Genomic DNA, 144,179 nt, shown 5'->3' on the forward strand with positions numbered 1-144,179 from the left:
TGACGGCAGTCGATTAGAGAAGCGGCCATAAAAGTCGACTTCGCCTAATTGTTGGAAGGACAGCGAAGTTTATGTTCGCCAGGGGAATAACTCGCCTCGATCGCCAAAGATAACAGCCAATGAGCGCGTGACGTCATCATTGCGAGGGGGGAAGAAAAGGAAGAAAGGTGAAGCACTCGTTGTTATTAGTATTTCATTCCGAATGTGAAAACTAAACGACGCTTGGAAGAATAATGATGATGATGATGCCGAGGAAGGAAGAGCAAAAAAAAAAAAAAGGGAAAAGTTATTCGTTCTGTAGATTGTTTGGAGCTGATTGAAGAAAGGAAATGATATTTAAAAAAAAAAATCTGCCAACTAGAATTAAAATTATTGCCTTCTACATCATATTATCAGTGGTGTGTTCGCTCGTTTCAGAAAGAGATTTGTTAACTTCATTTCATCACTTAAATGCATATCTGAAGATCAACACAAGAAAATTAAGTTTGGCTTTATCATCATACCAGAAGCCGCTTGTTCAAGAAATGTTTCCATTGAAACTGCAAGACGAGGCAAATAAGAGAGAGAGAGTATTTGTTTATTCATTACTCTACGTAGTCATGGAAACATAAAGAAGTCTCTCGTCTGAACGAAGAGCGGAATTAGCGTGGGTCACTGTGGTCGATTAGGTGAGCGGATCACAAAGGTGTTCTTCTATTGAAAGGATGTTCGCGAGGAATAATGAGAAATGACGCAAAAAGTGAGGTGGAAATTCCTTAGGAAAAAATGATTCTGGAGAATGATATCGCAATATTGAGAAACTTTCGGAGGGGGGGGGAGATGACAGGTAGAACAGCAAGAAGAGAAAGGAGAAAATTGTATGAAGAGAAATCACAAAATAAAGAAAATGCAAAAAAGATGCGAAGAATGCAACAAGAAAATTTGGACAAAATTCCACATTTGCGACTACCGACTGATGCTGCAAACCGCTGTCGAGTGATTGTGGTCACCAAACCGATATTTCGTGTCTCGATGCGGGTGAGAATAGAATTCGAATTAGTTAAGATTAATATAAAAGAACGTTAATTTATATCAGCATTAATATAAATTTATTCAATACATTGCAGCAGACAAATCCTGGGTGGCCGAACCCATTCTAGCTTAATCCACTGCATTGCGCTTTTGTAGTCGTAATCTAATCCGTCTACTTCGGATATCATCAAAATAAATATAATAAAATAAAATAAAATAAAACTTAGTCGGAACTTATTTTGAAATCCTTCCGCTATTTTTTTCTTAACTGCTGTGGGTTCTTCATCTAGCCAGAAACAAAACAGAAAAATCCAATTATTAGATTAATATTTATCTTAAAAAGGAAGAAATTCAGTCAAACACTTTTATCAGAATCCTTAGTTTAAAAATCTACCTCCAGAAAAATATTGCTCTGAACTACGATTGGTGAGCTGAGCAATACGTTCTGGCTGTTGAGGGTAGAGTAAGATGTCACTCATATTTACACGTCTATACAGTAGATATGTATTATTAGATAGTATTAATTATTAAGATAATCAGATTTTCACAATTTATGCATAATTACACAGTTAAATTTAAGTATATAAAATAGCGCACACACACACACAATTGTGTTATTATTATTATTATTATTATTATTATTATTATTATTATTATTATTATTATTATCGGTCTTGCTTGCCACATCTGCGGTTATTTGCAACCTGTAATAAGATTGTCCGCCGTAAGCCGGTTACTCCTCACTCCGTATTAAATACCCGCTCGCCTAGAAACGGGTCCGCATTTAAATCACCAGTCTCGCAGACAAGATGCGACATGCACACTGCAATTGAAGAACACTCGGGTTCGATTCTTTTTTTTCCTCCCTCAAAAAAAAAAAAAAAGAAAACGAGCATCCGACAAACGTAAGATAAGTGACCTTCATGGTCTCAGCGTCTTAAACTAGAATGCATCCCATCTCGTCTCCTTTCCTTCTTAGATTTTTGTACGATTCGACTCTATTTTTTTTTCCTCTCAGCCAAGTGGACGTTTGTTTTCCTACTGAGTTCTGCGCATGTGCATTTCGAAAACATTCGTTCGGACTCTAAACAAAGACGACATCTTTGTTAACACGAGAGATGAAATATCGCATTTAATGCACACGAGTCCGCGCAGAAATAAAATGTTTTTTTTTTTTAAATGCTTTATATATATATATATATATATATATATATATATATATATATATATATATATATATATATATATATATATATATATATATATATATATTGTTATTAAAATTTACTCGAGATGTATACATTTAGAAAATTAACATTTGTACTGACTAGAACCCGAGTATAAACCAAAAAACTTTAATGAATCACGACTAGTTTCATCGGTGTCCTGACTACTTCAGGAGAGTAAGAAATAACACAAAACTTATAAAACTAACAAGGTAAAAAACATGGACTTTCCAGCTTAATAAAAAGAAGAAGAATAGCAACAGTCATATTTGAAATAGTGACCGCGTGCTATTGTTAACGTGAGTTGAATGTGAGTGACAGCTGATTTTATATATATATATATATATATATATATATAATAATTACAGAAATTTAATAATTAGAAGCCGAGATATCCAAAATCGAACAAAACTATTTATCATTTGAACCCAAAGTTAGTTTCTTCTTTTGAGAAGACTTCTTCACGTGCATAACATGAAAACGGAAATACAAAAATATACATCACAAGAGAACAACAGCAATAAATTACCTTGCAAACGTACTGCTGGCATTTTAAGCCGTTCTGGATGAATCGTGAATCGTGAACGCGCCCAATAGTATTGTTGGGCGCGTTCAAGATTCCAGATCACTGGACGAGTGATAAAATCTTTCTCATTAGGATGAGCAGAATTAAGAACTCGATTCTTAATTCTGTTGGCCCTAGTGCTGAAGGTTGATCATGAAAGACGGTGAAAAATGCTCCAAAACTTTAACAACTCTCTTCTTCCAGTGATCGAAAGTGTGAATTCGCAGACCAATGATCTGTCCAAACATCTAGTAATACCGTTAAAGAAGTTTCGGAGCATTATTCTTCGTCGTTCGTGATCAACTCCGAGCACCCCCGTTTCTAATAATGGTTCTAAGAATTTAAGGATCTAAGGATTCTTAAGAATCCTTAAACAATCCTTCATTATCTTACTTAAAGTAATGAGGGATTGTTTAGGGAGTGATTGTCTTATAACATCTGATTACTTTGGACATAATTATACCATATACGTAAGCATAACTAACGAGACTCGATAACATAAAAGGCAACTTTATTTTTCCAGTTCTAGCCAACATCATCTCAAGTTATGGAAAGGTACGTGATCATGTTCTTTAAAAAAAAAAAAAAAAAAAAAAAGGACGTCATGGTCAACAATCTCATTTCGATTTTTAAAACTGCCTCAAACACCCCGATATAAATGGCATTGCTGGACCAGGTTCAAATGATTTCGCTTTAACTACAAGAACTCGATCTACGTTAACAGGTACTTCCACGCACGATATTAAACTTCATAAATTAGAATTCATCTTAAACCTTGTAACACGAAATCTCCTTGTCACAATGATGTTTAGTTAACCCAAGATTTTCCCTCTAAATGGTTATGACGCACTCCATCTTCACACGTCTTTCCAGCCAAACGCAACGTTACTCACAGCAAGAAAATCAAAGACTATATTTCCCTTCCTTCTATTTGTTCCATTTCTGTCGCGCTATTCAATTCTAAAGGAATATAAATTCAAAATATCTTCATAAAAATGCAATCTTTACTGAGATCCGTTAAGCTTAAACGTTGTTCACTAAAAGCCTTTGAAATTTATTGTTTGTACTGCAAATATTCCACCATACCACAGACAGATGGGAAAATCTGTGTAGCAACGTATTAAAAAGCATTATTTTGGAGATATCGACTTTCAGAAATGTGAGGCACGACACTACACATAACCCCAACCAACTAACCCGCATAACAACATAGTAGAAAGAAGCCCAGATCTCTGGAATGCATCGGAAATCCTAAACCGCCTGCTACAATAAGAGAAAGAAAACTCTGGAAGTCTACAGAGATTACGCTACACCTTGTAAATCCGAACATAAATCTAAACCTTGATCTATCTCCCCGGTGCTTCTCAGTGTTGATCCACTACTACTCCAACGTACTAGTGCACAAAGGCACGCAACTATTTTGAATGACCACAATTCTATATAATACCGCATTCGTCGTCAGTACGTTATTTATTTACTGTCTAAAAGTCAGTTTCTTCCCTTTTTTGCCTTTATTTATATTTTTTACAACGGAAAAAGAGAAGGAAGCAGTAGCAATGAAACACTCGTGACAATATTATTATTATTATTAAAAATATTATTATTATTAAAAATTATTAAAAACAACCTAAAAGATGAAATTTTCGAGTAGTAATATACCAATACCATAGGCCGGTCGAATATCCTGCTTATCGCACTTTACCGATGCTTTTAGTTTATTATTTCAATCCACTTATTATTTATTTAAAAAGGTGTATTTATTTTTTATTCAAATATTCACAAAATATTCAAGAAACTGATGAGCTAAGTGCTTATATCAGACAATCAAATTACATAACAAAAGATTTTTAATTTAATACTTACTTTTTCTTGCTATACTTACTTTTTCTTGAAAATAATCGACATCGTGTCTCGAAAATAATGACAACGTGTAAAAAGTTTCAGTAAAGTATCATTTTTCTTGCATGCATTCATTAAGTTAATGATTATTTGAGCAGTTTTTATTTAAACACTTCATAACCAAATTATCTTCTATCGTCTGCTTCCTGCACACTCTCACTCACTTAACCTCGCGTGCTGTACAGTTCGTGCTTGTGAATGCGTGGCTGAATTCAAAAGTTTACTTTTGACGTTCTGACAGTTAATCGTTATCTGATTAAGTTTTATAATTATGACAAAAAAAGAAATCATTCTGAAATCGCACTTTATTCAAGAAGTATTACATTTACCAGATAATTTTTATTTTGATAAATGCAAAACAGTTATCTAATTCAGAAGACTGGTGAAGGTATATTTTAAAAAAATTACGTTTCGTAAACATGGAACATAAATATATGTAATGAATAATGCTCAAGTTTCCGATTTTCGAATTTGAAATCTGAAACTGTATTTATTTTGTTGTCAACTTTTACAAGCAAGTTTGCGAGGACATTAACATTAATGAGTAAATAATTTATATCTTTGAACGGAATTAAATTTTCTTAATGATATAAGAACTACTGTAAGATTTTCTGTTATTTATTTTCTTTCTTGTTTTTATGTTTATTTGCACAAGTTAATTAGAAGCATTTTTCCCATATTTCTCTTCCATTAATCTTACTGTTTTTCCCCAAAAATAATAATAAAAAAAACGTGAAAACTTTAATGGATTATGTGCGTACAAAAATGTTCCATTATTCAGATTAAAATTTCAACAAAGAAGTAGTTCGCCACTTTTAAATCAACCATGGAAACAAAAAGAAACTTTATTTTTCTTGTTTTTTGGAAGAAAGGAAAAACAGGGAAGAAAACCTCCTCGCCTTGTTTATGTAGCAGTCTACTAAAAAATGCATTTGTTTGTATCCATTCTGCGGAGAGAGAACTTGTTGCCAAGTAATATATGCGCTGCCGTAAATGGAGGGGGAAGGGGAATAGAGGCTAGTTAGCACTGCAGTACGAACAAATTATTAAATTGTTGTTGCTACTGTAAGGAGATGCCCTTTTCGCTTTTATGCGAATGTTATGAAGTTTTATTCTCTTAATATTTTCACACATACAGCAGTTTTTTAAATTTATGAAAATTAAAAAAGTTTGAAAGGAGAAAATGAAGGATGACGTCATCCGTCCGAAATGCTTTTTTTTTTTTGCACTTATGTTTTTTTTTTTTTTTTAAATCTTCATCGGTCCATTCTAGTTTATTATTTCTTGCATTGTTTCTCGTCCCGTAAATTTTATGATCGCCTGTAATGTGCAAATCAATAAAACAATTGTCTTTTTTCCAACCATGTCTTCCAAATCGCATTTCACTCTACTGTATCATCAGTATCTCCCCCCCCCCTTTCCTGGCTTTACAAAGACGTACAAGCACCTTTCTCAATGCTCATTTACTTTCAAAGCAGAATAACTTTGGATGGATAATCTTTAAAAAATTAGTATTTAGCAGTTTTATTAAATAGATCAAGCTAATATGCTCTAATTTTGGGTATTTTTATGATAACTTCATTGAGGAATCAGCAGACCAGTAAATGAAGAATGTCATTGCTTATTATTACTATTACATTAGCAAATTTTGAATTTTAAAAATACCAACGTGGTTAAGAAGACTTGAAAGCGAAACGATCTTAGAAACTATTGAATAAAATATTTTCATTAAAGTGACAAAACAGATAATTATGTAACGATGAAGCGATCACAAAATACTTTGACGATATATTGGAATCGTTCTCTGCAAATTTCTTAGAAATAGAAATTTGCTGCTTCCTTATCGTTATAAGGACTGGCTTAAAGGGGCAAAGCAAGAATGCTTTCATCTTCCCCGTTATCTGTAGAGAACAGTATAGGGATATTAAATTAAAGTTCTGATCATGACAGGAGGGTAACAGCAATAGCCGAGCCTCAGTTAGAACTTCATTGGCTACAGCATTGACATCCATTACCCTCCAAGGGTATTGGATTGAATGAATCAATCACCGACTATGTAAGTAAAGGTGACATCTCAAAAAATCGGACGATCTCTAGGCCACTCCATATTGGGCGAAAGACCGTCCATATCTCAGCGTTGGTTCCACTCAATGACGGGCTCCCCAATCACCGAGCAGAACCGCTCAAATTCCGAAGAAAATGATTCACCGACAAAGCCCCTCAGCGGGCCGTGCCGGAGAACACCTTCCCCGGAGACTCAAATTGCTCCCTTAGGGCAAAAACCTTAAGATAGCGAACTCAAAAACTCATCGCCCAAGGGGTAACAGCAACAGCCGAACCTCAGTTAACTTTCATTGGTACAACATTGCATTGCCATCCATTATCTCCAAGGGCATTAATGAATCAATCACCGACTATGTAAGTAAAGGTGAAATCTCAAAAATACGGACGATCTCTAGGCCACTCCATAGTGGGCGAAAGACCGTCCTAATCTCAGCGTTGGTTCCACTCCGTGACGGGCTCCCCGACCACTGAGCAGAACCGCTCAAATTCCGAGGAAAATAATTCACCGACAAAGCCCCTCAGCGGGCCGTGCCGGAGAACACCTTCCCCGGAGACTCAAAGTTCTCCCTTAGGGCAAAAACCTTAAGATAGCGAACTCAAAAACTCATCGCCCAAGGGGTAACAGCAACAGCCGAACCTCAGTTAACTTTCATTGGTACAACATTGCATTGCCATCCATTATCTCCAAGGGCATTAATGAATCAATCACCGCATTTCACCGATTATGATCCATCCATCCAAAATTTGTTGCTACTGACATACAGTAATTAAATTAATCTCATATTATATATAATAAAAGGTGTATTTATAAAACTTATATTAAAATTAATATTCTATAAAGATATAGCAAAAGTTTTAATAATATAAATATAAATTATATTTTCATTCAAAAATTTTACCAAGACTTCAAAAATACTTCCGTGGCGGTGCTTTGGAAGACCGCAGTTTAAAGATATTTGTAAATGCACTCTTCGATCAGAAAAAAGGAAAGAGATCGATTCTCGTCAATTAGCTAATCACATACGGGTAACGTTTTTCTTCAGAAATCTAGGTTTTTTTCGTCAAAACAAATTGCCAAAGAACATCTGCCAGTAAGAGACAAAAATGCAATGTAGCGAATGGTAGATGGAATAGAAGAATACGCTGGATTGAGGGACTTCCAGCGATAAATTCTTGGTGGAAGCATCGTAAAATAATAAAATTTACTTTTCAATTAGAAAATAAATTATCGGGACTGATATTCTACATAAAGATACGCTTCTAAAACCCATTAAAGTTTTTTCTAATTAAAAACATTTTTTTTCTTCCTTTTACATGTTATATGAAACATTCTTAGCATTTTATTAATCCATCGTTAATTTATTCACACTATTTAGAATTTGTATGATGTTTCAGCGATGTTTACAATCATCCATCGCTCGGAAACGGACACTTCTTTAATTAATAAAATATGTTTAAAAATAATATTATTTCTTTTCTTTTCTATACTAAACATTTAATTTCCCTTACACGGTTTAAAATAATAATAATAATAATAATAATAATAATAATAATAATAATAATAATAATAATAAATCAAAACTGAACGTTTGTTGACTTTTTACTTTTCCCAATCTCTCGTGGAGCTATTTTAAATCAGAAAAGAATATATTTTTATTTTTATTCAAAAAAATATTTTGACATATAATTTTTAAGAATATATAAACTTTTCAAAGATATGTTATTTTAAAATGTAAATAATGGTGGATAAAAACTATAATAGAATAAATAGCTTCACACCATAAAGAAATTTCTATAATAATAACTAAAATAAGAATCAAAATATATCCCTCCACCATACATATACATATGTAAATGATATGCAATTTTAAGTGTGACTTTTCAGTGTCATCTCATCAATATTCGGTTTTCGACTAGTTAAAAGAGCGATGACAATACACGCAATCAATTCTTCGTTGAAATGGACAGCCATGTAAAGAGCGCGCGTTGTTCTCAGTAATCCGTGTCTTTCTAAGTAAAGAGCTCAGCATTTTCTCGTCCTCTCTCCCCTGTACAAAGTTTTATACGAACCGTTGTAGTGCGGCGACCTTTCAGCTCCCTTCGAAACTTTCTATCCCATCTGTGGCGAGCATTAATCGGTGATGGATCACTGCTTGGTCGAGCTAATTAAAAACAACACGCAATTGTTAATCAGCGCCCGGAAAAATTAATATTATCACAGTTTCTTAACTGTGATCATATTAATTTTTAAAATCAGAAAATTCTCGACATCAGTAGGAGTAGGCCTAAAAATCTAATACAAAAAATATAAAAAAAATAAATAAAATAAAATAAACTCTTTAGTTTCCAGTTTGTCGCATTATTATTAACATGGTAGTTTTACTGCAGTTTAAACGTCTTAATATGGAAACAAATAAGCACAGAGGGAAAAAAGAAATGCTCCTGGATATTTATGCTATAACTCGTAAAATAATGCAATTCATCATAGGTTTTCCAGAAATAATTTACTGGAAAAAATAAATATCGAAAAAATATGGTCAACTAAACTTAATTTGAAAAATATTCTCAATATTTTTTTCTCAATAATCTCAATATTATGAGTTCCCACAAGGAACTCATCAAAATTTCCCCATTTTTTAAAAGTTACTTGTGCTGCCATCTATTATTGCTTTCGAGCAACATCTTTCATTCCGCGCATGCGTTTTATGACGACTCAAGTGAGATGATATCTAATATACATCTATACCCAGTGTTCTTTGTTAAGTAGATACTGACAACAGATTTTATAAATAATGCCTGATGACATGGTGGCTTAATGCTATAGATTATGGGGATTTTGGATATCGATCTATATAATTGTTTTCCGATTTTATATATGAGTTTCAAAATTTCATGAAACAAATTAAAATAATTACAAGACAATGAAGATGACTTTTAAAAATCAGTTTATTAATTAAGTTGAATAAACCGTAAATTAACTAAATTAATAATTAAGTTAAATAAAGGATAAAATCTAAAGATTTTTACAAATAAAAAAAAAACATGACATTTTAAAGGTTAAGATCGTGTTAAATAAAAAAAAAAAAAAACAGTCATCTTCTTCAGCTTGCTGAACATTTAAAGTTCTTTGCTGCCATCTTCTTCCATTCCTTTCTGTCTTGAGCTTTTTCATTCCAGTTCCGAATTCCCATCTCAGCTCAGTCTTTTTGGATATTATTCTCCCAACGCATCCGCGATCTACTTCTGGATCTCTTTTCATCAGTCTTCTCTCGAATGATTGTTCAGCTTCTATCTTCTCCTCACCCATCCACATGTCAAAGACATCACAATCTGCTTGCTTGAATCTCATCAACTAGAAGTGTATGTGGGGGGATCTATAGAGTTCGTATAGTTCTTGAGTATGTCTTCTTCATTCATTTGTTGTCCGCGCGGTTAGCCTAGTGGCTGTGCGCTTCGTAAGCATATTCCTGGGGAAGGAGTGTTCTATGTTTGATACCCGTCGAAGACGTGAGGAGCTGAAGGATCTTCCTCAGCCATAGCCAAGTTAGCCGGTCTTGGGCGTGGACAGCAAAGTTTTTCCCCCAGTTTATGTAGGGTTTTTCATCCCGCAAGCAGGCAAACTGGCCCCCGTGAAAACACACGGGGAATACTTAAGACAATCCCTGCAGCCATAGGTCTGAAGTGTCAGCTATGCCAGTTCCGAGCCCGTATAAAAATATGGGAGGTCTAGGTCATAAAAGGGGCTCTAGGCCGTTGAATTACCCTACGAAATGAATGAATTCATCTGTTGTGTAATCACTTACGGGTCCATAGACATTTTGTGATAATGGAAATGCAAGAAGGAGGAAGAAGAGGTGGAAAGATAATGGATAGGAAGATCTGAAGGAGAAAAACCTTGCAAGGATGCAGTCTCCAATAAAAACCAGTGGAGAAGATGCATCAGAAACAGTGATCCCATATAGAAATGAGAGCATCTGAAGAAGAAGAGGTCCATAGACTTTTCTGAGGATTTTATTTTCAGAGATCTGCAATTTTGCTCCGTACGAAATGATAAGTCCAATGATTGTCTTGTATATTTCTGTTTTAACTCTGCTTGACAAAATTTTGGAAGATAGTTAACGATGTAGTGAATGATAATATCTATTGGAGTCATGTGTTCTAGCTTTTATTTTTGTACTAATTTTATTATCTTGAGTAATCAATGTTCCGAGATATACGAAGGAGGTGGCACTCTTAAATTTCTGGTTACCAATGGTAAAATGGTCATTTTGCTCTTGATTGTGATTTCTGCATACATTTAAATATTTAGTTTTTATCCTGGTTGATTTGTAATCTTAGTTTCTCAGCAGACGCTTTGAGTTTTCTGAATGTTTTCATTTTCTCCAAAAAGGCAAATATCATCTGCATATCATAATATTACTGTTCTGAACTTTACTTCGGCTGTGAATAGAGCACCTTTTTTGGTTTTTAATTTCAGGGAAACTTTTTCTAAGGTTATTTACCGTAAAATGTTTCTTTCTGGATTTCTTCAATTTGTTCGAGTAAAAATTTCTTTTCTGTCGTCTGATTATTTTATTGGCTTCCTCTTTGTATCTCAGAACGGCATCAATATCAGTTGGGTTATTAAGCCAAATGTCTTTATCTTTTTTCCTCTCTATTTTTCTTTACTGCCCATTCACATTCTTCATTGAACCATTTTTACTCTGTATTTTACTTTGAATTCCAATTCAGTCTTTTGCTGCCACTTTTATGCTGTCCTTGATATGACTGCAGATGTTTGCAATATTTTCACTCTCTTCCGGGTGAATATTATTCAACTTCTGTTTTATTATATTCTGCTCATATTTTCTTCTCTCTTCTATTTTATCTACTTTGTTAATGTTGTATCTCAGTTGATTTGCATGTGCTGAAAAATATTTATCGTTTATTTTAACGTTAAGAGTAGCAGTAATTAGAAATTGGTCACCATCACACTCAGCTCCTCCGAAGCTCCAAATAATTCCCCTCTTTTACTGATTACGGTGTGCTATTTGATTCAATGTATGACCACTAAGAGATTTCATTGTTTGTGGCCAAGTTAATTAATCTTTTCCCATTAATATTTTGTCTCTTCATCAAAGCTTGGGTTTCCAATAATTTTTTCATAAATTTCTTCTTTCCCAATTTTTGCATTGAAATCGCTTAATAAAAACGTTATGCTTCCGTGGAATTTTTAGAATTGATTCTAGTTTTTCATAGAATTCATCTTTTATTGACTCTTCTGAAGCAGCTTGTGTGTGTGTGTGCGTGCGTGTGTGTGTGTGTGTGTGCGCGCGCGCGCGTGTGCGTGTGCGTGCGTACGTGCGTGCGTGTGTGTGTGTGTGTGTGCGTGCGAGCGCATTAATAAAAGTTTTCTTGAACCATTTTGCTTGTACTCTTAGCTTACTTATTCAAAAACAGTTATAGAAGATTAAATAAAGAACAGGTGACACAGTTTTGTTGTTTAGGTGCACCATATCTGAAAGGGATGAAAACATAGATAAATTTCTGAAAATCTGCCGAATAATTAAATTCATAATGCTTTAAAAAAAATAAAAGACATTTCAACTTTAATTTTGAAAAGTAATGGCCTCTCCGACTCTATTATACGGTTCAGAAATATGGGTCGTTAAAAAGAAAAGTCAAACTAGAATACAAGCAACAGGAATGAAATTTTATGGGCAATTAAAGGATGCGCTAAATCAGAGCATCCAACAGATGAAGACATCAGTAGAAAGCTCGGTATTTCCAACTTAAATGAAAACATCAAGGAACACACACCGAAATGTAAAGAGAGCGTCTATTTAAGATGGAAAGAGATTGGCTGCCAAATGAAGAATGTGATAAAGATCAAAGAGAAAAACAAAGAGAGGGGAGAAACCACTTATAAGATGGAAAGACAAGTGAAACTGGAATGCGTAATCCCTGATGAGAAGGAGGGGAAGAAGGGATGGTTTTATGACGAGGAAGGAAATGAGTTGGCCTTTTTCGTTATTAAGGGGTCAAATAGTTTGGGAAATGAGTAGTTTGTAACCAAATAGTTCGTAAAGAAATGTTTTATTTCTTCCAGAAATAGAACATTTCTTTAAAATATAACACGTATAATACAGTTTTTAAATCATTATTATTATCATTAGTTTCCATGAGGATACTGAATTACCTTCACAGGATTCCGTAATTCTAACAAGTTGTGGAAGTTGATGCTTTTTGTGCTTCGGAGGAGGAAAACTGGAACGCTTCATCGCCTCAATTCGAAACCAATTAACTTAGTGTTGTTGGAGGGGGGAGATGCTAATTAATTGCCCCTTTTCAGTTTTTACATATTATTTTATACATATTTATGTAAAGAAACATAACGATGCTGATGTAAGTCAACACTTCCGAATCAGAATATTGTTATAGGATGAACTTATAATTAACCACTGCCATAACATCTTCCTGATTGCTTTTTAAAGATAAATTAATTCTTTAATCTAATTTGAAATACCCCCCCCCACCCACACACATACATTTTCAAACTTAACAGTAAAAAACGAACTTCGTGTATTCGTTCTTACTCTCTTCGTCGCCATTACATTCTTAAATCCTCTGGTGGGCGACTTCTTCTCCTAAATGCCCGGATGGAAACCAACTTGCAGACTATAACCAACCAACTGAGGCCACAAAACCCTTCTCTGAATATCTTCGAATCTCTTCAGGTCCATTCAAGACATCTGTAAAGCTGGGAGGGAGTCGTGATTCAATACTGACCTGCCGGTGAGACTAGTGTATAATGCTAATAGAAATCCCTTTCTCGAAAAGTTTTTTTTTTTTAATTAAAATTTAAACATTTTGAATTCTTGACGAATCGTACATAATGTTACACAAGCGAATAGGATGGTATATTTTTATCTAAAAATAAGACTGTTGCACCCCCGCCTCCACCTCTTCGGCTAAGAAGAGTACACGGGATAATCGAGGAAATTATTGAAAAGTTAGGAAAGCTAATCTAATGTTTGATTTCGGAACAGAAACGGGGAGTGGGGTGGAAGGCGAACCGTCACCGAGCTTCAAAATAATGAACTCGAATGACAAAATAATGTCCTTTCCTAACGGTGTCTATGGTAACAGACGGAGAGAACACCGTTCAGATATCAGAACTGTTGGATGCTTCTGATTAATTTAATACTGTCTGTGTGACATTTCACGAATAAAAGATCTTTCCTAATAAGAAACAAGCAGCACATTAAAATCAAAATAGAAGACCTCACAGAATCTGTTTGTTGCGAGCTTGCTTTTTGTTTGAAATAAGCGCTGCTGTTAATTTAATTTATTTTCAGGATGGAAGCGCCTTCCATAAAGAATTGGTAAACAAAGATTGGCTCTGTCAACACACGGCCTGGAATGAATTATTTATTGAGTCAACGCCATCTTGGCAACTGAACGTCTGCTTCGTATTTTATCGATCGTTCAATCATACATCATCATGCACTGCTTTAGGAAAACATCTCAGCTTTCATTTTTTTTTCAGATCAAGAAAAGTTTAAAACTCCAATTTCATAACCCACTGCCATTGAATATGTTTATATTTCACCGATGTTCCAATCAGATCAATATTTATACTAGAAAAACCTCTGTTGCATATTTATTGTAAAATATTGATTCTAAAATTTTAAAGGTGTATCTCATATTTTCTAAAATTTAAAACTTTTTTAAAATATTTAAAAATTTTTTAATAAAACTAATATAACATAAAGTTACATTATTATTTCATAAAGAAAAGTTAAATAGTTTAAAATAAAATAAAATAAATTATATGTATAAGGCACATGAATGTATCTTTGTTAACATCCGGGTATAAAAAGCTATTAAAAGGTTTATATATGTTTGCTGAGAGAGGGAGATAACCGAACTCTGGTTTCGTAAATATGATATCGGCTGGTAGCCGGTGCGTTATTTGAGATATTTTCGAAACTGAAATAGAGACGACCGCTTGTGAATGAGATTCGTAAATTTCTGATACATTTTCTAACTCGACGCTCGTTTTTTTCCTGACGACGCCATGTTCCGCTTTCGTTTCGGAAATACGCCGAGAATCCGACTAGCAAACGATGCGCATTTGGATGCGTGGAAAGAAAGCTTTATTTGCTGATGCTGTCAAAGGGCCAAGCGTACGATGAATCTGTTGGTGATTTAGTTGGACGAGAGCGTAGATTGTAAACGGCGGACGAAGACAAAAACGCACGAGCGAATCAAGAATCGGACGAATATTCGCCCGTCCGGGGGGAAATAATTTCGGCGTTTCTCATTCGCAATCACGAACTGCGTCTAACAGAATTTAATGCTAAACTGGATTTGCAGGGCGGCAGAGCTTTATCATTCTACTGACAACTTTGTTATTGTTGTTGTTGTTGTCAGAGTGCGTCTCCCAGTCTACGCACACGAAATGGGGATGTTTACGTGCAAGTCTAATGCCAATGGGAAGAATTTTTTCCCCCTCTGCTAACTGTAACACGTGCAGGAAATTGATTGCTATTTTAATAATGGCCGACGTCCATTAGATTTATTAGCGGGGGGGGGAGTGTGCTGTTTGTTGTCGCCATTTTTTTTTTTATTTTATTTTACTTCGATACCCGGATGTTTTTGTTTGTGATGACAGAGTGTATCTGTTTCTAATTTGATCGTTCCAATTTCTTTTATTCGTTCGTATATTTTGTTTCTTTCTTGCCATGTTTTCGTGTTTTTTTTTTGTCGATTTTTTTCTTTATCTACTCTTGTATCGATGTCACAAAAGAATTGTTTCTGGCTGTTAATTGTGTGTCTTCTGATGATGTGCAACCTAAACGTTCTGCATCAATTTGTAACGTGAATTGTCATCCACTGATGCTTTGTGCGCGTTACTGATGACCTTTTTCTTCCGATGCTAATCGTTTGATATTTTCATAATGGTCTGATCCTTTTTTTTTAAATAGTGCATATCGCGCTTTATGTTCTTCTCGCAAAGATTTCTCAAGTGTCCTGGTTGTTATTGTATATTTTAAATAAGCTTTTTTTCATGAAAAAGATCTTCAAATAGCTGCCTTTTTTTATCAAAAAATTAAATTATAAACTGTTTCTAAGAACGTTGAGTATAAATCAAGAAAACATATTAAAAAAATAAGACACGAACCTCAGGAGAAGTCCTTGAAATAGTCCACTGTCGAAGCTTGTCAAGAAACGAGTTAAAGGAGGTGTCCAAGATAACAGGCATCTGTAATAACAGCTTAGTTTCTCTGGTAACTGATTAATTCTCTCTCTCTCTCTCTGATATGTCGTAGATTACGACATTATGATATTTGCTCGACTGGGAACTCTTGGGCTACTCCGACATTTGCTTCCATTGTACGTGGGAGGAAGAGAATAATTAGCGTATTTGCCTTAGGTTGTTTTCTAAGGCTAATTGTTGCGACAATTAGCCTTAGATTATTAACACGTTTTCTTCTTCGTATATAAAATGTAGGACATGTTTCTAACTTATCAACGTTGTTGTTCTCGCAGCTTAAAAAGTATTAGCTCATTTATCATTTGAAAGAAGTTTCGAAGATGTCTCCGTGGAAATGTAACGCAAAAATTTCTGCTGGTATGCAAATCATCTCATTGTGTTATCGTCGCTTTAGAATATCAGATGATGACAGAGATCTCTTATTGTTCAATATATTTGTATACGAAAAACTTCGATGAATAAAAAAAAAAAAAAGTGCGAAAGGAAAATTGCACACGTCAGCCTAACGTGTTGTCGATTTTTTTTTTATCTGTTTTGTGTGTCGATGTCAGAAAAGAATTGTTTCTGGCTGTTATTGTGTGTCTTCTGATGATGTGCAACAAAAGCGTTTTGCATCAATTCTACCTGTAATGACGTCAGACTCCGCATATATTATCGGCTCCAATGCATTTTTCGACCGATCACAAAGTTTTCATAAATTAACAATAACGTTGCGAAGCAAACATGCTTTTCATGTTCCCCTTTGTTTGAATAAAGAATTTAGGGATGCGATGGTTTTGAGATTTACGCTCGTCCTTTGGGGGGCCGTGAGGTTAGCTGGGTTCATCTGGGAGTAGAATTGACTTGGGTGTTTTGTGTTTGCAGTGGATCGTTTCGTTGTAGTTGAAGTCTTGTTTGATTAATAGTTTTGGGTGTGTGCTCGCCTTGTCGAAGAACTTTTCAGCTAGTTCACGAAAAAGGGAAGAGATGTATGGAATTCTGGTCTCTCGATGATCTTGGTGTTTCTAATGAACCATGGGAAGTCCAGAATCATCAGCAGGCACTTGTTTTGACAGTTTTAGAATATTTGAATTTGAGGTATGACTCCATGCTGGGAGGGCGTAGAGAGTTACAGGTAGTTATCAGCACAAGTATATATTAATAATTTATTTTGTATGACTAGTTTACTGTTGCGGTTGATCATGGGGTAAAGTTGAGCTATGGATGCCTTAGTACCGATGAGTCTGATATGGCTGTTAAATCGGAGTTTTTTTTTTTTTTTTCGAGTTGTACTCCGAGATACTTGGTTTCTGTCTGCCGTGGAATCTTTTCTCCAAAATGCTGGACGTCATCTTTGATGGAGACGTTTCTTCCTGAGAATAGTATGGCTGAACTTTTGTGAGGGTTTACTTGAATCCTCCAATCCGAGAGCCACTTCTTCAGTGTAGAGATCTTGTCCTGGATACTCTCACCTAGTATTGATTTAAGTTAATTTAACATTTTTTTTTTTTTTTTTTTTTTTTGCTAGATGGGTGAAGCAAGAATGCTTTTCATATTCTCCGTTGGAAGAAAATGTGTGGATGGGGTAATATAGAGCTATAAGCTCTGATCACGGCAAGAGGGTAACAGCAATAGTCAAGCCTCAGTTAAAATTTCATTGGCTACAGCATTGCCATCCATTAACCTCCCTGGGTGCCCATTTTAGTCGCCTAGTACGACATGCGTGGGCTGCAGTGCCAATTTTTAAGTAAAGCCCTGTTTAAAAATTAGACCGATCCCTAGAGACCACTCCATAGTGGCAGAAAGATCGTCCAACTCATCGTTGGCTCCACTTAGTGACAGGCTCACCCTACCACCGAGCAGAGCCTCTCATATTCCAGGGAAAGGCATCCAGGGAAATATTCCAGGGAAAGGCCAAGCCGGAAAACACTCTCTCCGGAGACTCAAAATGCTCTCTCAGGGCAAATCCCCGAAATCTAACCCCCCCCTCAGCGGGTGCAAAATTCCGGAAGAAACCTAAGAGAGCAAACCTCTCCGTCCCATTTTAGTCGCCTCTTACGACATGTATGGGCTACACTGTCGCTATTCTTATCCCCGCCACCACACGAGGTAATTTAACTTTTTTTTTCCTTTTTTTTTTTTTGGCTAGATGGGAGAAGCAAGAATGCTTTTCATCTTCCCCGTTATCTGTAGAGGACAGTATAGGGATAAGGTGTTATTGAGCTATATAAATCTCTGATCATGGAGGAGAGTAACAGCAACAGCCTCAGTTAGAATTTCATTGGCTATAGCATTGCCATCTTCCCATTTTGTGTACCCATTTTAGTCGTCTCGTATGACATGCATGTGCTGCAGTAGGACTATTCTTATCCCTGCCACCACACGGGGAATTTTAACAAATTATTTGCTATGTTTCATCATAATTGGAACTTGGAACTTCTTTGGTTGATGGACTGAGTCCTTGACTCTTCATCCCTTCATCTGTATTTTAGTTTGTGGGTGATGGGATTATTGTGAGTAATTTACCCGCGCATTGTAGGCTGTATCAGCTTGTTTGAAGTGATCTGAGGGTTTGTAGTCCGCTGCTTGTCGAATTAGTTGATTTGGGTGATTAATCTGTGATTGTGAAGAATTTCTCTGCAATGCCTGTCATGTAAGTCTTGATATCCGGAAGATTGGCTTCTTGGTGTAACTGGAGGTTTCTCTGACCCAAGGAGTATTAAATGTCATTCTTAGGCATTTGTTCTGGATCGTTTGTAATCTGTTGTTGTTTCTTTTAGCTGTGTGTCCCCAGGTTGGAGAGGGGAAAGTTAGTTGCGGTCTGATCACTGATTTGTAGAGGAGAATTTTGTTGCTTATGCTTAGGAAGCTGTTCCTATTCAAAAGTGGATATAGTCTGACTTGCTTTAGTGGCGACACTATCTATGTGTGTCTTGAAATTTAGACGTTTATCAATAATTGTACCAAAGGATGATTTTACCAAACATTTGTATGCTTGTATTTGGTTCTGCTTTACGTCTGGTGATCTTTTGTTTGGATTAATTGCGATACGCCACTTGGTGTACCAGTCCTCTAATTCGTTGACTGCTCTTTGCAGTTTGTTTGTGGCCAGATGTGGACGGAGGGATCTGGCTATGATGATTGTGTCATCGGCATATAGAGCGGTGATAGATGGGGACAATTTTGGGGAGATAGCAGAGAACCTTGAGGGACTCCAGCCGTGACTCCCCTCTCTGTGGATCCAATCCCATTGAGCTTTATTTTAAATTTTCTGTTATTTAGGTAGGATTTGATGAGTAGAATTAGTGGTAATGGGATTCCAACTTGGTGTAGCTTAACAATTAGACCATAATGCTATATTCTGTCAAATGCTTGCGCGATGTCCAGGAAGACTGCGCCAGAGTGTTGGTGCCATTCATACCCTTTGGTTATATGTTCGACGACTCTGTAAATTCGTAGTGTTGTGAAGTGATATTTCCTAAAAGCCGAATTGCTCATCTTGAATGACGTGGTTGATATCTGCTGCCTCTTGAACCCGTGAGAGTATAGTCCGTTCGGCTATCTTACTACGCATGAAAGAAGGCTGATTGATCTGAAAGTTTCAGGAAACTGTGTATTTTTTCCAGCTTTGGGAGTTAGGAAAACGTCGGCAGTTTTCCATCGCTCTGGGAAATAATTTAGCCGAAGGATGGCATTAATGATGGCTACCAGATGCATAACCCCTTTGCGGGGAAGCAGCTTCAGCGCCTTGTTTGTTATTCCATCTGGACCCGGAGCCTTTTTGTTATTTAGTTTTCTTAAGATCTCATATATTTCTGTCGGTGACACGGATTTGTTGTTGGATTGGAGTGAGGCGTTTTACGCACTTGGGTGTGGATTTTTCTTATGACGTTTATATCTGTATTGATATAATTGGGGCTGCATTGTTTTTCCAAGTTGTCTGCAAATGATTCAGCTTTTTCCTCGTCGTTGTAGACAACATTAGATTCACCTTGAATTGGAGGAAGCGTGTTACGTTTCTAACGAAGTGATCTGATCATTCTCCACAATGACTGATCCTCTGTGTTTAGGTGATGCATTTTGTTATTCCAAAGTTGGTTTCGGTGGTCCTTTAGAGCATACCGAACCTGGTTTGTTGCTCTATTAACTGCCTGCTTATCTGCGGGATCCACTGTTCTCTGATATTGTCTTCTTAATCTGTTTTTCTCTTGGATAAGACGTTTTATATCCTCTGAGAGTTTATTTGGTGGTGTACATTTGGTTATATTTGTTACCTGTGTTATAGCTGTCAGCAGTTGTTTTTCAAGAGTTTTCACTGCTTTTTCTATATCTTCGGTAGATGTTATATGCGGTACTGGGCCAAGGTTTTCCTTAAGAGATTTAGCCCAATTCAAGTCAGCCGAATAGAGATCGTTGATAAAACACCTTACCCCCTGATTCTAGTGGAAATAAAGACCAAAAACACATATGCAATCTCCAGACCATCTGTGATCTAGTCATAAAAATAGAGGCATTAAAGCATAAATCAACTACAACTCAATGTCACATATTATGTTATTACAAAACTTTGTTGGGCACGCACAACGATGCGTAATTTTACGAATCCAATACCCTCCAGGGGTATTGGATTAAATGAATTAATCACAGCATCTCACGGACTGTTTAAGTAAAGTGACATCTCAAAAAATCGGACGATCTCTAGGCCACTCCATAGTGGGCGAAAGACTGTCCTTATCTCAGCGTTGGTTCCACTCAGTGACGGGCTTCCTCATCACCGAGCAGAACCGCTGAAATTCCGAAGAAAATAATTCACCGACAAAGCCCCTCACCGGGCCGTGCCGGAGAACACTTTCCCAGGAGACTCAAATTGCTCCTCTTAAGGCAAAAACCTTAAGAGAGCAAACCTCTCGAAACTCATTATCCAAGGGGGGTAACAGCAACAGCCGAACCTCAGTTAAACTTCATTGGTTCAGCATTGCCATCCATTACCCTCCAAGGGCATTAATGAATCAATCACCGACTGTTTAAGTAAAGGTGATATCTCAAAAATATCGGACGATCTCTAGGCCACTCATTCGTGGGCGAAAGACCGTCCAAATCTCAGCGTTGGTTCTACTCAGTGAAACTCGACCACCGAGCAGAACCGCTCATTCCGAAGAAAATAATTCACCGGCAAGTACCCCTCAGCTGGCCGTGCCGGAGAACACTTTCCCGGGTAACTCAATTGCTCCCTTAGAGCAAAACCTAAGAGAGCGAACTCATTAACCCAGGATAACAGCAACAGCCGAACCTCAGTTAAACTTCATTGGTTCAGCATTGCCATCCGTTACCCTATATGGGGCATCTCATATAAAATCAATCACCGAATGTTTAAGTAAAGGTGATATCTCAAAAATATCGGACGATCTCTAGGCCACTCCATAGTGGGCGAAAGACCGTCCTAATCTCAGCGTTGGTTCCACTCAGTGACGGGCTCCCCAATCACCGAGCAGAACCGCTCAAATTCCGAAGAAAATAATTCACTGACAAAGCCCCTCAGCGGGCCGTGTCGGAGAACACTTTCCCGGAGACTCAAAGTGCTCCCTTAAGGCAAAAACCTTAAGAGAGCGAACTCAAAAACTCGTCGCCCAAGGGGGTAACAGCAACAGCCGAACCTCAGTTAAACTTCATTGGTACAGCATTGCATTGCCATTCATTACCTCCAAGGGTATAAAATCAATCACCGCATCTCACGGTAGATTGATTCCCCGATAATCTCGGCTTTCCTTCATCACAATTAGTTCTTATAAGGACTGACTTAAAGGGGCGAAGCAAGAATGCTTTTCATCTTCCCCCTTATCTGTAGAGGACAGTGTAGGGATAAGGTGGTGTTGAGCAATTAAAGCTCTAATCATGGCAGGAGGGTAACAGCAATAGTTGAGCCTCAGTTAGAACTTCACTGGCTACAGTATTGCCATCCATTACCCTCCACGGGTATTGGATTGAATGAAATCCTTAATTATTTGCTATGTTCCATTATAATGTAAATGTATCAATAAATAAAAAAGGTGTGAAAGGAAAACTATGCACATCAATCTGAAATGGCATTGTTTTTTATTTATATTGTTTTTCAACATTAATTAAAATTATTATTTTAATTATTATTAAATTAAAATTATTACTTCGAAATAAAGATATCGTGTACTACCATTTAATTAATAATAAAATCGCCTACATTATTTCGAGCACGTATTGCTCATACGTAATTCGCCTGCAGTAATGCAGACGATGAATAATTGAAACATCATTGTTACTTACAGCAGAACACCATTTTTTGTTTTAATTAAAATGCATATCATTTGTGCAAAATAAAAGCCATCGTGACTTCTAGTAATACCGTAATAATAATAATAATAATAATAATAATAATAATAATAATAATAATAGTAATTATTATTATTATTATTATTATTATACCATGGTGACATAATCAGATTTCGTAAAATTATAATTTTTTATAATTTTATGGGGTTCTGCTGGGTTTTTTCTCAATTTAATAAAACTCAGAAGAGGTCTACACTATGAGAAAACGAACTTTTTGATACCAAATAGCAAAATGTGTCAACTTTTCCACAAGATGTTTCGTTATACTGCTACACTGAAAAGCCATCTGTCTGGTGAGAGGATGTTTCGTCTTTCATTGCGATTTTCACTGATCAGAAATGTTTCAGATCTCATTGGCTTCTCTTGAATTCGAAGAAATCAAGTCTTCTTTATAGAATCTCATGATGAATTGTAGGCAGTTTGTATACTCGCTATTCTGTGCAGGTACGAAATACGGGGGGGGGAAAGTTTTTCGTTTCTGCAAATATAATTAAGTCAAAAACTAGAACGCCACCTGTGTGTGAGACTGGCTATGAATGTCCTCATGCAGCTCACACAATGGCAAAAGAATCAAAGAATAACAATGAAGTGCATTCACTTTTTTTCTTCTTCTGTGTGGAAAAACCTAATTTCGTATTTTAGTTCAAATGCCTGCATCTGCAAAATTTAAAAAAAAAAATTTATTTAAGTCCCTTTTTTGATTTTCCCTGGATTACTGCAGAGCTTCAGTCGCGTATTATCTCGGACAGAAAACAGTGAAATTTTTCAACAAGCTAAAGATATCGAACACAAACAACAAATATGTTGTCACTGCTTGTACTTCTTAAGATCTACCCGCCCGCCCACCCGTGATTCTAAAACCTCCCAAATAAACAGAAAACTCAGCGCATCGTTCTCTTTTGCTCCTTGGAATTGTGTGATTTTCAAAAGAAGAGACAGAAATTAAAAATGTCGAACTTCTCCCTTCAAGACACGTCGCTGAGGCGTTCTCTCTCTTTCGCAGCCTTACTTCAGTGTCCTGTTTATTTGTCTAACTGCAAGAATGATTGAGTTACACTTTCGGCTTTCTGTTTTCATGAGACGCATAGGTGTGGATAATGTACGAATCACGAACAAACTGAAACAAAATAAATAAAAGGTATGGGATTTAGCAGCTTCTCTTGACATCAAGTCGAACTTGACAAAAGTTCGTTAATGTTAGCAACGCGATTCTGCAAAGACGTTCTTTTTGCTTTAAGAATTCTCCGGATTGAAATAAAGATTCGTTTGTTACCATGCGATTTGCAGATATTTGTTGAGCGCTTACTCGCTTTACGTGATATTTCCATACTGAATTACTATGGAAATTTATTTATATATATAATATAAATAAATATGCATTATTTATTAACAAAACAATGTCGAGCATTTTACGGGTCTGGAGAAATACGTAAACATGCGTTCGTTTTGGTTTTCTGGTCTCTCCATTTGCGAGCCTGATTGGCTCAATGGCTGGAGTATCTCCCCCCCCCCTCTCTCTCTCTTACTGCACAACAAATAAAGAATAACAGAAAACTGTAATTCCAAACACACCAAGAAGACATCAGAAATGCTCCTAGTGGTAGTACAAAGTTAATTATAAGCTGTATTAACCTCTTTGTGACCTCTGGTGAGATTCAAAATCGGTGGTCAGTGGTACTGTTAGCTTTGGTAGGTCCGTGTATAAGAAAAACGGTTTTGTAAAATGGGCTCAAAAAAAATACTACGAATATGAGATGCAAAAAGATTATCATCGTTGTCTATTTCTGCAAAAGACAGAATTCAATGATAATGGCATGAAAACATAACATATCAGCATAAATAACATTGCATACTGGGAAATTAAATTCAGTTGTTTAGGCTGAAAAGCAAACCGTAACAATGCTTTTTTTAATAGCCAATGACAAATGGATTACAATACAGTAATTCATTGTCAATAGATCCATTGTCAATAATTGTAATAGCAATACAATACAGAACATAACAATTAGAGATGTGAACAGAATTACAATTATTAAGATTTTGACCTCGAAAAGCGAGTTCCAAGTACAGCCAAAACAATAAGGGCTATGAGGACTCAATATATATGAGTATTGTATCTGTTAACTAAGCGTGTTCTATGGCTGGTTTGTCTGTTTCCTGGCAAGAAAAATCACTCCCATCAAGATAATGTCCTTCCAGTTCTGAACTAAGATCTTGTGCTCCATAATTAATACCATCCCTTGAGTCCTGAAATTGGCCCTTTTTTGGGCCTCGTGCGCCTGTGCATAAGTATGACCCTGTGATGAGTGGTTCGTTCTCCTCTCATTTTTACATCAGTGCAAAAGCACACGGTTATAAGTCTTGAGATGGCTCGTGTGTGGAGTTGATATTGAAAAAAAGAATAATAAAATAAAATAAGACTTATTAACTCATTCAATAGAAAACTCTTATTTTAGATTTCTCGCATCCCAGACCGAATTTGAATCCAGATCTAGAGAGAGAGAGAGAGAGAGAGAGGTTGTCTCCCTTATTCATCTTATAGTTGTGACGGAAGTTCGTTAATAAATTTGATGGATGTGGTGTCTGTAATGGCCCGATTATTTGTTAAACGCTGTACATAGTTAAAAGGTAAAATAAATTTTAAAAAAATCCTGAACAGAGGATGATAAAAGAGGAGCTCATTAGTTTAAATATAATTGGTGATTATATAAAAAAAAATTAATTCTGGAACATAAATTGAAACAGCTTAATTCATTCTCAGAGGACCCTGTTAACAGGATGTCGTAAATCACTGCGTAATTAAAGTCGGTGGGGAAAAAATGGCTGACGGCAAGAACTTTGTGTGTGTGTGTGTGTGTGTGTGTGTGTGTGTGTGTGTGTGTGTGTGTGTGTGTGTGTGTGTGTGTGTGTGTGTGTGTGAATTATCGGGTGGCCACTCGATGTCCCTTAATATCGCAAGGTCATAAATTTTGCGTAACATCGCAAAGCAGAGCTGCATCACGGAAGGTCTGAAGGCAATCTGCATATTATGAACATAAATTATGGACGTTGTAATGAACAATATTGTTTCAAACAATCCAAAATTCATTACAACTGAAATACAGCACATTGTTTCTCTTTTACTATTTTTTTTTAATCTGTTTAAACCGCAGATTTAGATGAGTGCCAGATATGTTCCTAGAATGGACTACGCTTATGAAGAAAGAAAGAAAAAAAAAAAAACATTGCATGTGATGCTGTTTCGTCTATTCTGTCATACGTTCATTTTTTTGTACTTTAACCAATGCCTTATTCAATACTGTTAGAGGAGGTTATGATCCACATCGTGCAAACAAGATTTCACCGACCAGAAACGAAATCATCCTTCACGCAGGCGCAGAACAATTTCATATTTTTCATTCATTATCGAAACCAAAAGTAGACGAGGCGCTTCAGTGGATGAGTAGTCCACTGAAGATGGGTTCGAATCCCGATATATCATCCTGTAAACAGGATGCTTGGTTTTTTAAAAACGTTTTCCAAAAGTGTCGAGCAATCTCGACCAAGATTCATTTCACGGAGACCAATTTGTTGACAAAATTAGGAAATTTGAAAATAAAAATTATCGGAAGAAAAATAGTTATGTGATAGTTAAATTAAGTAAACACCAAATGACTTACCGAACGAATTACAAGAGAGAAAATGTAAGGAGATAATCTTAGTTCATTCGATAGTGTCATGGAAATGACGTTAACTGGAGCGGAATTCGAACTGCTGACAAAAATGATTTCAAATTTCAGAAAAAAAATGAACAGTCAAGAAACACTCGGGAAAGAAAGAATGAAAGATGAAGAGAGGAAGCTCCGGTCTTAATTTCGACAAACCAAATAAATCTCGACCCGTGAATTCAATTGCTCGCTAAGTGGTTCCCCGCTTTCCACATAATTAAATATTTTCTTAAATGTCGTGTCCAATTTTCGCTCTAAAAATTTCCTTTTTTTTTTTTTTCAGAATAAAAAGAAACCCAAGAGGTAAGTTAATTTCTATTGTAAAGAAGCCAATTTGAATGCCGAAAATAATTCTACAATTTCATCCCACGAAATAACCAATAGAGCAATTATTCCAGTGGTCGTGTTTGTTCTCGGTTCTCTTGTTAGAACAATTAGAACCAGTAGAAAGATCGTTGTGCTGGTCATAGTGCATACAGTTATGAGCGGATGCCCTATGACCATTAGGGAACATTAGCTCCTTTCCGTAAATATTTTACGTCTTCTTGGTCGCGTTTTGAGCTTAGCACTCCTGAAATTAGAAATGCATCGCTTCTGCGCAAAATGAAACCAAGACGTTTTCCTCGATTAGCATAGGAAGTTGCTTCTCCTGCGAAACTCGGTTAATTCATTCTCCGTGCATCCATCATTCGGAATGCAAGATCGAAATGACCTCCGATCTTTCCTACCGAATATGCAAGCTACGATGAAAACGGCAACTCACGCTTCTCAATGGACATATTATTTTATGAATAGGACCTCAGAAGCCGAATGCTTTCTATCCCCATCTAGACTCTCCTACAATCAGAGTACCCTATAGGTTATTGTGCGCATAATATTCGTTAGGAACACGATGGTACCAACGACTGGTGGTACCAAACACATTGTAATGATGCGCTGATGGTGAAAAGCAAAGACCAAGCAAAACAATGAATCTGCTGCCAAATCGTGCTTCAACAAGAAGCCATTTGGCACTTTCCTTACCAGTCGAGTGATTCCGATATCACTAGGTTTATTCCTTACCAATGCAACATTATTTTGTTAACTGTGAGCTTGGCTCTCCTAAGATGTAGTTTGTAGGGTTCTCGGTTTTCCCATTGCCGAACTTTGAAGATCTGAAGCGACATGTTTACTTGGATGCAAGAAATGCGGGAGAAATTATGGGATGTCTGAAATTAGTAAACAAGTCATAACACGCTGAAAATATCTGATTACAGTTGAGGAAGAGTAAGTTGATATGCTTGCCGAAATGTCGAAATGTCAAGCAATTCGAGATGAAGTTAGGGATGCAAATTCATAATTATAGTGGGAGACATCGTCAAACTCTCCTAGACACTGACTCGTGCATGATTACTTCTACCTCCCTTGATATAGTGTGCAGCTTTGTGTTAACAGCGGTGCTTGTCTGCACGCAGACTGATTAACTCGACAATGGTGCGATCTCTTCTTAAGATGTTCATTCCACTATAAGTAGATTTCCATCGGCAGTCTTTGAAGTCCAACCAGAGCATGATTTCGCGTCGACAAACATTCCATCAGAGTTCTGAATACGTTGCTGTTCGGAATAACACGCACGCGCACACATATACGTGGGAAGTACACATCTCTGCTGATTTCGATAATAACGGACATTATTTGCGAACATGAAAGCCTTTATAATTCAAAGGAAGTCCCAGGGAAATGACAAAGGTGTTTAAAGCATTCTAAATGATTCCGACATAATCTTAAAACAGGAAGAATTCTGGCGGATGTTATTTTTGTTTATTTATTTGCTCGAGCACTCTATGTTATGCATAATGCTGTTAATATGCTGGATTAGGCTTCGAATTAATTACGTGTTAGAACAGAAACGATTAAGTTATAGGAAATTCAGTTCACTTCTTTTCTCTCTCTCTCTCTCTCTCTCTCTCTCTCTCTCTCTCTCTCTCTCTCTCTCTCTCTCTCTCTCTCTCTCTCTCTCTCTCTCTCTCTCTCTCTCTCTCTCTCTTACCCCTCAAAGAGTGATGTCAAACTCATAAAAAATAAAAAGAACTAAAACTTCTTCAAGTTCCTTCTGACACTAAGTTCAACTTTAAACTTGGCAGATAATAAAGAGTGACATCTGGTAATAAGAAAAATATTTAATTGCACTTCCATTTGACAGCTAACCTCTCTCTCTCTCTCTCTCTCCTCGTTCTTGTTTCTGTGTGGTGTTCTTTGAAAGTCTTGAGCAAAATAACAAGTGACGCTTACAATGCTTGAAGGGTCGCAAAACAAAAGTTCCAAATAACACCTTAAATAGTATTCGATACTTACCCTTCGTTGATGATGATGCAGAGGAACATGAAAACAATATTTTGAAAATGTCGTGTGATTAAAGATAAATACTTGAGAAAGCATGGGAATATAACAGAGATCTGTATTTAAGTTTTGTCGATTTGGAAAAGGCATATGACAAGGTGTCAAGAGAGAAGCTGTTCAATACGCTGCAGTTATATGGTATCAATGGGGCATTATATCAAGCAATACTTAGTCTTTATTTGAGTTGTAAGTCAGCAATTAGAATTGAAGGAAGTACAGGAAGATGGTTTAATGTTAAATCTGGTGTGAGACAAGGATGTACATTATCCCCTCTGTAATTCATTATCTATATGGATCACATTATGAAGGAAAATAGTATTAAACATGATAACAAAATTGGAGATGCTAATGTCAGCTCGTTGCTTTATGCGGACGATGTTATACTTCTAAATAAATCCGCTACAAGTCTGCAAGATTCTCTGACTAAATTGAATAGCTGTTGTAATAGATATGGTATGAAGGTCAGCAATAAAAAGACAAAGACAATGAAAATTGGTAGAATTGTTGAAAATGTCAACTGTGTTTTGAATGGGGAACCTGTGGAACAAGTAAAACATTTCAGCTACTTAGGCACGATTTTTACTGAAGATGGTAAATTAAATATAGAAATAGACAACAGAATAAGCAAAGCTGGTATGGTGGGAAGTCAATTGAATAAATTCATATGGAATAAGAGAGAAATTAGTCGGAACACTAAATTAGCTCTATTCAAGACAGTGTTCGAACCAGTTTTAACTTATGGATCTGAGAGCTAAGTCAGAAGTAAAACACTTGACCAAAGACTAGAGACCGCAGATATGAGAGTCCTGAGAAAGATTAGAGGTGTGAACAGATGGCTTCAATGGCAATATCATGTTAAAAATGAGGATATTAGGAAAGAACTTGACATTGTCAGCATCCAGGAATGCATTAGAAGAGCTAATCTCAGGTGGTATGGTCACTTAAATAGAATGGGAGAGGAAAGATTAGCAAAAGAAGTGTTTCGATGCCAGGTTGGCAGGAAAAAGACCAAGATATAGGTGGATTGATACGGTACAAAGTGTCTTAGACGATAGAAATATAAGATTCATTTTAATGAGTTCTGTTAGTTAAAATTTCTTCTAATAAGAGTTTTCAGATTGTTTTAGAACTTCTGACTTCAAGAGCCAATAGAAATGTTGTCGTATCCAACGTTTCATGCTTCTAAGGCACTTCTGAATGAATCAATCCACCGACACCTTGGTCTTCCTCTGGGTATCTTTCCTCAGCATCAAATACCTGATTTGTTAACCTTTCCTCATCCATTCTATTTAAGTGTCCATACTACTCTAAATTAGCTCTGCTGAACACATTCTTGAATGCTGATAATCTCAACCTCCTTTCTAAAATCTTCATTTTAATATGATTGTCCCACCGATGCCATCGGTTCAGTCCTCTAATTTTTCTCAAAACCTTCATGGCTGTGATCTGTAGTCTTTGGTCGTGTGCTTTATTTCTGACCCAACTCTCAGATTCATAACTTTAAACTGGTTTAAAAACTATCCTGTATTCTGCTACTTTCTCCCTTATTCCGTATAAGTTAATTCAGCTGGCTACCCATTATACCAGCTTTGCTTATTCTGAAGTCTATTTCAAGTCCATTTCGAATGCAGTTGACGTTTTCCACGTGAGTGCATATTTTCGTAGTTTTGATTTTATTGCTGATTTTCATGCCAAAATTGTAACAGCTGTTATTAAACTTAGCGAATCCTGGAGACTTGCACTAGATGTGTTTGGGAGTACATCATCATCTGTATGAAGCAAAGAGCTAAGTTTGACATCTCCAATTCTAATATCAGACCTAATGCAACTTTCTTTCAAAAGCTTTTCTCTGGGCACCTTGTCGTAACCCTTTTCCAGATCAACAAAACTTAAGTACAAATCCTTGTAATATTCCCACGGGGGGGGGGGGTGATGCCCACGCCCAAGGCCGGCTAATTTGGTTATGGCTGATGAAGATACTTGAACTCGTCGCATCGTCGACGGGAATCGAACTTAGGACACTACTACCCCAGGCATATGGTTGCGAAGCGCATAATCAGTAGGATAATATGAAGAAATAATCTGATTATTATGTCAGAACTCGAAAAAAGGTTTGACACAAAAAAGATGGAAAATCTCAGATGAGAAAATCTCTTTTTTTTTCTGCATTTATTATATCCGTCGTTATTATTTTCATTTATTTGTGAATTTTGTTGATTTTTACATTATCAGTTTAGTTGGCTCTACCACTCGGCGCGCTATGTGATCTGGGGACTTAATAGGGTGGCGGCCCTAAAAAAAAAATAATAAAACGAATAATTAAGACACACACACACACACACACACACAATAGGAAATTGATTTTTTACTCCTGGCAACGTGGGTTTTTCATCCTACATAAAGGAAAATCGGCCATGAGAATACACGCAATTTACAGACAAAGAATACTATTTGTGGCTGGGTGGCATTGTGTGTTAGTGTCATTGTTTTTTTTTTTTTTTTCATTTTCTTTTTTCTTTTTTCATGATTCTGACTTATTCTTTTTCGCTCTTCATTATTTCCGCTTTTATTTACATTATTTTCAACTGTAACTGTTGATAATGCTTCCCTAGATAGTAGATGGTGCCATCTGCTGGCAAGGGTAATAAACATTTCATTCAGTTGCATGAGAGGGTGGAAAATCTCAGATTGATACCCATGGAATAGTGTTTATGACCATAAAATATATTTTATTTGATATACTTTAAGCCAAATCATTCGCTTTTGAAATTTTAATAAACCCAATAATATTTACGATACAGACCAAATAAAACAAAATAACTGCATAATAATTTTTAGTGTAGTGCACGTGTGATTGTATAGTTTTGAGAACAAATAAAAGCTAACTGATCATCATTTACTCATTAATAGAATAAGCTACTCGAATAATTTGAGTGGCATGTTGAAAACTACATTTATGGTCATATAATCGTAGAAAACTTATCAAATGCTGTCTATTTGCGCAAAGGTTCACTTTATTGTTATTGAAGTAATTTCAGGTGTATAATATTTTAAATATGCATTTAATTACGATAGGGAATATAATACACTTAACATTAAAGGTGTGTGTGTGTGTGTGTGTCCAGGAGAGCATACAAGGGCAACAGAAATCTCAATAAAATTTGCGTAGCATACTTTAATTATATGGACAAATATTTACATCATTTGGTGGAATAGGTTCAGTTAAAATAAAACTACGAGACAGTTACTGATGCCACGACTTCGGTATTTTAATTATTGATTATCATAATGAATAATAAATAAAATAAAGGAGTTAGCTTATTTATTTTTTATTTATTTGTAATAAGAATTTGCTTCAATTTTATTTCCCTATAGGAGTAGGCGAATATTAATAACAACTGTTAGCTTTTGCGCTAAACTTCATTTATGTGTAAATGCTTCAGCAACAGATCAAAGCTAGGGAAACTAGGAAGATTAGGGAGGATGAAATCGTGTATTTGTCTGGCCAACCCTGTAATAAATGAGCATAGGTACAATAATGATTATGCAATGCAAAACGGGACTTCACAGGTCTCCAATTTGAATGGGTTGGTAATAACATTACACAAACCTAACTATGGGTGCAAAGGAAAACGTTGAAATGAATATACACGAATGCAAGACGTATCGAGAATAAACGTGAGGAGTTTTTGGCATTGGTAAGCTCAACTTGGCCAAAAATATAGGCATCAATGAGATCTGGTTAACTGAAATTGGTATACTTACTGGGATGGAAAGTAAAAGTTATTGTATTTTCAGGAAGGATAGAATGAACGGGACAGGAGGTGGGGGTATTGATGATGATAACTGCAGAATTAAACTACGAAATTAAAAGTTAAAGAGGATATTAGGTCTGAGGGAGAGGGTTCATTTGAGGCTGGTGTGATATAGAGACTAATAGGACAAAATACGTTGTTATAAACCAGGGGATCCACTGGAATATGTAGATGCCATATATTGGCAAATCAGCACAATCACTGTAAGCCAAACAATTATTATGAGAGACGTATCTATGGGGATATCGATTGGAAGGTGGAAAGGGGACATGGCAAGATGGAAGTGGGATTCAGACAATTGCTAAGGGATAATTACATGAAACATGTTATAGATGGGACAAGGGGTTTAAGGGTGTTGGATCTGATAACAGCATCAGAAGATGCATTCATAACCAAGGTAGACACTCTACCTCCAATTGGGGAGAGTGACCATGCGGTACATAAACTGAACATAAACCCACTTCTTAACGTCTGTCAAGAAGGAGGTTTATGTTCAGTTATAAAGCTAGTGATTATAAGAGATTCAGGAGTTATCTTTGAACAGTGCCATGGCTTGAGAAACTATATGATCTGGAGTGCCATGTCAGAAATTGCTATGCAATTTCTGACATGGCAATGGTCAGAAATTGCTTGAGGGTAGAAGTATCAGACTACCCAAGGTTAGGAGGATAAATCAAATTGGAATTAATGGATGAGTAGGGCTATAAAGTAAGAACTGCAAAAAAAGATATTGTGGAGAAAATATGAAGAAAAAAGTTATCAGCATACTCGTGAGTAGTGCAAATGCAAACAAGAAGGTTGAATAGTATGATAAGGAACAGTGACGTAACGAGGGTATGAAGCGCCTGTGGCAAAGGTCTAACTTGCGCCCCCAAACCCAAAAATGACAAAATTCTTATACATTTTGCACCCCAAACCTAATTGCGTCCGTGGCGGGCGCCTCTTTCACCACGCCCTTGTTACAGCACTGGTAAGGAAGGCCAAATCAGTATAAGAGAGAATTAGCCAAACAGGCCAAAGTAAGCCCAAAAGAGTTTCTTCATTATGCAGTAAGAGTCAAAAATCTGTGGTAGAAGGACTTCTTCAAATAATGCTTGTGGTAGGAAGGTAATTGAACTAAAAGAAATAACTGCGTTGCTGAGTGATCATTTTGCAAAAGATGTATGATCCAGGTGGTGGTTTTACAGTTGCTGATTACAGAGGTGCACATCAACATTAAAGTAGATGAACAGGGGATGTTCAACATATTAAAAAAAATATGAATGTGAACCCAGCAGTGGGACTGGATGACATATTAGTTCGTGTATTACGTGAATTTACAAGAAAATTGGCACTATCTATGACGAAGTTGTTCAAGCTATGTCTCATCTCTGCAGGATTCCAAGGGAGTGGAAAGAGGGGTAAGATAGTACCATTGCATAAAGGTGGTTCTAAAACAGAAGTAACAAACTACAGACCAATTAAAGTGGTTGTTAAAGTATTGGAAAAGTTGGTGAAAGGTAAAATATAACAATGGGAGGATAGGATACTGTATAGTGGGCAGCATGGTTTCGTAAAAAGTAAGTTCTGTTTTAGAAACTTATTCACATTTTATAATAAAGTGACAGCAGAATTGGAAAAAGTAATGGCTACACCATCATACTGCTCGACTTTGCAAAGGCATTTGATAGAATACTACATGGAAAACTATTACAAAAACTGGAAAGGATGGAGATGGATATGAGGCTAGTAGCATGGATCGGAGTTGGCTGACGGACATACACCAGAGAGTGGTATATAGTGGAGTGGAGTCTAGGAGAATGATGGTGACTAATGGAGTACTAGGGCCACTACTCTTTAATTTGTATATCAGTGTCATACGGAAAATTTTAAGAGGGATTATTCAGTTGTTTACTGATGATACCGGAGAGCCCAATAGTTGATAAAGGTAATGATGATTTAAATAAATTGCCATTGTAGGCAAAGGATAATGATTGTCCATTTAATGTTTGCAAAATGTAAGGTTATGCAGTTCGGGTTGAAAAGGTTGCATATAGTGTATGATATTGATGGTATTGGTTTGCAGGAAATTGATGAGGCTAGGGATTTAAAAATAATGGTAGACAAATAGTTAAAGTTCAGAGGACATATTGCAAAATAAATCAACGAATTAGTTAAATGTTGAAAATGCATGCCAACAAGTAAAGATAAGGAAGTTATCGCTCTTTACAAGGTACAGTATGATTCGAACATATCTTGACTACTGCACACAGACTTGGTCACCTGGGTTTCTTGGGGAATAGGAGGTAGTGGAGAGGATTCAGAGATGAGTGACAAATATGGCGAGAGGTCTGTGGAATACTCCCTATGAGGATTGGTTGAAGGTATATGGTTTACAAAGTTTAGTTGATAGGCGGAAAAGATAGGACATGGTAGAAACTCTTAAGATATTAAAGGGGTTTTATAAAATTGACACAAATGAAAATTTTCAATATATGACAATAGTCAGAGAACTAGGGACCATCCATGGAAGTTGTGTAAGTGTGGTTAGTAGAGTGGGCAGACCAGAATTTCTGCATGGAGTAAACGAGTGGAACGGATTGTCAGAATTGGTTGCGAGTTTCCTGACGGTGAATGGGTTCCAAGAGTGGTATGATAGGATTTGTGTGTGATGGTTGATTTGGGTCTCCTGCGATGAGTCTCCGGACTCCTTGGAGCTCGCGGGGACTCGCGCGAGCCTTTTGTTAAATTTTTCTCAAATTTGCGAGCCCCTTGTTCTTCTTGTTTACTCTTTTATTTTTTTAAAATAAATTTTGTTTGAAACATATTAAGCGACAAACTCATACGGTAACCTAACAAAAATTAGTCGATCCGGCAGTGTATAGATTATTTGGAATTATTGTTTCAACTCCTCTATAACGAATGCGCCCAACTTGGAAAAATAAAATAAGCGCACGCACTATCTTTACCCTTCTCCCTTCTGGTAGCCAATCGAATGTTTTATAAAAGATTATAAAAGATTTCATTCTTATTATATTTTGATAGTTAAATTTTTTTTTTTTTTTTTTTTTTAGCTCGACGAGTCCTGGTAGGTCATGACTGATTATATGCGGTTGCTTGTTGCACTACCTTTAGGAGAGAGCTACTTACCCAATGGTAATGCAACACAAGGGCGACTCGCAACAAAGTTAGAGTAAGCATCACGCAAGACGTCACATTCGTTTCGAATTTTATTCACATCCGTGACATAAAAACGTTTCAAATTTCGGCTTATCTTAAATTCCTGGAAACATCTAATTAAAGGAACTTTAATGGAAGAAAGATAAATAAAGTAAGAAAAAAATATAGAAAAATAAATTCATGAATATCTAGAGAAGATATTTATAATCCTGCATAATCATAAATAAATCTTCTAACACCTTTTTATTTTATATAGAGTAGACAACAAATAAAATGTTTCAAATTTCGATTATTGAGGCCCGAGTGAGTTTGACGTTTTCTAGTTGTTGTGATCGGACGTATTCCTTTAGACTCTGCCTAGTTGAATTTTATATATATATATATATATATATAGGTTTTTCGGGAAGCTCGCATTGCACTGGAACTAACACACACACACACACACACACATACACACACACACACACACATATATATATATATATAAGGTTTTTCGGGAAGCTCGCATTGCACTGTAACTAACAGTTCGAGACCTACTATCTCCCCCTCTGTATGAAATATGCAGAGGTCTAGTGGCCGGCAGGCCCCGCCCGCAATGAGGACCAGTGGTGGATGAATGGTATTTTATGGAGATAGGTCTCTGCACTGTGTCCAAGTAAGTTCCCGAAACTCCTTTTTCCTTGTTTTTAGGATAGTCACCTATAATAAACTAACTTTTTGCTGGTACACGCTCACTCTACGCTGTCTACGGGATTAGCTAGTAGACTCTCAAAGTCTACAGGATCACTCGCAAACTACTCAGGAAACCCGAGAAACCGCTATTTTCTCTTAGGCCAAATTATGGACTCTCCATATGATGAGCTCGACTTCAAGCAGCTATTGGCAATCTTCAAACATGTAGGAGGCCTGCGGCAAAGGGAATGGCCAGGAAAGGTAGCAATCCACCAAATAGGAGAGGTTGAGTCAGAGGACTGCCAATCCCCTGACCCTCTTCAAGATTCCAGCAAAGAAAATATCACATCAGCTGATATTCACACATTAGAGGATAATGACGACTTTCAAGTAGTCAGTAGGAAGAATCGAAAGGAGTCTCTAGCTGCAGAACCTGAAATGCTGTCTCAGAAAGAGCAATACCAATGGACACTACAGCACAAACTGGAAGAATAATAGAGATGGATACAGTAACACAGCCTAAAGAGAGAATTCCACCAGTGATCTCACTATCCAAAGAAAAATTGTCATCAATCACTGAGTTGATGAAAAACAACAATATCAAATTCAATTCAGCAAAGAACACCGATGAAAAAAGTCCGGATTCAGCCTGAAGGTGCATCAGACTACCATCTGCTCACCAGACATTTAGATGAATTGAAAGTCCCATATCACACTTTTCAGCTTAAAAGCGAAACAAACCTCAAGGTGGTGGTAATCAGAGGTTTGATAGCAACCATACCATCTGAAAAAATAGCCACTGATCTCAAATCGCAAGGATTAACACCAATAAAAACATCACGCATGTACAGAGTGGACAAGCGGCCCATACCTCTGGTCTTGGTGGAGATCAGTAAAGACCAACGAGAGATTTATGACCTTAAGACTGTCTGTAGCTTGGTTATCAAGACTGAACCCCTCAGAAGGAAGACATACGCCAGACAATGCCATCGCTGTCAAAAGTATGGTCATGCGCAGAAGCTTTGTAGGGCAGAATACAAATGTGTAAAGTGCGGAAATAATCATCCCTTGCATACATGTGCCAAGTCAAGAACCACTCCTGCTAAGTGTGCCAACTGTGGCTGCCCACATCCAGCTAACTACAAGGGCTGTTCACTCCACCCATCTAACCTGACAAGGACTAAGGAGGCAGTAGCCCCATCCACTCAGAAGCAAGTCACACAACTTGAATCGGAAATTAAAGTGCAGGCTATTACACCTGATAAATCGTATACCTCTGTAGTTTCCTCAACAAATCGGCGGAAACCATACCAAGCAGCCCAAACTCTGCTGCGATGCTTTCTGCCACTTTGGGAGAAATGCTATCAGCTTTCAGCAAATAAAATCCAAACCAGGCTGACAAAATCAGATTTCTTAAAAATACCCAAGCCATATTCTCGTTGATTAATGGATAATCCGGCCATCACAATAAATTCTATACAGGTCTCATTCTGGAATGCTAATGGACTCAGCAACAACATTCTAGAACTCCAAGAATTTGCTGCCCACTGCAAAATTGATATCCTGTTAGTTAACGAGACCTATCTGTGCCCTGTGATAATCCCAAGCCAAGAAATTACTCTTTAGTTAGAAATGATAGACCTAATGCCAGAGGTGGAGGTACTGCAATCTTTATCAAGATAAAGATCCGTTACAATGAGATAAAAAAAGATTCCTACAACTAATCTGGAAAAAACTGGCATAGAAATTTACACCATTAATGCAAGCATCTTAAAAATATATTCCGTTTATAACCCTCCCGGCAGAATTCTGCTATCCTCTGATCTTTCTCAGCTGCTTGACACTACAGAAGCAACAATAGTAGCAGGTGATCTAAACTCAAACATCCCTTATGGAATAGCAGTTGTGCCAATTATAATGGAAAAATCCTTCACAATTTTGCTAAGCTGAGAAATATTATCATCGCAGGCCCGATTGAACCAACACACTATGGAACACACGGCAGGCCCGATGTATTAGATATAGCCATATTCAAAAACACATCTCATCAATTCCAGTTGCAATTAGTTAACGACCTCAGTTTGGACCACAACCCAGTACTTCTAAAACTGGGAGAGGATCCCGAACTTATTCCCAGTCAGTCATTTACTAATTTCACAAAATTCAAAGCTGCAATCAACACTATCATGGATTCAGTGCCGAATATCTCCACTTGTGAAAAAATTGACGCAGCAGTAAACAACCTGGAAAGCAAAATTCAAACTAGCTTAACTGCAGCCTCTTCTATTTCCACTCCAGCTCAAGTAAACCTACTTCCAGGAGAAATCATTGCTCTAATCAGAAACTAAAATAAAACCAGACGTCGCTTTCATAACACGCTATCTCCTCAAGACCGCCAAGAGCTGAACAGAGTATCAAACTTACTTCACTATGCACTAAAAGATCACAGAAATCAACAATGGGAAGGAAAACTTTTGTTCCCTGAAAACTGAAGATAACTCCTTGTGGAAGTTGACAAAGGCTCTCTGTACAGACCGTTCCAATATCCAGTCCATTCACGGAGAAAGAGGTATAGTTTATAGGGACGATGAAAAGGCAGAAGCCCTCGCTGAAGCTCTTCAACTTTAGTGCAGTCCTAATTATGCACATGCGGATTTGGTCTTCATAGAGAAAATTCACCGTCGAGTCCGTACTGCGCTCCAGCAGCCTAACAACTGTGAAAATATCTGTCCCACCTCACCTAAAGAGATCTACTCAATCATTAGGAAGCTTAACAACAAAAAAACCCCTGGCCCAGATGAAATAAACAAGAAAACAATCAAGGCCCTTCTGCACAAAGCTGTCATGCATTTGGTAGCAATCATAAATGCAATACTCAGACTAAACTATTTTCTAACCCGATGGAAACAAGCAGATATAATCCTCATTCATAAGCCAGGAAAAGTGTCTCAGTTACTGATTAGTTACAGACCCGTGTCTCCTTTCATGCTTGGGAAAAATTGTAGAAAAAATCATCCTCAATAGACTTCAAGATGTGGTGAACAAAAACGATACAATACCGAAGGAGCAGTTTGAGTTTCGAACCGGGCAGAGTACTCGCAACAAGTTCATAGACTGGTCGAATTCATCACTACTGGATTCAATTGGCGACAACATACAGGAGCTGTTTTTCTGAATGTAGCAAAAGCCTTTGATAAGGTTTAGCACAAAGGCCTCATCTATAAATTATTTATGGCCAACGTTCCACTCTACCTTATCAAACTTATCGACTCCTTTCTAAAAAGCCGGAAATTTCAGGTCAAGTTGAGAGGACTCAAATCCTCTTTGAAAAGAATCACTGCAAGTGTTCCTCAAGGCTAGTTGCTCTCTCCACTGCTGTTTCAGATCTTCGTTGCTGACGCCCCTAACACGACATCAACCACCATAGCTTGCTATGCGGATGACATGGCAATTTTGAGTAGATCTCTCAGGCCGAACTTAGCTACACAGTGCTTACAAACCGTAGCAACAAACCTAGAAAAATGGCTCAGGAAATGGAGAATAGCTGTGAATGCCGACAAAAGTACTGCCATTCTCTTCGCAAGATGGAAGGCATCCCACTATGGAGAAGTCAAACTTTTCAACACAACTATTCCGTGGAAATCCAGCACCAAATATTAAGATATTCAACTGGACAACCACCTCAACTTTAACTCTCACATCGACTATGCCTGCAACAAGGCAAACTCTGCAATTATGCAACTTTACTCTCTTCTCAACCGAAGAAGCCGTGTCAGTACCGAAAACAAACTACGGATCTACAAAACATCATCAGATTCACATTAACCCCTTAACATACCAATTAAAAATCAGAAAGCGGTCGTTTTTCTGCTAATTTTTTGGGCGAGGGTGATTTGCTGGATCAAATTCGTCATTATTTGAAAAATAACGAATTTGTGCAAACGCAAACGAAATAGCCGATACACGCGGTTGGCATCTTTTCTCGGCTGAAAGGAAATAGGCATAAGATTGTCTAGCGTCTATATTTTGTTGTATTTATATGTGAAACCAAAATTCAAAATCAATTTTGGTGCAATAAACAAAAGACGTGTCACAGACGTCTCTGTATGTTAAGGGGTTAACTTGTGGATCCCCGGCTTGGGGTGACACCTCTCCTGGCAACATCAAAAAGCTACAGGTCATCCTGAACAAATGTCTCCGTATGATATTCAGTACTCCGTGGTTTGTCAGGAATGCTCTCCTCCACGGAGACGCCGATATTCACGTTTCTCCGTGATACTGCCATTACATATTTCACCAAAGCAGCTAGTCGTCCCATTCAACTCATTCGAGAGTCATCTAACTACGATGAAAACGATAGGTGGAAACAGAAGCGTCCGAAAGCGGCTGTGCTCATTGGTACAGACGCTCCCACACTGCCCTAAAATGGGTGAGCCAGGTGCTCGATAAATTCTCATTAATTTAAGCCATTTTTCAGAGATGAAGGGATTATAATCCAAGGGATTCAGATCCATCCAGCCACTAAGGTTAAAGGTTTCAAATTTTGTCTTATCTTTTTATAGATAGAGTAGATAGTAATTCTCAGCATCTGTGCTTTGTTGCTTATTTTTTCTAATTCAAAATGCTGATGGTTTTCTGTAAATGTTTAAATGTTCATGCGCTGTTTACCACTGCACATTATTGTGAGCTTTTACTGAATTTCTCAGTGTAATAGCTCAAAGGATCAAATAAATGTTACGATTATAAGGCTTTGACATGATCCCTACTGGACTGCAGTACATAGAAATAAGGAGATATGATAGAAACGTAAGTTGCTAAATAAATTTCACAAAACAAATGTTAAATTATGACTGGACAGGACAGGAAAAGTCTGCTCTGGAGACTTGGCAGGGACATGACTAGATGCTTTATGTGGAGAGTAGTGAATGAGTTGCCAGAGACAGTTATTAGTACTTTGTCAGTGAAAGGAGATGAATGACAGATAAAATGAGTCTCGAAACTCAGTGGGAATGTACATGTTATGATTTTTGAATTTCAATTTCTTATTCATCAGGGCTTGATAAATTATGCAAAATCCAACTTGCCAAACAAAAAACTTGCTCGAGACCTCTCCCCACCTCCAATTTTTAATCGTGTACCTTACAATTGGATTTCATAAAATAATTAGTGCTTATTGCTATTATTTATATTTATTATATAAAAATTATATAATATATAATTTTTATATTATTTATATTTCTGGCTTGGAGCTGGTTTTTTATTTATTTTTTTTATTCTCATAAATTTGGTATTTTTTTGCATTTAAATATAGGCCAAAATCTTTACCTTTTTCAATTAGAAGGTGCAGTAATTTGATTCTGTTTTCTGCAATTAGAATGGTATTATCAGCATATCTAAGATTGTTGTATGTGATACTGATTCCTATGTTGTTTTTCAATATTTTTCATCACTGTCACACTGCAAATATTAAGTAAATTCGTGAACGAATACAATCTTGTCTAACTCCTCTTTTTATTTTCACTTCGGATGTCTTTGAAGCATATGTATATATTCCTATTCCTTTCAAGTGATCTTTTTAGTTCCAGGATAGCATTAATGGTTCCCATTCCTCTTCTGAAGCATTTCTGTTATTCGCTGGTTAAGGTTCTTTCAATTTTTGTTAATAGTGGTTAAAATGATTTTAGATTAGGCTCACAGTTCTGTAATCCTCACAATTTTTGGCATTATTTTTGTTTGGAATTGGTACGCAGAGCGATGTTGTAAGATTCAGGTAATTCTATTGTTTTATAGATGTGCTGAATGGTGTCTACTATGCAGATATTATTGTAGCTAGTCAAAGCTTTCAGAAGTTCAGCAGGGATTTTATCACCCAGGGGATTTATTATTAGGAAGAGTCTTATGTGTTGTATCTCATTTCTTTAGGTACAGTGGTATCTGTTGCTGCACATAACTGATAATAGACTCTGCCAGAACTGTCCAATTCCCAGTATGAATGGAGTACTGCAGCTATCGGTTAGTGGGTCCCTTGGACCTAGCCAGTAGGCCTACAAAGTAGAGCCACCCAACCCCCCATCCACCACCGAGGGGAACGTCCCGATGTGCCATGACAGTCAGGCGACTGATAAAATCTGCTAAAGAAGTGTATTTGTCAAGCTCTGTTCGTCATAATACCTATATATTCAGCTACTTCCAAATCTTTTCCCCCATTCATTTCAAACTGTGTAATCTAATCTAGTTTATTACCAAATTGAATCTATTTAATTTCTCCACAACAAATCTTTCCTATTCACTATTTTCAAGTTCATTCTAGAAACATTTCAATATTTTTAGTACTACTCTGAATTGAACTGAAGTACTCTACCCAGTTTTACATAATCAACTGGAAGAAATTTTACTTATAATACATTTCCTAAACTTTAAAAATTAAATGTTTATTACTCTGTATTCGATTTTCAAATGTATTCACATAATTCTTTAATAACTAGTCATTATTAACACCATGTTCCAACATAATGATGCGCACAAGGTCATATGGAGAGAAGATGTAATAAATAAGAAAAAAAGTCATTGACTATGTCATTTTTGATAGTGATATCTTCATTCTGGTTCAGGATAGAAGAGTGTGTGTATACAGAGAATGTGAAATGGGAAGTGACTATTACTTAGTGATAAGCAGGATAAAAATGAATATCACAGTGAAAAGAACAGTACGTAAAAAAGTTTTAAAAATTAAAGTTGAGCAGCTTTTACAGGTAAACTGTACACTCGACTATACAAACATTACCAAAGAAAGAATGAAACAATTCATAAACATGAACCAAACCTTGGAGTCTCAATAGCAAACTCTGAAGAAAACATTGACCAATTCAGCTAAGGAGGAAGGCTGTAAAAGTCTCCAATGATTAAAAAAAAATAACACCACCATGGTAGATACAAGAAGTTAAAGAAGCAGTCCTGGACAAGAAAGGTTACCAAACAAATAAGACATATCTTAAGAGTACAGAGAAAAAAGTAAGCTATGTGTAAAAGTAACTGAACAAATGTCTTGGAAAGACTTTGGTAAGAACACAGAAAATGAATATCAGGAAGGTGGCAAAAATGTTCTGGAGGCTTTGAAAAAGCTTAGAAATGGGGAAAAGAGCAATGCAAAAGGAATAAAAGATCATAAAGGTGAAACGAAAAACTGAAGATATGGATATCCTAAATGTCTGGAATAATTATTTTGAAAGATTGTGAAACGAAACAGGCAGTGACAACAAAGTAGTAGAAAATTCTCAAATGGGATGCAAACATATGAGTATTTAAGATAGAAAAAACCCATCAAAAACCTGAAATGGGGAAAGGCAGCTGGAATAGGTGATATTTGACTAGAAAACGCTTAAACATGGAGATTAAGTTTTACAATGGTTGCACTATATGATTCAGAGAGCCTGGTCAGAAGGTCAAATTCCAGATTACTGGAGTAGATCTCTCTCTTGGTCACCATTTATAATGGAATAAAGCTGAACATGAGAATTACAGGAGTTTTTCTACTAAATGTTCCAGATAAAATTTATGCAAGCATACTTGAAAAGAGGTTGAGAAAAATTGTGGAAGAGAAACTTGAAGCTGAGTTCAAGCCAGATATTTAGAAATCATTAGAATATCACAAGGATTTGTATTGAAGTTTTGTAGATCTGGAAAAGGCATACTACAACGTGCTCCGAGAAAAGCTTTTCAAAATGCTACAGTTGTATCAAATCAAAAATTATACAGAGCAATAAATACATTTAAGTTAACCGATGGCATCAATGATAGAATCATAGTAAAAATTAAAACAATATGAAGGAAGTTGACTGCACTCAAGAATATGTAAGCAAGGCTAATCTGAAGTGGTACAGGTCAGTTAAACAGATTTCTATGCTAGATACAACAATATTGGAGTTAAATGACATGTAATTTAGAGGAAAATTGCTTATAAGAGATTAAAAATGTAAATTATTCATGTAGTGTTCATAGTAGTCTGAACACTCCTTGAGGGAAAATATCAGAATATAATTCTTTAATCCTGTATGTATTGTATAGACAACTATACAATAGTGTTTTTAAGTGATGAAGATACAGACATTTGTATACTTCATAGACAAATTTTTCTCTGCTTACACTTAAAGGATTAATAAAAATAAAGATACCAAGAAATTATATACTTGGTTTAATCCTTTATCCAAGTGTAAACAAACAAAGTTTGCACCTGAAGTATTTTCAGGACTGGGGCAACTCGCGGTAAAGGTGGTATGACTTCACATCACTTGCCTTAGTATTTGTTTGCTTACACTTGCATAAAGGATTAAACCAAGTATATAATTTCTTGGTATCTCTAATTTATAGTATAACCAACAACTAACTATCCCTAATCCAGAGTATTTTAATAATAAGGTGTAATACCTTTTGGCAACTCTGATATAAAAATGACTTCTGCATTACTTCAACCTTGGTATCACCTCTGGGTCTGGCTCCCACTGATGAGACCTCAATAAAGGTTGAAACTGGTCTGGGTAGTGACCCTTCCCATAATGCATAGCATTATACATGTCTGCAAGGAGATGTGCTTTGCATTATGGGATACTAAGGCAAGTGATATAAAGTCATCCCACCTTTACAAGTTGTCCCAGTCCTGAAAATACTTCAGGAGCAAACTTTGTTTGCTTGCACTTGGATAAAGGATTAAACCAAGTATATAATTGATTGGTATCTTTAATTTATAGTATAACCAAGTGGAAAAACTTTCAACGATTAACAGTATAATCTACTTTCTAACCAAGGAGATAACCATCTCTGATCTTGAGTATTTTAATATAGTATACACCATTCTGCTGCTACTACATGGAAAATAAATGATTTCTGCATCGATTTAGTTTTCAGTATCTTCATGAATATAGACTTTGAATTTAATAAGACTTCAACAAAGATTGAAACTGGTTTAGATAGAGTGACACTTTCCATAATGCACAGCAATATACACATCCAGAAGAAAGTGTGCTGCGCATAATGGGAGATTCAGTAGACAGTAAATGCATGAAGCCGAAGTTGTTAAGAACCTTCATGTGCAAGCTTTTTTCTGTTCATACTTGGATAAAGAATTAAAACAATATAATTTCTATCTAGCAGAATGCACAGCATAGGTATCTATATACAACTATAATATATTTTACAGTTACCAGATATAACTATACAGAACTTTTATGGGATCAAAGAAATAAATGTTATAATGGAAAATTTCCTATTGCTAATTTCCTTTAGGATGCCTGTGCAACTCTGTGGAAATGAGTTCTAGACTGCTAGGAGAATGGCATACGTTCAGTTCTAAATTAAACTATTCCTGAGTTGGTTGAACTTTGGTCCAAGCAAAGAGGATTTTTGTTTACCGGAAACTTAAGTTTTTAAATAAAATATATTTACTTTAAAGTCACACAACAAATGTTTTAGGTACTCTCTCCCTTGACACCCATGAAATCACAGGAAGCCTTAATTTCAGCTCTCAGTAATGACAGCAAAGGATAGTCTAGCTGCCCAATTTTCCAAGAAAAGTTAGAAACTCTGATTATTCTCCTTGGAAATAAAAGATGTTAAAGGATTTGTTGGTTTAATTAATTCCAATAGCACAGCACTAACACTGTGGGCTTTGGCCAGAACTTTTTAGTTTATAAAAAGTTTGCTGTATGAGTGTAGGAACTGAGTGCATGCATTTTAGATCTTAAAATTTAATCTAGTATGAGGACATATTGAGGGAATGTGGTCTTCACAGCTTGGCAAATAAGAGGAGGAAGAGGGGGTGATATAATTATGAAGTATAAGCTGATGGCCTACCAAACAGATAAAGGGTGATACAAAAACAACAGGTCATCCCTAGAAAATGTACAAAGGGCATGTTAGTAAGAGGTGAAAAAGATTTTTTGCTTGGAGGGAGGTGAACATGTAGAATGCATTGCTAGAGTAGGTAGCATGTGCTCCAACAGTGCATATGTTCAAGGCAAGATATGACAGTTATTGTGATCTGTGGTATTTGACCTCCAGTGACGAGTCCTCAGACTCCATGGAGACTCAGAAATTATTCAGAGAGACCTTCAGAGAGTCAGGGACTCATTGAGAGAGGCCACATACTACATGCACCAGCTATCATACTTATTCTTGAATCCATTCACACTGTTTGCACACATAACATTTAATGGCAATCCATTTCAATCACACACAACTGTATGAGAGAAAAATCTAGCCATCACGCCTTCTTAGCAGCATTCATTCTCAGCTTCCATGGATGCCTTTTTGTTCTTTTCCCATCCCTCCATAAAATGAAAAATTCCATCAGCCGAAATCATCTATGACCCTTTCAGAAGTTTGTATAGTCAATCATATTACCCCCGACCCTCTTTCTCCTGGTTACTAGTGTCCTGGTCAACCTGTTTTCATAATCAGTATTTCACAATCTTGATATCATTTTTAACACTCTCCTTTGCACTCTCTCCAATATATCAGAATCACAACGGAAACCAGAAATGCACACAATAGTCCAAGTGAGGTCTTATCAAGGCCTTGTAAAGAGGCAAAATGACATCCTTATCTTTACATCTGAAAGTTCAGTTCAGCATTGCAATTATCTTTTGAGTTGTATTTGCAATCTTTGTTACATAGCCCCAGGAGTTCAACTTTCTACTAAGATCACTAGCCTGATCAGTTTCTTCTAGCATAATCTCAACAATATAATACGACATTTGATATCTAATCATGCCAAAATGCACTTTACACATTTACTGATATTGAGCTGACATCCATTTTCTCATGCCCACAATTCCAGCCTGTTCAAATCATTCTGCAAGTACTGCATGTCAGCAGCATTTCTGGATCCTTGTGATACACCAGTGGTTACCTTAAATCTTGCAGACTCGCATCTCCCTTGTATACCACATTTTGATATCTGTCAATCACCTATTCTCTTATCCACACTAATATTTTATAATCCAAACCCATATTTTCCAATTTATGCAACAGTCTGCCATGCTGTATTGTATTAAGCCTTAGCAAAATCCAAAAGTATCATGATGTACCCATTCCCCTTGTCTAGTTCAATGGTAACATTATTCAAAAATGTGAGCAAGTTGCTAAAACATAATCCTTCCTTAGTAAACCCATATTGTTCATTGCAAAGTAGAGATTCACTGTCAACCCATTTCTGGATGCAAGCCCTAACCGATTTTTCCAAAATCTTCATCACCTCACCTGAGATACTAATTGGTCGATAGTTAGATACATCAGTTTTTGCACTACCCTTATGCAATGGAATTACCATACATACCTTCAATTCCTGCAGAATCTTCCTTGTTCCGAGACTCATATTATATAGCCTGGTCAAAGGAATAGCTAGTTCAGCTGAACACACTTTTAGCACCTGTGATTTCCTACTGCAGAATTCTTATTCAGTTTGTGTAACAGCTTTAATACCTCATCCTCATACACCATTTAATACTAACTATAGTGAATTATGAGTTTCACTATATAGGGAATCATCATACACAATGTACTTGGATAAAATTTTATTAAACCACATATACAAATAGAAATATTTATTGCTGAAATTTAAGTGTGCACAATGTACATATAGAAATATATATTAAAAAAAAAAAAAAATTAGGAACTCTATCTTCTAAGACTTGAGAAATCATCTAACTGTCCAAAATAATCAATATAAACAAGAGGATTGGGAATAAAAGAAAATTTTCCAAAATAATAGCATTCTCTCAATTATCTGACCTCATAAGTTTAGCATTTCAAATGACTCCTAATACAGTACTATGTTACTAATCAATTCAGTTAACTGATGAAAAACATCAATTTCCCCAGCATGACTAGATAATTGAAAGATCATGATTTCATTAGCTACTATGTAAGGAAATAACAGATAAATGTTAGCATTCATGTCAGATGATAAATCAAGCTTCATTTCATGCAATTATAAAAAAAAGCAAATACAAACAATGGGAAGGGAAGAAGTATCAGCATGTGAAAAGATCTGATCCTAAATCCAAGTTGTTAATATCTATGATCTTACTTAGGGAATAAAACACAAAGCACATTATTAAATTTATGTAATATAAAACATGGGTATAATTTATAATCTCATATAAACAACAGGTCATGTAAGACAGCAAATGTTAACTTCAAAATCAAAAATAGATTTCTGTACTGCTATACACACTGTATATAAAAATTTACTAAGTTCATTCAATACTTTCACCTGGACAACAAGATATGGACAAAATCACCTATTTAATCTGTTTCTTATGAAATACTTATATCACCTTGTCTAATATACATTGTATATTTGAAACAAAACTGAAATCTAAAATGTTTTTAATCTAGCAAATACAATTCAGAATGCTAACCACACACCCAGAATAGATTTACCGTATATCATCTCATATAATGCGAAAAATGTATGGTAAAAAATACTACTTAAAGTTAGGGATCTGCATTATATGCAGATCCTAAAAAATATAACATCTTATTAGACTTGCACACACAATATCTACTACCTAATGCCTATGCAACCAAATCTACTTGACCCACTCGCATTCATCGACCGAGCGCGCATCATATCGGTGCATAAAACTACTTACATTACTGCCTTTATGTGCAGATTCGATGCGCGCTCCGTCGCTGAATGATAGAGCACAGTTAGGTATATATGTTTAACCACAGTTCATTTTAAATATTATTCGTTAAACAAACCTAGCCCGAAAATGAGCCAACAGAAACGTAATGAAACATAATTCATCTTTTGAAGCAGGATTTAAATTGCGTGTCGTGCAGTTTGCAGAAGAACATAATAACAGTGTTGCTATGAGTGAATTTGGTGTAGCAGAGAGTAATATTAGACTTTGGCGTAAGCAAAAAGACAGTCTTGAAAAAATCCCCAAAAAGAAATGTGCCCATCATGGAGATGTAGCATCCTTTCCAGAACTCTAAGAAGAGCTAAATGAATGGATATTGACGCAATGACAAGATGGCATTATAGTAACAAGAAATGCAATTCGTTTTCGAGCTCTACAACTCAAAAATGGTAAATTCAAGGACACACCAGTTATTTCATCTTTTCTTGCTTCGCCTGGGTGGTGCAACAGATTTATGGAACGCAAAGCATTAACATTACGACACTGAACAAAAATTGCGCAGAAGTTGCCAAAGCAGCTCGAAGAAAAAGTGCAGTCCTTCCATAAATTTATCATAAAATTACGGAAGTGTCACAGATATGAACTTTCCCAAATTGGCAATATGGATGAGACACCCATGTACTTTGATATGCCTGGGAATCGAACAGTAAACTCAGTTGGTGAAAAGGGTGTCTTCATAAAAACAACGGGACTTGAAAAAATGCATTTTACCGTTGTTCTAGCATATATGGCAGACGGAACCAAATTAAAGCCAACAGTGATATTTAAAAGGAAGAAAATTCCGAAACGTATGAAATTTCCACCAGGTGTACAATTGTGGCTGGATCAAGTATGGAACATATGTCCAGGTAGCTTGTTACGTCAACAAAGCATGCTAGTCTGGGATATGTTCCGGGGGAATTTAACAGAGACAAGCAAAGAGAAATCACGTGAGCTATGTACAGACCTAGCAGTCCTACCAGGTGGTCTAACTTCTGTTTCGCAGCTGCTTGATGTCAGCTTGAATAAGTCATTTAAAGATCACTTATGTGAAAAATGGAGAAAATGGATGTCATCTGGTTTGGTGAAGATGACAAAGGGTGTGAATTTTCAGAAGCCTGAGATCACTCTAGTCACCAGCTGGGTTAAAGAAGCATGGGATTCGATACCATATGAAATGATTCAACGCTCATTTCTTAAATGTGGAATAAGTAATTCAATGGATGGATCCGAAGATCACGTCATATACGAAAGCGAGGATGATGCACAACAAAATGGAGAGCATGAAGACAATGACGACAACTGCTATACTGATTACGCAATCCCTACAGATGAATTTATAAATGAAATGTTTGATGACTCAAAAGATGAAGAATTTAAAGGATTTTGACATTTTGTTTTAAAATAAATATTTCTTTCGTTAATTCATATTGTATTATTTATAATGTTATGGAACAAGATTAACAGATCACATTATATGTGGACATGGCATTTTAGGGCTAGTTTTTAAACAAAATTTCTAGTTCGCATTATACGTGGCTCGCATTATACACAATAATATATGGTATATTTAAAATTTCAAGACCTTTCAGTTAACATAATTATATGCAAATTATGATTTGAATATTATTATGTTAACATTCCATTTTATATTCCATGATAAGTCTTTTCACTCTAGAGACTAAGTGCTTTATTATTTATTCTACATTTTCTTTGTAACATAAAAACACCATCCAAAACATTTTGTTCAAATTAGTACCCCTGACACTTTTAAAATTTTCTGAAACCTTAAAAAAAGATTTGTCTATCACACTGAGATTCTATGGACTATTCCAAATTACATATCATGATAATATTAGCTAGTTAAAGGACACTTCGAATCTAAGCTTATCCTAATGTCATGCTTTTTATGTGCACTCTTATAACTTATATGTCCTGATAACTGACATCCAATCACATTTGCTGCCATAAGAATATACATATTCACAATTTCTTTTTCTGGTTTAATATCTTAAGTACTTCAAAGGAACCATGATTATTATTAATAAAACAGCCATGAGATGGAAATTTCAAAAATAAAATCATCACTATTATGATGTCAAAAAATTAATAATACAGAAGTATATATCATACATAATATTACAGAATACAATGAAAAAATATAGGTATCAATTCCCTTGCAGATATGTCTATGCATCAAATCTTTGGTACGGGTTTTCTTCCTTTATGAGACCTGAAAAAAAAATAATAAAAAAATAAATTAAAAAAAATATATATATGAAATAAATACATTTATATTTTTATCTTTCCTGAAAATGTTTAGAGAAATGCAAATAAAGATAAAAATAATTATTTATTTCAGTAGTTATTTCTGTCAGCATGGCTGGCCAAGTGAATATCACCTCTTCACTGAGAACACGAACGATTCATGCTGCAGTGGGACTGTTTTCAAATCTAACTGTAGTATGACATGGATGTTTGAGTAAGTCGTTAGCTAGTCTTTATTCAGTGTCACACAAAACAAACTACCCTGGTTAATGAGTATGAAGTGGCTTAAAAAAAAATGTTTGAGGAACTTCTCGATTATCTAACTCTTTTACCAACCTACAGTAATAAAAATATATAATAGGGGTGGAATTCACATTCAAAATAAAAATTGTAAGGAGACTAACATATATGTACATTTGTGTTAGATGAAGATAACTAAAAGTTTGTGCATAGCATCCAAAGCATGCACAGTGGATAAGTGGCTGAGAATGGAGCTTCTAAAAGCAAATGAGAAAGTGATGTACCAAGAGCATGGGAAAAAAATACTCTTATTCTAATGATATAAGGTTTGTGTTTTTCCATAAGGGTAGCTTCACACAGAAGAAGGTGAAGACAAACTATTGCTCTATCAAGTCTACTATTAGTAATATGCCATGTGTTTAGGAAGTCTCGACTTTTTAGAAACTCCAGACAAAAGAACAGGCAGACCAGCATTAGAAGTCATTTTAGCACAATGGCCAAATTCAAGTTGTATACCAAATTACTGACTGGTGTAATGGATACCAACTACCCATTATGACTTGGTTTTATTACAATTGGTACAAATCTGTGCAATATGTAACACACTATGATGTTGAGTGGTAGAGCTTTATATCAGGACCATCACATCACAACATACATCAATGCAATAGTAACAAGTCATTTTAATAAAAATATCTCCAGTGTAGAAATTAGAGTCACAAGACAAGGTGACACAATATTCCTAAAACTGTTCATAGCATGTTTGGAAAAAATATTCAAATTTCTTGACTGAAAAAAAAAAAAAAAAAAGGTCTAAAGATAAATCGGGAGCTATTAAAGCCACTTAACTTTGCAGATGATACTTATTTTTACTGAAATTATAGAAAATAATTATGTTGAATATATGTACATATTCAACCAGAAATGCTCAAGCATGGAGGTATAAAAGTTTTATATTCACACGATTAGCCTAGTGGCTTTGTGCTTTGCAACCAAATGCCTGGGGAAGGAGTGTCCTAGGTTTGATTCCCATCAACAACGTGAGGTGCTCAAGGATCTTCCTCAGCCATAGCCAAGTTAGTCGGTTTTGGGGATTTCCCCCCCCCCCCAGTTTATCTGGGGTTTTTCATCCTGCAAGCAGGCAAATCAGCACCGTGAACACACAGGGTATAGTCATAGGCTATAGTATGGCAAGGAAGGCAATGGGAAACAACCCTGTTCATAGTCATTTCCCTAGATGGTGGCATATAAATAGCTGTCCCTAAACATCTGAAAGGCTATAACCACAAAAAAAATAAAAAAGTTTTACAGTGGCTGCATTGCATAATTCAGAAGGCCTGGTCAGAGGATCAAATGCCAGATGATTGGAACAGAGCTCTTGTAGTAACCACCTATAAAAGAAAGGAAATAAAACAATGTGAGAATCTCTCAGTGTTCCTGGTAAGATTTATGCTTTTTTCTTAGTTGTTTATCAAGTACACAAGAAAAATTGTGGAAAGGAAGCCTGGTGAAGAACAAATGGATTCAGGCCAAATAGAAGTTGTCAGGATAAGAATTTCACTTTAATTTCACAAATGGCTGAGGAATCTTGTGAGGGCAATCTGCTTAATATACGACCCTTCCCTCACATTCTCCATTCAGTCACTTTATCATAGGTGCTCTGTTTCACCACTGCACCTTTACTATAGATACTTTCATGGGCATTGCTGCTCTGAATTGACTGCTAGCAGGATATGCATTTAAGATTTGTTGACTTGGGCATGGCATATAACAAGGCACCAAGAAGAAAGCTCTTCAAAATGCTAGTCATATTTTTTAATGTTCACTCCATGCATGAAAGATCACAAAAGATCACTAACACTACAGTACAGTGAAACGTGTAGGCAAGTGATTATGGAGGAAAATGTAGCCTATTGATATGTTTCTTAAAGAGGGTGAGGTTATACTCGGTGGGAAAAAACAGTATGGGAAATGAAGGAAGAAGTTGATAAGTTAGTTCAGAATGTTTGAAGCTGGACAGTATGGGTGTTGGTCAGAAGTAGGGGAATGGTAACAGTCAATTCAGAGGAGCAATGTCCATGAAAATACCTATAGTAAAGGTGCATATACCTATAGTAACAGAGCGCCTGTGATAAAGTGACTGAGCAGAATATGTGAGGGAAGGGAAGAGTCATATTAAACAGATTGCCCTCATCTGAATATCATCAAGAATTCTTAGAGAGGTCTTGGGTGCTCCATACCAAATGTGGGAACAGAACTCCAAAGTTGGATGGATCTGAGACTTAGGGTGTTAGGATTTGAGCGGAAAGAAGTAACATTTAGAATAGAAAAGAGCACCAAATATTTTAGAGGCTAAGGAAGCTATGTGAGTAATATGTTTGTGGCAGGATAAACTGGGTATTACAGTCAATTAAAGCAGAGAAAGTTGATCTTGAAAGGAAGCTGGGAAGAATCTCATGTCATCCCCTCTCATCAAAAATGAGAGGAGATGAGATAGGATTTTTCTTGTAGGTAATAAGGCAGGCTTGAGTTCATTTGGTATTGAAATCTACTAAGTTGTCTTCAATCCATTTCAGGATGCTGAGGTAGTCAGTGTTCAGGTCAATGGTTAGGGACGAGTTTGAGGCATCTAACATTGAAGTACTGCAAGGTTTATTCAATAATGAAGAGTTATGTCATTGGCAAAGCTGTGAATAACATTTGAAATCAGAGAAAGGAGGTCATTGATATAAAGGAGGAAGACTGTGGTGAAGGCACGGAAACCCAAAGCACTCCAAGCATTGATTGGGAAACCTGATGAGAGAAGTGTAGAAGGGAGGCCATAAGATGGCAGTTTGTTCAGGAGAGCTTGGTGCCAAGACAACTGAATTGAAAGTTGGTGAGATTAGCTAGGATTACTCATTGTACAGCGAGGGTAACTGTAGAGTGAAAATGGTGGAATCCATAATGGTGATTGCTAATTAACTGATGAGTCTCCAGGTAATGAAGAAGCCAGTTTTTAATTTTATCAATTTTGAAAGTATTGAGGTGAGAGCAACAGGATGACAGATGACTGACTTTTGTCTCATCTCCCATTTTAGATACAAGGTGGATGTGGGCTTTCTTCCATGCTTGGGTAGATACCAGTAGAATATGAAAGTTTGTATACATGAGACAGAATGTCAATTCTGGAGTACAAGTCTTGAGCACAACCAGAAGCATACTATCTGGACCAGGAGCCTTACTGGTATCAAGATTAATCAGGGTTTTCTGAAGATTGAGGAAGATTCTGAAGTTTGTGGAAGATTGAGAGTGATTTCCTTTGGTCATCCAGGCAGAATTGAAGAGAAAAAAAAAACTGATGTCAAGAGATCTGCCTTTTCCTTTTGGTGAGATTACCATAGGGCCATCAGGATGTAAGAGAGGTAGTTACATGGAAGGGTAGAAGTTATGTCTAACAGCCTTAACAAGGGACCAGAAGGCTTGACTGCCAATTGAACAGAAGGCAAGGTTGAAGTAATGAAGAAGTCATGTTTTTGTATATGAGTAGCCAAAAGATGCTACACCTTATTATTAAAGTACTCTGGATTAGACATAGATGTTGGAAGTTTGCACCTGAAGTAATTTCAGGACTGGGCAACTCATATATAGAAGCTAATAACTTCATTATATTACTTCAATAAATTATATATTTGGTTTAATCCTTTATCCAAGTGTAAGCAAACAAAGTTTGTGCCTGAAGTATTTTCAGGACTGGGGCAATTCATGGTAAAGGTGGTATGACTTTATATCACTTGCCTTATTATCCCAAAATGCAAAGCACATATTCTTACGGAGATGTATAATGCTATGCATTATGGGAAGGGTCACTACCCAGAAGTGATCCAAAGTTAGGAATAATGCAGAAGTCAGATTTTCATATACGAGTCCAGATTGTTAAGGCTCATGGTATTTAATATAATACTTGGGTTCTTCTAGATCATTGGTTCCCAAATGGAGGTAAGCGTACCCCTGGGGGTATGTGTAGGGCTGTTCAAGGGTACACGAAAAATAAGTAAAGTAAACAAAATTAAAAACATTAGTTATGGAATAATAAATGTTAAATTTGAATTACTGTTAATGGAGACACTTCAAAACTAGCTAACGTTAGCAGATGATTGGTGAGGGCATGGCTATAAACCCCTTCATAAAACCACTCTTCTACCAATCATTACGCACAGTTCATGCATCACCCATCCTCCTTTCCAGAACAATCAATCATGTGCTACTAAGAAATGACCTTTGCAATAACAAACCTTCCGCTGACTAGGTGCATCAAAGCAACTCAACGATCTCGCCAACAATGTTTCAATTGGCTAGTGATCTGTATGCCAATTATTACAGACTTTTCAGATAACACAAATAAATATTATTAATAATAATAAATCAAGTTTGTTAAATATTTGATCATTATCAATATTTAACATGAAGCGATACTTATTTCTGTGTTAAGAATATTGTAAAATTAAATCTGTGATTTATACTTTTAGTGTAGTAATTTTCCTTTCCCAACTCATTACCTCATTTCCACTATTTTACATTAAGATAGGCACTGAAAAAGTGTCAGTATTTAAAAACAGCTATTTTAAAAACAAGGGGTATAATTTACAGAAATGGGTTTAAAAGGCGTACACAAGTGGAAAAAGGTTGAGAACCACTGTTCTAGATGAATGAAAACAGATCTTCCTATTTGTCAGAAATAAGATAACCCACAAGAGTAAGGAATCACGACACCTGGATAACTGACTTGTGGAAGCTTTAAATGCACATCATCCCAGGATTAAGTTGCCCAGTCATGAAATTACTTCAGGTGCAAACTTTGCTTACACTTGGATAAAGGATAAAAGATTATAATTTCTTGGAATCATTAATTTATAGTATAACTAAGCAGACAAACTTCCAACATCTATCTCTAATCCAGAATACTTTAATAATAAAGTGTGACACCTTATGCTCTTTGACAAAATTAATCCTAGGATGAAGTGCATTTAAAGCACATATGGGCAACCCCCGGCCCTAATCTATTTCAGCGAAGTTTGTCTGATTCACAGTGGGAGAAAACATGGTGTGTTCTACTAACTCACATTAAGCTGACGTCATATGACTTGCACAAAACACTGTTTTCTTCAACCAAGTTCTCTTTCTCACTTTGACTAGCGGCGTGTGTGAATGTGTTACGTGTCAGTTCGGTACTTGCATTGCTGTTATGCTTTGTTCAGTGCCTGCATTGATGTTGTGTTCTGTTCAGTGCTGCAGTGTAGAAGACAGTTTTGTTTAACGGTTCTGAATATCGCTTATAAATTTGGGACAATGCCAGGGGTTATTGCAAAAAAAAGAAAAGTAGATGCAGAGAATCGTCAATTTCAAGACAACTGGACGGAGGATTATTATTTTATTCTGAATAAAGGTTTGCCTGTATGTTTGCTGTGCAAAGAATCCGTATCCGTCAACAAAGAATACAACCTGAAGAGACACTTTACTTCGAGACATGCGGATCACCCAAAAATTGATGGACAACTATGAAAAGATGAAATACAGAAGTTGAAGAATTTGGATACCCAGCAGCAAATGTTCAACAAGCAAAGAACGCAGCACCACAGCATTATCAAAGCCAGCTTTGTGGTAAGCGAAAAAATCGCTAAGCATTCTAAGTCATTTGGTGAAGGAGAATTTATCCAAGGATGTCTGCTGGATGTTGCAAGTATAATATTTCCTGAAAAGAAAAAAGACTTTGAGAATATTTGTTTGTCGAGATGTACTGTTATCCTACGGATAGAAATAATGGCTGATGATATCAAAAAAAGTTTAAAAGCGAAGATTGCTAGATTGGAAGCATTTTCAATTGCTTTGGATGACAGCACCGATGCCTCCGATACAACTAGCAATATTTATTTGAGGAGTTGATGCAGATTTCAACATCACAGAAGAATTATTGGCGCTTCGGCCGTCAAAAGGAACAACTACCGGTGAAGATATATTTGGAGAAATTTGGGCTTAAATGGAGTTCACTATCTGGCATATGCACTGATGGAGCCCCTGCAATGGTTGGTGCACAGAAGGGATTTATTGGAATAGTTCATGAAAGAGCAATGTAACTACAGATCCATCCGGAAAATTTAACAAATTTTCACTGCATTATCCACCAACAAAATCTGTGTGCAAAATCGATTAAATTCACAAATATTATGGAATTTGTAGTAGCCAGTATTAACTTTATTAAGTCACGTGCACTTAATCACTGCCAATTTAAGGAGTATTTGGCAGACCTATTTTCGGATTATGAAGATGTGTCTTATTATCGTGAAGTGAGGTGGTTGAGTAAAGGTAAAATGTTAAAACGATTTTATGATCTGAGACAAGACATTGCAGATTTTATGGACATAAAAGGAAACACAATTAACCAAGTAAAAGATGATGAGTGGGTGTGTGATTTAGAATTCCTTTTAGATGTCACCGGATACCTAAACGAACTGAATCTTAAATTGCAAAAACAAGGACAATTGGTTCATGAACAGCATGGACATGTCAAAGCATTTTGTAATACACTAAGATTGTTGGAAAGTAAGATAAGAGCTAAAAATTGTTACCATTTTCCTACTCTAGCAACTCATAAAAATATCCCTTATAATTGTTATGGAGATGAATTGAAGGCACTAATAGAGCAATTTGATACAAGGTTTGCCGACTTCAAAAACAAAGACTCCACATTCGCTATATTTACATCGCTTGTCCGATGGATGCTGATGTAAATAATGTGCCAGAAAACTTACAGCTGGAACTTATTGAGCTTCAGGCGGATTTAGTGCTAAAATCACAATTTAACAACATTGCTTTGACGGATTTTTATAAATTTTATTTCGTGCAAGAAAAATATATAAATTTACGAGCCTTTTCAAGAAAAATCATTTGCCTTTTTGGCAGTACATATATATATGTGAACAGTTTTTTTCGAGGATGAAATACAATAAATCAAAAATTCAGACAAGAATAACAGACGAAAACCTCGAAAATTCTATGCGATTATCCTTAAGTAATATTAACGTCAATATTGATAGTCTCGTAGTTGAAGTAGCCAATCTTTACATTAAATTGTTATGTCGTTCATTATATTATAAAATTTATGTAAAGCTTTATACAAAAGCATTATATTATAAATAAATGAAATATGAAGTAGCAACTTGATTTAATTCATTTAATATTAATTTATTTTATTTAATAATTTGGTCTGGCCCTTGACTCGGAGACAGAATGATAATTTGGCCCCCGAACTAGGAAAGGTTGCCCATGCCTGATTTAAAGCTTCCACAAGTCAGTTATCCAGGTGTCTCATGATTCCTTACTCTTGTGGATTATCTTATTTCTGACAAACAGGAAGATCTGCTTTCATTCATCTAGAAGAACACAAGTGTTATATTAAATACCACGAGCCTTAACAATCTGGACTTGCACTGCATGTTATCGGCACTAAACATAGTTCATTGGAACAAGACAAGCACTGTTCATAAAAGTTGCTTCCTCGTAGAATTTCTTTATAAAGAAACGTGTGAAACTTTACTTCACTGTTCTAACTTAAACAAATCCAATGATCTACATCTGTTCCTTTTGTGGGAGATAGTAATTTTTTAAATCTGCTAATCTTTACTTAGTGAAGATGGTAAATTAAATATGGAAATAGACAACAGAATTAACAAAGCTGGTATGATAGGAAGTCAACTGAATAAATTTATATGGAACAAGAGAGAAATTAGTCAAAACACTAAATTGCTGTATACAAGACAGTGTTTAAACTAATTTCAACTTATGGATCTGAGAACTGGGTTGGAAGTAAAACACTTGCCCAAAGACTAAAGACTGCAGATATGAGAGTCCTGACAAAGATTAGGGGCATGAACAGATGGCATCAATGGCAATATCATATTAAAAATGAGGATATTAGGAAAGAACTTGACATTGTCAGCATCCAGGAATGCATTAGCAGAGCTATTCTCAGGTGGGATGGCCAGTTAAACGTAATGGGCAAGGAAAGATTAGCAAAACAAGTGTTCTCTGCCAGGTTGGTATGAAAAAGACTGAGAGGAAGACCAAGATATAATTGGATTGATATGGTAAAAAGTGCCTTAGAAGATAGAAATATAAGATCTGATATGTTATTTAAGGGTAGGAATTTGATGATGGCAGGAATTTGATGATGATCAACGATTATAACAATATACTGTAATAAAAGTTATGTGAATGGAATCTTAGCAACCTCAGCATACATCCCCCCCCCCCCTTTATGAAGTCAAGAGCTTTCACCTTTTCCTTTATGGCTCCTTTTTGGCATATCCAAATTGCCAGCATCACAACTCCTGCATTTTGGGGCCATTATTAAGTAAAATAAGGGTCATTTGAACACAACCACTGTGATACCGCAACAGTCAATCTAATAACCAAAATAGCTAAAGTGACTAACCTGCAGGTAGCATATAGAGTACAGTACGGATTACATTGGATTAAGAAATGATTCATATCCCATGGGACAGCACAAGATTTCATTACTCTACTAAGAACAGTGCGCAATTTAAAACTTATGAATTGTTTATTTCTGGAATTTTCTGTTTAATTCTTTCAGACCAGGGTTGACCGCAGAAAGCGAACCTGCAGATGGGGGGGGGGGAGACTACTGTGGTTCTAATGTTTATTACTCAACTATAACACAGTAATATGGCTATAAGGAACTCAGCATTTCATAAATGACAATATGATTTTCCATAAATCTGAAATACATTTTTCATACACAGTATACAAATTCTTCTCCATAGTAAACACTGTTAACATGCACCAGAAAACATGCAAGACAATTTAGTCTTACCTGAGGCATCAAGTAAAAGACCTAAAACAATGTCAAACTGAGTTTTAATAACTCTAGAATAACAGTATTAAATGACATGCAGAATTTAATGTTCACAGAAATTTAAACATCACCACCACAATCGACACAAGGATTAAAATACATTTCATAAGATAAGATGATAATACAAATTATCTCTAACTTTAAAAATACTGAGTTATATTTTAAGCCTTCAGATGATAAGAATAATATGTGGTGCCAAAATGTGCCTCAAATTACAAAAAAAAAAGTAATCACTATTTAAAATTTTACATGGAGAATACTATCAATATCTGCTTTAGTTAGTAAGGGGTAAAATTTTCATCATTTAATTAGCTTCTAAATAATGAAAATTTTCATTTCATAAAATGACCAGTAAGTTTAAAAGAACCTCACATATAATATATTAATTAATTCAATGTTTAAATGATATTTTATTACACTGTTTACTTCACAAGTAAACTTATATTTTAAGGTACATCTGGAGCAATACATGAATAATGCACAAATATCAAAATAAAGTGGAAAATCTAATACCATTAGTTGTTTCATTATTAAGTATGCTGACACATGTTTCTCACCATGACATTCATGGTTAGTTTAATCTTCATCCATGGTCTTATTCAAGGCATCTTATTGAAAAATGAAGTCTAATGTACTTACTAAAAGTCCATTAAAAAATCAGTACTGTGAATGCCAAAGTCAAGAAAAAGAAGAAACTTGTTGACATTAGATGTGAATACTTTCAGATTATACTCTAAGAAATGTATTAAAAAGGGAAGGTGGTTCCCAAAGGAAAACAGTAGAAGGAATGCATGAACAGGTGCTAAATAACATAAAACAGATAACAGAGATGGGATTACATAACAAACTAGTAAGTTTGAGATCGTTGTCAGCATGAAGGAATGGTATCTCAAAAGAGGAAGGTCACTAGTGCAGTGCCACAGGAACCTGTTTTGGGACATTGTTTAACTTATATGTTAAATGACATCAGGACCAATTTAACTAGAGATGTGCAGCCATCTGCTGATAATGCAATGTTGGGAGGAACTATTAGAAGTGGAGCAAATGTTGTTATCTTCCAGGAGGATCTGAATAGACTATGTGAGTGGGCAAATGAGTGAAGCCAGTTTAATATTGCAAAGTGCGAAGTCTTGGAATTTGGTACGAAAGGTTCAGATGCAGAATATACAATGAATGTAGAAATTTTGAAGGAGTGGAAGAAATGAGAGATCTGGGAGTGATGGTGGAGAGTGACTTGAAGTTTAGGGGTCACATTGCTGGGGTGTAACATAGACTGCCTCCTCGTGGTGCATCCTGGATAATGCTAAATAGTCAACAGCAATAGATGGCTCCGTACTCTCCTAGTAGGACTCACGGACACAAGCTTTCAAATAATTGACTTACACCTACCGAAGACCTGAGAACCAAGAATGGGCTTTACTCTTAAAAATATGCCAATTAAATATAGAAGGTATAAGTAGGCTAAATGTGAAGTTCTTGCTAAGATAACTACCATCAAATAGATGTGTCGTAATAAAGGAAACTCATACTAAGGACAATCTAGATTTACTAACGAGAGGGAAAATACATGGATATAATGTGATTAATAGTGTAAACCATTCCAAATATGGTGTGGCAACATATATAAAAAACAATATTTTAAATTATGAGATCTGTGAACCAAGTATCAGTAAGGACATATATAGTGTATTCATTATAATATCTGGTTATACTATAACCAATGTGTATAAACCTCCCTTAGTTAAATGGCCTGATCAAGTACTGTCCCAGCAACAACATCCAAACATAATCTTGGGAGATTTTAACCATCACTCCCTTTGGGGCTATAGAAAGGATGACCTAAATGGTACTTTTTAGCTAACTGGATGGAAAATCAGAACTTCTATTTGATCTTTGATGCCAAAGATAAACCGAGTTTTCACTCCTCTAGATAGGGAAGAGGATATAACCCTGATTTGTGTTTCTGTACTGCAGATGATAATGGCAGTCACATCCCCATTTCTAGGAAAGTATTAGATAATTTCCCAAATAGCCATCATCAACCCATAATCTATAAAGTAGGCCTAAATATTCCAATCATAAGAACAGTATTAAAACTAGGTGGAATTTTCTCAAAGCAGATTGGGAATCCTTTAAGAAACAGGCTGATACTGTTATAAGATTTATAAAGCCTACTGTAAATAACTACAATAGATTTGTTGGTATTATTATTGCTGCCAAACGAACTATTCCAAGAGATTTTAGGAGAGATTATATTGCAGGCTGGAATAGTGACAGTGAAAGACTGTACAAAGAATTCTCTATTAATAATAACCCCACAGTAGCCAATGAGCTACTGAATCTGTCAATAACGCTAGGAAAGACAAATGAATCAAGACAATGAACAATTTTAATTTTACTCATTCCAGCCGAAGAGTTTGGTTCCTGATTAGGAAGCTTGACCTTAATACAAGGACTTCTGGTAAACTGCTTGCCATAAACCCCAGATACATTGCAATGAATATAGTTTCAATGACTAAATATCCTCAAGATAAAGTAGCCATGAGAAAGGTGAAACAAAAACTAAAAAATCCTTAAAACAGATCACCCATCATCATCACTATCTCAGGCTTTTACTTCCCAGGAACTTATCCAGGCAATTAACTAATTGAGGACTGTGCAAAAGATATACAGAGTGAACTTGCCAATCTAACGGCTCTTCTATAGCGAGTCAAAAATTTTTAGTACTTTAGGAACACCACCTAAAATGTGAGAACAGTATTCAGGGATTGGACAGATTTGTATAGTTAATAGTAATTGTTCAATGGTAAAGTTCAGTGCTTTTAAGTAGATAAGGAAACCTGATTTCTTGGCTGTTGAGGGGGATTAAGTTCTGCAAGCAAATGAAATGAACAAGATTATAGAAGATGAGTTTGTTAAATGCAAGAGTGGAAGTGTGTTATTATTATTACACCCTCCATGGAGTTTGCAGACTCGTGGCAGGTTCATTCAAGTGACAACATACTGCAAGGAAGGAAGTCAACAGACACCATAGTAAGAGAGACAAACATGGCACCCCTTAATAAGATGTAGAACCTGCTTTTGCTCCAATGACTGCAACAATCCTACGGAACATACTTTCCATAAGTGTACAATAGCGATCGATGGGAATTTTGGACCATTCTTCCTGTAGACATGAAATGAGGTTCTGGGCTGTTGTGGGACAGATGTCCCTTGACCTCACCCAATGCTCCAGTTCATCCCACAGATGATCAGTAGGATTGAGATCAGGACTCTGTGAGAGCCAGTCAAGTGTGATGACATCTGTTCATGTCAACAAGCCAAACATTTACAGCAACAGTAGCCTTATGAAATGGTGCATTTTTGCTGAAAGAGACAATAGTTGGTTCTATAGAAATGCCAAAGTAGGATGCATTGCATTGTCCAAAATATTCAGATATGTCTTAGAGTTCAATGTTCATGGCATCACAGAGGTACAAGGCAAAACCAGGAAAAACAGACTAATACCATCACATTGCTACCTCCAAATTTCATAGTTGGATTATGCAGCCTGGTAAGAAATGTTCACCAGGCATTTGTTACATCCACACCCGTCCATCTGCTCAGCAGAGAATGTAGTGTGATTTGTCACTCCATAGCACAGCTTTCCAAGCTTCCATCCCACTGTATGTGCTCTTTGCACCACTGAAGACAATGCAGCATGTTGGTTCAGGTAATGTGGGGCGTGCAGATTGTGGTCCTACCACAATATGCACGCTGCTCTCTGCTCTTTTAATAAACCTATATTGTGACCCTCGGTGCTGAATAGTTTTGTGCAGATTCTTGTTCCAGTCGATGCCCATTCAATGTGTTGGCTGACAAATGGCAGTTTTTATATATTATCCTTCACAGCACCCTATGGTCATGTTCAGTGAGTGTGGTGGGGTCATTCATTGTGGGTAACACAATTGACTCTCTGTGCTTCCATCTCAGTATGGTATCACTGACTATTGACCTCGGATGACTCAATTTACCAACAATTTGCCAAATAGATAAGCCTGCAACATGGCATCCTATTACAATGCCGTTTTCGAACTCTATCAGTTCCCTTCTTGCAGCCATTTCCCCCAGACACAGTTGCATTGACTTTGGAGCATCACATTCCTCCGATTTATATTGGCTACAAACATGTGACTCGTTACATGGTATGATGCACCTTGCCTAAAGGGATGTCTGTTGACTACTTTCCAAGTGGTGCATTGTATATTGGCTAATATCAATTTATGGAGGATGGACAAGCATGGTGGAAGAGCAGAGAATACAAAGGCAAGAATGAGTGGAAATGACAATAGGACACAAACCTTTCAGATAAATGGAAAAATGCCATCAGGACTAGATTTTTTTTGTACTGTTTTCCAAACTTTTTTTTGAGCAATGGCCAGATATATATATATAAAAAAAGAGTAAAGCACCATTATTCCCATATATCTGGGGAACATCTGAAAAAATGGCCAAAATACTGAAATATAACTTTTAAACCACATGTCAAATTAGCAATGTCATCAGCTCTCTTAAGAACCAACTGCATCCTCTAGCATATCCTGGAGTACAGCTCTTCCTGTCTGTTCCTATGGACAGACAGGAAGAGCCATTAACATCCATCTCAGAGAATAAAAGAAAGGCATTCACTACCGTCATTATGGTGGGTCAGAACACTAGAAGATCCTGCTTTGGACACATCTTCACACAGGATTAGATGAAACAAACCCAGATATACAGATGTCAGATCCAAGTCCTGGCCTCACCAGTTTACTGCAGTTCAGTTCCATCAACATAATACACAGTTTCTCATTTCCAAAATGCATCGCCCTAAACTTGGCCATATTAAACAGGCAACCATTTACCTCTGCCCATACCGATAGTCTGTTTAAGTTTTCCTGCAGGATCTCTGCATCACCTTATTTGCCACTGTTCTTCCCACTTTAGTATCATTAGCAAACAACTGAATATTTCCTGTCAAATCATTTCCTATGTCATTGATACACAAATTAAACAACAGAGGACCATATATGCTGAGCCCTGTAGTATACCACTGGTTACTTGCCTTCTCCTGGACTCACCTGCCATTGTTTTGCACATCGCTGCCATACCACACAATACAATATACAAGAAAACAAATATTAAACATTTAAAAATCAGAAAATTAAACACTATCTTTACATTTAATCACATAAACACTTATAAATATAATGATGCAAAAGAGAATGACTTAATTATATACTAAAGACTTCCAAAAATAACTTATCTTTTGGTACCAAAATTCAACACTTGCACTATCTGCTGCCCTCTCGCCGCAAATATCCAATATAAAATGACACACAGATCATAAAATAGAATGAAACTAAAAAGTCTCATTAGAATACTTTTACTGTGATTAAATAAAGCACCTACATATTTTCCAAATATCACTTGTTTTCGTAGAGTAAACACAAGAGAGCTGAGAGCAAACTCATGCATGTGATGTATAACACAATCGCATGCAATATATATTCACAAGAATAAAGAATAATAATTTCTATTATTGAAAATATTTCATCTAGAAATTAATATATTTATTATTTGCAATAATAAAAATTATTATTCTTTATTCTTGTGAATACATATTGCATGTGATTGTGTTATACATCATATGCACAACATTATTGTATTGCATATGAACACATCATATAAATGAGTTTGTTCTTCTGTCTTCTTATCAGCACCTTCTAAGATACTGGCAGATCTAATTTTTAGTGTGATAATAACATCACCCTTCTGTCTTGCAGGTAGTATAGCTGGCATAATGGCATGAAAGTCCACTACTAAGTGGACTTTCTACAAATAACAGGAACTTCAAGAACCCTGTGTTCTGACCATTTTTAGCTCTATTTAAAAAATTGCTGTGCAGTATTTCTATGGAATATCCAAATAATTTTTTTTTGTCTTTCAGTTAGCACATCTTTGACAATTAATTGGAACAAAAATTTTAGTTATACATGTGGTATGGGCTCCAGAAACAGGTTGCAAGAAATCAGTTTTTGAAAATTTTTTTATTAGTTTCTACTTATATTTACTTCTTTAGTGTTCAAAATCCAACAAATTCAGTCAAAATATTGCTTAGATGTTACATAAATAATGAAAATTATAAATAAAATTTATGTGTGTTATTATTATGATGAAAATATCATTTTATAGGGGAGTACATCACTATAATTACCCACTATTGGCCACAAAATATATACGTTTTTGGATAAAATATCAAGATCACGGTTAAAAAAAAAATTAAACATGAAAAAATATTGTTTATTATTGATAAAATTATAGTTTGGTATAATTCAAAATTACTTTAAAATAAAATATATTCTTCTTGTTTAGTTCCATGAAAAAATATTGTTAATTATCGATAAAATTATACAGTTTAGTATAAATTCAAAATTACTTAAAAATAAAATCAATTATCATAAACCCCAATAATGTTCAAAAATAAAAACTATAACAAATATTATGTCTTTAATTGTAATGTCCAAATATTTAAAGAGATGGAGTAAACACGATAAGCACTACGAACACTCTACTATTGGCGCAAACTGCATATAAACAACAGTGGAACTGCACAATGGACAGTAATGCCATTGTGCAGTTCCATTAATAGCTCACATTAATAGTAATGTGAGCTATTAATGTAATGCCGCATTACATTAATAGCTCACATGTCACTATGACATGCATATGCTTGCATGCGTAGCAAATACTAGCAATATGAACACTGTGGTAAACAGTGCTGCTAGCGTCTTTCGTCCGCTTACGTGCTACAAGATGGATTTTTATTATTTTTTATACAAAATAAGAGAATTGTATAGGATTGTTGATGATAACATTAAATATTATAAGCAAATATAAATAAATTAATAAATATATTTATATATCAAGAAAAACTGGGGGTGCTAGAGTTCTGCAGTGCCTATGCATGAGCCACCCCTGCATATGACCTAACATCTGCCATTTATATTCAGTAATTATTATCTCACATTCATTCTTTCTTTTATTTGAAGCAATATAAGAGCATTTTTTTGGGTTGTCTTTAGCTTGCAGAACCAGTTTTTCATAGTGAAACTCAAGCTTCCCATATAATACCCAATTTTCTTCTGGCCTGTGACTTATAATTTTCATAACTGATGTCATCCTCAACCCGGCGTTAGTAAGGTTGAAAAATGTAACAAAAGTGGTAAGGTGGGGTCCCATACTAAACTTGCTTCCATGCAACAGCCTGTTGTCTATAGCGTCGAGTAGTAGGTTATGGGAGGGGAAGCTATACTGAGGCATAACTCACTGCCACACGTTGTTAAAGAGTTATAGTCAATTTAAAATCTTTCGGGTATGTGACGCCCCACCTTACTAATGCCAGGTTAAGCACTTGGTATTTCTTACACATCTTTATCTTAAGAATCTCTTGCTTAAAAAGACATCTATTTCACTCCTCCTCTAGTTAGTCTTCAAACTCTAGGATCTTTTTAATATTAAAATATTAAAAAGATCTGAGGATCTTTTTAATATTTCCTATGCTTTCCATCTAGCAACTGACATCAAATGAATCTTATATATTATCTTCAGTTGGTCATAATTTTCAACTGTATAGTTTAGCATGTAACCTTTTCTGAATGGAACATCCATTTAAGTAGTCCACTTCCCAGGTTAGCATGACACGATCGCCAATCAGAGACAGAACAGTCACATCTTTAAATGAAACCTCCTTTTGACACTATAATCAGATCTAACACTCATTGACTTCACGTTCTTTCTGTCACATGCTGTGTGAAGCAATTGTCTTTTATCTTACAGATCAACCATTCATCTTCATTTTTTCTCATGAAATTTCACTATCATCCAATCAATGTTTGGATAATTAAGGTCACCGATTTAGTATGCCCCGCAAGTTGATTTAACAATGCAGTTCATCGCCACTGGAAACTCCACTAGGTCTGTAGCAATACTCCACAACATATCTGAACTTGTTAGACTCCCTCACAGACAGCATCAAACTCACTACTACATGGAAATTGATTTCTACTCTAAACGAACTCAAATCATCCAATATCATTATAAGCACATGCACCTCCTCCCCTCCTTTCTCTATCTGTCTTAGCAATATATATTTTTTTTAGGTTAACATTCATTTATGAGCTATGCAAAATTATGAATTCCATAAGACAAGTGTTTAGACATCTCACATAAATGAGGTTTGCTCACAGCTCTGAAATGCTCATTAAAAAAAAAAACAGCTAATGCCATTTTGTTTAATAAAATAACTGTTTTCTGAGATTTTTTTACACTTGTTTTCTAGTTATGTATGACGATGATAGTAGCAGATAAATGGCAACAAAACATACGTCTTATTTAATCTAAACAGATCTAATCTAATGTTCCATATAATTTACTTCAGTGACATATTGCATATTATTCACTTTGATGTTTCAAAATAGTTTAATTTTACTCCTGAAGAAAACAACTGAATAAGATATTGATGAAATTTACATCTTAAAAAATTAAAATTATTACACAATTCATGTGAAGTTTCCTACTTACAGGATTAGATCTTAAATAACAAAAAAAAATTACAATCAGAAAATTGTAAATGAAAGATACGTTCAGCAAATTAGTTAATATTTCCATCTTTTTATCTTCTTAATCTTTAAGGCAAGAAAGAAATTTAAAGAATTTAAGAAAGAAAAAATTTAAGATGTAACTGTGACGTCAATCGCAATGTTCTGTTAAAAGAATTCTCTACAAATTCTAAATAAAGTCAAAATTAAGAATGAGATTGAAATAAGTTTCATAGAAGCAAAAAAAAAATTCATGAAAGAATTATCTAACACAACATTGTATGTTGTGTTAGATATTAAATTATATTTAAAATATTAAATTATATATAAACGATATCTGTACCTCATTTCAGGGATACCAAGGCTAAGCATACAAAATTCAAACAAGCACTTTTTTTTTTTTTTTTTTTTTTTTTTTTTTTTTTTTTTTTTTTGGGCAAACATCAGATATGAAAGATTAAAATGAAACCAGAAATACAAATAAATTTTCTTACCATATTTACGTCGAATCTCATCAGTTTTTACTTGTCTTTCTTTTCTCCTAAAATTAAAAATGGATATCAAAATTAGCATTACAAAGTCCGTTTTCAAGCCAATTCTCATAATTATGAATAAGGTAATCACATTATATTTTCATTTTTAAAAATTATGCAAACATCTACCATGTTATAGTAAAACTTCAGTTCAATATAAATCAAAATAATCACCCAATGTTTCGACTTTCACATCTGGAGTACACACATATATACAAAGAAATAAGCTATGTTACAATAACTTGGGCAATCACTAACACTACTACTGGCCTGACCTCTGATGAAAAAAAATAAAAAATAAAATAAAAAATCTTACCACATCAAAGTTACTGTTATTATTATTATCTATTTGGTTACAAATAATTAAGATATATATTAAGCTAGAGAGCAATGCATTCTCACATAAATCAGGACAAAACAGTATACATGGTGGCCAATAAGGGCTGAAATTATTGCTTAGAGCAGTAAAGGAAAGGTTAGCTGGAGAAGTTGTAATTAAGTGGGCTAAATGTATGTCATCCAAATTCTTGGGATTTTTATGCCACCCTTACAGTTATATCAGGATGTTTGATCAAAGTTGGAGAAAGCTATCATCACTCCTATCTCAGTATTTCCCATAATGCAAAGCACATCTCCTTGCAGATATGTATAATGATATGCATTAAGGCAAGGGACTGAGCTAAGGTGGTGTTGCACCACCTTAGCTCAGTCCTGAAGATACTTTCAGGTGCAAACTTTTTTGCTCACACTTGGATAAAGCATTAAACTATTGTCATCATCAAATTCCTGCCATATACCCTCAAGGGGTCTACAGGGTATGATAGTACTACATGAAAAATTTACTTCAATACTAACTTCCTATCTACAATTTTCCTCCAAATCAGTTGTCAAGACTGAAACATCATCAGATCTTATATTTCTATCGTCTAAGGCACTTTGTACCATATCAATCCAGCTATTTCTTGGTCTTCTGCTGGGTCGTTTTCCTGCCAACCTGGCAGAGAACACTTGTTTTGCTAATCTTTCCTAGCCCATTCTGTTTAAGTGACCATACCACATGAGATTAGCTCTGCTAATGCATTCCTGGATGCTGTCAATATCAAGTTCTTTCCTAATATCCTCGTTTTTAATATGATATTGCCATTCATGCCATCGGTTCTCGCCTCTAATCTTTCTCAGGACTCTCATATCTGCAGTCTCTAGTTTTGGTCAAGTGTTTTACTTCAGACCCAGCTCTAAGATCCATAAGTTAAAACTGGTTTGAACACCGTCTTGTATATAGCTAATTTAGTGTTCCAACTAATTTCTTTCTTATTACATATGAATTTATTCAATTGGCTTCCTACCATACAAGCTTTGTTCATTCTGTTGTCTATTTCTATATTTAATTTATATTCTTCACTAAAAAACGTGCCTAAGTAGCTGAAATGTTTTACTTGTTCCACAGGTTCTCCATTCACAACACAGTTGACATTTTCAATGAATCTGCCTATTTTCATTGTCTTTGTCTTCTCATTTCTGACCTTCATACCATATCTATTACAACGGTTATTCAATTTAGTCAGTGAATCTTGCAGGTCAGTAGCGAATTTATTTAGACGTATAACATCGTCTGCATAAAGCAAAGAACTGAAATTAACATCTCCAATTCTGATATCATGTTTAATACTACTTTACTTCATAATGTGATCCATAACAATAATGACAGAAGGGATAATGTACATCCTTGTCTCACACCAGATTTAACATTAAACCATCTTCCTGTACTTCCTTCAATTCTGACTGTTGACTTACAACTCAAATAAAGACTTATTATTGCTTGAATTAATGCCCCATTGACACCATATAGCTGTAGCGTATTGAACAGCTTCTCTCTAGGCACCTTGTCATATGCCTTTTCCAGATTGACAAAACTTAAATACAGATCTTTGTTATATTCCCATGATTTCTCCACTATTTGTCGTAAAGTGAAGATCTTATCCTGACAGCCTCTATTTGACCTGAATCCAGCTTGTTCTAAACCAAGCTTTTCTTCCACAATTCTTCTCAACCGTTTCTACACTTGCATATATCTTACCAGGAACACTCAGTAGGGAAATACCTTTGTAATTCTCACATTCAATTTTATTTCCCTTTTTATACATGGGTACTATGAGAACTCTACTCCAATCATTGGGAATTCGTCCCTCTGTCCAGGCATTCTGAACTATGCAGTGCAGCCATTGTAAGACTTTTATACCACCATACTTCAGCATTTCTGGTTCAATATCATCTACTCCTGCTGCCTTTACACATTTCAAGCCTTTGATTTTTTTCCTACTTCAAGTACGGATACGTATTCCTGACTGCATGCCTGGTCAGTGTTTTTTTTACCACTGTGCTGTCCTCCCTTCTTGTTTCATTTAGCAGTTTTTCAAAGTAATTACTCCATATTTCAAGGATATCTTTTTTCCCCGTTTTCATGTCACCGTTATCATCTCTAACTCCTTTTACAGCATTCTTTCCTCCATTCCTAAGCTTCTTCAACAACCACCAGAATATTTTCTCACCTTCTTGATATCTATTTTCTATATTCTTGCTAAAGTCCTCCCATGACTTTTGTTTAGCTAGTTTTACACAGTGTTTGGCCTTCTTACATTTGTCTCTGTATTCTCTAAGAGCACAAGCTGACTTATTTGCCAGGAACTTTTGATATGCTTTCTTCTTTTCCTTCACTGCCTCTTTAACTTCCTGTGTCCACCATGGAGTTCTAATTTTTCTATCCTTGTAGACAACTTCACCACATGCCTCTCTAGCTGAATCAATCAGGGTTTTTTTAAGCTTGCCTCTGAATCTCCAAGGTTTGGTTCCTTTCTCAAACTCTTTCATTTTCTCTTCAATAATCTTTGTATATTTTAGTCTACAGTTCACAGCTGAGAGCTGCTCAACTTTTATTCCCTTTAAAACTTTCTTACATGTTATTCTTTTCAATATGAAATTCAATTTTATCCTGCTCAAGACTAAATAGTGATCACTTCCAATTTCAAATCCTCTGTACACTTCTGGTGTCCTGCACCAGGGAGAAAACATCACTATCAACAATAACATAGTCAATGAGACTTTTCTTATTCCTTGCCTCTTCTTTCCATGTGAATTTGTGCACATTTTTATGTTGGAACATGGTGTTAGTAATAACCAGTCCATGTCCTGAGCAGAAATCCAACAGATATTTGCCATTATTATTAGCTTTAAAGCTTTAGGATTTAAGCTTTAACTTTAGGATTAAACTAAACTTATTATAGTCTAACTAAGTGAAAAATAAATTCTCAACATCTTTCTCTGAATCTTGAGTAATTTAATAATAAGGTTGTACACCTTTTGGCAACTCCTATAGGTGGGGATAACCTCTCATTGCTTCTGCCTTGGTGTATTCACTACTGGGCCTGGCTCCCACTGACGAGACCTCAATAAAGGTTGAAACCAGTAGGGGTAGTGGCGCTTGTCTTAATGCATAGCATTGCACATATCTGCAAGGAGATGTGCTTTGCATTATGGGAGATACTGAGATAGGAGTGATGATAGCTTTCTCCACCTTTGCCACGAGATGCACCACCTTAGCTCAGTCCTGAAGATACTTTCAGGTACAAACTTTGTTTGCTCACACTTGGATAAAGGATTAAACTAAAGTATAGTATAGTCTAACCAAGTGAAAAATAAACTTTCAAAAGATTGAAAATATCAACTGCATTGGGAATGGAGAACTTATAGAACAAGTAAAACATTTCAGCTACTTAGGCACGATTTTTATTGAAGATGGTAAGTTAAATATGGAAATAGACAACAGAATTAACAAAGCTGGTATGGTAGGAAGTCAACTGAATAAATTTATACGGAATAAGACAAAAATTAGCCAAAACACTAAATTAGCTGTATACAAGACAGTGTTTAAACCAATTTTAACTTATGGATCTGAGAGCTGGGTTAGAAGTAAAACACTTCACCAAAGACTAGAGACTGCAGATATGAGAGTCCTGAGAAAGATTAGGGGCATGAACATATGGCATCAATGGTAATATGATATTAAAACGAGGATATTAGGAAAGAACTTGATATTGTCAGCATCCAGGAATGCATTAGCATAATCTCAGGTGGTATGGTTGTTTAAGCAGAATGGGAGAGGAAAGATTAGCAAAACAAGTGTTCTCTGCCAGGTTGGCAGGAAAAAAGACCAAGATATAGGTGGATTGATACAGTAAAAAGTGCCTTAGAAGACCTGATAATACTGGAGTCTTGACATTTAACAGACTGATTTGGAGGAAAATTGTAGATAGGAAGTTAGTAATGATGTAAATTTTTCATGTAGTACCATCATATCCTGTACACCCCTGAGGGTATATATCAGAAATTTGATGATGATGATACAGCTATTTGTATGATACAAAGATAGGCAGGATAATCAGGAATGCAAATGACATGTAGTACTTGCAGAAATAAGTTGGAATTGTCAGCATGTGAAAATGGCTGTCAGTTCAATGTTAATAAATATAAAGTTATGCACTTTGGTATAGATATCCAGTGGTGTATATTATATCATACTGGTGAGATTATGCTAGAAGAATGACCAAACTTGGAGTTTTATTATAGAGGAAATTGATGTTCATAAACTATATAACTCAGAGGTTAATTGCAGTGCTAAAACAAACACTGAAATGTAAGGAAAAGGAAGTCATTTTGCCTTTTTACAAGGCCTTAAATACTACCTCATAAGGACTATGCACAGATCTGGTGTCATGGTTTCTGTGGATATAGTGGAAACACTGCAAAATAGAGAGCTATTGATGATATCATAACAGTGGAATGTAGATTATTAAGAGAATGAAATTTTCCAGACTTGAGACACTAGCAAACAGGAGAAAGAGGTAGTGATATGATAGAGACCTGCAAACTTCTGAAAGGGTCATGCAGAATACCAAAGATGAAATTTTTCATTTTATGTAAAGCAGAAAGAGGATGACAGGACATCAATAGAAGCTGTAAATCAGTGGTTCTGAAACTTTTTTGTCTGGCGGCATACTAAAATCAATAAATAAATTTCACGGTACCACTAGTATTATTTGCTTTTTATAGAGAGTAAAGTGCCGATTAATTGATTCTGAAAAACTTGCATATATAACCCATAAAAAAATTGATATTACAGATACTAAAGATATGAAGGAAAGTGTGTTTAAAAGAAAACAGATTTTATTCAAACTAAATTGGTTTATTTTCAAACAACCCAAAAATATACAAAATAAAAGCTATTATAAAGGTTCAGATAATAAAATATGAAAATTTAATGTGAAATATGTGCCTGGTGTTGTTTGCATATTTCTTTGATATTAGGCCTTGTTTTTGAAAGACATTCTCATCTCTTTTCAAGGGCCTTTAGTCTTTCTCTCTTTTTTGTTTTAATATTTACGAGTGCAGAAAAACCCAGTTCACACAAATAAGATGTAGAAAATTGCAATAAGATGTTAAGTGCTTTGAATCCTATATTGGGGTACTCCTTGATAGTTGTTATCCAAAATGAATTCAGACACATTTCTGAATGCTTCAATCTCAATGTACGATCATTACTTATATCAATTAATTCTTCGGCTTCTATAAGACTTAACTCACTCATTGCTGATGTTGACTCTACAAATGGATTTCGAATCCAATTGTATAAATTGACTGAAATGTCTGGAAAATAATGGTCAATGTTTTCTTCTAACGATGTTAAATGACTGTAAATAAGCTTTTGCAGATCAGTGTTCTTACATTTTCTGGAGGCAACTTTAAGGAACATTTCTACATTGTTGGTGCTTAATTTTATCTTCCACATTTTTATTTTATCTTTAAAAGCTTTAATTTTATCTGTACATGTCAAAATATTCTCATTTCTTCCTTGCATGTTGGAGTTCAGCTTGTTCAGATGATCGAATATGTCTGTTAAATAGGCTAGTTTGGAACACCAAAAATCATCTTGTAATAATTTATAGAATTCTGGTTTGTCTTCATTTTGGAAAAACATTAATATTTCTTCTTTAAGTTCAAAAAAACAATCCAATACGCGACCTTTTGAAAGCCATCTTACTTCGGTATGAAGAAGAAGATTCTTGTAATGAGATTGCATCGCTTCACATAGTCCTGCAAACATTCTAGATTTTAATGGTCTGGCCTTGATATAATTAACCATCTGAATGATTTCTTCTAATACACTTTTTAATTCCAAGCCTATTGTCTTTGCCACCAATGATTCACGATGAATGAAGCAATGCGTCGTTATAATGTTCTCATTTTCTTTTCTAGCGAAGGAAACCATCTGTACATACACCCACACAAGTTTTCCAAGATAGACCATTTGTATTAAAATATGTGTTCATTATATCAAAAACATCTTTTCCCATCATAGTTTTTTCGAATTCCTTGCAGCATAGAAATTCTTCGATAATTTTATCATCTTCAATGAATCGAGTAAAAACAAGTAAGTGTGCTTTACCACCGATATCAGTTGACTCATCTAACTGCAAACTGAAAAATTTTGATTCGATTATTTTGGTTATAACTGACTTTTCAATATCGATTGACAGATCATTAATATGTCTACTCATAGTATCATTTGATAATGGAATCTTCTTTATTTCTTCTTCTGCCTCAGTACCAAAAATTGTTCTCACAATTGCTGAACAGGCCGGACGAATCAAGGTTTCGCCAATAGTATGAGGCTTCATTTCCTTCGCAATTATTTCAGCGACTAAATAACTCGCTTCTTGAACTCGGTCGGAATTTGTAAACTTTCTTACAAAACTTTTACTTTGTTTTTCTTGTAATCTTATTAACTCTTTGAAATATTCAGGATTTTTATTCGACAAGTTGTCATGTTTTGTGGAGAAATGTCGGAATAATTTGCTAGGAACCATAGCCTCATTTGATAGAACCAAACCACACAAAATACACTTAGGTCTGGGAATTAATTTATCACCACACCAAGTAAATCCCATTTTTAGATAGCTCTCTTGATATAAACGAGTTTTTACATTCTCTTTCATTGTTCCCTTTTCGAACTTATTCTTTCTGTTTCTGTTGTTTCATTAGTGATTTTTTGTTGCTGAACGTTAAAAATAGTCAAATCTTCATTAATGCAAGTATCAGTTTTTGATAATTTATTAGTGCGAATTGAATCAATAGCTTTGCTACAAGTAGACATTTCTTGATCGTCAGAATCTTCACTTCTTTTTTTAAGGAAAAAATTATTCATGATTTTGAAGGGTATATGTAACTTTAATATTTTATTTTAACATTTATTTCAAGTAAATAATTTTTTTTCCAGATGGAAAAAGGAAAAACATTTGTTTACGATGTCTCTCGTTATAGTTGGACCATATAACAATAAGAAAAACCTCTATTCACTGAATTTAACGACTTTAATATCATACTTCGTTTATTCTCACCGATGACAAAAGACTCATGATTTTTGTTTAGGGGAAATGATTATGTATAATACTTGTCACACTGAACAGAGAAATACTAAAACAGACAGCAGGACAACTAACCATTCATCAGTTCATTTTCCCCAGTATTTAATGTGCAGTCACATATCTACTTACTACGACACACGGTGATCTAATGAAATCCCAGGATATAATATAAGATTGATACATAAAATGATAATTTTTATATATGCTTCATTCATTAAAATCAAAATATATAATTTTTTTGTTTTTGATTTAGTTATTTGTGGCAATTGAATATTTTGCTTTTTTCAAATAAACGATTAAAAATTTTGCGGCACCATTGTGGCATACTTGCAGCACCCAGTTTGAGACCCACTGCTGTAAATGAATGCAGACAAGTGCAAGAGCTAGATTTTTTCCTCTCATGGAGCAGTGTGTGACCAGAATAGCCTGTCTTTGGAGCCTGTGAGGGCACATATTGGGAATGAATTTTCAACAGAATATGGGACATATCATGTGAGTGATATGTGAACACTGTCAATGAGTCCCTGATTCTCTGGAGGTTACTTGTGATGATGATGATAATAGTGATAAATGTTAATCTCATCTCACTGCCTCTATGGCTATGAACATGTTCTCTTTCAGGTTTCTTGTCTGTTTTCCAGGAAAAAAATACCTACTACCTTCATAGAAAACCAGCTACCACTTTCAGCTGAAATAAACGATTAAACATTTTGTGGCACCGTTGTGGCATACTTGCAGCACCCAGTTTGAGACCCACTGCTGTAAATGAATGCAGACAAGTGCAAGAGCTAGATTTTTTCCTCTCATGGAGCAGTGTGTGACCAGAATAGCCTGTCTTTGGAGCCTGTGAGGGCACAGGTTTGAACCAATATAGCATTCACAATGACCGAAGTATGAAAGTGTTAAGACCAATAACAAAAAGCAGAAGTAGGAAACATACGAAACATGCAAGAATATCTATAAATACTGCTTGTATTACACAAAAACGTGTCATGACAAATCTAAAAGTTTGCATAATGAATAATGCATTCAGTTCACTAGGAAAATACCTTGATTCAATTTCATCATGATATAAGAACATTTATGAAGGCTTCAACTGAAAGTAAATTAACTGGGCTCAATGGTGTTAGTTTAAAACACACTTATAAAAAACAAGCAAAATGGTGTAAGAACACATGCAATTAATAAATAACAATTAATGCATGGACTAATGTCAGAAAGAATATGGAAGGACCACAGTATTAAGAAAGTGAGAAATAATATTTAAAGAATTTTTGGATTCAAAAAGATATAAGCAATAATGTGACATTGCTTACCTTTCTTCTGATTTTGCTTTTCGTTCCGCCTTCTCACGTGCCCATTTTGCCTCTTGCTTTTGTAACCATTTATTCTTTCCTTTGCAGCAACAACAGCAGCAGATAATTGTCACAGCTACTATCACAATTCCACCAAGGACACCAAAAACTATTAACAAGATCTTGAAGTTCACTGAAAAATCATAAAAACATTTTAAAATGAGAACAAATGGAAATTTCATATTTTTGAATACTGGACAAAAAGAATATTAGTATGTAATAAAAAAAAAGTTACCTCAACTCAATAGTTTTTTTGTTGTTATTGTTTAAATATTAACCACACAAACACATGATCACAACTGTAACTTAACAAGCAACTGTGATTGTCCATATTGCCAGTTATGTTACAGTAATACTATTATGTTATAGCAACTATGCTTAGAGTTATAGCAGCTCATTGCCTGGGGTGCTAATGGGCAGGCGATGCATGGGGTAACTGTTGGTTTGGCCTACTTCAATAAAAAGGGCTCTAGCAAACATTCTCACTACAAAAGGATAAATTCCTAGTTTGAGGAAATGTAAATTACAGATGCCAAGAACTTATATTCTTGGTTTAATCCTTTGTCCAAGTGTAAGCAAACAAAGTTTGCCCCTCAAGTAATTTCATAATGCAAAGCACATATCATTACAGGCATATATAATGCTATGCATTATGGGAAGGGTCACTACCCAGACCCGTTTCGACCTTTATTGAAGTCTCATTAGTGGGAGCCAGACCCAGAAGTGAAACCAAGGATGAAGTAATGCCAAAGTCTTATTTTAATATAAGAGTAGCCAAAAGGTGTTACACCTTATTATTAAAATACTCTGGATTAGAGACAGATATAACCAAGTGGAAAAAATTCCAATATCTTCAGAGACCATACGTTCACCTTCTATCATATTAATGTTAAATTAGGTTTCATAATAATGATTGATCCTTACTATTCCCCATTTTAATATCTTATTTATGCCAAAGCAAAGCCTCTTAGCTCTAACAATATTTGATTACACACCCACCAAGAGTTTGCTTATGATGAATTTAACTTTCCCATAGGATGACTATGACATAAAGGGTTTTTGCTATTCTTAACGTTTTGGCCTGGTCCTTGATGAGAATCAACATTTTGAAATGGCTGTCAGGCCAGTTAATTTAAGAACTAATAAAAGGCAAACACATACACACCAGGGCAACTCCGATGCCAAAGGTTATATTGTCATAAGCTCTCTAGTAACCTTAAACACTTAAGTTTCTTTCTATATTTTGCTATAAAAAATGAATGGATCTGCAATATCCTGCATTTTAATATAAGCGTGTGTATAGGTCTCCAGAAATATTACTTAAATCTACTACCCTCTAAATAATTTTACTTACCCAAGCCAAACCCACTTTTAATGATGCACTCACTCATGTGATCAGGTCTTTTACTTATCTTTGCAAGTTAATTGTATTTTGAAGCAACAGCACTGAATTAATTACACTAAGCTAATTCATGTTGTGAGCTGTGAAAATAAGGGTAATACTGTATTACAATTGCACACCTACTTAAGGAGTAAAAGTGTTGGAAGAAGAAGATAAATAAATATATTACAATATTCAATTAAGTTATGCAAATTTTAATTTGTTTATAATTACCAGTTTATTTTGTTAATGAAATTATATTGTGAAAAAAATACAACTTTCTTTTTAATAATAGGTGGTCTATTGACTGTGACTGAAACAAAAAAGATAAAAACTGGTGAGATCATTCTGAGCAATAAATACAAAATATTATACTCAGGAAATGACAATCAAGGAAAAGAAGGAGTAGCCATAGTATTCAACACAAAATACAAGGCTAATCTTGAATGGCAGGCAGTTTATAGAGTGATGTGGGCAAATATCAGAATGGGGAATTGGACAATAAGACTTATTTGTGCCTATGGTCCCACAGAAGGTTCTACTAAGGTAAAAGTGGAGGAATTTTTTGATGCTTTAGAAAAAGCAACTGACACAATGAAAAAGGAAAAGTTGGTCCTTGTTGGGGATCTAAATAGCAGAGTAGGAAATGATTGTCAGACATACAAAAATATTTTGGGGAAATTTGGAGAAAAGAGCAAAGCTAATAATAATGGCAAATACCTGTCAGATTTCTGCTCAGGACATGGACTGGTTATTACTAACACCATGTTCCAACATAAAAATGTGCACAAATTCACATAGAGAGAAGAGGCAAGGAATAAGAAAAGTCTCATTGACTATGTTATTGTTGATAGTGATGTTTTCTCCCTGATGCAGGACACCAGAGTGTACAGAGGATTTGAAATTGGAAGTGATCACTATTTAGTCTTGAACAGGATAAAATTGAATTTCATATTGAAAAGAATAACATGTAAGAAAGTTTTAAAGTGAATAAAAGTTGAGCAGCTCTCAGCTGTGAACTGTAGACTAAAATATACAAAGATTATTGAAGAGAAAATGAAAGAGTTTGAGAAAGGAACCAAACCTTGGAGATTCAGTGGCAAGCCTTGAAAAAAACCCTGATTGATTCAGCCAGAGAGGCATGTAGTGAGGTTGTCTGCAAGGATAGAAAAATTAGAACTCCATGGTGGACACAGGAAGTTAAAGAAGAAAGCATATCAAAAGTTCCTGGCAAATAAGTCAGCTTGCGCGCTTAGAGAATACCGAGACAAATATAAGAAAGCAAAACACTGTGTAAAACTAGCTAAACAAAAGTCATGGAGGACTTTGGCAAGAATATAGAAAATAAATATCAAGAAGGTGGTAAGATATTCTGGAGGTTGTTGAAGAAACTTAGAAATGGAGGAAAGAGTGCTGTAAAAGGAGTTAGGGATGATAAAGGTGAAATGAAAACAGGAGAAAAAGATATCCTTGAAGTATGGAGTAATTACTTTGAAAAACTGCTAAATGAAACAAGCAGTGATGACAGCACAGTGATAAAAAACACTGACCAGGCGTGCAATCAGGAATACATATCCATACTTGAAATAGGAAAAGAAGCCATCAAAGGGTTTGAAATGGCTTGAAATGTGTAAAAGCAGCAGGAGTAGATGATATTGAACCAGAAATGCTGAAGTATAGTGGTATAAAAGTCTTACAGTGGCTGCACTGCATAGTTCAGAATGCCTGGACAGAGGGACGAATTCCCAATGATTCGAGTAGAGCTCTAATAGTACCCATATATAAAAAGGGAAAGAAAACTGAATGTGAGAATTATAAAGGTATTTCTCTACTGAGTGTTCCTGGCAAGATCTATGCAAGTATACTTGAGAAATGGTTGAGATGAATTGTGGAAGAAAAGTTTGGTGAAGAACAAGCTGAATTCAGGCCAAATAGAGGCTGTCAGGGTCAGATCTTCACTTTACAACATATAGTTGAGAAATCATGAAAAAAAAAAATAAAAAATAAAAAATCTGTATTTAAGTTTTGTCGATCTGGAAAAGGCATATGACAAAGTGCCAAGAGAAAAGCTATTCAATACGTTACAGTTATATGGTGTCAATGGTGCATTATATCAAGCAATACTTAGTCTTTATTTGAGTTGTAAGTCAGCAGTTAGAATTGAAGGAAGTATAGGAAGATGGTTTAATGTTAAATCTGGTGTGAGACAAGGATGTACATTATGCCCTCTGTTATTCATTATCTCTATGGATATATGAAGGAAAGTGGTATTAAACATGATTTCAGAATTGGGGATGTTGATGTCAGCGCTTTTCTTTATGTGGACGATGTTATACTTCTAAATAAATCCGCTACAAGTTTTCAAGATTCCCTGACTAAACTGAATAACTGTTGTAACAGACACGGTATGAAGGTCAGCAATAAAAAGACAAAGACAATGAAAATAGGCAGAATCGTTAAAAATGTCAACTGCATTGTGAACGGAGAACCTGTGGAACAAGTAAAACATTTCAGCTACTTAGGCACAATTTTTAGTGAAGATAGTAAATTAAATATGGAAATAGACAACAGAATCAACAAAGCTGGTATGGCAGGAAGTCAATTTAATAAATTCACATGGAATAAGAGAGAAATTAGTCGGAACACTAAATTAGCTGTATACAAGACAGTGTTAACTTATTCAAACCAGTTTTAACTTATGGATCTGAGAGCTGGGTCAGAAGTAAAACACTTGACCAAAGACTAGAGACCACAGATATGAGAGTCCTGAGAAAGATTAGAGGCATGAACAGATGGCATCAATGGCAATATCATATTAAAAACGAGGATATTAGGAAAGAACTTCACATTGTCAGCATCTAGGAATACGTTAGCAGAGCTAATCTCAGGTGGTTTGGTCACTTAAACAGAATGGGCGAGGAAAGATTAGCAAAACAAGTGTTCTCTGCCAGGTTGGCAGGAAAACGACCCAGAGGAAGACCAAGATATAGGTGGATTGATATGGTACAAAGTGCCTTAGACGATAGAAATATAAGATCTGGTAATGTTGGAGTCTTGACAAGTAACAGACTGATTTGGAGGAAAATTGTAGATAGGCAGTTAGTAATGACGTAAATTTTTCATGTAGTACTATCATATCCTGTACACCCCTTGAGGGTACATGTCAGGAATTTGATGATGATGATCCATTACATATGTTGCACTTGGGATATATACTTGTAAGGTTAATACGGAACTAAACGAATGCACTGATTTGATTATAAAATTTATTTATTGGGAACAATAATTTAATTTAAATGCATTCCTGTTATGAAAAATTTACTTGGTTTTTTGTATACATCTCAAGTTTGCAATATTTACTACTTTCAAGTAAAGAGCTGCAACTATAACATAATAGAGCATGAGCAAAGTGAAAAGAACATTATAAAACTGCTGTGAGAGAAAGGGATTTTGGAACTTAACAGCAGATATTTATGAAGTCATTCATATAGAAAGAAAAATAAATTCTGAATCTTAATGTAAGTAAATCATTTTAGAGAAAAGTGGCAGTTAAAATTACAAGTGTTTTTTGTGGTTCTTTAAAAGAGAATGCTGTAGTGCTCAAATTAAGGAATTCAGATAGAGTCTAAATAAAATATTTCCAACTCTCTGGGGGAAGAACTTCTTTAATAAATTTGTTGACAGGCAGACATATGGAGTCAAATAACTTGATAATGAATGAGAAAACATTTTAAAATTGAAAAAGTTAAATTATGCAAAAAAAAATAATATTTTGAATGCAATTAGAATGAGGTAGAAAATTCACATTTGTCTCTGTGATAACTCCTCTGTGGCAAGTAGATTTCTGGAGCTCTACACACACACAATTTAGTGATTATTTGTCAGCAATGTGCACCTGTATACTCAAATTTATTTAAATGCTTGAGAATCCACAACATAAATGATAAAATGTATCAGAACTGATAAAGGAAATATGTACAGGAATGAAAAATTCTGAAAACTGTAATGATTACCATAGGGCATGCATTACTACAGGAGTTTTTGTTGGAACCTCTTTAATTTATCTTTGAATGGATTACCATGTCATCTAACTCCCAGAACACTACTATATAAGTATTTAGTAAGTTCACTACAATGTTTACTATATTTTAGAATGTTGACTATATTTTATGATTTGATCAATTTTTGAAAGTAGTCACAAATCATGATTGTAAAATGAAAACATGCAAATGACTAAAAATCATTTCTGCATACTTAGCATAATACAGTGGAAGAAAATCACTGCCAGTTATACTGTTACTCTTACAGGATTTCTGTAATAAAACAAATACCTTTTTAAACATATACCAAGGCCAACCAAAGTATACCAAATGAAATACTTTGCAATTCCAGTACCTTCTTTGTATTCCATCAGATATATATAGAGAAAAACAAAACAGATGATAACAGCCTTGCATTTGTTTCCAGATACAACCAAGAGATGACTACATTCCAAGACAGACGAATGACTCATTTCTGCATACTTAGCATAATACAGTGGAAGAAAATCACTGCCAGCTATACTGATTATCTTTACAGGATTTCTGTAAAACAAATACCTTTTTAAACGTATACCAAAGTCAACCTGCATGTTATACACAAGTCCTTATTTCTGAAATGCCATCATGCCCCTAGTTCAAGAGCAAAGATAATATTATATGACAACTACAAAATATTAAGATCTAGAATAAAACTAAATGTAAATATAAACATTACTATAATATGAGAATTACTTCATTCAATAAAAGTATAACATCAAAAATTAGAAAACAAGAAAAAGAAACAGCCCACTTACTGATACAAGAAAATACAGCTGTATCACTAACTGAATGGCACTTTTCACCTGGCTCTATCCCAATGATAGTATAACATGTTTTGCTGCTGAAGCAATAGTAGCACTATAATAATAATAATAATAATAAGTGTATAATCAAACTGCAAATCATAGCATACTGAAATAGACAGTGCAAAATACTGTGACATCTCAATTAAATGACCCTGAAGTCAGTTTACTAATCTTTGAATGGATTACCATGTCATCTGTGAAAATCAGTGAACTAGAGAGTAAATTTAAATAAATAAAGAAACATTAACTTTCATATATATCTTTCGACTCTTTTGGTTACCAAAGTGCAGCGAAAAAAAAAAGGAAAAAAAGTTGGAAATATTTGCTTATTCACTATTCATCATGCAGTAAATATGGAAAAAAAACTTTTTAGAGACAGGTGAAATACATCAGAGAAGATCTTTATCTCCATCAGCTAGTTCCACTGTTAGATGGTCAAATTTTAACAACTTTTAATTACTTTTGGTATACTAAAAGAGCTGAGATGATTCATATGAAAACTAAATAGTTTCATTAATTAAAGCTTCCTAATGTACGAGATAAGATGTTTTAAAAAAACTGGTGAGGGAACATCTCTTTGCTGTTAAGCCTTGAAAAAATTCTCAGAGTGGTAGACTTATATAAGAGTATAAGTCATAAGTCTTTTACATTATATAACTGAATCATCTATTATGAGCCACCTCTGAGATGATTTAGAAAGAGAGCCTTACTGAAACTAACTTAACCTGATATTCAAACTCATAACAGCACATAAATGGCACCTGATTTTGCTATAAAATTGTCACATTTGTCTGGTTGTACACTTTCATATACTGTAAGAGCAGATTTGTACAAAACTTTCTTTTTATAAAATAATTAAGTATTTACAATCAGTTCTCTCTGCCACAGATACCAATGTAGCAAATTCACATAATATAATTAACTACTGAGGACTTCCATTCAATGCTCCATGACTTTAGTACTATTCTAAAGAAAGCTCACTTTTTTTATTTTTTTGGAAAGGGTCATCTCTAAAAACTAGACAATCCCTCAGATCACTCTAACCACAATGAGTGACACAAAGGATCATTTTAATTCATTAACTCTTGATTACTTAAGGATACTCAGCAGCAACAACTCAACAACAAACAAATCCTATCGCGAGCAGACTCATCCCCCCAGGAAAAAGAATCCACTGAAGGCCACAATAAAAGTCACATCAGTAGAAGCCATACCATAGGCAAACATCTAATGGAATGCAGCATTCAAGACCAATTCAGCAGTCCCACATCCTTGAAAGCCCAACGCAGAAATCGCATACAAATATGGAAATGAAATTTAAAGAAATTCGAGTACGTCGAAGAAAAGTATTTTTTGATTATGAAATGCCTGATGAATCAAACATAGATGATAACAAAGCTAATTTTAGGATAAATTTCTTTTTTGTAATTTTAGATACTACTCTACAATGTCAAAAAAAGATTTGAATTGTATGAAATTCACCAAAAATCATTTGGATTTCTTTATAATATGAAATTAATAAGAAAAATGATAGAAAATGAATTAAAATTTTGCTGCAAGCAGTTGTATCAAAAATTAAATACAGATATTGATGAATCTGAATAATTTTCCAATGAATTAATTATTTTTAGAAATATTGTTCCAGAAGCACCCATTAATATTTTAAAATTCATAATTGCAAATAATTTGTCGGAAATTTACCCAAATATTACTACATTTAAAATATTATTGACCAGTCCAGTTACGGTCGCATCAGCAGAATGGTCATTTTCCAAATTAAAATCAATAAAAACCTATTTGCGATCTTCTAATGTCTCAAAAGAACGTTTGTCGTCCCTGGCAATAATATCTATAGAGCATGAAATTGCAAAAAGATTGAATTTTGATAGTGCTATAAATGATTTTAATATAAGCGCATTAGGTTAAATAAAATTTTATACAGGTAATTTTATATAATAAATTTTATATATTAAGATTTCTTTTAAATCTTACAAGTTGTTATACATATATTTTATTCTTTATAGTAAAAATGGATATTTTTTCATTTTATATTATTAAAATTATTAAATAAATCATTGTTCTGGCATATTTAAACAATAATGTGTACTTACATAATAAAATAATATATCATGTACAAACACATTTTTTAACTAATTTTTTCCCTTTACTTAAATTGATGCTACAGAGCATACTTGTTTATTTATGTGTATAAATATTTTTCATATTTGATTTAATTAATTAATTAACAAGATATTCTTCCATTTAAAATCACCATAAATGTTACTAACTTTCAGGGCCCCGCTTTTCCATTTCACACAGGGCCCTGCTACAGACATAGGATACACCGGGAGGCATAGGGCTAACCACCTTATCCTTGTGTATGGTTGCAGTTAAATGAATAGAAAACTGACACTGCAATGTAAAAGAGGGAAAAAGTAAGAAGAAGAACTCATATGATAGCACTCTGGCATGCAGCTCAGTTCTGTAAAACAAGATTAACATTCTTTGTTATAGTCACCTTGCAATTATGCTGATACACAAATGGCATATTACTTTTTGGCCAAAATATTTGCAATAATAAAATTATTTTATTCTTGTGAATACATGTGTGTAATAATCTTCAATACTAGTAGAACGCAATCTTGTTTTATTTCTCACCAAATGTAAACATTTTCTTTCCACGTTACTTTCAGCAACACCAAAATCTCTAGACAAGTGAGAGTTCTCTTCCTGTAGTTACTCTAACCTGAAATCTCTTTCAGATATCAAATATCCTCCTCAGAATAATAATAAAGAAGTAAGGCTTTTCTCTTTGCTCAAGGCACTATTTTACTTCTGCAGAGCTATTTATTACAGAAATTACATCAGATTTTTAGTCAAACCACTGAATAAGAGATAGTGATTAAGCACTTCCTAAAAAACTTTACTCAATACAAAGAGAAAAATTAAGTTGGTTAAGGATACATTTCAGTCTCTGTTGTTTACATTTTCTACAAACATTTCCATAGTTAATGTTCATCAGAATTGGTGCTGGTAATTCTCCTGCTTTTCTCAAAATCTGTTAAAAAAAAAACAGTAGCTATTATTCAATGCTCCTTCATAATTCAATTCACAAAACAAATTTTGCTTCCTCTTAATTTCTTCTGCTAGTGTTTCTTCTTTCTCCTTTTTTTTTTGCCCATTTGCAGTAATAATGAACTATAGATTGAACAAACTCTCATGAATGGAATTATCATTAAAAAAAATTAAAATCACTCTGAAAAGGTCTTTAAATGAAATGTAGTTTCATTTAAAATCCTTTATTTTAAATTAAACTGCCAAAATGAATTATTGGTTTATGAAGCTCATAATTTTACATGCTCAAAGAAAATGGAAAAATGGTGATATTCTAATGAAATGCACTCATGAAAATATCTTTAGAAAAATATGAGGCAGAACCAGAACTTTGCTGAAAAGCTTACTAGCCTGGTTGGCTGAATGGTTAGCGTATCCACTCTCCAGCCAAAAGGTTGCGGGTTAAAATCCTGCTTTGGGCATGGATGTTTATTATTGTCTATGAAAATACTAGTGGTGGTGGTTGGCAGTAGATGCCGTTGGTGGATTGAGTGGTGGAGATGGAGAGCTGTTGAGTAGGTGCCTTCCCTCAATGAATCTTTGGACTCCCTAGAGGTGTCACATAATAATAATAAAGTGACTAGAATGGATGTGTGTGGTGTGCATATGCATGTGGGGGGGGGGGTCATGAATTAGACAGACTGTTCTCTTCAGGAGAGCATTAAGCACTTTTAAGGGAGATTTTCAGTGCACTTCCCTAAACAGGAATAGTATTCTATGGTTGGACAAATTGATTTATATAGCGTTAGCAACGACAGAGATGAGAAATAATGTTTATAACAGAAAAGAATAAAGTTTTTGGAGAAAAGTGAAATAAGATCTTTCTTGAAAAAAAAAAAACTGCATTCAAGTAGAACTAATCTTACTTTTAAAAAACCACAAGGAGTTTGGAATTTAAGGCACTGGTCGGTAAGATTTAAGTCATTTATGTATATAAAAAAAAGGGTTGGTAAAAATACAGAGCCTTGGGGTACAATGCCATAAGTGAGAAATCTAATGGGGAGGATGCTAGCATGGCACATATTGTGGACCAGACAGGAAATTGACAATCCACTTATAAAAGGCAAACTAGGTTTGATGAGGTCTCAGTGCAAGTTTGATCAAATGTTCTGGAAATATCAGGAGTAATGACATGAGTTTTTCTAAATCTTTCCTTGACTTCTCCTGAAGGTAGACAAATTATCTTAGAAGGTTAATTTTTAGTTTTTGGAGTTAACAAGGTTGGGAGTGAAATTATCCAATAGCCCAGACTGAAATAAAAATGGTATTATAAATTCTGTGCTTATAAACTAAAATATACTAAATCATCAACATAGCCAAAGCATTTCAAGGAGCACATGGAAACATCTAAGACTCTTCAAAGGACAAGACAACAACTAAAATATACTTACACGCTTGCTGAATTCAATGCAGGAAGAACATGAGTCATTGAAGAGTTCACAAGCTGTAATAAACAAAATTTAATAAAGCACATTTTAATTATGTTTTATATAATACAATCAACAATATTATATAAAAAATAGGATTTCATTGAGCTATGGATACTACAAAGGAATTTTATTAATTCAACTTAGAGGCATGCAATTCCCTTAAGTACTTTATATTGAGCATGTAATCTTTCATATAGTAATAAGCACTTTTTTAGCAAGTGAAAAAATAATAGATTATCACTAAATAATATAAAATTTAGCATAAATCGCTTTTTGACATTGCTTACAAGATTCAGTGAGTAATGAAACAAGAAGTGTGCTGGAAGGTCTAGGCTTGAGTCAATAGTTTCCATTCTCCGACAAGTTCAATTCCACTGTAAGACATGATTGTGAAAATCATTAGGAAATAGACTATTTCTGTCAACCTTTGTGAAACAATCATGCTACTTACTGAAAAATCAGAAGTGGCTACAAAAAGTTCAATTTATCTCTAAAGCAGAGTTCCCTGATTTAATCCTTAACCTACCCGTGGTACTAATTATGTTACCAACTCTCACAGCATTGGTGGAACTTACATCAATAAGAGATGATACAGTATGGTGTAAAAAAAAAAACAAAAAAACTTGATAAAATGTTCTGGAAATATCAGGAATAATGACATAAATTTTTCTAAATCTTTCCTTTTCTCCTGAAGGTAGACAAACTATTTTAGGTCAATTTTTAGTTTTATCCTTAGTTGATTGTTGGAATACCTGTGAACTCCATAACATATATCTTTATAGTTACAAAGATATATGTTATGGAGTAAATGGGTTTATTAACAAAGAAATATATGTTTACACATGATGATATGTACATTCATAACTATCAGTGGATAGTTATGAATGTACATAACTATCCATATAAATACCAATAAAGTATTAACAACAGTAGATTACATGCTCAAAATGGGCACCTTATCTTTCAAGAAAGTTTTCGTAGTGTATGCAAAGGTTCTCTGTCATCTTGTAGAACAAAGGTTGGGACATCTATTGGGCATATTATGACCCACCATGACCTGCCTTTAGGCAGGTCATGGTGGAATACCCATTCCATCATGGCCATGAAGACATCAAGTGATGTGAGATCAGGAGAACACAAGGGTACAGTAATTCTGTGAACCTCAAAATGAGCCTCCAGGGAAAGTGTTCTGATAAACAGGCTCTAGAACCATGTGATGTGTGACAGGTTCCTTCATGTACAGGGATTCCAACAGGAATCCCTGTACATGAAATGGAATGGTTTTTTTTTTTGCAAGACGCATCCTATGCAAATCCTGGGTGAACGAAATTATCACATTCTCAATGTAGTGTTCGCTATTCAAGGACACAATTACACCACTCTCTTCAATGAAGTAGGGCCCAATTATGGCATGGCTGGAAACCAAGAAACCTGTAGGTTCATCTGTTTACATGATCCCTTAGATGGAAATGCACTTCATCTGAAAACCAGACATTATGGAGGAAGGGCAATCATAGACATCAGGCAGCACACATGCACAGTATTCCTGTATTGTAGTATAATCTGCTGCTGTTAAACACTGATTCATCTGAGTGATATACCATAAAGCACCAAGCTCCTTATGGATTTTCTGCAGTGACTGCAGATATCCCAAGTTTTACTGCTGTTCAGCATCGATTGCATTTCAGAAACTAACACTTGCTCCAGTACATGCCAGTGATTCTCATTTGTGTTAACAGTTTGTGGTCTCCATAAATATCCTTTGCATTGCAGCAGAACACTCCTGATGTACCAGAAGTACATCAGAACCTCTCGATTAAGGCAATGATGACACTATTGCTTGGGACACACAGAAACAACAAAAAACTGCTCACAAACATGTCATAGGTTTGGACCATTCTCTACCAATTCCATATGAACAAGAATAATGCTCAACAATAAACATTTTCTTCCAATGCTACAACGAAATGTAATGTCATGTACTCTACATGTGCATGCAGTTGAACAGCATATCTTAGTGTGTGTGTGTGTGTACTGTGGGGGGGGGGCAAAGTTCTGTACAGTTTTTTTTCACCATATCATATCTGGAAGTGAATTTTCAAAAACTCATCTGTCACTGCAGAAGTATGCAACGTGTACACCATCTTGATGGAAGCACTGTCTGGTGAAATCAAGTTATAAGAGTATAATAGAAATTTGTGAATTCTAGAAAATTGATACATCACACAATGCTTTAAATCGCTCTTGATTAAATGTTTAATCTTCATCACTATCCTAATCACATCATATCTAAATACAACATACAGTGTCATGATCACTGTAAAAAAGCTATATTACAAGAGCATGTTCATTCAGATTCAAGAAATTTGCATGATGAATATTATTATTCATCCACATCTAGTATAATATATTTCAGGAATAAAAATGTATTGAACACTAAAATAAGTACACAATACATTTTTAAAATGAACCAAATTACTACTGGACTGAACATGTGTATGACATTATGTAATATTATCAAATGACAAACAGACATCACAAAGAGAAGTGCAATGAATCTAGCTTTATGTTTGCAGAAGAGACAGGATGTCATTATTATCATCATCATCACGGGCAACTCCAAGGAGTCCCTAGACACATCAAGGGAGGTCCTAAACATTATGTCAAGAACAACTATTCAATATCAACACAGTATCTATCATACTTTGTCTTGAACTCATTCACAGACATGTCACCCACAACAGACTCTGGCAACTTATTCCACTCATTCAACACTCTCCAAGTAAAATACCTAGTTCTAACACCCTTGCTAACCACAGTCTTGCCAGTTTCCGTGGATCCCCTAGTCCTCCCACCACCAGTCCTGTTCTGAAAAATATCCTCTGAATTAATCTTATAGAAACCCTTCAGTAATTTGAATGTCTCAATCATATTACCCCTTTTCTGCAACCCACAAATCTTCAACCTGTTCTCATAAGGTTGATTCTAAAGACCTGCTATCATCTTGGTCACTCGCCTCTGGATCCTCTCCGCCTCCTCCCCATCAAGAAGAAACTCTGGTGTCCAGATCTGGGCACAGTAGCCAAGATGGGGTCTTATCAAGGCTCGATACAGAGGAACAATAACTTGCTTGTCTCTGCTCGTCAATGTATTCTTCAGTAACCAAGTGATTTGATGAGTTGATTTAGCCACTTTTGCAATGTGCCCCTTAAACTTCAACTCCCTATCCACCAACGCTCCCAAATCCCTGGTCTCGTCAATCTCCTGGAGTACAGTTCCATTAATGTGGTATACTGCTGCTAATCTTTTCACCCCAAAATGCATAACCTTACACTTTGCCATATTAAATTGACATCCATTCTCCTTATAGTCCAGTCCTCCAATCTATTCAAATCATCCTGCAAAATTTTGACATCATGTGCATTTACTATTGCTCTGCCCAACTTTGCATCATCAACAAACAAATGAACAGTCCCTCTCAGATCCTTTCCTATATCATTAATGAACAAATTAAATAGCAGTGGTCCAAGAACAGAACCCTGCAGTGTACTACTAGTCAAAGGTCGTCTTTTGGACTCTACCCCTGAATAAACTACTCTCTGATATCTCTCCATCAACCACCTATCCATCTCACCAACCCTATATCCATCCCCATATGTTGCAGTTTACTGATTAGAATTCCATGTGGTACCCTGTTAAAGGCCTTAGCAAGGTCCAGCAGTATCACTGTATACCCATTATCCTTATCCAGTTCAGCCATCACTGTATTATAAAACATGAGCAAGTTAGTGAGGCATGATCTACTATTCACAAAACCACCCATTTTCATCTATCCATTCCTGTATTTATCTCGACTACTTTCTCCAAAACCTTGACAACGACTCCTGATATGCTGATCAGTCGGTAATTTGCAACAGCAGTCTTGGAACCTCCTTTATGCAGTGGAACTATTTCCCCTCTTTCCACCCCATCGGGACTAACCCAGACCCGAGACTCAAATTAAACAAAATGGTCAAGGGCACTGACAATTCTTTAGCTGCTTCATGTAAGATCCGAGCTGGTATGCCATCCAATCCCACAGATGTATTCACATTAAGGTTTGTATATACGTCTCGTATTTTACGGGATTGTCCCTTATTACGAGTCTGTGTCCTGGCATCCTGATAAAACTCTTCGGGATGCAGAATTGTCCTGTAATTTGTAGATTTGTGTTTAACATTCCCATTGTTAAACATAAAATATGTAATTGCCAAGAAATCGATATTAGTTATTGATCATAAAATTGTCTTATCAATTGACAATACTGATATGTTGCAAGAATAGTGCAACTAGCAGACGTTGTATAACTAAGCACGGCTTATTTGAAATGACACAGATCTGTTATTAAACATAATTAGTTTTATTATTTTATATGCCTTTAAAATGCCGAAGAGAAAGTGTGTTCTCACAGAAAAGCTAAGGACTGAATACCCTTTTATTACACAATGTAATTGCGATGGCAAAGTCAACGAGAAAGTGAAATGTACACAATGTAATGCAATATTCAGCATACAACACGGCGGTCGGTCAGACATCATGCGGCACATTGCTACGAAGAGACACAAATTAGCAGAAAATGCAAGTGTAAGTAGTACAGCGTCAGATTATTTTTCTAAAAAACAATGGGTGAAATGGGAAGAAATCTTGCAGGTGATGAAGCTACATTTGCATATCATGTATGCATGCACAACCAGAGTTTCAGTTCGATGGACTGCACGTCGAAAATAATCCAGAAACTATATAACAAAAAGTTCACTTGTGGTCAAAAGAAGACTCAAGCTATAATTGTGAGTGTATTAGCACCTTATGCAATTGCTGTTTTCAGAAATGAACTTGAGAAAGCTAATTATGTGTCTATCATTATTGAAAGTTCTAACCACGGTGCTTTGAAAATAGTTATAGTTCAATACTTCATACCAGAAGAGGCCATCAAAACTATGGTTCTAGAGTTTTTAGATTTACCATGTGAAACTGCAGACCAACTTACAGAATATGTATGGCAACTAGTGACAAAGTGGAATATCAGCAGATAATACTAATACAAATTTTGGTGGATGTTCCAGAAGAGGAAGGAACAATGTTTTTCATAAATTGCAATCAAAATTGAATTGCACATTGATAGGAATTGGTTGTTCATCCTATATCATAAATAATGCTATACAATGTGCAGCTGATACATTGCCCATGGATGTTCAAGCTGTCATTGAAAATTATATCAGCATTTTTATATCTATACTGTGAGAGTGCATACACTCAAAGGTTTTTATGACTTTTTAAATACTGAGTACAAGACAGTGTTAGGGCACTCAAAAACGCAATGGTTGTTTCTGTGCCCTGCTCTCAAAAGGATGAATGGGATGTACGAAATTCCCAAATCATATGTTCTTCCACTTGATAAACCACCATTGCTTCTAAAAAATTTCTTTAGTAATCCAGTTTCGGAGCTAATTGCCACATTTCTAGAATGCCGATCCGAAATGTTTCATGCAACAATTTGTGCAATTGAAGGTGAGAAAGTCACTCTTGCTGAAGCAAAATCCATTATTGAAAGCCTCTTAGAGAAACTTCAGCAGAGACGAGATAATGATTTTGCAAACAACATTGAAGAGGTCTGCCCAAACACAAAAATCAATGAAACTGAACTGTTTGATGAGGTGATGATCTTGAAAAAGGCAATTACAGAGAAGAAAGAACAAATTAAAGCAAAATCTACAGGAGAAATTTGGTATGAATTATTCAACAGTGTTGGAGTAAATGAATTAATAAATTTGAAGAAGATTGTTGAGTTCTTCTGCTGCATTCCTGGCACAAATGCTAGTATTGAAAGACTGTTTTCCCAGATGAACTCCTTATGGACAAACGAAAAGAATAGGTTATCTTTAGAAACTGTGAAAGCTATGATCATTGTTATAGTGTTTTTCAATAAGGACTGTGTGGAATTTCATAACTTGGTAAAGCATAATCATTCTTTACTTGAGAAAATACAGTCATCTGAGAATCAGATGAGTATATCCCAGGCAAAGATCAATGATTTAGTATTGTTTAAAGTTCAATTTTAAGATTGCTATAATTAATTAAATTCTTTTCCCTTTGCTGATGTTCATAAGTAAGAAAAGCAATAAAATTTTGTCGGTTCATATTTTTTTTTTCCAAAAATATATGAACCCTAGCCATTACCTCCTTCAAACACTCCTTTACCACTTCTCGTGCACTATCAACCTCCAGCCCTTGCAGTTGCACATGCCATGGCACTGAACCAAGCAATCTCCTAAGCTTGTCATACTTACCAGTCTGGTAATTCCACATGTACCCTTTCTTAATTGAAAATTCCACACATTTAGTCATCTCCCAGGTCAAGACCTTATGATCACTCTCACCAATTGGTGGCAACGTATTCATTACAGTCAAATTCTCAGATGCAATTACTAGGTCAAGTACTCTCGAACCCCTAGTATATTCCATTACATGCTGTCTCAGTTAGTTATCCCTTAATAACTGCATAAAATCCAATTCCTTCCTCCCATGTGTCCTCTCCTCCTTCCAATCAATGTTACCATAGTTGAAATCCTCATAATAATTACCCTCCTTCCGCTCATTGCGTCTATTTGTCTATGCACACTATCTCCACCATCTATTCCATCACCCAACTGTATATTTTGTTCCACTAGTCTCAATCTCACACCAAACAGCCTCAAATGTGCTCTCTTCACTATCCTGCAGTTCAACTTCAATTCTCCCTGGCTGTAGTTCATCAGCTATCATCAATAACACTCCTCCCCCATTCTTTTCTCTCTGTCCCTCCTAAACACACTATACCCTTCACATTCTATCCCACTAGCTATATCACCTTCTGTCAGCCATGCCTCACTAATGCCAATAACCTGTAGCCAGGAAGCGCCAACCAAGGCCAAAAATTCTTCCTTCTTGTTCCTAATACTACTGGCATTAGTATACATGAAGTGCAGAAGCCTGTTAGTCCCACCCCTATCTTGATGCCTTATACTAACTATCCCATTCTGATTTGTTGTCCTTCGTACTAGCTCAGATTATATATTATACACATTCTTACGCTCAACTGCCTCACTGATGTCTGCATATCCACTTCATTCAGCAACACTTTTTCCAAACTGTTTTCATTAGCTGGGGGGGGGGGATAGAGAGAGAGAGAGAGAGGGGAGGGGGCTTGTATAATCTCCTGTTGGTGGCAGGACTTGCCACCAACAGGAGATTATAAACCTATTGCACATTAGAACTATGAGTGGATTAAGGGGTTAGATAATCGGGAAACTCTTGAAGTCACTTCAGACAGGCCTCCAATAAGCATAGCATGGTCTCACAATAATTGATGAAAATCATTTATTACTTAAAAAATATTCATAAGCCTCCATACCACAGTAAGATTCAAACCCAATACGTATTGGCTAGACACCCAAGATGCAATGTGCTGTTGGAATGAGATTTATAGTAGGGAAGGTTTACTCAACAATTATCCAACCACAGTTAGATTTTACAGTTGTTTCAGAATGAAGAATTGAAAGATTCTACAATCAAAAATTATGATGCTGCAGTAAAAAACTGACATCATTTTTAAAATTTTGTTAAGTAACTTCTGAAAAAGTGTTTGTAATTACCTAGTGATGTTTTTAAAAATCAGACATCCACATTTAAAAAATAAAAGCATGCTCTACAGCAATTAATTTTCTCCTCGGCACTAACCAACACCAAAATGACATATACACATCATCACTGGTGAAAATTCAATAGGCTATGATAAAACTCAGAAATATACTACTGAATGGGAACTTCTATTCCTAACAAGTAAGATGGCAGATGACCAAACAACAAAAGCAAAGCAGTAAATAAAAGTAGCTAAAGAACACTCTTGGTAATTCACTTTAGCAAAAATAAAGAAGATAAATATCATCATCATCAAATTCCTGCCATGTACCCTCAAAGGGTGTACAGGATATGACAGTACTACATGAAAAAATTACATCATTACTAACTTCCTATCTACAATTTTCCTCCAAATCAGTCTGTTACTTGCCAAGACTCCAACATTATCAGATCTTATATTTCTATCGTCTAAGGCACTTTGTACCGTATCAATCCACCTATATCTTGGTCTTCCTCTGGGTCGTTTTCCTGCCAACCTGGCAGAGAACACTTGTTTTGCTAATCTTTCCTCTCCCATTCTATTTAAGTGACCATACCATCTGAGATTAGCTCTGCTAACACATTCCTGGATGCTGACAATGTCAAGTTCTATGTCAAGTTATATATAAGTTAATGTCAAGTTCTTTCCTAATATCCTCATTTTTAATATGATATTGCCATTGATGCCATCTGTTCACGCCTCTAATTTTTCTCAGGACTCTCACATCTGCGGTCTCTAGTCTTTGGTCAAGTGTTTTACTTCTGACCCAGCTCTCAGATCCATAAGTTAAAATTGGTTTGAACACAGTCTTGTATACAGCTAATTTAGTGTTCCGACTAATTTCTTTCTTATTCCATATGAATTTATTCAATTGACTTCCCACGATACCAGCTTTGCTGATTCTGTTGTCTATTTCTATATTTAGTTTACCATCTTCAGTAAAAATTGTGCCTAAGTAGCTGAAATGTTTTACTTGTTCCACAGGTTCTCCATTCACAACACAGTTGACATTTTCAATGATTCTGCCTATTTTCATTGTCTTTGTCTTTTTATTGCTGACCTTCATACCATATCTATTACAACAGCTATTCAATTTAGTCAGAGAATCTTGTAGTGGATTTATTTAGAAGTATAACATCATCCGCATAAAGCAAAGAGCTGACATTAACATCTCCAATTTTGATATCATCCAGATAAATATCAGGAAGGTAATAAAATGTTCTGGAGACTATTGAGAAAGGTTAGAAATAGAGAGAAAAATTGTTGTAAAAGGAATCTGAGATGGGGTGACATGAAAACTGAAGATGCCAAGAAATTATATTCTTGTTTAATATATTTTATTATAAGAAATTATATTCTTGTTTAATAGCAAACAAAGCTTGTGTGTAAAGTATCTTCACGATTAGGCTATTTGTATATATAACATATCATGACTTCACATTAATTGCCTTGGTATTCCATAATGCATGTGCATGCACACACACACCCTTTTGGACATGTATAATGCACAGACCTTCTCACTACTTGTGAGAAGTAGTGAGAAGGTATACAAGTTATACCTTCTCGCTACTTGCATATGACTTCTGATTTACTTCAACCTTGGTATCTCTGGGTGTGGCTGCTACTGATGAGACCTCAATACAGGTCTAAACTGGTCTGATTAGTGGCCCTTATCATAATGCATACAGCATATACATGCCCAAAATGATGTGTGTGTGTTTTGCATTATGTGATATCAAAGCAGTTAATGTGAAATCATTAGCCTTTTATATACAAGTGGCCTAATTGTGAAGACACCTCATGCACAAACTTACTGGAGTGATTGGCTGAGTAGTTAGAATACCTGCTATCAAACAACCTGTGGGTTTGAATCCTGCCATGGGCATGGATGCTTGTAATTGTCTTTAAGCATGAGATGAATGTCACCGTCTGGTATGAGACCACCACCACCCCACTTATTGGAGGCCACTTTAGTGGCTTGAAAAAGTTTCTTGTCTATGTAAAAATAAATTAAAAATTACAAATATATATATATATAAATTTATAAAAAATATAAAAAACATTAAACTGACAGCCATTTTCATTTGCCAAAATTTCCAACCTATTCGAATCATTTTGTAAGTGCTGGATATCAGTAGCATCCCTGCCTATCTTCACATCATCAGCAAACAATTGCACATCTCCTGTTAGACCCTTCCTAATGTCATAAATACATAGATTGAACAACAATGGCCAAAGGAATGATCCCTGAGGCACACCACTCATCACCTTAGATCTGGCAGACTGACACCCACCTTATACCACTTTTTGATATCTGTCTATCAACATCCACTGACTCAAGCCAAGAGTTTATATTCCAATCCCATATTCTCCAGTTTATGCAACAACCTTTCATGTAGTACCCTATCAAATGCCTCAACAAAATCTAACATTACCATTATGCATCCATTCCCTTCATCTAACTCAGTCGTAACTTTCTTATAAAATATGAGCAAGCTAAAACATGATCTTCCTTTAGTAAACCCATGTTGTCTCTTGTAGAGTATAAGTTATTTATCTACCAATTTTCTGTATGGAAGTTCTTACTAACTTCTCTAAAATCTTCTCTACCACACTAGAAATACTGATGGGTCAGTAGTAAGACACATCAGTTTTTGCATCAGCCTTGTACAATGAAACTATCAGACATTTCTTCTGCTGCTGTGGTATCATTCCTGAGCGAGCTGAGACTCAAGTTATTATTATTTGTGACACCTCCAAGGAGTCCGTAGACTCATCGCAGGAGGACACCTACTATACAACTCTCCGTCTTCACCACTACACCAAACCTCTACTACCAATCATCTACACCAGCGCCATCTACTGCTCACCACCACTACAACTAGTACTTTCTGTTTGTAAATGTTTGTGTTCTGAATGGCCGATTTGTCTGTATGCGGAATGAAAAACCAAAGTTTCCAAGAGAAAAAAATCCTGCTACCTCCGTATGAGATCGACTAACTCACCTTCAATTGAAAAAGTCCATATAAAGATTCCTCCCATCATGACGAGAATCGAACTTGGGCCTTTTCTAATCGAAAGGAGCAACGTACTGTTGTTTTACCAATTGCGCTAAGGAGGCACTGAAATTTCTCGACTCCTCTCTCTCGTTATACAAACATGTGAAAGGCCTAGCCAATTCAGCTGAACATTCCTTTAGCAAACTTGCTGATATTCCATCTGATCCTATTGACAAATTCATATCCAGGTTATGCAACAGCTCTTCAACCTCATTTTCATGCACCTCTAACTCTTCATCCAATGTACGAGCTAACACTACATACTACATAAATACATACACCTGGTTCATATATATATTAGCAAAGTGAACTTTCATTAATTGAACAATCTATTAGCTTCTGATACTAGAATAACTTTAGTAAAGTTATTCTTCCACATTCATTCTTTCTTCTGCTTGTGGCATAATGATAAAAAAAAATTTCTTTTTGGCTGCCTTTAGCCTGCATAGCCAATTTCTCTTCATACTCTGATTTAGCTTTCCAAACAATACTCATTTTTCTGACCTGTGCTTTATATATTTCATAACTCCTCTCACTCTTATTTTCATGATATTTTCTTCACATCATCATCTTCTTGTGGATCTCTAGCTTAATAAGGTTACACATCCAGTTCACTCCCAACCTATGAGTATTTATTCTTATTTAAGTACTTTTTCAAAGATTCCCATGCACTGCTGACATTTTTCCCATTCAGTAACTGATACCATGAGACGAAAGATGGTATTCTCTTAAGTAGATCTTAATTTCCAGCCTTGTAATTCAGAATATAAACTGTTCTAATGAGAACAATATGATTAGATACTTCCCAAGAAACACAACATGATCACTGTTCACCAACTGGTGGTAAAATAAGCACATTCTTAACAGACCCTTCTGACACTATGAACACATTAATACTCTTTGACCTAGAGTTCCTTTTTCACATGCTACTTGAGAAAGTTGTCTTGCAACAATTCAATAAATTCCTCTTTATTCTTAACATAAGATTTCTCTTCTAATCAATCAATGTTTGGAAAATTAAAGTCACCTATAATGATCACTCATTTAGTATCCTTCTTCTTCTTGGTTTCACATGCCAGTAACGTTTTCATGGGTTTAAAAAGTCTTCTGCCCATCTCCTGGGTCTTCCTCTTGATCAGTGTCCTATTGGTTTTTATTTCCAGGCAATATTTGACCATCTGTCCTCATTCATTCTTTCCATGTGGTTTTTCCAGTTCATTCTATAGTTTGTGATGTCTTCTGTTATGTTAATTATGAATAATTGTTTTCTTATTTCTTATCTTGTCTATTCTTTTATAATCTGCGAGAGGTCTTAGGAACTTCATTTCTGCAGCACCCACTTGCCTTTTATCTCGTTCTCCCCAAGTCCATGTTTCACTGCCATATTTCAGAATTGGTTTGTCTATTATTTTATATAGTTTTATTTGGGTTGTTCTAGACATCTGTTTATTGACGTGTCTGTTCAAAGTTCCAATGACTACTAGAAATTTTTGTTTTAATATGCAATGTCGATTTCACTATTGGGGCTTATGTTCCCAATGGAGAAATTTCCTAGATGTTCACTTGTTCTATTACTTTGTTGTGGATGACTAGTTTGCATCTTTTAATTTCTTTACCTTGAAATGCTATTGATTTCATTTTATTTATTGAGATTTTCATGTCATACTGTTCTATTGTTTTGTTCAATATGTGTAGATTTTTCTGTAATTGGTCTTCCATAAGGCTAAGCCTTGCAAATGAGCCACCAGGTCTGTAGAAATTCCTCATGTCAGATAGTCTCAAACTCACTGCTACATGGGACATTGTTACCATTATTGTTTCTTGTGTTTCCCCTAAATGAATTTAAGTCATCTGATATCATTAGTAGTACTTTCCCTCCTCTCCTATTTCTTCTGTCATTCCTAAAAATTGTATATCCATTATACTCAATTCTAGTTACTATATCTGATTCTGATAGCTGAATTTCAGTTTCACTAATGCTAGCAACCTTAGGCCACATCATATTCAATAAAGCAATGAACTCAACCCCTTTGTTTCTGATGATCCTGGTATTTGCATATAGACATAAATTACCACCTAGCCTATTCCTATAATTAGATATGCAATCTATTTTGCCTGGTAACATTCTCCTTTACCTCCCTGGACATATTCAAAAGGTCAGAACCCAAAGCATATATTTCCATCCCTTCACCAGATGCATAACCATGCTTGAAGCCATTTATATCTTTATCACATTTGCATACCATAGCTGAACTTTCACACACATTTTTCCCATTCCTCCCTTGATGATCTAGTTTCCCTGACTCTCTGCATTAGGTTTCATACCAATAACTAATTTTTCCAGGTTCCTGATGCCAAATGAATCCAAGTGCAGGTCATCTCTCTTATACAAGTCTTTCCTGCCATCAAATGCACTCCATACAACTAAAAAATGCATTGATTTTTTGTATACAACCTGCACATGGAATCATTTGCTATCATTGTAAGGTAAGGAGGGTGATTCAGAGAACAGTTAGATGGATCAGTAATTAATGTAATCATGGGCTTCAGAAGAAGAAAATGCTGTGGAGAATATATATAAAGAGAAAGGTGACAAGCAAATTCATGAACAGTACAAGGCTCAGGCAAGAAAGATTAAGATTATCAGATTATGAGAAGAATCTAGACAAGCAGGCCAAAGAAAATCTCAGAGTTCTTTCGTTGTGTAGCAAGTAAAAAGAACAGTGGAAAACAGTACTCTGGAGTGATGAATCAAGATTAACCTGTTTCCAGTCTGATGGCAACATGTGGGTGAGGAGGCAGCCTGGTGAACGCTTGTTACCACAGTGTGTTTTCACCTACAGCAAAGTTTGGTGGTAGAGTAATGATGTGGGGGAAATTCAGCTGGTTTGAAGTGAGACCACTGGTCACTGTCTGTAGTTCCAGGAAGGCAGCTCAGTACCTTGATATTCTGGATAATCAGGTGCTGCCTACACTGTGCAGTTTTTATGGAATGGAGCCCATGTTACTATCAAGATGATGATGCTCCATGGAACAAAGCTGCAGCTGTTATGGAATGGTATGAAGAGATGGATGTTAAGCAACTGCCCTGGACTGCACAGAGCCCTGACTTCAACCCCAATGAACACCTGTGGGATGAATTGGAGTGGCGACTGAGGTCCAGAGCAGAACATCCTCGATCTGTCGCTGAACTCAGTAACTTTGATAGAGGAATGGAGAAAAATTCCACTTGATGTCTGCCTCACATTGGTGGAAATCCTCCCTCAAGGGGATGCAGGAGGTGATCAAAGCCGAAAGTAGACATACCTGATATTAGAGTTTGCCTGCTGGTGGTATCAATTGTAAATTGCTAAAGTGTCATGACAATTATTGGTATGTATGTGTGTATATTATTATTATTATTTGACACCTCCAGGGAGTCTCAGGACTCATCAAGGGAGGGCACCTGCTCTACAACTCTATCTCCACCACTGAATCACCATCTGACCACAACTACACCAATGCCATCTACTGCCGATCACCACTGGTATTTCTACAAACATCCTTGTCCATGGCGGGATTTGAGTCCACAGCCTTTTGGCTGGAGAGCAGATACACTATCCACTCGGCCAACCAGGCCAGCAATGTGTGTGTGTATGTGTGTATATTACGTGCAAATTATGAAATCGCACAATCCATGAACTGTATAGTATAACGCACTTGTACAGTTCGTGGAATGTGTAGAATTTTGCACAATTCATGAAATGAGCATTACGTTTTCTGCTCATTTCATGAACTGGGTGCATAGTAATAGCATCAGTGCATGATGTGCAGTTGAACAACATTACATCAGAATTCCTTTCATCGTATTTAGTAAGGTTAGTTTCTCATTGGTGTGAGTTGTAGGATCCACAGCTTATATAATATGTGACAATGAGGTTTTAAAGAGCATTTCTTATTGATTGGAGCAAGTGTGTGTGTGCAAGTTGCTGTGTTTTTAGAAGTTTTTTTGTAATAGTATTAGTCAAGTGTTACAGTAAATTTGTACAACATTACATCAGAATTCCTTTCGTTGTATTTAGTAAGGTTAGTTTCTCATTGGTGTGAGTTGCAGGACCCGCAGCTTACATAATATGTGGCGATTAATCACTATTAACTTAATAAAGTGATATTCCTTAATTATTGAAATCCTTAATTATTGTTTACTTATTAGTTGTAATGAAAGAAGTTTGGTAATATTTTTCTTGTATTTTGTCAAAGTGCATAATTATTTTTATGTAATATAAGTTTTTGAATTAAAACTATTTTATTACTCTTCACCCATTTATATGCTGTAACTATGCACCCAATTCATGAAATGAGCAGAAAACGTAATGCTCATTTCATGGATTGTGAAATATTCTACACATTCCACGAACGGTACAAGTGCGTTAGACAGTTAATGGAATGAGCTAAAATGTTGAGCATTCCATGAACTGTGCGATTTCATAATCTGTGCATAACATACTATTATACTCACACACACACCAATACCAGTATATATGTGTGTGTGTGTGTGTGTGTGCGCGCGCGTGTGTGTGTATACACACACACGGGGTGTCCCAATCAGGGTTTTCAATGAAATTTATTTTATGACATTTTGAAGCAGAAATGTACATGATATAGCATATATTATCAAAGTATAATGTCACACAATGTGTGCTCTATTTACAGTCCTACAGACATCAAACTTGAATTCCACCTCAGACCACACTTGGGTAAAGCATATCCATAGGAACTGCTTCTATGGTTGCCGTTATTCTATGGTGCAGGTGGACAAGAGACTGGATTTTTACTTGACAAGTCTTTTACATAGTCCCAAAAGAAGAAATCCATTAAAGTCAAATCAGGAGTGTGTGGTGACCTAGCAATGGGACCCCTATTCATTTTCCTGGGAATCAGTTGTTGAGCACAGTCTGCACAATAGCTCATAATGTGGCAAGGGGGGAGGGTGCCATCTTATTTGTAAATGAGACCCTCTCCACATTCTCAATCTGGGGAAACAAAGTTCTCTAGTGCATCTAGGTATGCCACACTCATAATCATCTCCTCATATAAAAAAATTCATGCACTGTGCTTTTAGGAATGTTTAAATGACAACTCGCACTACGAACCGAACATTTTGGACTACACTGGAAAGACAGCCGAATTAATTCCAAGTTTTCCACACTTGGTGTAGGCCTACTTGGTGAGTGTACTTTTAAAACACTTCCTGTTTCCCAGAACTGATGATGCCACTTAAGGATGTTGTCACTTGGAGCATTCCTACCATACTCTCATTTAATATTCCTTTAGACAGTTTTAATTAAGTAAGAATAACAGCAATCATTGAAGTAATTCCCATAGATATGCTTGCTGAGTGTGGTCTGAGGTGGAATTCCGTTTTGACGTCTGTAGGGCTGTAAATAGTGCACACATTGAGTTCCACTAACATGTAATCAAACTTGTGACACTGTACATTTCTGCTTCAAAATGTCTTAATATAAATTTCATTGAAAACCCCCAGAGTTATTTTCAGACACCCTGTGTGTGAGTGTATTATATAAACACACACACACATATATACCCACTGGGTCACAAACTAGTCTTTTTTTGTGTGATCATAACTTATTTATTATCTATTTTTTTTAACCTTATACTGGAATTAAAAAAAAGCTATCCATTGTTTCTCATTGAACTCTAATAATGTATTCTCCTGAATGCACTAATAGACGGGAGCAAACCCGCCTATGCTACCTGACTCCTATCTCATGATTCCTGCTTTGAATTATATTAACCAATCTCCTCTCTTCCTGATGATGCTCTTGTAACACGGGATGAATCAATATATTGGAGTTTAATAAATTTATTTTTCTATGCATGGGTCGGCCGTATATTTACCTGATTTATTAGACTACTGTTATAACCAAAAGGTAAAATTAAGTCAAGAAATGTCAGACAAACATTTATCATATCTGCAACAACAGCTGAATTTTATACGTGTATTTTAATCAAGGAATAAAAAATGGATTATGCCTGATGAAATTCAACTTTCTCATATCCTGATTATTCTTTCCGTTTAAAAGCAACACACACACACTAAAATATGTCAAGTTTAAATGATTAGTTGAAAATACTAAATAACTCACTTCGGTTATCATGAACAACAGTGGTTGTACTAGGGGTGGATACTGAAGTAGATAAAACCGGCGCAGCAGTCGAATATACAGTAATTTCCTCATTAGTTTTGCTGGAACTAGATTCAGAAGATGCAATTACGTGCATTAGAAGTGAAAGTAGAGTGAGAAAGCTGAACAATATGTTTGTTCTCATAGTAACAGGAACTAGATATTGTCTTGTCAATAAAATAAAACTACTACCAAATTTCGTAATATACTACACGATTTAACTGAAACTGTCAGCAGCATTAAAAGTTTACAATAAAATAAGAAATAAACACATTTCGCACAACACGCTATCTTACACTAGACACGATTACCTAGTACCCATTTCCCGTATCACATGATCACTGATGTAACACCTGGTGCTACAAAGAGTATTAAAAACAAAATAAATAAAAATTAAAAACAAACACTTTCTTAAAGGAGAGAGTAATGCGCATCGTATTTGTGCAAGAACGAAACAATATTTAAAAAAAAACATATTCCGCATATTAGCTGGGTTGCCATCCGTTATTTTCGAAATAATAATAAGCTAGTGTATAGAGTGATTTTATATTTAGCTAATTAAACTAAAACCATACTATACTTTATATTGATATATTATTAATTCCTAATAAGCAACACGTAGATACACTAGAAAATACTTAATTAAAATGTATTAATTACATATATTTCGATTTACTTATCATGGATTTTTGTCAGAAAATATTTGTAACTAATCCATCTTAATTAAATATTTTCAACTGTGTCTACGTGTCACTTATTAATAATGAATAACGCACAGTTATCTGTTAATAAACATAATTATTAATTGATTATTAAGCAGGCAAAGTGATCTCAGAAAACACATGGATGACATTAAAAAGGGCGAACTGAAGTATGCTTGTTATGGATGAAGCGAGATCTCCCAAATTATTATTATTAGATAGGGCTAAATGGCCTCGCCTACTCCCGTATACGGGAATAAAAAGGTGTTAGCTGATTTTTAGCTGATTATTATATAACGCGGTATGAGAGTGAAGAGTTTAGGAGGGCCATAATTGCAAATGACTTTATGCGTGGGTTATGCAGCATGAGTGGTGTGGAATTTGTGGACGTGTGGAGTGAGTTCGATGGGCGAAAGGATCTATATAAGATGGATGGTTTGCATTTGAATGGATTCGGTGTAAGGAGACTTGAAAAAGTGTTGCTGAATGACGTGGATGTGCAGAATCAGAGAAACTAGATTTATTAAGGGGGGGGGAGTAGATATACAGACCTTAGGGAGGCAGTTGAGTGTATCAATGAGTATAATATGCCCGAGCGAATAAGAAAGACAACAAATCAGAATGGGATAGTCAATATCAGGCATCAAGGTAGGAATGGGGATAACTGGGGTCTGCACTTCATGTATACTAATGCCAGTAGTATTAGGAACAAGAAGGCAGAATTTTTGGCCTTGGTTGGCACTTCCAGACTACAGGTTATTGGCATTAGTGAAACATGGCTGACTGAAGATGATATAGCTAGTGGGATTGAATGTGAGGGGAATAGTGTGTTCAGGAATGACAGAGAGAATAAAATGGGGGGAGGAGTATTATTGATGATAGCTGATGAGCTGTAGCAAAGGAGAATAGAAGTTGAATTGCATGATAGAGAAAAGAGCACATTTGAGGCCATTAGGTGTTAGATTGAGGCTAGCAGAACAAAATATACAATTGAGTGCTGCTATAGACCAGGTGATGGAAAAAATGGTGGAGATGGTATGCATAAGCAAATAGAAGAAATGAGGGTAATTATTATGGGAGATTTCAACTATGGTAGCATTGATCGGTGGGAGGAGAGGACACATGGGAGGAAGGAATTGAATTTTATGCAGTTATTAAGGGATAACTATCTGCAACAGCATGTAATGGAAAATACTAGGGGTCAGAGAGTGCTTGACCTAGTAATTACATCTGAGTATTTGACTGTAAGAATATGACCACATTGCCACGGTGAGAGTGATCATAGGGTCTTGACTTGGAAGGTGGCTAAAGGTGTGGAATTTACAATTAAGACAGGGTACATGTGGAATTATCGGGCTGGTAAGTATGACGAGCTTAAGAGTTTGATTGTTTCAGTGCCATGGCATGTAATACTGCAAGGGCTGGATGTTGATAGTGCATGGGAGGTGGTTAAGAAGTGTTTGTAGGAGCCAATGCCTCACTGTATACCTAGAGTCCGAATAATAAATCAAGTAGGGATTAAATGGATTAAATGACACCATTAAGCTTGAGCTGCAAAAAAAGAAACAACTGTGGAGGGAATTTAAGGAGAAAGGTGACCTGCAGGTACATGAACGTTATAAAGCCCAAGCCAGAAGGATATCGAGTGTGGCAAGAAAAGCAAAAAAGGATTACGAAAGAACATTGCCCATGCAGGCTAAAGAGAATCCTAAACAGTTTTTTCGATATGTTCCAAGTAAAATAAAAAATGTATATGGTAGAATGATTTTAAAGAATGTCGATGATAGGGAGGTAACCGAATCAGTTAATATAGTAGAATTACTGAGTGAGCACTTTGCAAGAGTATATCATCCAGGTGGTGATATTGCAGAAATGGAAGAACCAACAGCTTATACGGGAATTGTGGTTAATGAAGTGGAGGTGAATAGTCTATTATAAAACCTCAATGTTAATTCATCTGCAGGATTGGATGGTATATCACCTCGTGTAGTACGAGAAGCGGCTAAAGAATTGTCAGTGCCTTTTGGCCATTTTGCTTAATATGAGTCTCGGGTCTGGGTTAGTCCCAAGGGGTGGAAAGAGGGAAAAATCGTTTCACTGCATAAAGGAGGTTCCAAGACTGCTGTTGTAAATTACCGACCGATTAGCATATCAGGATTCGTTGTCAAGGCCTTGGAGAAATTAGTCAAGAAAATAATACAGTATTGGATAGATGAAAATGGGACATTGTATGGGGACAACATGGTTTTGTGAAGGGTAGATCATGCCTCAATAACTTGCTCACGTTTTATAACACACAGTGACGGCTGAACTGGATAAGGGTAATGGATTTACAGAGATTCTACTGGACCTTGCCAAGGCCTTTGACAGGATATCACACGGAACTCTAATCAGTAAACTGGAGCAGATGGGGATGGATATCGGGTTCATGAGATAGATAGATAGGAGTGTGGTTGATGGAGAGTTATCAGAGAGTGGTTTATTCAGGAGTAGAGTCCAAAAGACGGCCTATGACTAGTAGTGTGCTGCAGGGTTCTATTCTTGGACCACTACTGTTTAATTTGTTCATTAACGATGCATGGAAGGATCTGAAAGGAGCTGTGCGTCTGTTTGCAGATGATGCAATGTTAGATAGAGCAATAGTGAATGCTCAGAATGTCAAAATTTTACAGGATGATTTGGATAGTTTGGATGACTGGGCTAAGGAGAATGGATGTCAATTTAATGTGGAAAAATGTAAGGTTTTACATTTTCGGGTGAAACGATTGGCAGCAGTATATCACATTAGTGGAACTGTACCGTACGAGATTGATAAGACCAGGGATTTGGGAGTGTTGGTGGATAGGGAGTTGACGTTTAGGGGGTACATCGCAAAAGTGGCAAAACCAGCTCATCAAATCAGTTGGTTGCTGAAAAACACTTTAACGAGCAGAGACAAACAGGTTATTGTTCCTCTGTCGCCCCTCTAAGGCTACTGTGCCCAGATATGGGCGCCAGTGTTCCTTCTCGATGGGGAGGAGGTGGAGAGGATCCAGAGACGAGTGACCAAGATAATAGCAGGATTATGGAATGAACCTTATGAGAACAGGTTGAAGATTTGTGGGTTGCAGAAATTGGTTGATAGGTGATATGATTGAGACATTCAAATTACTGAAGGGTTTCTATGAGATTAATTCAGAAGATATTTTTAAGAATAGACTGGTAGTGGGAGGGCTAGGGGCATCCATGGAAGCTTGGTAAGAGTGTGGTTAGCAAGGGTGTTAGAGCTAGGTTTTTTACTTCGAGAGTGGTAAATGAGTGGAATAAGTTGCCAGAGTCTGTTGTGGGTGCTATGACTGTAAATGAGTTCAAGGTGAAGTATGATAGATAATGTGTTAATATTGAATAGTTGTCCTTGACATGATGTTAGGCCTCCTCGATGAGTCTAAGGACTCCTTGGAGCTGCCCGTAATAATAATAATAATAATAATAATAATAATTATTATTATTATTATTATTATTATTATTATTATTATTATTATTATTATTATTATTATTATTATTATTATTATTATTATTACGTGACATCTGCAAGGAGTTCAAAGACTCATCGAGGGAGGGCACATACTTTACAACTTTCTGTCTCCACCACTCACAATTCACCAAATACAATATGTGTGCTGAAATTCAATATATGCTAATAATAATTATAGAGAAAATCGTAAAGATCTATGTAATAAATAAGATAAGTATATAAATAAATATATAAATACACTGCTTGAAAAGAAGTAAACAGACAGAAATGGTAACAAGTTAATAAGATGTAGGTCCTCCTTTTGCTGCGAGGACTGTACCAATCCTACATGGAATATTTTCCACTACGGTACGGTAGCAATCATTGAAAATTTTGGACCCTTCTTCCTGTAGGCATATAATGAGGTCTTGGAGTGATGTGGGGATGACATCCGTACACTTAACCCGCTGCTTCAGTTCATTCCACAGATGTTCGATAGGGTTGAGATCTTGGTTCCGTGGAGACCAGTCAGATGTGGTGATTTCGCAAGTGGGGTGATGTCCACAGACCATGCAGAAGGCTTATGACATGGTGCATTGGCTTGCTGAAAGAGGTTGCAGTTCCTTGGAAACAACACAAAGTAGGAAGCATTGCATTGTCCAGTATGTTCAGATGCCTCTTGGAGTTAAATGTTCATGGCATTATGAACAGAGACCAAAATAGAAAATTCAGGCCATGCAATCACTGCCACCTCTGAATTTCATAGCTCAGGTTATGCACTCTAGTAAGACAGGTACACCGGACATCGGTCGCATCCAGAACCCTTTATCTGCTCGATAGAAGGTATAGCGTGATTAACTACTCCATAAGGCTGATGAGAGCAGATAAATTGCAACCAAAAAGAATAGGAGACAGGCGGGAGAGTGGCTGTTCACTTGAAGCAATCTGGTGTGAGATCAAGGGCAGAAAGACAAGATATACATTTGGTTGTTGCTATAGGCCACGGAGTTCCACAGATGATCTGGAAGACAGCCATCGCCAAATTAGTATAGTGGGTATGGGTCAAATGATTATTATTATAGGGCATTCATCCATGGTGATATAGACTGGAAGAAAGAAAGATCACTAGGCAGGAAGGAAATAGAATTTATACACCTGCTGAGAGATAATTACTTAAGGTAGCATGCGATTGAGGGGGACTAGGGATGGGAGAGTATTGGACCTGGTCACAGGATCAGAACAGCTATCCATGATCATGGTGATAACATTGCCTCCAATTGGTGAAAGTGACCATGAAATCTTAACTTGTAAAACATGAGGAATATTCTATTAAGAAGGGATATTTATGGAACTACAGGGCAGGTAATTTTGATACGCTTAGGAAGAAGTGTAAATCTGTACCATGGCATAAAACACTGCAGGATAATGATGTTAGTAGTGCATGGGATATAGTTAAGAGCCGTCTAGAAGAAGCAGTGTTAAATTGTATACCTCAGGTAAGGAGGGTTAATCAGATGGGAGTTAGATGGATGAGTAATATCATTAAGCACGAGTTGCAGAAGAAGAAAATGCTGTGGAGGGTATTAAACAGAAAGGTGACCAGCAAACTCATGAACAGCACAAGGCTCAGGCAAGAAAGGTGACTAGCATGACAAGGAAAGCAAAATCAAATTATGAGAAGAATCTAGCCAAGCAGGCCAAAGAAAATCCCAGAGTTCGTTTGTTATGTGGCATGTAAGGGAAAGAATGAATATAAGAAAATGCAGTTTTGTTTTGATTGCCTTGCGTATTTTAGTGCGTCTATTTTTGGTGTGTTATAACGTTTAATTTGACAAAACACGTTACAGATAAATATGGCACCTGTGCGTAGGAAAATGGCGGCCAGTAATGAAGGTTCGCCATCGTTATCAAAGAACGGTAGCATAAAAGAAATGAGTCAGTGTACTAGCTGTGAAATGTACGCTTTGCGGAGTGCGGTCGGAGTGTGGTTAGATGATGATAAAGGATTGAATGGGTGTAGAAAATGTAGGGAGAATGCGGAATTGAAGCGTATTTCGGATCGTGAGTGTGATATTTTTGTCAACCTTCAGAATGAAGGAAATAGGGATATGACAAGAAACGGCAAGGTTGTACATGAAAATTGTGAGAGTGTGAATGTAGAAAGTGTGAATGATAGTATAAATGGTTTCTCAGAGAACAAAAAAGATGAGATAGATGCATTGAGTGAGATCGCGTTGTTGAATAGTGCGATAGAAAGAGCAAAACAGCAGCTAGAGTGCATGAACAAAAGTAGACTGAATGAACCAACCAATAATAAAAGATATGACAGGAAAAATAGACGTATGAATGTGAACATGAACAAAATGAAGGATAGAGTGCTGTATGGAGACTCGTTAGTACGAGGTGTGTTAGTAGAGGATTTGACAAAATCGTACCAAACTGGTGCGACCATAAAGGACGTAACTGCGTCTATTAGAGAGCAAAAGGAAAAGGTGAGAGAAATGATTGTTGTGGCAGGTACGAATGATTTGAAAGGAGATAAAATGGAAATGATAGAAGACCTGAATGAATTGTTTGAGGTAGCAAAAGAAAAGAGTGAGAGAGTTAGAATGATTAGTCTTTTGCCACGGTATGACAGTGAAATGTTTAAAAGGAGGGCCATAATTGCAAATGACTTTATGCGTGGGTTATGTATGACGAGTGGTGTGGAATTTTTGGATGTTTGGAGTGAGTTTGATGGGCGAAAGGATCTATATAAGATAGATGGCTTGCATTTGAATGGTTACGGTGTAAGAAGACTTGAGAAAGTGTTGCTGAATGTAGTGGATGTGCAAATTCAGGGAAACTAGATTTGTTAGGGGGGGGTAGAGATACAGTCCTTATGGAGGCAGTTGAATGTAAGAATGAATATAATATGCCAGAGCAAATAAGGACAACAAATCAGAGTGGGATAGTTAATATAAGGCATCAAGGTAGGGTTGGGGCTAATGGGGGTCTTAAATGCATGTACACTAATACTAGGAATATTAGGAACAAGAAGGAAGAGTTTTTGGCCATGGTTGGCACTTCCAGACCACAGGTTATAGGTATTAGTGAAACATGGCTGACTGTAGATGATATAACTAGTGGGATTGAATGTGATGGGTATAGTGTGTTCAGGAATGACAGAGAGAATAAAATGGGGGGAGAAGTATTGTTGATGATAGCTGATGAGCTCCAGCCAAGGAGAATAGAAGTTGAATTGCAGGATAGAGAAAAGAGCACATTTGAGGCCATTTGGTGTGAGATTGTGGCTAGCAGAACTAAATATACAATTGGGTGCTGCTATAGACCAGGTGATGGAAAAGATGGTGGTGACAGTATGCACAAGCAAATAGAAGAAATGGGTGGAAGGAGGGTGATTATTATGGGAGATTTCAACTATGGTCGCATCGATTGGAGTGAGGAGAGGACACACGGGAGGAAGGAACTGGATTTTATGCGGTTATTAAGGGATAACTATCTGTGACAGCATGTAATGGAAAATACTAGGGGTCAGAGAGTGCTTGACCTAGTAATTACATCTGAGGATTTGGCTGTAACCAATATGACCACATTGCCACCAATCGGTGAGAGTGATCATAGGGTCTTAACTTGGAAGGTGGCTAAAGGTGTAGAATTTTCAATTAAGACAGGGTACATGTGGAATTATCGGGCGGGAAAGTATGACAAGCTTAGGAGTTTGATTGGTTCAGTGCCATGGCATGTACAACTGCAAGGACTAGAAGTTGATAGTGCATGGGAGGTAGTTAAGAAGTGCTTGCATGAAGCAATGGATGACTGTATACCTAGAGTCCGAATAATAAATCAAGTAGGGGTTAAATGGATGAATAACACCATTAAGCTTGAGTTGCAAAAAAAGAAACAACTATGGAGGGAATTTAAGGAGAAGGGTGACCGGCAGGCACATGAACGGTATAAAGCGCAGGCCAGAAGGGTGACGAGTGTGGTAAGAAAAGCAAAAAAGGATTACGAAAGAACATTGGCCATGCAAGCTAAAGAGAATCCTAAACAGTTTTTTAGATATGTAGCAAGTAAAAGGAAAAATGTATATGGCAGATTGATTTTAAAGAATGCCGATGGTAGGGAGGTGACTGAATCAGTTGAGTTACTGAGTGAGCACTTTGCAAGAATATATCATCCAGGTGGTGACATTGCAGAAACGAATAAACCAGTAGATTATACGGGAATTGTGGTTAATGAAGTGGAGGTGAGTAGTCTATTGCATAACCTCAATGTCAATACATCTGTGGGATTGGATGGTATACCAGCTCGTGTTGTACGAGAAGCAGCTAAAGAATTGTCAGTACCCTTGACCATTTTGTTTAATTTGAGTCTCGGGTCTGGGTTAGTCCCGAGCGGGTGGAAAGAGGGGAAAATAGTTCCACTGCATAAAGGTGGTTCCAAGACTGCTGTTGTAAATTACCGACCGATTAGCATATCAGGAATCATTGTCAAGGTGTTAGAGAAAATAGTCAAGAGGAAAATACAAGATTGGATAGAAGAAAATGGGATACTGTATCGGGGACAGCATGGTTTTGTGAAGGGTAGGTCATGCCTCAGTAACTTGCTCACGTATTATAACACTGTGACGGCTGAACTGGATAAGGGTAATGGGTTTACGGTGATTCTGCGGAACCTTGCCAAGGCCTTTGACAGGATTCCACATGGAATTCTAATCAGTAAATTGCAGCATATGGGAATGGACATGGGGTTGGTGATATGGATAGGAGGGTGGTTGACGGAGAGATATCAGAGAGTGATTTACTCGGGAGTGGAGTCCACAAGACGGCCTGTGACTAGTGGTGTGCCACAAGGATCTGTTTTTGGACCACTGCTGTTTAATTTGTTCATAAATGATATAGGAAATGATCTGAGAGGAACAGTTCATTTGTTTGCGGATGATGCGAAGTTGGGTAGGGCAATAGTGAATGCAGATGACGTCAAAATTTTGCAGGATGATTTGGATAGATTGGAGGTCTGGGCTAAGGAGAATGGATGTCAGTTTAATGTGGCAAAATGTAAGGTTATGCACTTTGGGGTGAAAAGATTGGCGGCAGATTACTGCATTGGTGGAACCCTGCTCCAGGAAATTGATGAGGCACGAGATTTAGGAGTGTTGGTAGATAAGGAATTGAAATTTAGGGGACACATTGCAAAAGTGACCAAAACAGCTCATCAAATCACTTGGTTGCTGAGGAATACGTTGACAAGCAGAGACAAGCAGGTTATTGTTCCTCTGTATCGAGCCTTGATAAGACCCCATCTAGACTACTGTACTCAGATTTGGTCACCTAGGTTTCTTCTTGATGGGGAGGAGGTGGAGAGGATCCAGAGGCGAGTGACCAAGATGATAGCAGGTCTGTGGAATGAACCGTATGAGAACAGGTTGAGGATTTGTGGGTTGCAAAAATTGGTTGATAGGCGGAGGAGGGGAGATATGATCGAGACATTCAAATTACTGAAGGGTTTCTATAAAATTAATTCAGAAGATATTTTTGAGAACAGGGCTAGTTGTGGGAGGAATAGGGGACATTCATGGAAACTGGGCAAAAGTGTGGTTAGTAAAGGTGTTAGAGCTGGGTTCTTTACTTTTAGAGTAGTGAATGAGTGGAATGCGCTCCTGAGTCTGTAGTGGATGCTGTGACAGTGAATGAGTTTAAGGCGAGGTATGATAGATACTGTATGAATGTCAAATAGTTGTGATGAATATGATTTGGGGCCTCCCTCGATGAGTCTAATGACTCCCTGGAGTTGCCCGTAATAATAGTAATAATAATAATAATAGTAATTAACCTTATAGTGATTGATAATGATCACGAGGTGACTGAAGCAGATAAAGTAGTCGAGTTACTAAGTGACCACTTTGCAAGGATATGTCATCCTAGTGAGGTTACTGCTTTAGCATATGTGACTAACACTAATGCAGGAACAGAGATGGATGAATTAGAGGTTCTCAGAATATTGCAGAATCTCAATGTAAATACAGCTGTGGGATTAGATGATATATCAGCTTGGATTTTGTGAGAATGTGCAAAGAAAATGGCAATTCGTCTGACTAGGCTCCTTATTAATTCTCAGCACTAGTAGTTCCAAGGGAGTGGAAAGAGAACAAAATAATTTTCTTGCATAAGGGAGGTTCTAAGACTGCAGTAGCAAATTATAGGCCAGTCAGTATCTCAGGTGATGTGGTGGTAAAAGCACTAGAAAAATTGGTCAAAAAGAGAATTCCTTTTGAGAATTCAAGACTGAGCATCTGCAGTGATCGCCAATACATGATACCCGTGATCTCCTCTGGCAAGCCTCGGGAAAACAGCACTCGGTCTGCCCGAGCACTACTTCGTTTGCCTTGCGTTCAGAGCGGCTCTGATTCCCGAGAGCCAGACGGTATTCCCACCTTATGTGACCGCTAATTCATAAGTAGTATAGAAATAGAAAACACGACACCAAATAAATAAGAAAATGAATTTTAATCAGGAAAAGATTTTTGGAAATTTTTTTTCTTTTTCTTTGGTCATGTTTCACGTTAAATAATTCCCAATGTGATTAATGTAAAGATTGAATAACAAATAACTGAATAGCAAACTTAAAGCATCATGGAGTATCCATTATCTTTATTTAACTCAATTGTAGCATTATTATGAAAAGTAAGCAAATTTCTTAAACATGACTTTCCCATAGCGAATCATGCTCTTCATTATAAAGTATAGATTATCTGTCAATCAAATGCTGCATGCGATTTCTTATCGACTTTTCCAAAATCTTCACCAACATTCTAGAGATACTGATAACTCAATGTTGCTACACATCAGTCTTTGCATCATTCTTGTGCAATTGGATTATCATTCATTCTTTCCACTCTTCCAGTTCTAATATCTCCTCCTCATGTACTGATTTTTTTTTTTTTTAATTCACTAAAGCATCTCGTTTCTTAGGTCCAAACCGACCATGACTCTGTAGACGTCCAGCTAAATCTGGATACGATTCTGTAAATACCTATTTAATAACATGGATAAGAAGTGCAATTTGGTCCCACTATTTATTTGAGGTATAGCCTTAACTAAATACGTTTCATTTATTAAATGCCTTATGTATTATGATATCAACTAGCTAAATAGCAACTAAATGTCTGATTTATGTATGGAATACTAAATACCGTTTAAAAGCAAAAATCAAAATATATACACGAAAACACAAGTTAAAAATATTATTTATTAAATATACTGCCATGTGTTTCAGTCTGAAACTAACAGACCTTCCTCAGTGGCTTAAAAAACATTTGTTACAAGGTAGAATGCAAACAATTGATTTATTCGAAATTGAACGAGCCGCGTGATGTTAAATTGCGAATAGCGTCATGCTTTCACTGAAGAATGGTTAATCATAACAATATAATAAAAATATCATCAGATAGATATATAGTATCTAGATGGTTTCTTCAGACCTTATGTCTTTATAAAATATCATTCTTGGTCTCAATAGTAAAAAAAAACAAAAAAAAAACTTTGATGTGTTATTTGAATCAAACTTTCCTATTTTTTTGATAAAGATAAGCAGTCATTCCAATTCAACTTGAAGCTGTGAAACTGCAAGGCCTCAGTACTCTCCTTAAATAAGCGTTCGATTTTGTGCTGACATCTATATAGAAGGCATGTTTCAGGCCAAAGAATGTTTTGGTCTGCCTCTATTCAATGTTGAACTCCAGACATTGGATTTTTTGTGGAAAATATGTGATTGATTTACTAAAATAAAGAGCCAAAAGGCTTCACTTTGGCGATGTAAATTTATAAAAATTAAGGGGATATTAAATCCAGCATTATTTGAAAGCCGAATATAGAAACTATAAAAGTTTCGTATGAAATTGGAATAGAGAGTTTATTACGAGCTGGCCTAGCCGGACCTTATAGGAGAGATGATCACTGCCCAAGTGTCCATATATTCCCCTCCTATTGTTCATTTTGAAAAGGTTTCATTGGCCTGACAGCTGTTTTGAGTTTATTGCTTCATCCTCGGAGACCACTGTTTAAGTAAAGGGTCATTCTAAAAATTAGTCGATCTCCAGGACCACCCCCTACGAGTGACCGAAAGATCGTCCAAATCAGCGTTGGTTCCACTCAGTGACAGACTCACCCTACCACTGAGCAGAACTGCTCATATTCCAGGTAAAAGCATCCACTGACAAAGCCCTCCGCAATGGGCCACACCAGAAAGCACTTTCCCTGGAGGCTTAAACTGCTCTCCAAAGGGAAACCCCCGAAATCTTAAGCTCCCCATCACCGGGAGCTAGATTTGGAAGAAACCTTAAGAGAGCAGAAACTCTCAGTACTAAGGAACTTGGAACATTGGAGAGGTGCATTTTTCGTAAGCGAACTCTCGGTCGGTGAGTAAAAGTATTTACTAAAATAAAGAGCCAAAATGCTTTACTTTGGCTTTACAATTAGTCTTAGTTCGTCGAATTAAACACTTCATGATTCCAGCCTTTTGTGAAGGATGGTGTGTAGATTATTGAAGAATGTAACGTCAGTGAAAGTGGGTTTTCTATAAACTGATGTTGTTAAATTACCTGATAGTGAGCCGATGAGAATGTCTGAAAACAATCATTTGTTCTCTTTCAATTTCCATCGTGAATTTGATAAGAGGATGTGAAGTATTTATATTGGCTAGAAACGTTGGTAAGGTATCTGTATTGTGAGGCACACTGCAAAAATGTCATCTATATATATCTAACAGTTGTAACAACTGTTTTTTAAGCCACTGACGATGGTCTGTTAATTTCAGGCTGAAACATATGGCAATATATTTAATAAATAATACTTTTACCTTATGTTTTCCTGTATATATTGTATAGAACTATGGCACAACTTTCTCTAAAAACAAAAATCAAAACGTAACAACGTTTTTTTTTTCTTCTTTTATTTCAAATCATGTCGTTCTGGATCATTATAATCCAGCTATTCTGTACTGCTATTTTCTTTCGGGAAGAACTTGAAACGCCTAAACAACCAGAACCGGTGTGGTGGATATTGCATTGCTTCTCGAATAGAAGCGTTCCTCCGTATGATAGAAGGAAAATCAAATACCTCTCGTGAACCAATAGACAGGCAACAGTATCATGTGATCATGTGTGCAGCTGCCTATGGTGTCGTTTCCTACGTTAGGATTGGCTGAACAAATCATTAAAATCGTTCGCTTAGACGCCAGATTTGTTAGATTTACGTCAATGCATTGATTGTAAAAAACAAAACACCAAAGAAATTTGAAGCACAAAAAAAAAAAAAAAAAAAAAAACTACAGTGTACCAGCTCAGACTTTACCTGGATAAACAAGGTCCATCTTCTCAACTGAGCTATCAGCACCAGTCAGCGCTTGAAAGAAGTGCAATAACATTAAAATTAGGGTGGCGCATACTATCAGTATCAGTAGAAATGTGAAAAAGCCATATTTTGCAGGTACATACTTTGTGTATGTACTGCAAAATATGTACATACTTTTCAGGTACATACTTTGTGTATGTACCTGAAAAAGCCATATTTTGCAGGTACATACTTTGAAACTAACAGACCTTCCTCGGTGGCTTAAAAAACATTTGTTACAAGGTAGAATGCAAACAATTGGTGGAAATCTTGAAGGCTAGACTTGCTATCAGGCTAATGCGACTTTAAAATGAAAAAAGTCTGCACATTATCTCCAGCGTTATTCGTCATCATCATCAATATGAATCACATTATGAAGGAAAATGGCATCCATATTGATGATAATGAATAATGCTGGAGATAATGTGTAGGCTTTTTTCATACCATTTTCATCAGACCATCTTCCTGTACTTATCTGAATTCTAACTGCTGACTTGCAACTCAAATATAGACTCTGCGGTGCTCGATATAAATATTAATGGAATATTTATATCGAGCAAAGGGTAATTAAGGCCTCTGATGGTGCACTTTTAACAACCGAGAAGGATATCCTCCACAGATGGAGGGAATACTTTGAGAGCCTTCTTAACCCAGGTGGCCCAGCAGTTGTGGACATCCAAGAGGTGCAGATCGGGGCAATGACTAGTCTCACAGCAGAAGAGGTCCATTTAGCAATAAAATCGCTAAAATCGGGCAAGGCTGCTGGCGATGATGAAATTCGGCCCGAAATGCTAAAAGCTTTAAATCGAGACGGTGTTCTCTGGCTGACTCGAGTGTGCCAGGCTGCTTGATTATCTGGGCGAGCACCAAAGCAATGGCAGACAGGCATAATAATACCAGTCTTTAAGAAGGGAGACCAGAAGGATTGCAGTAACTATCGTGGCATCTCTCTGCTCAGCCTGCCTGGGAAAGTGTATGCTAAGTGTTTGGAAAGACGGTGCAGGAGCATAGTTGAGTCAAAGTTCCAGGAAGAACAATGTGGCTTTCGTCCTGGTAGAAGCACAACTGACCAAATCTTCACTTTAAGCCAAGTCTTTGAGAAATCTTGGGAATATGCCAAGAATGTCTACACATGTTTTGTGGACTTGGAGAAGGCATATGACCGGGTTCCTCGGGATAAGCTTTGACAAGTAGTACAGGAGTGTGGAGTGGATGATCAACTATTAGCTGCCATCAAGTCCCTGTATGAATGCCCAGAGTTTTGTGTCAGGGTAAACAGCACAAAGTCTGAACCTTTCACAGTCTCCGTTGGCCTCCGCCAAGGGTGTGTTCTGTCACCTCTCCTTTTCATAATATTTATGGACTGGATTGATAGGCACAGCCGAGGCAGTGAGTGTGTCAGAAATGGAAAATGTAGCATTGGACGTCTGCTTTTTTGCAGATGACCTAGTTCTGCTTAGCTCTTCCACAGATGACCTCCAGCGGACCCTGGATAGGTTTGTAGCTGTTTGTGCAGACGCCGGAATGAAGATCAGTGTGGCCAAAACTGAAACATTTGTGGTATCCAGACGACCATCCTAGTGCACTCTGAATGTAAGTGGAGTCCCAATGAGACAGGTGGAGAAGTTTAAATACCTTGGGTCCATATTCACGAATGATGGAAAATGGGACGTAGAGCTAGATACTCGAATTGGCTTAGCAAGCTCAATATTGCGGGAGCTTGGCCGTTCAGTAGTATTGAAGCGGGAGTTAAGCCAGAAGGCAAAGCTGGCTGTCTTCAATACAATCTATGTCCCCATCCTCACCTATGGTCATGAGAGTTGGGTAATGACCGAAAGAATGCGGACACGAATCCAAGCGGCTGAAATGAGGTTCCTTCGAGGGGTTGCGGGGGTGACAAAACTCGACAGAGTCAGAAGCTCTGCAATTCGGGAAACCTTCAATACTCAACCGCTGCTTCTCCGTGTTGAGAGATCACAGTTACGCTGGTACGGGCACCTGGTCAGAATGCCACAAGAGAGGCTCCCTCAGCAGGCCCTCTTTACCAAGCCAGAGGGTGGGAGGCCACGTGGAAGGCCAAGGACTCGCTGGATAGATTATATCCAAAACCTTGGGTGGACGCGTTTGGGAATCCCACCAGAACACCTGAATTTGGTGGCAGAGGATCGTGACCATTGGAAGTTCCTCTTGCAGCTTTTGTCCCCACAACCCAATTAGGAAGAGTGGGCCTTGAAGATGTATGTATGTATGTATGTATTTATATTGAGCACTACAGATTCTATAATATAAATATTCTCTCCTTCTTCTCTTCTGCTCATGGCAGGTTGAGTTCCTCAAAGACGAATTTGTCATTTTTTCTGTCTGCGTCTTTTTATGAAGTTCTATTATGGAGTTTAAGTGGGTGTTTTCTTTAATCTTGTTAATCCATTTCTTTCTTAGTCTTCCTCTGCTGGGCTGTCCTTCAATTCTATCATTTAATAATGTGATTGTTAGTCTTCCTCGGTTCATTCTTGAAACATGTTCAAACCAGCTTAGTTGGCTCTTTTTTAGTGCCGTAATTATTGTTTCTTTCAAGTTAAGTTCTTCTCTGACTTTTTCATTTGTTTTTCTTTCTGTTCGGTGTGTTCTATTAATTTTTCTTAGGCATTTCATTTCAAAAGCATTGAATTTATCTGTTTCTTTTTTTCTTAAGATTCAGCACTCTGAGCCATTACGGAATTATCATTGTTTTATGTATCTTTGAGTTATTGCTTAATATTTTATTCTTCCATAATTTCTGTCGTCTGCCCATTGTTATCCAAGAAGTAGTAGACGAAGGACTACAGATGTGTGAAGGCATAACTATAAATATGCCTTCACACATCTGTAGAAATACAAAATATATATATATGGATGAAATATAACACATTTAAAGTAGGCTGATGACATAGTTATCACTACAGACAGCTAAGAAAAATTAGAAAATATCCTGACCAAGCTCAAACAAGTAACAATGATATGAAAATCAATTTAATAAAACAAAACTAATGATAATAGGAAGAAAAAAGGAAGAAATCCAAGTGAAAATAGGAAACAATAATATAGAACAAGTAAAGCAGCTCAATTATCTAGGATCAATGATCACTGAAGATCTGGACTATTCCGAAACCATCAAACACAGAATCAATGGTTTCGGAATAGTCCAGATCTTCAGTGATCATTGATCCTAGATAATTGAACTGCTTTACTTGTTCTATATTATTGTTTCCTATTTTCACTTGGATTTCTTCCTTTTTTCTTCCTATTATCATTAGTTTTGTTTTATTAAATTGATTTTCATATCATTGTTACTTGTTTGAGCTTGGTCAGGATATTTTCTAATTTTTCTTAGCTGTCTGTAGTGATAACCACAGACAGCTAAGAAAAATTTTGTCATCAGCCTACTTTAAATGTGTTATATTTCATCCATACATATATTTTGTATTTCTACAGATGTGTGAAGGCATATTTATAGTTATGCCTTCACACATCTGTAGTCCTTCGTCTACTACTTCATTCACGTACAGCAAATCATAGTGAATTACATAAACATAGAAACAGATCAAATAGCAATTAAAAAAGAAGTTATGCAAGGCTGCCCATTGTTACCATATTTACATAACTTCTTATTTAATTGCTATTTGATCTGTTTCTATGTTTATGTAATTCACTATGATTTGCGTTTCTGAATAGTAATTCTTGATGCAATTTAACAGGTATTTGTCGAACCTTCTGTTTTCTAGAATTTCAATGAGTTTGAGTTTGCTTCAGTTTATTGAATCAAAATCTTGTTTGAAGTCGATAAAACAGCAGTAGAGTTTTTTTTTTTTTGTCTCTCATAAGATTTGATAATCTGTTTAATGTGAAAATTGCATCTGTTGTACTTCTGCTATTTCTAAATCTCTTTTGCTCTTCATCCATCTGTTCTTCATAGGAATGTTTAACTGTGTTTTGAAGAATTCTGATGAATATTTTATAGCAATGGCTTTAGAAGGGTGATAGGGCTACAGTTTTTGCAGGATCTGACATTACTTTATTTATTTATTTATTTTGTAGATCAGTATGATCTGACCTATTCTCCATTCTGTTGGTAAATTTCCTTTCTTTAGTATTTTGTTAAACACTTTCCTTAGGAAATTTCTTATGCTTCTCTCCATCCTTTTTTTTCTAGAAGTTCTTTTTGAATGTTGTCTATGCCTGGTGCTTCATTATTTTTCATTTGTTTGATTGCTTTATGTATTTCTTCATTTAGGATGCCTTTTGTGTCAGACGTTTCTACTGGGTTGAAGGCGTCAAGATCTATGTTTTCTTCAGCTGCAAATGTTTCTTTAAAATGATTAGTCCATATTTCTTTAATTGTTTCACGGATACTTGTTGTTCCATCTTTTTGCAATATTAAAACTGGGTTGGTGAGTATGTTCTAGTTATCTCTTATAACTATTTCATAAATGGTCTTTTGTATGCTTTTTCGCATATTCCTGCTTATCCTTCTAAATATGTGATTTTTGCTAATCTGCATTTTTTATCTATTTCTTTTTTCAATTCTTTGTATAATATTCTATTTTCTTCATTATCTTCTTTTGATACGTTAGTTTTGGATATTCTTTTTTTCTCCCATAAGTCCAAAATCTCTGGTGTAAGCCAATCTGTATTTACTCTTGTCTGGAATGTTTCCATTTCTTATTAACGATTATATAGTCTATACAGTTTTTGATTTCATTGTTTGGTTATGTCCAGGTATATTTGTGTTGTGGCCTGTGGTAGAATAAGGTATTTGTGATTAACAGTTGATTTATTTTGCAAACATTAATCCAGTCCTCTCCTCTTTCATTCATCTCTCCCATTTTCCCATTACTTCTGCTTTATCCTCAGAGTACCGACTGATCTTTGCATTAAAATCTCCTATAATAATCAGGATATCTCTTGTACTTGTTCGCCTAATTTCTTCTTGCAGTAGTTCAAGAAATTGGCCATATTCCTGCTCTTCATGCGATTGGTCTCGGGCTTTGAAGCCATTTTTATAATGATTAGTGCTACACCTTCTCTTTGATGTTATCTTACCTTCCTGAGTAAAATATGTTTGCGTTTGTTTATGTCGATTTTTCCCTTGCCTATCCAGTGGATTTCTACAACTCCCACTCTTTTCCATTTAAACAGTTCAAATTCTCTTTCTATCAGTTTTAATTTTCCAGGTTTGTACAACGTTCTGATATTGATCGTTGAAATATTATATATGCAGTTTGCGTTCCACATAACTGTCTTCTCGTTTATGCTATGTGACTTGAGGTAGGCCCGTCGGCTATCCCTTACGCAGTAGCATTATTTCTGCTTCTGTTTGCTGGCTGATTCATCTTTGAAGATTTTAGGCAATTAATGCAGCTGGCTTGCCATTCGTCTGCTGCATACCTATTGGTCAGCGAGAGGTATTTCATTTCCCTCGTACCGCCCATTTCTGGGAGGCATTCCCCGATACGCCACCTGGGGACGGGCTTTCTAGGGGTTACAGGCGTTCCCCGAAAGAATATAAATATTCTATAATATTTATAACAGTGGATGTTATAAAGGATACTACAACGGGAATTTAAATTCAAGGTACTAGAATCCATATTCAGATTTACAGATCGTATAGTAATTACTAAAGAATATGAAAGAGAACTAAAAACACAGTTTTGAAGTTAAGTGAAGAAAGAAAGAATGAAATACCGATTGTAAATTAAATGAAAGAAATTATAAGGATGGTATTTTTCGGGAAGAAGCGAATAAAGATCAATGGACAGCAGGTGAAAGAAGTTAGGAGTTTGATGTACCTATGGAACAACAGGACTTATCATTTAGACTGTAAAGAAAATAAGGTGTCGAATTACAAAAGCAACCTACGTTAACCGCCACGACTGTACAATTCAGAGTTGCTTGAGATTAATGAACAAAGAGCTCTTACATGTGCTTAGCAGATAAATTCTCATGTTTATAAAGAATATAAAATTTACATAGTCCTTGATGGCGCAGTCGTTAACTAATATAATTTTTTCAAGGACTACTAAACATGAGCATCAGCAATCTAAATTGAAGATTTGCCCTCAACTAGAGGTTTTCCTTATTTTACGACACTAGCACGTATAAGGGTAGAGCTTACGATATTGAGGAGGGGGGGGGTAAGTTAAGCGTACTAAAAAAAAACAGCTAACGCCTTTTTATTCCCGTATACGGGTATTAGGCGAAGCCATTTAGCCCTATCTAACTTTTGGAGACTGAGTGGGCAGTTCAATCTCCACTGGTACCCAATCAGAGATAGATGGCCCAAGGCTATCACTAATTAAGCGGTACACAGTGAAGAGAGACGGCTCAAATGTGCCGCCATCTCGTGGTCCCTAACCCTAACACAATATATTTAATGTCTGTGGGTTCTACGGTCGATTTTCTTGAGTTTACAGGATGAAAAACCCTAGTTTCCGGGAGGAAAAACCCGCTTGCCCGTTCCAGAGATCGACTAACTCAGGAACCGGTCGAAAAAAGGCTTAGAAAAATTTCCTCTAGTCGCCGACTAGACTCGAAACCAAGTCTTCCTTCGTGCGGCGAAGCGCCGTGGTATGCAAACGCCACATCCACTGAGTTTATTTGTATCAACAACAGCAGCTGTGTACATTTAAAAATAAATATATATACAGCTATTTACAATTTGTACATAGGCTGCTAATTCTATTAGGCATTTTCATTTATTCGTTACAATATACTTATGACACCTGTTTTACAATCACTGTTTAAATAAGATACAACATGTCACATGCTCAATTTCTATTTTCCTTATTGTCCTATTGAATTGTTTGAGCTGTTATTTTTGTTGGTATATGTTACATAGTGATTTCAGTCTATTTATAAGTTCCATTATCAGATCAGTCTATTCTCGTTTATATATATATATATATACATATACATCTACATACATATATACATACATATACATGTTAGCATTGACATTTTCCATATGTACAATTCGTTTTACATATATCTTCATTTTATATCTTTGTTCACGTATTTTAGATGATTATTTTATTAACTTAATTTAAATGCACATCTTATTCTTAAAATACATACATTGCTTATGTTTTTATTTACATTTATATATGCATATATTTTGGTAGTATCTCTATATCTCATGCAGATTTTATTTTTTTGTAGGCACTCTTATTTTTACAAAAAGAATTCCATCTTGCTTTAACATTATATTGTTTGCTTAACTTAAGAGGTAAATCTGTAATTTCTTATATACAAAGTTTTCTGAATTGCAGAATTAGTTACAGGTCTATAAATGGATAATATATCCTATTAATATTTTGGGTTATTTTCATGTTATGAACTTATATTATCTGCATTTCTTACAATTGACATTTCTACCGACCTTGTGTCTGTATATACAAGAACATATACATATTTGTCGTAATATATCTTAATCTACATATTTATTACTAGAATAGTATTGACTTATCTTAAGGAGTAATTTGCTATTTACATTTACATTTTTCTCCCCTTATACAATTAGATATACATATATTAACATTCTTATCCCTTATATATAGGTGTACCTATATATTGTTATTAATATTTTTATTATTTTTTAACCTTTTATTTATTTATTTATTTTAATTATTATTTTATATATAATTTTGGTTTGTGTAGTGTTTATGATAATTTCCTTTAAATAATTGTTAATTTTTGCTAGTATGTCTGGTCTGGTGTCTCTTCCGTGTATTTTGTCACATCTGTGGGACCATATTGCATACATTGTTATTATTATGATTATTATTTCTGTTTTTTTTTTTCATTTTTTGGTCTTCCAACCAAAATAATGGGTTTTCAGAGAATGGTTGTGTCTTATGTAGGAGGTTCTGTATGGTGTTCCATACTGTGGACGTTTTGCTACAGAACATCATAATATGATATATTGTTTCTGGGTCGGGACAGAAATGACACTTCGCTGGCTGGGCCTTGTAATGGGATTTTTTTTTTGCTACACACCACATTTTTGTGGGGAGACAGGCATGATGTACTTTATAGAAGAATGTTTTGTATTTTGGTGATATTGGAAGTCGGAAAACTTTGTTAAGCACCGGACTTAGCCTAATTTTTCCAATTCTCATTTTCTTGTGTCACTTGATTTAATCTGAATGTCACTTGACTTAATGTTTTATATAGTTTTCTTGGTTTGATTGTCAGTAAGTTTTCGGTATCTGAGTGTTTCATTATATGTGTACCCTTCGGCTATTTCTTTGAACATTCTCGGGCTTGGTTTTTTTTATATCTGGAAGTGAGCTTATAAACCTATGCGGCAAACACTTTTGTAAGAATGTTGCCGCATAGGCATGATAGGTTTTTGTGTGTGCTCGGGCTGCTGTTATTGCCCTGCCGATGAGAGTTTTCAGATGGATGTTTAGCAATGCTAAGCCTCCAGCTTCAACTTCATGGAAGAGTGTTGATCTGCGCATGGGTTCATACTGAGAGCCCCAGATGTATGTAGCGCAGAGCCTGTGTATTTTTTCGGCCCACCTTCCGTGATACGGGGTGTGGTGTATCTTGTACCACAGGCGAGATGTTAGGTAGATGTTGCAAACCCTTCCTCTGACTGACAGCTGTCTAGGGCGCATTGCATTAATTTTCTTCTTTATGCCGTCATGGAGTTCTTTCCACTGTTCTACGTGTGATTCTGAGCTTCCGATGTTGATGCCCAGAACCGGTATGTAGTTATTCACATGTATTCCTGAAGGAATCCTTGGTTGGTTTTCCCACTTTCCAATTATTTTGCAGTGGGATTTTGCCAGATTCACATTCAGTGCTGAGGCTTTGCTGAAGTCTTTTATTATTTTGAGTGTTGTGTCCAAGGATTTAGTGTTAAAGTGACGTCATCAGCATATGCCAAAATTTTGGCGTCACTTTCTCCGTGTATATGTGTTCCTTTGATATTGTTTGTGTTAATGGCTATAATGAGTGGTTCTAGGGCTAGAACAAATAGAGCCATGGATAGTGGGTCTCCTTGCCGGATAGAACATTTTATTGGGAAAGAGGCTGAGAGATTTTTATTAATGATCAGCCTACTTTCTGCGTTTCTGTACAAAAGCTTAATCGTTTCTTTCCAGTTTACTCCAACTCCTATTCGGTCTAGTGTTTCAAACAGGTATTGGTGGGTAACTGTGTTAAATGCCTTTTGAATATCTAGCCCCATTACAATACATGGATTTTCTGTGAGGCTGTAATAATCGCAAATGCATTGGAGGTGCATTATTGTGTCAAGAATATTTCTTCCTTTCACTGCACATGATTGTGCCGGTGAGATAAGTTTATGGAGGTGCTTTTGTATTCTGTTTGTAAGTAAAAAAAAAAAAAAAAAAAAAAAAAATCAGCTAACGCCATTTTATTCCCGTATACGGGAGTAGGCGAGGCCATTTAGCCCTATGTAACTTTTGGAGACTGAGTGGGCAGTTCAATCTCCACTGGTACCGAATCAGAGACAGATGGCCCAAGGCTATCACTAATTAAGCGGTGCGCAGTGAAGAGAGACGGCTCAAATGTGCCGCCATCTCGTGGTCACTAACCCTAACACAATATATTTAATGTCTGAAATAATGTGGGTTCTTCAGTCGATTTTCTTGAGTTTACAGGACGAAAAACCCGAGTTTCCGGGAGGAAAAACCTGCCTACCCGTGCCAGAGATCGACTAACTCGGGAACCGGTCGAAAAAAGGCTTAGAAAAATTTCCTCTAGTCGCCGACTAGACTCGAAACCAAGTCTTCCTTCGTGCGGCCAAGCGCGACGGTGTGCAAACGCCACATCCGCTGAGCTACACAGGCTCTTGTTTGTAAGTATTTTAGATATTATTTTGTTATCAGTATTCAGTAGGGTTATGCCTCTCCAGTTTTTTGTCTTGTAACTTCTGTTGATCCCCAACCTTTGGTAGTAGTACAATGTGTCCTGTGTTGAATTTTGCTGGCGTTGTCATCATAGTGTTGATCATTTTGATAAAAATATGTTCAAATTTTGGGAAGTATTCTTTATAGAATTTGCCTGTTAGTCCGTCTTCACTTGGCGATTTGTTATCCGGGAGCTGTTTCACTATAAGACGGCATTCTGCTAAGGTGATTGGTGCGTCGATCTCCTCAGCCTCCTGCTGGGTGATTTTGGGGAGGAGTGAAAGGAATTTTTCTCTTTCTTCCTGATTGCTGGGTTTTTCTTGAAATAGTGAAAAGAAGTATTTTTGAACACCACGAATTATTTCGAAGTCTTTGTTTAGAGTTTGGCCTTCGTATGTTATGGTTTTTATTTTCTGTTTTGCGTTCCGTTGTTTCTCAAACAGCCATGCTGTCAAGGTCTTCTCTTCATCGTTTTCAATTATTTTGAGACCAGCACGTAGCCACGCCCCTTCTATTTCCTAAAACTGTTTCGCTGTGATGCCGTTTTTAATTTCTTCTATTTCTGTTCTGATGTTTTCATTATTTCTATCATGGTGGTGATATAATTTTGATAATTTCTTCGTGTCAGCGTTCTGTTTGTTCCTGCTTTTTTATTCTACTAATTTTGAATGCTGTTTGTTTTGTCATGTGTTTCAATTTCTCCCAGGCTATCTCAATGTTATTGTTGAATTCATTGTCATCTTTAAGGTGTTTATTAAATTTCCATAGGGGGGAATTTCTATTTGTAAACTTATCAGCTGTTTCTGTTTGTTGATATTGTAGTTCAGCCATCACCATATGGTGATCGCTGAACATGACAGGTGTGTGTTGTACAGTTTTGACCTTTATATTTCTGAATGTTTGGATGTACAGGGTGTTCGGGATAAATTTGACATATTTATAATTAATTATATTTTTCCGTAAGTTACATGTATTAACACACACTTCTCTTCATTTAAAAGTTTGGACCCTTCTTCATTCATATACAAGATGTCAGAAAGGATGGATAGCTGGAACCCACCTGAATCATGGAAGAGAATAACTTGTATCATGATGATTCGTGCCCGCCATCAAAATAAGGATATTACGACTGCTGCCCAATGCTCCCTGAATACAGTAAAAACAATCAGGCATGAACTAGAGACTTGCAATGGTGACTACGAGGATGTAGCAAGAAGAAAGTTCCCTAGCAGACGATCTGATTGCGTTCGTACAGCAGAATTCCTCGCAAATCTGCAGGAACAGGTGTTGAAGAACCCTGGCATTGGAATTCGGGCTTTGTTCGTGGAGTTGCTAACTGTAGTCAAGCCCTGGATAACAAGGGTAGCCAATGGTAGGCCGTATGTATGGCAGCAGGATTCGCCCCTTGCCACACCTCTGGGAAAAGTCAAAAATGGTTGTCTGAAAATTTCTACGACTTCACCAGTCCAAATGTTTGGCCTCCAAACTCCCCAGACCTTAACCCCATGGATTATTTTGTATGGGGCGCAGTTGAAAAAGACACCAATCGCACTTCCAGTAATACAAAAGCCCAGTTAATGGATAAAATTAAAACAGTTTTTGCGGCCCTTCCCAGGGAGACTGTAGCATCAGCTTGTTCGAGGTTCCGAAGCAGAATTGAAGCTGTGATCGATGCTAATGGTGGTTATTTTGAGTAAATCTTGTTGATAGTATTGTAATTAACTCTGCCTGTAATGTTTTTTTGTCAATTCATTAAATTTAATAGATACAAAGAAGATTTTCTTTTTCCTTACGAAACTGTCAAATTTATCCCGAACACCCTGTATATGCCGTGTATTCTAGAGGCGTTTCCGGGTGCAAAATATGTGAATTCCTTCTTTTGGGGATGCAAGATTCTGAAGGCATCTGATAGGCCACAATGGGTGAAAACTTGTGAAATTTTTCTGCGGAAGTAAGTTTGGGTGTTCTTGATCTTTTTGTGGTTCTGTAAAGTTCATATCGCCTGCTATTATTGGGTTATTTTTTTGTTGAATATAGTGTCGCACTTCCTCCCAGAAGGTGGTCTTATGATTATGTGTGGCTGGTCCATATATGTTAATTATGTTGTGTATTTTTTTCTGCCAAAGGAGCTCGACCTCCAGAACTCTATGCCTGATTACGACATTATGGGATAATATTTAGAGGTTACTCGATTTTTTTTTTTTTTTTTTTTTTTTTTTTTTTATTAGTGTAGTAACTCCACCTATTCCATTGGTCTGACCCTCTTCGGCAGCGATATGGTACATTGTAACGTGTATTTGAAGCTGTTTGATGGGTTAGTGTTGTTGTGTAGTCTAGTGTCTTGTATCATAAGTATATCCACTGAGCTACATAGGCTCTGTTAAGCGTAACAAGGTCAGGTAATAGTATCAGAGGCGAGTTTTAAGATTAACATTTTAGGCAAAGATAGAGATTACCGTCTCGGAAAGAATTTAACATAAACTCAAGCAGACACAGATATCAATGAAAGGGAGCGGGATTCATTAAAGATAAGAGTAACTAAAAAACAAAAGACAATTACAAAATGGCGCAGTTCCACATAATAAAAAATATAATATATAAATAATTAATATCTACACCGCCATGAAACTTGATGTTCTTCAATACAGCTGTGATGCCGACATTGTTTGCAGAGGTATTTCGGAACTCGGTAGCAAGTGTTTCAACCAAGGATAGGCATTTTTTTTTACGAGCCATACGTTTTGGCACTCCGCGGTGGTCCCGTTCTGAGGTTTTGACCTGTCAGTTGATCAGAGCAACTGCCGCAGGATAGGAATTTTCCTAACTGAAATGTTGCAACCTATGATAGTACCACTTCTAAAATCGCTGAAGTCTATTTTTGGATAATGAAGGAACTTCAAAAATCAAGAACAGAGCTTTGGTTCCTGGGGATTATTTGGGATGAGTATTTAGATGTTTTAAAACACTTCAGTTCATCGCACATCTCTTTTACTGATTATTTATGATATTTGATGATGTCTTGTCCATGGATAATGATGGTTCAAGCTATAAAATATTTAGTCATAGATCTTCTCAAATGCTTTGAGAGAGAATTCATGCACATCAATTCTTATAATTAATAATTAACTTTTGTATTACTGTTTGTTTATTATTCTTGTTGTTTGTGTACATTCTAAGGCTTATTTGAGATACAAGTTTAAAAACTCGAGTAACCCAGATGAAAAAAAATTTCACGTGCCAAAAAAAAGCAACTAATCTGGTATCTGAAGAAAGGTTTAGAAAAAATTCCTCTATAGGCAGTTAGAATTGAATCTAGCGGTTTTTCTTCCTATGGTCCCGAGCTATGAAACGAAATTTCAATTTTCACAGGATTATACAAATATCTTGCCATAGAAAAAGGATTTATTTTTGAACAGAAGATTAGAGATTGTTGCAGAGATTAGCTATCCATCGATCTTAAAGTAAGTTAGATTTCACCTACTCCCTTTACAAAACAAAAGATGTTACGCGATTTATTTTTTCTTTAATATTAGAGGTAATTCTTTTCGTTACTGAAATAATACAAAATAAAAAAGCTTTGATAATAACAATTGAACAGTAAAATACTTGTGGATTATTAGGTCAGTGGTTGGATTACGTTAATGAAGAAACGGTACATTTTTTTTTTTTTTTGACATTCTTCGTCATATCGAAACCTGTTCAGTTCAATTTATCTCGTAGATAAAACTGCCGTATTTAATATTTTCCTAAATGTTATCGGTACAAGAATGAAGTGATAATATAATAACGCCAAAAATGTCAAATCTAAATTACACAAACCAGTTTTCAAGATCATATATCAGTGAGGTGTGATTTAACTGTGCCGAAAATGTTAAAGAATTAAATCATAGAAATGATATCATTACAATGTGACACCTCCAAGTATTAATGGTGAGAGGGCACTCTACTCTACTCCACTACATACATCTCGTCGTCTCCCCTATTGCTTAATTCTCCACTTACAACACAACGCAGTGGTGTAGCTAGAGCTTTTGCCGCCCCTCTCAATACACACCAAAAATATTACAAAAAGTCAAAACGACGTATAGAGTAATAAATTTAAACATTTATTTTTGAAATAAAACTTTAATTTCAACATTCTAAAATGTTATTTTTCTTGCTTTTCTGTTAGAAAAATCGTCGATGACATTGGCGAAATCTATTTCATAGTAATAGAAGCAATTCTTAATCAATTGTATTTAGAAAACTCCTCTCAAAACTAGCAACACGTACAGCAATTGCGAGGAAAATTCGCAGTAGTATTACAATATTTGGAACTGAGTTCTCGAGACAATATTTTAGAATTACCATAACTGCAAAAGTTCAAAGTGTCGCCCGGGGCGGACCGCCCCCTCCTCCCCACCCTAGCTTCGCCTCTGACACAACGATACCATTACTATCTACCGACTATCCCCAACAACAGTATATTTTGCATGTAAATTGCGTGTGTTTTCATGGCCGATTTGTTTGTATGCTGGATGAAAAATCTGAGTTTCCAGGAGGAAAAAACTCTGTCCCCCCCCCCATATGTGATCGGCCAACTCACCTTCAATTGAAAAAAGTACTAGAAGAATCGAACACCGGTTGAAGGGGGCAATGTTCCGTTATTCTTCCAACTAGGCTATAAAGTCGACTATTGCATTTTTTGTTCATTTTAAACTCTGCTCTTATGTTAAAGAATTGAATATTAAAATTACACAAATAGTAAATTAGTATGAAGTACTCTTTAATATTGAAAAACCACAATTTATTCATATAACTGCTAGTCAAGCATGCAGCTTGTGTAAGAGAGAGATATTTTGATATGAAGGAACATTAAAAAAACGATGTTGAAATTTCACTTACAGTAAATAAAAACACGAGGAATATAACGTCAGTTTGCTAGTTATACTTTGTTTCCACTGACAAATAAAATCTGTATGCATCAGAGACGAATTCTCCATGCTTGCTGCGCAAGCTCATTAATTGAGAAAGAAGTACTATTTATTGGCTAATAAATGGCATGCATTTATAAGCATTCCATTTAGGCTTTTATTTTTGTAGACAGAAGACGCCTTAAGCCTGCGCTGCAATAATTGAGCTTTGCGTTGTGTATCGAAGGCCGATGCTTGCTCGTCTAGTCAAAGCTACCTTGGCTTGCTCGGTTGTGGGAGCTTCCAAGTCCTCGCTGCAGCACTGCGATTTCATGCGTGCGTATAACCATTTCCGCTCCCTTCACATAGTCTTAAACACAGGCCATACACAGTGAAAGTAGCTCTAGCCAGTGAGCTTCAGCCAGTCTTTATAAGTGTGCTTGTTGCTTGAAAAAATTAAGTTACAACCAACCTTTTATGACGATGTTATTGACCAGTTCATAAAGAAGAACCGTAGGGTAGAATTTGTATTCAAGTAGCTAAATTGAAAAAGATAGAATATCATTTGTAAAATAAATGTATTTGCATGATTAAATGTACATAAATTTCTAAATATATAGTTTTAAATGGTCAGTAATTCATTATTCCGCCAATCAGACTTAAATTACCTCTTACTCCCTGAATGATAACAAGCGCAAGCGTGAATTTCAAGACTAGCATTCACCCCTGGTGTGCATCTATGAGAGAAGTTGGGACACCTTTTAATTATTTCCTATAGGCTTCTTTAAAAATTATCTGCGACTTCATCCACTGACTATTCTTGTATAAACATAATATTCTTTAACACTATGCTAATAAGTGGCGATGATGAGCCTGGTTAGAGACAGGATACAAACTTAGATTGATGAGAATGAAAATCTTTTGTGAGAACTGCGCGAGTTTGTCAAGGCGAGGCAGTAATCTTCCCTTTTGAAACCTTTCATATTTTCTGTTAATTGGTATATGTTGTTCTGGCCAGTTTTCCTGTTTGCTAAATGAAAAATAAACTATCTGCCAATAATTGTCCGGACACTTTAAAATTGACATTTGATACTAGCAGGTGAGCCCTAATATCGAGTATGTCCACCTTTGGCTTTGATCATCTCCTGCCCTCTTTGAAGGAAGCTTTCCAACAATGTGTGGCAGACATCAGGTGGAATTTGTCTCCATTCCTCCATCAAAGCGGCACTGAGTTCAGCGACAGATCGAGGACGCGCTACTCTAGACCCCAATTCGTCCCGCAGTGTTCTGTGGGGTTGCGTCAGGACTCTGCACAGGCCAGGGTAGTCTTTATAAATGCATGTCGTGTCTTACTCACTAATGCTCCATACCTAAGTTTAAAAGTGCTCAGAGACACCAATACTTTAATAAATACGATATAGTCGCATAAGTGGGCCAATTTTAAAACAAAACTGAAACGACTAGAAAATAACTAGCAAAAATAAAAAATAAATTAAAAAAATCCAAACTCTAAAACGCACCTAAATTAATTTAAGAAGTACAATATGGATTTCCTTATAACTGGACAGATTTTTTCAAAATTTACTTTTGGAAATATAACGCAGCGATTTAAACTTTAATGCCCTGTATTAACACAGCAGACGACCAAGCGAATTCAGCAATAAAGATAGCGCGCGTGTAATCCCCCCCCCCCAACTCAAAAATAACCACTTCCTCCCTGGTCATGCTAGCGACTACCAGCATTGGTGTAGCATACAGGATACATACATATACTTTCTGTCAAGTTTCCTTTTACCTGTTGTGAAATTTATCTCATGCAAAACAGCACACGATTATGTTTATACAGATTCTTCGAGGAAATGGGAGAGGAGGGGGGGGGGGTTGCTCTTTACAACAGCGGGAATTCCCATTAACCTGTTTCCAACTCAAACTGTTTATTATAAATAATTAAATTTGTTACTCTTTTGCAAATTCCAAGTACTATTTCATATTATTCTGCATCCTAGATGTCAGAACCCGTGCAGACTTCACATAAATGGGAGGGTGGGGACATCGTGACATTCATTAAGGAAAAGCGCAGATTAATGACAATCTTAAATTGTTTCGAGCATGCATGAACCTACTCTTGGAAATCATTAATCTAATAACACGTAAAGAAATAAAATTACCATACAAATATAATATGTTAAAATCCCCTCCCTCCCCGACATGGATATAAACTAACTCATTTGGCATTCCCTCAAATATATAATTATATAAAATTTTAGTGGTTATTACTGATGTATTGGTAATAAGGACCTAAAGATATTACCGACTATTTCTGCTACAAATTAAGTATAATAAACACAAAAGTTAATTACGAAGAGTCCGCGCTCAGCACTAGACCGTTACATACATCACTTACTACACTAACGGCTGTCTTTGACTCGAAACCATAACACAAGCATAAATAGTTTGCTTTCACGTAGTCTGCCACCTGAAATGGATTAAAAATATCAAATATCTAAATATCAAATTTCGCATTATTACAGCCCAATTCTTTTAAATGAAAGGACACGATACCATCTAACTTTAAAAATAAATAAACAGATAAAAATTTCGCACATCACGGAATTTGTGAATCAATATTCAGACATGGTATAACAGTTCACGCAAACATTGCACACCATCATCTACAGTCATCTGTTAAAATTGAAAAACTACAAGAAAAACATCACAAGAAACTGTTACAATGGTACTTTAGAGGCTTGCGCACATCAAACAATAGGCGAACCTCTTTATAAAAAAATAAAACCCTGTAATATTTTATTCCCAAAAGAGTAGGGAGACTACTCTTTTGGGAATCAGGAAATCCAATCTTTACCCTTAGGGCTATACACAGAATTCTTAATGAGCAAATTATTTTAATAAAGCTCACCTTACATCAGAGATACTCATCACATAATACGTCAGATCACCCTTCTTTATCCAATCAGCTTTTCAATTTGTAACTGCACCCAACTGGAAAATTGGCAACCCATCTACATAATCAGTCAATGTAATATCCAAAATCATTGCTAAAAGAATCAAACCATCATCAGAGTATACCATCCTAAGCATATCCATCCATGACAATCTGCAACTCATCAGAGATTCCAACTAAACAATGAGATAATAACCTTATAACAGTGGAGACCAAATCTTTTGAATGCATTGAAATTTATTCAAAAGCTCTAGCTTTTGCCTCCCGGGGCGTTTGAGTTTGCCGCCTCTCTCAATACACACACCAAAAATACTACAAAAAGTCAAAACGACGTATAGGGAAATACATTTAAATGGATATGAAGTTTGTTTATTTTTGAAGTAAAACTTTAATTTCAACATTCTAAAATGTTATTTTTCTTGCTTTTCCGTTAGCAAAATCATCGATGACATTGTCGAAGTCCTCATCACTCGTTCTATAGACAGTATGGCAAGATTTCGTAAATGCAAAGTGCCACCCAGGGCGGATCACCTCATCCTCTCCCCCTAGCTGCGCCACTGATTGAGTATCCCCACTTGTTCAAACGTTTGCAAGCCTTCGGCTGCGGTTCCAACATTATTCCAGTTTTCAATGTATTTAATGCTCGCTTCTGTCTAAAAATACATAAATTCATTACATCTTTTGTATAACAAAGCTTCCCACTATCTGGTGAATAAAACCATTCAGTATAACTTCACTGAATACCCTATTCAGTGAAGCTCGTTCTTTGCATCCTTCCTATTAAACACTAATTTTGGCAACTTGTGCTGATAATATTACTATTGTGATCTGTCAGGAGATCTGTCAGGAGATCAACAATATGTATTGTAAGTGTGAGACTTCTCACACTTACAATACATATCAAATACATAAATCACACAACTGACAAGTGAAAAGGTCGAAGGGACTCACCAATACTTAGTCATTGGTCTGAGGAGGGGAACAAATAAAATACCTTAGAACATCTAGGAAACAAATATTCTAGGTGTGTCAACAGGAATTGGGACACACTAATCTAACGCTTCAAGCAAATACTAGGCAAATTGGTAAAAACTAAAAACCAATGCAGTTATTATAGGAAGAATAATAATGATGAAGCAAATAGTCTTGAGTGCGCTATGGAACAAACTAGAATTTCAATCGTTCAACTCAATTTATCACCAGTACAGTTGAAATAAATCCAACTGCTACTCATACGTCAACTGCTGTCTGCCTCTTCAGAGGGAAAGGAAAAGGGTTAGCTACAAGATCCCTTTTCATATTTGCTCCTCTACTCAACGTTGCCAAAAAGACACATAAGTAGACCACAACTTACACCTTCTCTGCATACCATAGGTCTTGCCTTTCTTACTAAATGCAACTAAAACTGCACCACTAAATCAAACGACGTTTTACACAAAGGAGGAAAAGATTATCTACTTGATTTTTTACGTAAGATTGCTATTTTTAATTTACTCTATCTATCATTTCATTGTTGTTCATGGTCTATGACCAGCGTAATTTTCATTTCTGGTTAAATATTTCAATTTGTTATCATTACGGGTACCTCTGGTTGTATTACCCCTTAATTTCCTGTCCTGTTAAGTGTCATCTCCATCCAGGAGATTGACTACTATGAATCTCTACTTGAGATCCGTAATGTGCAGTAGAAAGATAGGATGGTGAGGCTCTAATTTCTTCCATCTAACATTTAGTATCCTACGTGTGAAGATATGTGTGTTCACTCAGCGACTTTGTCCGTTTCGAGGGACGAAACCCCGAGTTTATGGGAGGAAAAAAACCCTGCCACCTCTGTATAAGACCATTTAATTGTAAAATAAACTAAAAATAAAAATAAAAAAACTGATAGAAGTTCCTTTCATTATAGATGGGATTCGAATCCGGGTCTTTCGAACCTAATGACTCCCCTATACCCAATTGGCAACGACAGCTCCACTTTTAATCGATTAAGCACTAACTTTATAAATTTATAAAATTTACTTAACAAATCATATTATTTTACCTAAATGAAAAATTGTGAATGTGATCACTACTTGTATTTGAAGTCTGTTACAATATAATTATTACACGCAAGCTATATATTTCTATAACAAAATGTAAGCAAATATCGATGTTTAACTGAAATGTTATTGCTCAAGTCTTTTCTGTGTATACTTAAATTTTCTTGGAAAATAAATAAACTTTTGTTATCGTTAAAAATATTATTATTATTATTATAGATTTTATGAACAGTAATTGATAAAATGATTAAAGGTAAATTTATTGATTTATTAATAATAAATTGACATCAATATTATTATCATTATTTTTTTATATCAATAATTAATAAATTAATATCGTATGCTTATTTAGGACATTATTTTATTTTTTGAGTGGTTACGCAATAATTTTCTAGTATTACGATTGCAAGAAGGATTAGTGGGCGCGTATGGTGGTTAAGATGGCGGCTCGCTTGTTAGTGCCGTGATTAAGATAAGACGAATTCAGTTTTGATTCCAGGTAGCTATCGCGGATTAGGAGTTAAGATTAGGATTAGCTGAGTCGTATAAAGCCTAGTGAATGTAATATCGTTTAGTTTGACGAATAATGTCTGTTGAGTTTTGCTTTAGATTCGGTAAGTAATTTTGTTCAGAAAACTTTTAAGTGCAAAATTTTGCTATCTATGCTGGTAGATCGATTTGATCTATGGGATATTTACATTGGGCTCTAGGACCCATTTCTCAAACTTTATTCTAACAGAGTTGTTGCCTCCTATCAGACATGTCAAAACCTCTCGATGAAAGCATATTCGAAGAAATTTACAGAGAATTTCTAAGATTAGGAAAACTATTGAGCAACAACTGGCCAGGGAAAGTAAAGCTGTTAGATATATCCCCCCCCCCCACAGCAGTCATAGAGGATAGGATGGATGATTTAAATGATGTAAGTATGTTGACTGAACCAGAATTAACACACTCCACGAATATAGAGGATGCTGCATCTCTGGATAATACTCAGCAGTTTTTGGATACCAAAACAGAATTCCAAACGGTCAAAAAGAAAAGGAAAATCTCCTCTACTGCAGATACACCCAAAACAGCGGAGATAGAACCAGATAATGAAATTAAAGAAAGGGTACCTCAAGTCATCCTAAGGGCCAAGGAGCACTGGGCGTCCGTTGCATCCGCACTGAAATCTTCAGATATCACCTTCATTAAAGTCACAAACACAGAAGAAGGGATTCGCATGCAACCTAAAACGTCATCAGACTACAGAAAAATAACCAAACTTTTAGACAACAACAACAACCTGCATTACCACACCTTTGCACTCAACAGTGAGAAAAATTTAAAAGTAGTATTAAGAGGAGTAACTGAAACATTACAAATGGAAGACCTCACTGCAGACCTCCAATTTAAGGGATTTAGCCCAATTGAAGTCAGCCGAATGTAGAGAGCTGATAAAACACCCTATCCCCTAATTCTGGTGGAAATAAGTAAAGACCTAAAACATATGTACAATCTCCAAACCATGTGTGATCTAGTCATAAAAGTTGAGGCATTGAAACATAAATCAACTACAACCCAGTGCCGTAGATGCCAGAAGATAGGGCACGCACAACGATGCTGCAATGCTGAATTTCGTTGCATGAAATGTGGTGGCAAACACGTATCAAATGAATGCCATAAACTCCGCACACTTCCAGCAAAGTGTGCAAACTGCGGAGGACTACACCCTGCAAACTATAGAGGCTGTATAGCATTTCCCCAAAACCAAAAATACAACTCAAAACCAGTAAACTTCTTCAAGAACGCACGTTCTCCCATCAAACCATAGTCTCCACAACGAATGGAAGATCGTATGCTGAAGTTACAAGATTAACCTTCCAAAAGACCTCAAACCAAATCAATCACAGCAAACCAACAAACCTATCCTACTGAACATAACAAGCCACTTAGGTGAAATGCTTGCTGAACTCCGACAACCCAACTCAGGAAACCAAGGATATCATCTTAAGGCACACACAATCACTCTTTATGGAAATTCTTAATGGATAAGTCTAAAAGAAAACCGAAATCGTTACAAATTGTTTCATGGAATGCAAATAGTTTATCTATCAAATTACAGGAGCTGCAGGAGTTTGCAGCAGAAACCCAAGCAGACATCATCCTCATAAATGAAAGACATCTTCGTCCAAGTGAAAAAATCAGAATCAACGGTTATAGCACTTACCGTACAGACAGATGCTTTGCTAGAGGTGGAGGCACTGCCATCTTTGTGAAAAGTTGGCATAATTCAATAGCCAAACCCCAAACAGAACACATGAAAACTACAGGAATAGAAATCATATGGAAAACACAAGCAGCATTATGATATATGCAGCCTATAACCCCCCAAATAAAAAAACTCCTTGAATCTGACTTAGATGTGATACTAAATACAGGCAGAGCACTGATTATAGCCGAAGATTTTAATGCCAAACATTCAGTCTGGAACAGCAGAAAGAAACTCAAATATTAACGGAAGAATACTCAACTCTTACTCCACTTCAAGAAATATAACAGTAATAGGCCCCACTGAACCCACACATTACGGAGCAACCTGACGTCCTGATGTACTAGATATAGCTATATTAAAAAACATAGCGCACAGCTATCAGATACAAGCAATCAACGACTTAAGTTCTGATCATAACCCCATCATATTACAACTAGGCACCATACAAGATTTAACGGAAAAAACCAGCACATTTATAAATTGGAAACAACTTCCCTCAGCCTTCCAGGAAAACCTTGGTCCAATACCCCATAACATCTGCTGAAGATGTAGAAAAAGCAGTGAAGACTCTTGAAAAACAACTACTGACAGCTATAACACAGGTAACAAATATAACCAAATGTGCACCATCAAATAAACTCTCAGAGGATATAAAACGTCTTATCCAAGAGAAAAACAGATTAAGAAGACAATATCAGAGAACAATGGACCCAGTGGATAAACAAACAGTCAATAGAGCAACAAACCAGGTTCGATATGCCCTAAAGGACCACCGTAACCAACTCTGGAATAACAAAATTCACCAATTAAACACAGAGGATCAATCAATATGGAAAATGATGAAATCACACCGTTCAAAGCGTTTTACATTTCCTCCAATCCAAGGTGAATCTAATGTTATCTACAACGACGTGGAAAAAGTTGAAGCATTTGCTGACAGTTTAGAAAAACCATGCAGCCCCAATTATGTCAATACAGATATAAATTTCATAAGTAAAATTCACACCCGAGTGCGTAAAATAATTCAAAATGCCTCACTCCAATCCAATAACAAATCCGTGTCACCAACAGAAATATATGAGATTTTAAGAAAATAAATAACAAAAAGGCTCCGGGTCCAGATGGAATAACAAACAAGGTACTCAAGTTACTTCCCTGCAAAGGGGTTATGCATCTGGTAGCCATCATTAATGCCATCCTCCGGCTAAATTATTTCCCAGAGCGATGGAAAATTCCCGACGTTTTCCTAATTCCCAAACCTGGAAAAAATACACAGTTTCCTGAAAATTACAGACCAATCAGCCTTCTTTCATGTATAGGTAAAATAGCCGAACGTGTTATTCTCACACGGGTTCAAGAGGCAACAGATATCAACCATGTCATTCAAGATGAACAATTCGGCTTTAAGAAATATCACTCCACAACGCTACAAATTTACAGAGTTATCGAACATAAAACCCAAGGGTATGAATGGCACCAACACTCTGGCGCAGTTTTCCAGGACATCACTCAGGCATTTGATAGAGTGTGGCATCACGGACTAATTTTTAAACTACACGAAGTTGGTATTCCATTACCACTAGTTCTACTTATCAAATCATATCTAAATAACAGAAAATTTAAAATAAAACTCAACGGTATCAGATCCAGAGAGAGGAGAATCACGGCCTGAGTCCCTCGAGGCTCTCTGCTATCTCCCCTACTCTTCTCCATATACATGGCAGATCTCCGCAAACTGTCCCCAGCTATCATCGCTCTATATGCCGATGACACAATCATTATAGCCAGATCCCTCCGTCCACACCTGGCCACAATCAAGCTGCAGAGAGCATCAATGAATTGGAGGATTGGTACACCAAGTGGCGTATCGCAATTAATCCAAACAAAAGCTCTGCGGTACTTTTCACCAGACGTAAAGTAGAACCGAATACAAGCATACAAATGTTTGGTAAAATCATCCCTTGGCGCAATTCTACCAAATATATGGGAGTTCATCTTGATAGACGTCTAAACTTATAGTGTCGCCACTAAGGCAAGTCAGACCATAGCACAGCTATATCCACTTTTGAATAGGAACAGCTTCCTAAGCATAAGCAACAAAATCCTCCTTTTCAAATCGGTAATCAGACCGCAATTAACTTACGTCTCTCCAACCTGGGGTCACACGACTAAAAGCAACATCAACAGACTTCAGATGATACAGAATAAATGCCTAAAAATGGCATTTAAAGCCCCATGGTTCATCAGAAACATCCAGTTACATCAAGAAGCCAATCTTCCAGATATTAAGATCTACATGACAAGCATTGCAGAGAAATTCTTCACAATCACGGATAATCACCCAAATCAGCTAGTTCGACAGGCAGCGGACTACAAGCCCTCAGATCGTTTCAAACATAAAAAACCGAAATCCTCCATCGCAAGAGAAAGCTAATACAGCCTCAATGCTCACAATGAGCGGGTAAATTACCCACAATAATCTCATCACCCACAATCTAAAATCCAGATGAAGGGATAAAGAGTCAACGATTCAGTCCATCAACCAATTAAGTTCAAAGTTCAAATTTTCTAGTAAACTACGTCTTTAGAAGA

General features: G+C 36.0%; 1 protein-coding gene across 1 annotated transcript; it reads right to left on the minus strand.

Annotated features, from left to right (window-relative positions):
- Window positions 1-47,650: 47,650 nt before the first annotated feature.
- Window positions 47,651-106,277, minus strand: LOC150109859 (pituitary tumor-transforming gene 1 protein-interacting protein-like). Its single transcript, XM_090397047.1, has 6 exons — window positions 105,896-106,277; window positions 88,956-89,008; window positions 84,400-84,502; window positions 78,146-78,317; window positions 69,313-69,359; window positions 47,651-51,014 (listed from the first exon to the last, which is right to left on the minus strand). Exons 1-6 carry the CDS (start codon window positions 106,077-106,079, stop codon window positions 50,971-50,973), a joined length of 603 nt encoding a protein of 200 aa, XP_090253173.1. The 5' UTR covers window positions 106,080-106,277; the 3' UTR covers window positions 47,651-50,970.
- Between the last annotated feature and the right edge of the window lie 37,902 nt (window positions 106,278-144,179).

Source organism: Typopeltis vanoorti, chromosome 1, assembly GCF_054136105.1.
Source record: "Typopeltis vanoorti isolate ZY-2024b chromosome 1, IOZ_Tvanoo_1.0, whole genome shotgun sequence".
NCBI classification, from domain to species: domain Eukaryota; kingdom Metazoa; phylum Arthropoda; class Arachnida; order Uropygi; family Thelyphonidae; genus Typopeltis; species Typopeltis vanoorti.

Excerpts from the sequence above, each read along its gene's own strand:
- LOC150109859 (XM_090397047.1), bottom strand. The coding sequence starts at position 106,079 with ATGAGAACAAACATATTGTTCAGCTTTCTCACTCTACTTTCACTTCTA. Across the intron at positions 84,503-88,955 it reads GCATTGAATTCAGCAAGCGT|TGCTACTATTGCTTCAGCAG; the intron begins GTAAGTATATTT and ends TTATTATTATAG. Across the intron at positions 69,360-78,145 it reads AAAGCAAAATCAGAAGAAAG|GAGAAAAGAAAGACAAGTAA; the intron begins GTAAGCAATGTC and ends TTTTAATTTTAG.